Source organism: Prinia subflava, chromosome 5 (genome assembly GCF_021018805.1).
Source record: "Prinia subflava isolate CZ2003 ecotype Zambia chromosome 5, Cam_Psub_1.2, whole genome shotgun sequence".
NCBI classification, from domain to species: Eukaryota; Metazoa; Chordata; class Aves; order Passeriformes; family Cisticolidae; genus Prinia; species Prinia subflava.
In genome coordinates, this window is record NC_086251.1 from 692,464 (window position 1) to 833,509 (window position 141,046).

Consider the following 141,046-nt stretch of genomic DNA (forward strand, 5'->3'; position numbering starts at 1 on the left):
CTCCCGATTTGAATTTTCCTACCCTGCACCTTCCCTGCTCTTTATTACAGTCACTCCTGGTTAATTTTACATGATCAGATTTCCAAGCCAAGGTCACTGCCTGGTTATTCCTGTGGAGTCCTGACCTTATTGCATCTTCGCCACAGCGAAGAACAAACCCAATAATAGCAGTATAATAACAACACAAATTTTCTGGACCTCAGCTTCTTTCTTCCTACCAGTTCCCCAAGATGCCTTCTCCCCTCAAAGCCTCAGTTTTGCCCACATACTATTGTCCATTTAGAGCACTGAAAGGATGATCTTTTGAAGAGCAGACCATTCCCCAAAACCTTAGCACATTAGCTGAATTTCCAGAGACACTCAGCACCCCGTGGTTAAGGTCCCCAGTGTGTCATTTCATTAGATTTTCAAGAAGTAAAAATAAATGAAGGATGCCAAAAGCCTCATCATCTCTCACAGATCAAACACGGGAAGCACGGAGCAACCTGAGCAGTTTTCAGCCCAATGAGTACCTCTGATCTATTTGGCCATTTGGGCTCCACGGCCGGTCATAATGGAAGAAAAATTAGGCTCCATTATTAAAGTGGAAAAAAACCCCCTTATGTCTAGGCCTAGCTAGGAAAATTCCATGATAACTTACTGCTGTCACAGTTTCTGCAGCTGTCTGTTATTTCATGGAGGATGCAAAGGCTGCTGTGGGTAAAACACTGAAATACTGTAATTTTAAATGGGTTTATGTTTCCTTTTGGTTCTGTGGGTTTTGTTTGGTTGGTTGCTTTTTGTTTATTTTTTTTTTTTCAGTCTCAGCAACAGAGATTTTTGTCTTACTATGGTTTTGTTTGTTTGTTTAAATAATTGTTAGGACATCCATTAGGAAAGTAAAATGCCAGCCATTTCTGCACTTGAGGAGCCTCTAGCCTGACCAGGGGTGATAATCAATTTTTACAACTAATTGCTTTAGCTCCTCTATCTCCATCTTCACCATTGTTTAAGCCTTTGAGTAACAGCTTGGATCTATGCAAGTGCTAGAAGCAAAAGTATGCAGGCTTTTGGCAAAACCTGAAAGACATAAAGAATTATAGACCTTCTCTTGGCTCTGCATTATTAGATTTTCATGGCCCACAAACCCAAGGACAAACACAAGTACTATCATTTTATTAGCATTTTAAATATACTTTTGCTATTGTGTTTTCTTCTCTACCAGGAACTTTACAATTATAGAAATTATAAAGGACAAAAAACTCCCCAAACAGCTAGCAGTAGTGCAGTGATAAAACCACCCCCTTGTTCCTTTCCAGTTCTTATTTGAGCAGTGTTGCTAGGGCAATGAATTGTTTCATTAAAATCCTACTGATATCCAAAAAGAGAAGAGAGAAAATATATTCCAGTGTAAAATCATGCTGAAGAAATATTTCCTTCTTTCATGTAAGAATATTTAACTCACTAAAGGTGAAGGGCATGAAAAGAAAAGAGTCTATTTTTTGTGCAGCTGTCAAACATTGAGTGTTTTTTCCTATGTGATCTTGAAGATGCAACACTATTTTTTTGTTTTGTTTTGATGATATTCAACTCAGTAAGTTTATTTTCCCAGTCTCAGTTTTGCCCAATTATTAGTGTCCATTTAGATCACTAGGAAGCTGATCTTGTGAAAAGCAGACCATTCCCTGAGCAAAACCCCTTGGCTCATAAATTGAATTTCAAGAGACCACGGGTTCTGAGTTCTCAGGGCTGATTCTGAGGGGTGAGTTCTCAGTTCTAAGGACTGAGTTCTGACAGTCGAGTTTTGAGTTCTGAGGACTGAGGGCTGAGTTCTGGTTTGGAGTTCTGAGGGCTGATTTCGGAGTTTTGAGGGCTGAATTCTGATTTATGTGTTCTGAAGGCTGAACTCAGAGTTCCGAGGGCTGAATTCTGAGGGCTGATTTTGGGAGTCCTGAGGGCTGATTTCAGAGTTTTGAGGGCTAAATTCTGAGGGCTGATTTGGGAGCTCTGAGGGCTGATTTCAGAGTTTTGAGGGCTGAGTTCTGAGGACTGATTTCAGAGTTTTGAGGGCTGAATTCTGAGGGCTGATGTTGGGAGCACTGAGGGCTTATTTCGGAGTTCCAAGGGCTGAATTCTAAAGGCTGATTTTGGGAGCTCTGAGGGCTGATTTCAGAGTTCCGAGGGCTGAATTCTGAGGGCTGAATTCTGAGGGCTGCTTTGGGAGTCCTGAGGGCTGATTTCAGAGTTTTGAGGGCTGAGTTCTGAGGGCTGATTTGGGAGCTCTGAGGGCTGAATTCTGAGGGCTGATGTTGGGAGCTCTGAGGGCTTATTTCGGAGTTCCAAGGGCTGAATTCTAAAGGCTGATTTTGTGAGCTCTGAGGGCTGATTTCAGAGTTCCGAGGGCTGAATTCTGAGGGCTGATTTGGGAGTCCTGAGGGGTGATATCGGAGTTTTGAGGGCTGAATTCTGAGGGCTGAATTCTGATGGCTGAATTTTGAGGGCTTATTTGTCAGAGTTTTGAGGGCTGAATTCTGAGGGCTGATTTTGGGAGTTCTGAGGGCTGATTTCGTAGTTCCGAGGGGTGATTGCAGAGTTTTGAGGGCTGAATTCTGAGGACTGCTTTGGGAGTCCTGAGGGCTGTGATCAGAGTTTTGAGGGCTGAATTCTGAAAGCTGATTTGGGAGCTCTGAGGGCTGATTTCGTAATTCCGAGGGCTGATTGCAGAGTTTTGAGGGCTGAATTCTGAGGGCTGATTTTGGGAGCTCTGAGGGCTGATTCGGGAGCTCCGAGGGCAGATTTGGGAGCTGTGAGGGCTGATTCGGCAGCCTCGAGGGCAGATTCGGGAGCTCCGAGGGCAGATGGACGAGTTCCCAGGGCAGATCTGGGTGCTCTGAGGGCAGATCTGGGTGCTCTGAGGGCAGATCTGGGTGTTCTGAGGGCAGATCTGGGTGCTCCGAGGGCAGATCTGGGTGTTCTGAGGGCAGATCTGGGTGCTCTGAGGGCAGATCTGGGTGCTCTGAGGGCAGATCTGGGTGTTCTGAGGGCAGATCTGGGTGCTCTGAGGGCAGATCTGGGTGCTCTGAGGGCACATTGAGCAGTTCCGAGGGCAGCCTGAGGAGTTCGGCGGCCGCGCAGCCCCCGCCCCGGGAGGCGCGGCTCCGGCGGCGCGGAGGGAGGCGCGATGGGCGGCGCGTCCCGCGGACGTCTGGCAAAATGGCGGCGCCCCCGGACATGGAGCCTTCCTCAGCGCTGAGCCTGGAGCTGCTGCCCACCGACCCGCTGCTGCTCATCCTCAGCTTCCTCGACTACCGGGATCTGGTGAGGTACGGGCGGCCCGGGGGACGGCACGGGCGGCCCGCGGGGATGGCACGGGAGCGGCGGGCGGAGCGCTGCCCGGGCTGTGCGGGGAAAGGGTTTGCCTGCCCCCGGAGGAGGCGCGGAGGGGAGGACACGGCCTGAGCACCCTTCCCTTCCAGCAGCAGCGGGCTTTCTCCCCTTTTACCTTCATACTTCTAACAAAACGAAATGTTCTCTTTTACTGAGAAGGTGGTGAGGCCCTGGCACAGGTTGCCCAGAGAAGCTGTGGCTGCCCCATGCCTGGAAGTGTCCAAGGCCAGGTTGGACGGGGTTTGGAGCAATCCGCTCTAGTGGAAGGTTTCACTGCTCATGGCAGGAAAACTGGCTGATCTTTAAGGTCCCTTCCAACCCAAACCATTCAATGAATCTGTTTTTCTCTCCCCCATTATGTGTTTGTACCTAAATGAAGCAGTAAGTAAATTTGTGAAATGGGTATTTCCCCGAAGCTTGTGTTTCTACGGGCGAACAAAGGGTCGTCTTGTTGCTAGTAAATGTATTCCTAAACCAAAGAACACGAAATTGGGGTGACTTTTTAAGGAGAAAAACTTGAATGAAAGTGGCAGGTGCCTCTTGGGCTCGGTGGCTGAAGGGTTGTGAGTCATACAGTGAAGATGAGAATGTGGTTTTGGGTAAAACCTCAGCAGTCAAGTGCGAGGTTTGGCAGTGATTGAAACCACAGTGTTTGATCAAAGAGGCAGGAATAAGCGTCAGAAGAAAACAGAATATTACCAGAAATGTGGGGATTTTCGTGTTGTTTTTTTTTATTACCCCTAATAAATATCAGTCAGGAATGATAAGGATATCAGGGAGAATTCTGTTAGGATATCAGCAAAAAAGATGCTAAGCATAAGCAAAAAACTAAATCAGTTTTTGTTTTGGCCCTTAGATATTTGATCATGTGCCAACTTTTCCATTGTTTGTGTAATTGGTGAGAACGGCTTTAATTGCGCTTTTATCACTTTTGAAGCCACGTGTTCCTGTGATGCTGTGGTGACTTACTCCTTTCTAGAAATTACAGGCTTGATTGATAAACACCAATACAAGAAATTTCTGCAGGGACTTTTTGACTTTGGGATATTTCGGTTCCCCACCCCCACAAACTACAAAAAATCCCCATGTCAGGAAGTTTTTGCACAGCCAGGTGTGAAGTGAATGTGTTTGTGGAGATGTGGATGGAAAGGGTAATGTCAGGGGATAAAGGAGAATCACTTTGTTGAGGTTGGATTTTAGATACTAATACAATTCTAGTTTAAACAGTTGATAAAACCCCAAAAAGCAGTAACTGGAACCTTGTTTGGTACCCTCATTTGGGGTATTTAGATGTTAATCACAGCCTTGAGAACATACACGTGGCACTGTAGAACAAGCTACCAGAGGAAGTGATGTTGCCACATCTACACTAATGGTGTCTTTTGGAGACTTTCTTCAAAGTTTGTTATTTAAACCATTTAAAGTGGAAAGTAAGGTTGTAATACTCAAACTGTATGCTTTTTGTAGCTTCCTGTGGAAAAGATAAGGCAGAGCCTGACCTTGCAGATAAAAAGGGATTTAAATCAAAGCTAGCCTGTGCTACTGGAAATGCTTTCCACTGTGGAGTGGAGTCATGCTGGAATCTCTCAGGCACTGTTTACTCTGGTGTAGGTCTGCAGGGTGACCTGCTTTACCAAAGTACTTAATTGCTGCCAGTTCTTTAAGTGTGTGGAAAAGTAGTTCATGACTTACACAACTGATGAAGAGCTTTAACCATTGTAAGCACGGCTCTAAAAGGACAGCTAAATCATTTTCCAACTCTGCCTTTATTTCACGAGAGTGTGATGTGTGGTACAGCGTTTCTCTGTTTGTTTTGCTGCAATCACATTTAATGATTTTATATTTATAGCTGCTGCTATTTGAATCGAAGATTAAATCAGCTATCAAGCCATGACCCACTGTGGAAAAGACACTGCAAAAAATACTGGCTCATTTCAGAGTAAGCTTTTTTTTTTGTTTTCCTATGAGTATGAATTTCTAAGAGATGTTGTTCAGCTGATTTTCAGTCCATCTTAGATCCAGATTGTACTCTCAGCTTTCTGCACAGCTGAGAAAAGCTGAGTAATGAAGGGTGTGAATTAGCTTTTCACTACCAGACAGAGCTCTGTTCAGAAGGCACTCTGTGTAAAGGAGTATTGTTTCTAAATTTCCCCCTAAGTACCCCAAATGTTTCCTAGTTCTGTTCCAAGTTGCTGTTGAATAGATGCTGGGATTAATTGAGTTTGTGTAGCTTCACATGGCACAGAGAGTTCCTGGGTTAATGTTATGCATCCCTTTCCTGCCAAATAACAAACACCAGCTCCTGGAGTTTAGAAGGCTCCTGGAAGCTGCCAGTTGAACACATTTCCTCCGTGTCCCCTCAGCGAGGAGAAAACCCGACGGAATCAGGGCTGGAGAGCCATCTTCATCAGCACCTACTCGGATCTGGGGAGATACATCCACTACTATGCCACGCTGAAGAAAGCCTGGGACGACCTGGAGCAGTACCTGGGCCAGTGGTGCCCGCGCATGATCGGCTCTTTGAAAGGTACCCGGCACACCTGGGGGAGGGTGGGCTCGCCCAGCCCTGCCTTCATTAGTCCTGAAAATTAGCTAAATGTGCTCTCCCTTCCTTGCAAACACAGGCAGAGTCCTTGCCCGGTTCCTCCCGATCCACAGATTCTCCAAAATCAGGGTGATTATTTCTAGTGACCACGCTGTCTCTGTCACACTTTTAGGTTGACCTCTTGTTTATTATTTTTCAGTGTAGTAACTCCATTACTTCAAGGACCTGCTGGTGGGATTTTATTTGTGAAGTTTTTATAATACCTCATTAACACACTGTCACATGTAAGCAGACATTTTAATCTGAAGCCAAACAAAAAGGATCTTAATGAGTCTTATTTTTTTCTCTAGGTCTTACAGTGGTCCAGTGCTGGAACAATAGTTTTTCCTTTTTTTTTTTTTGCTTCCCTCCAAGATTCCATTTTCAGTTTGTATTTTAATACTTAAAGTACTTCTAATGTTCTAGGTCATAAATCACAGCTACAGTGAGTTGGGACTTTTCTGGTATAGGGACAAAAAAGCTTTTACATTTTCAGCTGCATTTCAGTTTTCTGTATGAAGCTGACTTTTAGACCATGATGTCTAATTTAACCTAGTCTGCAAAATTAAGAGACAAATGATCTCTTAAGAGACAATATTCAGAGACAGATTATCTCTCTCCTGTTTAAATCTTGGATTTTCTTGATTGGCTTGGATAGTGCTGGATTCTTACGTTTTGCCAAGTATTTTTCAAGCTTGAATGTGAAGCTTTTATTGATGTACAGAAAGACAAAAATAAATTTCAAATTACCAATTTCCTCTCTCACATAATGATGGCAGGTTTTAGATAAAATTTAGGCCTTTTCATACCATGTGTAAGGGATATTGTTTCAATGAATTGTTAATTTATGTTAATGAAACAGATAATAAGTATGAAGAGGGTATTAAAAATGGATTGGAACAGACCACAGAGGCCACCCAGTTGATTTTTGCTGGGAGTGAGGGTGTTGGAACCTCCCTGAATTGCATGTGGAAATGCAAGAGTAGTTCTTCTCCACCCCTTTGTGTGGTTGATTTGAAAATCCCCCTTTTACAACCCATTTATTGCTTCAGTTTCCAGGTGAATGGGGGCTGCAGCCAGCATTTCTGTGTCACTGATTGAGCTGGAAACTGAAAGAGGCAGCCCTTAGGGTGGTGAAAGAGTAAAATCAATACTGCTGAGAGCTGTAACTGGGGCTCAGTGTTGTGGAGAAAAGGTTCATTCCACTTACAAACATTTGCTGCTTTCAGGCCTGTTGAGGCTGCACTGGGCTGAGATTGGTGCTGTGTTAAATAATCAATTACAGTCACCATTTTCCTTTCAAATGCATGTGACACTAACCCAGCAGACAGCAAAACCTCCAGATACTGATTTGTGTCCACATTGGTTGGATGAGGGCATTTCCAGATGTTTGAAATACCTGAACCATCCTTTCTTTTCCAGAGAGTGTGAGGGAGGAAGATCTGGACGCTGTGGAAGCTCAAATCCACTGCAAACTGCCCGATGACTATCGGTGCTCATTCCGTATCCACAATGGGCAGAAGCTGGTTGTTCCAGGGTAAGGACTGGAAGCTGCTTGCCAAGTATGAATTCCTTTTGTATTTCTTAGACACTTATTAAAAACTGAAATGTCCCCTGAAAAGGATAAATGAAGCATTTTAATGTATTGTGACTGAGTCACTGCTTAAGTGACACTTCCAGAATTGGCTGTCTTCTAATCTTGGAAGTAATTGGAAGCCCAGCGTGGTTTTCTAATTGCTCTAATTACTTTTACACTTCCCCTTTTCCTAGTGAGAACCCTTGTCAGTTTTTTGCAACAACTCTAAACTGCCAGCTGTTAGACTTTTAATCATAGCACTGCAAGCTGATCCCCTGAAGTTTGGCTTTGTAGTACAGAAGTAAAATAGCCCCTTGAATTCTTCAGGCTGCATTCTTTAATAATTCTTTGATTCTTTAAAATGGTTAGGGAACGACTTAAAACCAGTTAGTCATACTAAGGTAGAATCAAATTTTCAGTTCTTCAAATTAAGTTTGCTCAGTAGAAGATTTTGCTATTTTATGCAGTTTCTGCAGTGAAAAACTCCCTTTCACATTAAGGTTAGAAGGCTGATGACCAAAGTTTCTGGTATTTCCGCTGTAGAAAAATGAGGTGTTTGAAGCACCTGATGAAGTGCTGCAAACATAAGCAAAAGATGGGAAACTGCAGCAAATCTTTGCAATGTCCGTGGGGAGGAATGCACTCATATAAAGAAGGTGCAGCTTTCTCCAGCTCGAGTGTTTTATGTGCAGAAGGGATATAGGAAAGTGTTTTATGAAACCATAAGGATGATTTCTAGTTCTGTTTTCCAGGAGAGACATTTAAATTTTTTAGACAGGAGATAGGTGCCCTCTTTCTGCAGATTTCAAGTGGTGCCCTGCAGGTTGTGTGCTTCCTCTGTTGCTGCTGTTTCCCTCCCAGGAAGCCTCTGCTGTGATGCTGTGGCTGTGGAGGGGCTGCAGGAGCAGGCACAAGGCTCTGGGGAAGTTTTCCAGCTTGGAGAAAGGCTGCCAGGGGAAGCTGTGGTCCCACTGGTGGGCAATGAGCACTGGGAAGATCAGGGGTAGGCAGTGGGAGTTGGTACAGCAGGGTGTTGGATCAGAAACAGAAACCATGTGGGATTTGTCCTTGTTAGATGCTTCAGGTTTCTGTGTTGGGATGCTGGCACTGCTTCTGTAGAATGTCTGGCCTAGTTCCAGGCCAGGCTTCCTAAGGAGAAAGAGGACTGGAACCTGTTGCCCAGGATGGGATCAGCTTTTAGCGTGCTGACATGTGGCAGCTTGCACCTGAGTCACTGCTTTCACAACACCAGGGGAAGCTCAGCATCTGCAGGAATTTCCATCTCATTTGCCTTTTCCAGCTGGGAGTGTGGGTGTGGCGTGTACACAAAGCTTGGATGATGTGAGCCAATTCCCTGGTTCAGCATACTTGGATTTCACCTCAGTCTAACGTGCATCCAGAGCCTTAAAAGAAGCAGCTCCCACAAGTTCACCAAAGCCAGCTTTGCCCTGTTAGTGATGTTTGCTGTTCCCTGTCCCTGTTTTTGCCAGGCTGATGGGAAGCATGGCCCTGTCCAACCACTACCGCTCCGAGGACCTGCTGGACATCGACACGGCGGCCGGGGGCTTCCAGCAGAGGCTGGGCCTCAAGCAGTGCCTGCCCCTGACCTTCTGCATCCACACGGGCCTCAGCCAGTACATGGCCCTGGAGAGCGTGGAGGGACGGAACAAATACGAGATCTTCTACCAGTGTCCAGTAAGGGAGGGCTGGTGGTGTTTCCCAGCGCATTTCGGTGCTGATTGCCAGTGCAGGAGCCTTAGTGGGAAGTTCAGGCTGTGAGTTCAGTGGTCATGGGAGCACTCGTGGGGACAGGCATGGGAATTTTACCTGTCTGAGGATCTCACTGGCACTATGATGATGTGTCAAGACTTGAGGTTTAGTGGATACAGAGAAAGTTCCCTGTGCTATTTAAATTTTAACCTTGAAAGTCCAATGCTCTCTAACACATCTTTAAACTTCTTTCCCTTTCAGGACCAAATGGCTCGCAATCCATCTGCTATTGTTATGTTCATTACAGGTAACAGGTTAGATTAAATATTCAAAATAAAACTGTGTGGGATCATCCAACATATTTAGAAGTATTCCACTTGGCTTAATCTTGACTTACCATGGGGTGGAGGGGAAGTTCCCTGCACACCATTTCTCTTGGCATTTTGAAGGTGCCAGGTAAATAGATCAACTCCTCCATTCAGAGCTACTTTATACAAGGTTTGCATTTTGTGGATTAGTGGTAGCAAGGAGGATAATCAACTTGGAGTCCCTTAGAATTCCAAAAGATCAAAGGACAGCACACACAGCCCATGCTCCAAGGAAGAAATGGTAAGTACACTTAATCTACCAGGAGTGGGAGTACTTGATAACACATCAGGGAAGGCAAGGATAATCGTTTCTTGGTAGCTCAGCTTCAATCCAGTTTTGAGTCACTAACACTGACAAACAGTTTAACTTTCCACTTTTCTGTTGAACTCTAAATTGCAATGCTTGGAAGATTTATGGCTGAGAAATTCTTGTGCAGAGAGCTGGTATGTGAAACTCTCTTCTTGGAGAATTGAATGTGACAGCCTGAGTGTCTGCTTAGCAATCAGGCTGCTCCAAAATAATGGCTGTGGGTGTATGAAAAGCTGTTCTCAGACAATGGCTGCAAGTGTATAAAACCCCAGAATGACACACAGCCTCAGTCCTCTGAGGTTGTAGAAGAGTGCAGAGCTTGTCTCTGATTTATCCTTCCATTAAAGGAGAGGAAATGTTGCAGTGTTCCTTAAAAGCTTTCCATATGGAATCCAAATGATGAGACACCGCTGAAGACCCTGAATATAATGTTAAATACTTAGCTAAGAGATTCTTTGTTGGCTGTGTCATTTCTGGAGGATGCACCTTGAACTCTTAAGTTCTTAATTGGTTTCTCCAAATTGTCCTTGCTGGTAGAATGATCTGGAATATTGACTGACTCATCTCAGTAAACCCAGGAGTTTTTTACAATAATAATCAAAGCTTTAAACTTTTCCCTTGAGGTGTTCACTGTAATGTGCTTAGTGGTAAATGTGCCCATCCTTAGGAATGCTTTTCTTCCTTGCCATCTAGGTACATCTTACTTGGAATGGTTTACATCCTATGTAAACAAAGTTGTCACTGGAGGTTACCCTATCATCAGAGACCAGATTTTCAGGTATTGTGACTGGCATTTATAACCTCAGTGCCAGGTTTTGGTGCTGCTTCTGTGCATGCTCACCTCTCCCCAAGTAGTTTTGGGTATCTGATACAAAAGCTGGTGGTGGGGAGAGGAGAAAGCCCATGAAACTACTGAAAATAAACATCTAAACCAGAGTGCTTAAAGCAACTTTATTTTTTAACCAGAATCTTCAGAGCTTGTAACTTTGCATTAAGGGGACCAGAATTTTGCATTATACGTGATCTGAAGTTTAGCAAACCACATGATATTGATGATATTTATTCTGCGTGCCGTGAGTGGGTTTTTGCTGCAGGACTGTTCAGAGTTATTAAAACCCAAATGTTTCACTAATTGGTCTCTGCAATGTGTAAATAAACAGGATTGTTCTGGTGTTTGAATCTTTATGCATGTGCGATTTCTTTTAAATACAATCAAGAACATTAATTCTGTCAAACTGGGATGCTGTAGAACCCCTTGGATCTGTAAATAAATTGCCTGCTGGAGTTTCTAGGGTTTTTTTTAATGGCACATCCCTATTTCAACAAGTGTTTTTATTAATATTAATTATTAAGAACAATTAACCACTTTAGTTTTCTGTACTGACTGCAGAATTAATGCTCTCCTCTCTGTAGGTACGTGCATGATAAGGACTGTGTTGCTACCACAGAAGATATCACTGTGTCTGTGTCCACCTCTTTTCTACCTGAACTCAGTTCTGTACATCCACCACATTATTTCTTCACTTACAGGATCAGGTAAAAATAACTGAATCAATTCTCACAACGCAGGATAGACCTGGGGAATGCTCAAAGCAAATTTATGCACAGCGTTCAGAAATGTTCTGAAATGAACAGGAGGTGTACAGCATGCTGTGCTTTTTATTGAAATAATCCTAATCATTACTTGCTCAGGTACACAGAGTACCAGTCAAATTGGTAATTGCTAAAATGCAGTGATGAGTGGGGGAAAGAAGCTACAAGCAGCTACAAGCAGCTCTTGGGATTTAGGAAAGGGTAAAGGAAGCAGGGAGATGGGTCCTGCCAACTGATTTGGGTTACCTTAGTGGGTATTTTCTTACCCAGTCTGCTTGGTGATCCCAAGGGTATTAAAGCATTTCTCAAAATGAATATATTAAGTATGTTCTTTGGCTTCTAGAATTGAAATGTCCAAAGATGCCCTTCCTGAGAATGCCTGTCAGCTGGAGAGTCGATACTGGAGAATAACAAACGCCAAAGGCGATGTGGAAGAAGTCCAAGGTCCTGGAGTAGTTGGTAAGTGAAAAATGACTGCAGAGAGTATTTAATGTTCTTTGATTAAAATTGGGTTAAAGTCAGGTTGTGGGGTTGGTATCAAACTCAGAGAAAGAGATGTGTCCGTCTGTTTTGGCTTTCAAGTTGTTTAGTGAGGGGTATCTGAACATCCTGTGCTTAAGCCCTCTCCAGTTTTTAATAATATCAATAACTGCTGAGCATCCGTGTATGCATCCACTGGAATACAGATTGATCTGCCTGAGTCTGCTGTGGAGTGAAGTCCTTCAGCAACTGCTCAATGGTCGTTCTCCATCAGTTGTTACTACTGTGATGAAATATTTTACCCACAGGAGAGTTCCCAGTTATCAGCCCGGGGAAGGTCTACGAGTACACCAGCTGCACCACGTTCTCCACAACCTCTGGCTACATGGAGGGCTACTACACCTTCCACTGCCTCTACAACAAGGACAGATTCTTCAATGTCACAATCCCTAGGTTTCACATGGTGTGTCCAACCTTCAAGGTGTCTACAGCATGAACGGTAAGCAGAGAGGCACTTGGCTGAAACAAACCCCAAAATTGTAAAAATGACAAAAATTGCAGTGCTGAGTAGTGTTCATATTGCTGATTGCATACAGAACATGCCCTGTGATTGAGAGCTCCTCACTGGTGCCTGCAGACATGGCATGGCATGAGCTGCTTGGGTTTCAGAGCTCCCTCCACTCATTCATTTTAGCCATAATAATGTATCTGCTCTATTCAGACATGCTCCAATTAATGACAGTTTAAAAACTGTAGAGTCAGTGCTGTGCATTTGTTCCTGCTGAAAGTGCATTTCGTAAAGTCACTTAATGACTTCTCCAATCATCAAGATGCTTCACTTGCTGTTAATTATAATGTAGTTTTAGTTTGGAGATGGTGGGTTAATTATATCATTTCTCCCTTTTCTTTGGCACATTTAGAGAAGAGCTCTTGATTTGTTTTATCCCCAGTTTTTGTGCAAGCACTGAGGAGCTGTGAGCTTTCCTCAGGAGCAGGCAGCTGCTTGCACACTGACAGGTTTATCCCAGGATTTCAGACACTCATTCCCAGTGGCTCTAACGGTGGGTGCCAGCAGATGTCATGCTTCTAACAGAAAATGACATCTCTCTTGCTCACATTTTTAGGAGTTGTAACTGCCTTCATGTCCAACTTCCTTCCCTTCAGCTGATCGGAAAAATAATTTGCTTTTCTCTGTTGCTCCACCCCTCTTTTAGAAGTAATAATGACCTTTTGTTTCTAAGTTATTTCAGTAAGAGACAGCCTGAACCACCAAGAAAATGGGTACACTGAGCTACTGAACTGTGGCTTTACATAATTGTAGGTATGGAATATTGCAGCCCCGTGGATCCTTAGGGAGTGAAAGGTCAGGTGGTTGAGCAAAATGACCTCTGTTGCAAATTAAGCTTGGTTTTAGGACATAGGTCACAATGTCTGCTTCAGCTAATGGATGTGATAATGCAGCCCGGATTTTTCTAGGCAGTTGTTAGTGCTTTCTTACAATTAACTGGAAGATTTTAATTAAGCCTGGGTGTGTTTTGTGTTAGGCAACAAATCCTAATGAATCTGCAGTGGATGAAGACCAAGAGTCCACAGGCACTGATGACTCCTGAGATCCGCGTTGAGTGTTGGACATTCCTGCACCCTCTGGATGCTGCCCACGTCACTGTAATGGGATTTTTTTCCCAAACAAACTCTTTGCATAAGCTGAACTCTCTGGGGCTAGTGCATAGGAATATTTCTGACTGTTGTAAATGAACTCTGTTGCACATCAGGGCAAACTAGCATGAATGTTGGTGCCAGTTCTCATATTCATTAGAGTATAACTTCTATTTCCCTGGTTTGGAAGTGGGGGAGGAGGGAGGAACACAGGGGGAGGGAGAGCAAGAGGAAGCTGTTTGGGCTTTGTTCACTTTTTTCTGAAGTGTGAAACAGCTTGATAGTCCAAGGTACTCATATCTTGCATTTTTGAAGTATTGCCTATTTATTTATGATCATACTGCAGATATGGTGTGGGGGGTGGTTGATTTTATACAAAGCATTAAAAGGGTGTATCCTGTTGTCCTTTCTTGTGAGTTTCTGCTCTGGATAACTGCTGCTAAGAATGAAACTTGCAGTCTGGTCTGAATTTCCCATTTGGGTGAAATTAGGTGCTGTTATGCTAATTTTTTTTTTTAATTAACATGTAAACAGCAAAAAATTCTGGTCATGAAAATGTATGAATTAGGAGTGAAACTGGCCTTATTTTTAGACAATCTGTCTGTCAGCTGGATTTTGTGCTAAGTGACTCTGACTGGAGAATGCCTCTGGGAATGTAGTGTCCATGCATAATCTGCCACTCATTAACTAAGGAATTTCTCAATGACTACAGAGTATGGATTTGTAAATACATTCTGATTTTTTTTTCTGTTAGATGATGTTTGCTGTTGTCATAAGTGACAAATTTATGTTATGTATCATGTTTTCCTGAGCCCTGGATGGATTTTTGTAAGCGAATAAAAAAGGAAAAAAAAAAAAACGAAAAAGGCTGGCAGAACAGCAGATGATTAGAAAATTTATATTTAAAGAAGTATCTGTTTGCTTTATCATTTTAATTTTGTTTCTGTTGTCATTAATAAACAACTTTACTGCCTCTTTTGTTTTCAAGTGCTACATGGGACTGTTTTTGCCAAGACTTGAGCAATAATTTTGTGAGCAGCAACTGGTGTAGTCCTTTCTTTTGGCAGCCAGGATTTGTAGATTTTATGAGGCAGACTGGTATATTGTGGTTCCAGCTCAAATTTTCCATTATTGACTAATTCCCAGATTTTTCTTTTGGTTTGTTTGCAAGCCCAGGTATTGGATTCTTCATGTGCTCAGCTTTCCCTGGTGCATTTTCCACAGTGACACAAGGCAGAAAAGTACTGAGTGTGATCCCTCCAAGAGTCGTTAGGTGAAACCTCTCCAGAAACAAAACCAGCTTGTGCTGTCCCTCACAGGAGTCAGAGCAGCCCTGAGTTAATCCAAAACACGAGGAGTTTGGAGGATTACCACGCTGTTACCTGTGAGGGGTAAGAGATTTCCACAGAAAGTTTTGTCGAGGATGAGTCCAAGAAGCTTTGAGTGGAACTGGGACTTGCTGCAGGGCTGTCAGTGCACTGTGTGTTCCCCAGGACAGAGAACCCTCATGGTTTGGAGGCTGTGCTTGGGACGTTTCCTTCCAGGATCTCTGTGTTCCAGTGGAATCAGCTCAGGGGCATGTCACTCCACACAACAAACACTGCCAGCCCTTGGCAGTGTCACTCATTCTTAGGGAGTGGCTCTCCCTGGGATGGTTGCAGACGAGCTGGAGTTGTTGCTTTCTGTGGGAGAAGCAGAGATCCAGGAGAGTGCTGTGCTTTCACCCCTGGGTGATTTGAGCCCTCAGCTCTGGGCACAGAGGGGTCTGGGGTGAGCAGGGAGCCAGGCAGGGAACTGAGGCATTGCTGTTCCCTCCCTGAGCACGAATGTGTTTGCAGCAGGCCAGGAGGGTGTTTCTTTGCTTCAGGCAGCTGTTTTAGCACAGCGTGTGTTACCTGGTTTGCATTTAAAGTGGGGCTGAAGCCAGGAGCTCTCCTCACCCCTCCCAAGAGGTGTGAATCACGGAATGAAATGAAAAACAAAGCGGTTGGTGATGTTTGGCAGCACTGCTGGACGGGGGAATATTCACTGAGCAGCAGGAGGGAAATGAGTGGTCAGTCTGCTGCTCTGGGTGGGCACAGGTGTGGGGCAGGTGTCACTCCAGTGCATCCAGCTGCCCAGCACTTCCTGGAATCACAGGAATGTCCTTCCCTTCAGCCACCATCCTGCAGGCTCAGCCTCAAGCTCTGCCACCCTCTCCTGACTCACATCTGACTGATGCTGGGTTGGGACTTCCCCTGGCCAGGTAAAACCTGTGGGCTCAGCTTGTGGTGAAACCCTGGCACATCCAACACAAACAGGTACCTGGTCTGCTCCTTCTTCTGTCCTTCTGCTGACAGTCTCCTTATAATTGCTCTGTAGGGTTTCTTCAACATTTCTGTGGGATTTTGCTGGCCGAGTGGTTTCATGGAGGGAACCTCGGCCCACAATTTCTTTGGCTGTGACTGCACAGAGAGAAAAACAAGTGGTGCGCCAGCCAGTGAAATAAAAAAACCCAACTGAAAGTTGCTTTGCAAGTTATTCCAGTGTTCTGGTACTGGTTTTATTTTTTCCTGACATTGTTTAATTTCTCAAAAGGTATGCAAAGAATTAAGATAGAAAATTCAGGTCAAGTTTGAAATACCATTTATCTCTGATGATACAGATAAATGTGTGCTCTGTTGGAGGGACTGTTGCCAGATGTAGAGAAAGGAAAACAGGTAAATATCCAGCTGTGGCTGAAGTTCCTTGTTCTCAGTTCCTCATCTAAGTGAATTAATATGGGATTTTTTTTCTATCATACTAATTGAGGGCATTCTCATTTAATAAGCTGCATCCAGTAATCCACAAGCATCTTACTCTTCCATCCCTTTGCTTTTTTTTAATGGCTTAAACAAAGGCAAAATCTTTCAGACAGAAGGTCGTACGCTGAGCTGACTGATAATCAACACACCAGGAGAGTCTGATGTAAGTTCTGAGTGATTTAGGGTTTGCTTTAGGTTTAGTAAGTCAATTGGCAGCTTAGCTGGGGTAACAAATCTAAGAATCCTTTTAAAATATAACTGGGAGTTTTACAGGTTGTCCTCAAGACAGCACTGAACTTTTTCTCTAGACAGCACGCATCTAAGTACTAGTAAAATACTTTTGGGGTCGTCATTTCTATTGCTGTTCAGTGTTTTCCTGGGTTGTGAATGTTTATATTCAGGTACTTCTGGAGGAATGTGCCACTTTCCACTCTTGGTTTTTCCTTCATGTTTCTAAAACTCTTCACTGTTTCCATTAATCTATTAATTCACACCATGAGGTATTTGGGGAGGCCTTGGAGCCCCTTCCAGTACATAAAACACCCCCAAGAAAGCTGGAGAAGGACCTTGGACAAGGGCCTGGAGTGACAGGGCAAAGGGGAATGGGTTTTAAGTGGTAAAGGGTGGGTTTAAACGGGATATTGGGAAGAAATTATTTAGTCAAAGCAGGGTGAAGCCTCGACACAGGTTTTGCAGGGAAGCTGTGGCTGCCCCTTCCCTGAAGTGTCCAAGGCCAGGCTGGATGGTTGGAGCAGCCTGGGCTAGGGGCAGGAACGAGATGGTCTCGAAGCTGCTCTCCAGCGCCAGCCATGCCGGGATGTAACCCAAGTGCCGATGGCCACAGGACCCGTGCGGGGTCTGCCATCGCCGCTCCTGGGAGCCTTCCCGGCGCAGGGGCCGCCCCCGCCCGCCCTGCGGCTCCCTCGGCGGCTCCCGGCCCCGCCCCGGAGGCGGCACCGCCGGCACAGGCAGCACCTCCAAGGGCAGCATCGGCAAAGGCAGCGCCGCATCCCCGCTGCCCGCACACGCCAGGATTTGCCCGGGGAAGGTGAGCGGGACAAGCCCGGAGCAACGGCGGGAGCCCGGCGAGGCCGAGCGGCGGCCGCGGGGGGAGCGCGCCGGTCCCCGCTGCGACGGGCAGAGGGGGCAGAAAGCGGGGAGAAAGGCGGCTGTACCCGGGAGCTGCCAGGAGCGGGGGGCAGGAATGGTGCGCTGGCCCCGGGCAGGGATGCTGTGGCCGTGGCCTGAGTCACGGCGGCCGCACCGCACCGCAGTGCGGGGCCGGGGCACGGAGCGGGCGCGCAGGGCGCTGGAGCGCGGCCAGGGGACAGCGGGACACGGCGGGCGCCCGTACCGCGGGGATGCCGCTCTTGGTCCCCTTCCCCCGGCCTCCCTCCTTTGCCCCGCTCCCGCGGGGATGCCGCTCTTGGTCCCCTTCCCCCGGCCTCCCTCCTGTGCCCCGCTCCCGCGGGGATGCCGCTCTTGGTCCCCTTCCCCCGGCCTCCCTCCTTTGCCCCGTGCTGCCGTTCGCGGTGACAGCGACGGCGGGTCTTGTCCGCCTGCCTTCTCCCAGGTGGGACTGCAGAGAAATCCTGTTTGACAGCCGGGCACCGAGCCTGCCGTGCTGGAGCAGTTGCTGTTTCTTGTCATTGAGGCGAGTCGGATGCTTGACTTATAAGACTAATTTAGAAAATTCAGTTTAGGACATGTTTTCTCCTTTAGTTTCTCTTAAGCCACGTTGTGAATTGCTGGTTATATATATAGTTGTTGTTTTCCAAAGGTCTGAATTTCCTAATGTCTCACACAGAAGAAATTATTCGTTTTCCCAATAACAGATACATTGAATTACTACAGTTTTGCTGGCTCTGATGATTTTTATTCATCTGCCTTACGTTTATGCTGGTCATGACTTGGTGTTGCTAAAAGGCAGAGCCGTTTCCATCTGCTGTCACATGGGTGACTGAGGACTCCTGGAAGATGGAGACATTCCCAGAGCGGTTCTGTTTGCTACCCAGAAGGGCTCTTGCTGTAACCACCAGCATTCCTGTAGATCCACATCACTGTGGGACAAGCTTCTGGCCTGGAAAGGCTTCTTGCAAAGTTGTTTACCCCAGAAAATAAGCTCATCTTGCACGTGATTTTTTTTTCTTTTATAGTTTCCCAGGTGTTCAACAGTAAGCCATACAGAGAGGAGAAAAAAGGGAGTGGCTTGGTTTTTTTAGTCGTTGGGTGGGGTTTCTTAAGGTTCTTTTGGATAAGTTTGGGGTTGTTGTTTGATGAGGTTCAGGGGGTTTTATCAGTAGAAAAATTAACTAGACTTAAGGCTGAGAAGCATTTTAATACTTTTTGGCTGTGAGCTCATCTTGTCAAGTCCACAGTCGCTGTTCTGGGAGGAAAAAGCTCCATGCTAACATGGTCTGAAAGGTCTGCAATGCTAAAACCTTATAGCTGCAGGCAGAATTAAGAGCAGTGACTGTTTCACTGCAGTTTTATGGGGTGTAAAACTTGTCATCTGAATACCTTTAATATTTTGGAACTTTGGATGCCACTTGGGCTTTAAGGACAAACATAATTCATGTCCTCCTGGCCCAGGTATGGTCCCTGTGTCCCTGCTATGTCTGCTGGATGCCTCCTTGGAATATCCCACTCTGCAATAGCAGAGGTTTTTTAGTAGGAGCTGTGATTGTAGTTCAGAGTCTGGGTGCAGAAATCTGTCTGAGAACTCCTGCTTTGGAGCTGCCCATGTTTGAAAAATTCCTGACCTTCCCATCTCACTGCTGCCTACGGATTGCAGCAGCCATGGAGACCTGAGCCACTGCCGCAGGCACTTGGTGAGTTACTGCCTGTGAGAGGGACAAATTTTGGGAGAGGCAAAAGCTCCTGTGGAGCAGCCAAACCTCCTGGAACCCCGTGAGAGAGGAGAAAGGAGAGCAGTCTGGCTCCAGGGTTACCGGGGAATCGCTGAAAGAGAAAAAGCATTTGAGACATTTCTTTTTGTGAGGTGCATTTGTAGCTGTGAGAAATTGGGAGGCCTGTTGAATGGTGTAATCAGAGAGGAGAGAGGAGACCCATCAGAGCCTGTCAGGGCTCGAATGTCAGTTCTGAGAATAAAAATCTCAGAACAAAAGTCCTCCCTTGGAAAGTGCAGTTATTTTTCTCTCTGGTAGTTTCCCTGTTTTTCCTGGCCAGTGCTTTCAGTTTAATACTGTAACAAGTCTTGAAACCTCGGTTCATCACCGGGCACTTTGCTTCGGAATGGAATAAATTTGTAATATCTCTTTATGCCCTCAAATCAGGGAAAAAGCATGACCAAGATGAGCTGCATCCTGCTGACTGCCTGCGTTGTTCTGATTGCTTTTTGTGGCTCTGGTGAGTAGAACTGAGGGACTTTGTGGTTTCATGTTATGACAGAGGCTGAGAAAATCATGGGAAAAAATGCCAGAGGGAGGACAAACAGCTAGAAAAGCCTGGATTATTTAATTCCAGTGTGGGGAATGTCAGTAACCATCAAAGCAGGGCTCAGTTTTTGTTTTGATTGTCTTGGGTCAGGAGGGAGAATTGGGGGCAGGATGTGGTGCTGCTTAACACAACAGAGAACTGGTGTTTTGCTGCTGGAAAATGGGATTCCTCTTGTGTGAACTGGAAAGCAGGGTGTAGTATGAGAGGGAAAGGAGATGGAATTTAAGAAATGGATAGAATAAAACTCAGCTGCAAGTATCTGTCACTGCCTGGAAAAGGCAGTCTTCAAGAGCAGATAAAAGGAGCAAACATTTAATACCTCATTCTGCAGGCAGATAACGGGAAGTGTTTTTAAAAGTGACAGAAATACATGCTTCAAGATGTGCCTGTCAAAACTGCCAGCCTCAATTGGTGCACTGACATAAGCTTGTCAATTTTAACTGAAGTCTGGGGTTTAACAATTTTAGCTGAAGTCTCGAGCTTAATAACCAGGGATATGTTTTGTGATAATCAGATGCAGATAAGTGATTCTTCTTTTTTTTTTTTTTTTTTTTTTTTTTCCTTCTTTTTAATGCTGCTGCTGCTGTCTCAGTAGTTTATTAGTCAGTGAAGATAAACCCTTGTTGTCTTAGGTTACACCTTAAGATGTTACCACTGTGACAACAGCCCTACCCTGTGCAGGACCAACAGCACCTGCCTAACGACTGAGGACACTTGCCTGCAGTTGAAATTCGGTATGTACAGTGCCCCACAGACCTAAAATAAACCCACTTGGCTCAGCTTTCATTGCTTGGACACCTCTAATCTGGCCCTAGCATGCATTTCTCAGCCTCACTCGAAAGGAGCTTGCAAATAGTCGTGAAGGTCATGCTTATATCCCAGTAATATTTAGATAAGTGAGTTGTAGCTGTACAAGCATGTACATAGATAGCTGTATGTTCAGATTTAAAAAATGAGCAAACAAACAAAAATCTACACAAGGGAGCAGGGCAAAAATAAAGACAGCGTTGAATTTAAAGTACAGTTTGTTACTCTTTGAAAACAGATAAAGGATGTGTAGCCCACAAAATAGAGCTGCAGATGAAAGGCTCAGTAATTCATGAATTGAAACTATTAAAATAAACTGTCTTTTCTTGAGGGTGGAGTGATTTATTTCTCAGGAAGGATGTCTTTAACTAGATGAGATTGCTCAGAGTCTGGCCTTGAGTGTTTCCAGTGATGGGACATCCAGCACCCCTCTGCACAGTCTGTGCCAGTGTTTTACCACCCTTATCTGCTCTTCTGGCTCTGTCTCCTGCACATCCTTCACTGAGAGCTTGGTCAAGTGCTGGCCCAGGCTGCTCAGGGCAGTGCTGGAGCCCCCATCCCTGGAGGGAATTAAAAGCCACGTGGATGTGGCACCTGGGGACATGGGTCAGTGGGAGGGCTCGCCACTGCTGGGTTCAAGATTGGGCTTGGTGATCTCAGGGGTCTTGTTCAGCCTAAACTATTCTGTGAATGCAGGCTGGGCTGGCTGGTGATGCCAGGTATCACTCAGGCTCCACCCTGTACTTCCCAGTGGGTGAATTGGATACAAGCTGTGAAATTCCTAGTGAAAGCAAATGTGGAAACTTCTAAACACTTGAAATTAAAAAAGCAAGGACATGGCTGGGGCAAAAACAAACCTATAGGGCTGATACTGGGGGCACAAATGCCCCATGAACTACAGGACACAAGACTTTACAAAAAGTGTCCCTTCTTGGGAGGTAGAGAGGCCGAGCCCAGTGGTCTGTCCCTGACAATTTCATGTTGAATTCTCATTCCCAGTTTGCTGTGAAACTGGGGGTACATTTTTATACCTTGTTAGCCACTGCTGTGGGTGGGGCTGTGGTCAGACCTCCCCCTCTGTACAGAATATTTCTTGGTAAGAGGTTTGTGCTGGGGTTGTGCAACGCATTTGTGGGTGTGGGGTCGAAGATCCACACCATGCAGCTTCTGTCTCCCTGATGCCATGGCAACACAGACCACAAGGCCTCCATCCAATTTCTGTGATTACACCATGGGCACTGTCACAGATTGAGCTTTGCCTTCTCCTCATTGTTTTATTCTCTAACAGTGGCAGTCTAAGCACTGCTTCTCTCTCTCCCTACCAAAAATGGTGCCACTGTCAACACTCTCTTAATCTTATTTTTTTTTTTGTTTCATAGGTAAATTGAGAACTTTCTCCTGCTGGAAGTCATCCCAGTGCAATGTGAATGAAATTGCTGATTCCTTCCTGTTGGATAATTTTGACTACTTCTGCTGCCAACACGACCTGTGCAATGAGAGTGCAATTACTGGGGTTAACAAAGCAGCCTTCAGTATTGCTTCTGTAATGGCCATGTTGTGGATGCTCCTGTAATACCCTGATTTGTAAGCTGTCCTTTCAAGATGAAATTACACAAAACCATTAACTCTTTTCTATATTGCATATTTTCAGCTCCTGTCCATAGGCAGAAACATTCCCCTGTAGCTTTGTTCCTCAGGGTTGTGTCTGTTAAATCACTGTCTGCATTCATGGCAGGGAGATGTGTGTTGTCACCAGTTATTGGAGGTTTTGATCTGTCCCCCTGTTAAAGGGGAAGATCAGCTCTTTTGGAGTCATGGTATCTCGTGGAGAACCTGGGCTAACTCCACTGGGTGATGTGAAGGAGAAGGAACACTACAGCTTTTCTTCTGCAAGCTGTCATTTTTTTTCCTGTCCCATAAACTGTCATTATTTTTGATTGGCATTTCTGTGGGCTTTGGTTTGTTTTGCTTTGGATCCTCCTTGTCACAAACCAAGCAGTGGATTTGCCCTCAACACAAGAGGGGTTGGATCACAAGTGCACCTTGCTGCAGTCTTGGTGATGAATATGGAAACGTTCACTTTCAAGTCATGTAAACACTTTGTTCCCATCACTGCACCTTTTCCTTTTCTACAAGCCAATGATATAACCTTGTCAAGTGCTGTTATTTTGGGAGAGAGCATCTACATTTCTTAAACCAAAACCAAAATACTGCTCTAAGTGAGAAACACTTATTTTTAATATATATATTTCTGTGAGCATGTAGACAACACGTGATAGCTTCTTTTTTGATTTTCCTCATACATTATCCATGCTTAGGATTTTAAGTGAGCATGTGCTTTGCACTGAGTATTTACTGGTATACTGAAAATCAATTATAAAATGCTAAGGAGTTGAAATAGTACATGGAGGTTATTTCCCCACCTAGTTAGCTTTCGGGTTTTGTTGAAAACAGTGACGTGTAAACTTAACCCTTCAAGCTTGCACCTAAGAGTATTAAAATCTTGCAGAACTTCCTTTCCTTAAATGCCAATGCACAGTCTAGGTGTGTATTTATATAGCATGAACAAAACCTGCTCCATCTGTAGGTGTGAGAGGTCAAACACTGAAATATTTACATCGCTCTGCTCCATGGTGGAGACAGACCTTGGGACATCTCCAGCACCTGGGGCCCCTCTCAGGCAGGTGGGATGCCAGATCCTTCTTTTTCTTCTTCAGGGGGTGCTGGCATATCCCTGTGTCCATTGCCAATGGGATGTCCTCTTCCTGAGGAGCCTTGCTTGTGCTAGTGACACCAGTGACACCAGTGGCACCAGCTCACCAGTCCCAACAAGGGTGTTGTTCCCAATCCCTGATGTGTATTCCACAATGCACCTTTTGGTTGAGCTTACTATAGCTATGAAAGCATCCTGGGATCTCTCCCGTCACTCGAAATAACGGAAGTCATCCTGTCTTTGATTAATAAAAATGTCCAAAAAGAAGGACTTGGAGCGTGTGGTGATTTATTGGTGTTTACAGCTGGATGGAGCTCCAGTTCTTTCTGTGGGAGGTGCGTCCATGCTTCCCATCCTGAAACTCAGCAAGTTAAAGGTAGACTTCTCTCCTTCCTTATTTTTATTTCCCACCTGATTAAAAACAGACACGGGAAGAGAGCAATTTTCTGCACAATGACTTTCTTCATTGCTGCAGCACCATTTGTTAAACTCAGGCTCATTTCAGGTGAACAAGTATTAAAGCAGTGACTCAGGATAAATTGGGGGAAGGTTTGTAGCAGAGAGGTATCTTTTGTTGGGCAAGGTGATAGATTCCTTATGCTTAAATCATCTTGATGGCAGCATTTTTTCTCTTATATTGTCAATATCTCTTTTTTGATAGTGATACTTTTAAGCTTGTTTCACTGCTGTATGGCCTGCATATACAAAATATTCTCCTTTTTTGATAAGTGCAAAGAGAAGCTCTGTATTTCGTGTGTCTCATCTTCAAGCAATCATTTTTACTATTTCTTTTTTGATAGCCTTGAACACTTTGTCTCAATTATCGTACTTTTTTGTTTCTCCTCTAAAAGCAGCCCAAGCAATGAGGCCTTGTGTTTTAAATGTGTTACATTCTTTTTGTGTAAAGATCAACCAGAACATGATTTAATTCCTGTGATGTTTGCATTTTCTCAGTCTGCCTGTGCTGACTGCTGAACCCTCTCCTGCAGTTTGTTGAACAGTGACTGCTCCTCGAACTTTGCCATTTCTCCCCCTGCTGCTGCTGTGTTATGCCCGGATTTGCTGGCCAGTCCACAAAGAGGACCATTAAAACCAAGAGAGGTATTAAAACTTTAGTTCAAATATTAAAATATTAAAATTTGTTCAACTCTGAGCCCGCCAGTACTCCCAATTCCTCTGCAAAGGAATTTCACAACCTCATCCTCATGCTTTGAGTGTGCTTTTTATGCGACTACACATCATTTAGGTACTAATGGTCATCTGATGATCTAAGAATATTTCCCACATCTGATTCTCAGTTGCTGTCATAACCAGCAGTCTCTTTTTTTGGCGGTGGGGGACACACAAGTTATATAGGAACAAGAAGGAGAAAGTAACAAATGGAAGCTTCAGCAACAGCAGGAATTCATTCTTGTGACCTGTTTTTACCATTAATTCCTATTTCAAGTCCTCATGTTGGTGACCAGGTGTCCTTTGACTTTACCTTGGGCATGGGGAGAGCTTGGAAGCCTCCTGGGACTAGTGGGAATGTGGGGCTGATACACCTGGTTGAGAAGAATTTGGCTTTTATCCTGTTTGAAATCTTTCTCTAGTTCTCCCATCCCTCATAAAGATGAGGTGGGATGTCTCCACGTTATTTCAGGATGCAGGAAATTGTGAAAAGAAGCAGATGCACGAGGAAAAGCAGACAGGCAGAGCAAGCAATTTCCTCCCACTGCTTTTTGGTGTGAGAGGAATGGGGAGGCTGACCGGCGAGCAGCTTTATTTTGTGAAAAGGATTGCTAAGATGACAGGATTGTCCCGGCAGAGAGCTGCACGTGAAGTAACTTGTTGTTGTACTAACTGGGATATCTGCATGCCACTATTATATAAATATTAAATGCATTTAACTACAGCGGTGTTCCTCCAGCTGGAAGAGAGTTTGATGTGTCTGAATCTCTGTGAGTCCATTCCTCTCCCTGAAAGTGAGATCAATACAGCTATTGTTATGAAAATTCCCTTTCCTAACAATACAGCAGCCAGTTTTTCTAGTATTGAAAGTGTTTTATTTCTAAATATCTCTCAATTATATTATACACTGCAATGTACTGAGGTGGTGGAATTTTACTGGCGACTTTGGCATTGCTCATGTATAAAGCAAGCTAGAGGAGAGTAACCTGGAATGAAGGCCTTTAATGGCTTTAAATTGAGGGAAGGTGAATTTGGAGTAGATATTGGGAAGAAATTCTCTCCTGTGAGGGCGGCGGTGAGGCGCTGGCAGCGGTGAGCAGTTAATAAACACGTGGTGATTTGTAGGGAGATGTACATCTGGCTTGCGGGTCCCTGAAAAATGGGAAAATGGGAACAAACTTTGGGAATACGGGAGCTCTCCGGGCTCCGTGTGAGGGCGGGCGGTCCTCCGCGCCGCCAGGGGGCGCTGCGGCGGGGGGCGGAGCCGCTCGCGGCGGGCGCGGCCGAGGCTGCGGGGCCGCAGAGGCGGCGGCGACGGGGCCGCGTCGGGGCTGAGGGGGCTCGGCGGGCTCGGGGCCGCGGCCGCCCCTCCGCTGCCCCGCAGGTGAGTGCGGGCATCGCGGCCGCGGCACAACCCCTGCCCTCCGCCGGCAGGCCCGCCCGGGCCTCGGGCGGTGCGAGCCCGCCCCGCGGAGCCCCTGAGGGGGAGAGGTGGGGGGGTCGGGCGCCCCCATTGCCGGGCGCCCCCATTGCCGGGCGCCGATGGAGCCGGGCAGGAGGGGCTGGAAATGTGGGAGAGGGTGGAAATGACCCACTGGAGTTCTCTACGCCCCTCATGCACCTGCACTGCTCTGATGGGCTGTCTCTGCGTTGGGTCACTGTCACAAAATAATGCTTTCCTTGTATTATATATATACTGATACATAATATATTTATTATGGAAAGTCACAATTCATATTAATATTGAAATGTGGTCAGTGTGACTGAGAGATGGTGTTTATAACAGGTGCAAGTAGTAGCCATTTGAATGTCTCAGTGTATTTTTACAGGATGTGTGTGGTTTAGTTAACACTGCTCCAGTGTGTGTTGTATGTCCACGCAGATTTTGGCCAAGGTTTTGTCCAGGAGCTTTTACTTCATATATGCCACAGATCTTTCAAAAACAAATTTAGTTTGTTCAGCAGAAGAACCAGCATCGTGGTGGGCAAAAGCAAAAGTGTGCAGCTACTAGGAGAAAGTAATTTTAAAAATGGTTTTCTTTCCGTGGGTGTGTTTCCAACACCAAATCCTTTCGGGGAATGGCTTTAAAACAATATTAGGCTTGGCTGGGTTGCCACAGTTTGTTTTTCTGCTGTAGGCCTGTGGCAGACAGGAGGGAGGGGGCTGCCATCACCTTCCTCAGCAGGGAGAGCTGGAGGGAGCTGCTGCCCAAATCTGTCCCGTGCCCCTTTGGCCGGGCCCTGTGCTCTGACTCAGGGGCTGAGGAGGCTGGAAAATGCCCAGATGAATAATACATGATTAGGGTTTTCTTTTAGCTGGATTTGGCTGCAGCTGGTAGGGAATGAGTTAGGAAGGCAAAGCTGCCACTGGGGCTTTTCTTTTTTGGTGACATCCTGTTGTGATCAGAGCTGAAACCTCAGGTGTACTGTGAGCATTAGGAGAAAGTTGTTTAATGAAATTAAGTGGCGTCTGTTGTGTCTCATGGAAGTTGTGGAAGATCAAGAGCTGAGGGATCGCAGCTTTAACCCTCTGTATGTACCCCCCAAAAAAAGCAAAGCCCATCCTTGGTTGATTTCATGCCGGGTAGGAAAAGCCTGATCAGTTTTGTTTCCCAGCTTGATTTGTAAAACTTGTCAGTGATGTAAATAAGAAAACACCAGGAGGGAGCAGCTGAGGTATTCAGGTAGGAACACTGGCAGGTGAGACCAGCAAAATGATTGTGTCAGTCAGAGCTGGGAATGAGCTGAAATATTTACAAATGCCCCACCAAATGTTCCATCCAGTGAGTCATTCTGGCCTCTTTGGACCTGGGTAACCCTTTGGTGTGTCTGGAGTGAGCTTTCCACTGGGAACAGGAGGGTTTATTTACAGGCTCAGCAGTTCCCATCCCCACACCCATGGCTTGTTTGCTGATTTTAGTGCCAGTAAAGAGCCTCAGGAGGATCCAGTCTGGTTTTGTAGGTGATGTGGGCCATAGGTTGCAGTCTGTGATTGCTGGGTTGAGCTTTGAAGAGATGAACTGCTGTAAAAGCAGCCTCTGCTCTCAGGCTGCATTCTTTCCAAGATAAGCTGTGTGCTGGCTATAAACTGCTTTCCAAATTCAGGCCTGGGCTGGGGATGTGCAGTTCAGAAGGCTGTAATACAGAATGGGAAGGACACGTGGTTTTCCTTCTGGGTGTTGCTGGTTGAGGGTGACAATTACTGAGCAGGTGCAGGGCTGGTTGTACTTTTCAGATAAGCAGCAGTCCCAGCAATTCCAGCAGTTTGGTGTTATTGAATGGTTTTAGCCTTGATGTGTGATCTTTTTAGAAATCTGCGTTGATGTGATCCCTGTTTTCCTGCAGTGTTTAGGGTCAGGTTAAATATTAGCAAACTGTACGTGGTTTGTGTCTTCTATTTATATGTTGGAGAGGCAGCTGTGCTGAATAATACTCCGTGGTATTTACTCTTTACAGACCTCTCTGGATTATTTTTGGAAGTATTGGTATTTTGGAAGTACTGGCAGTTTTAGAAGAGGCATGCTTTGCGTATTTTGTACATAATGAGAAGTGTTATTCCTCAACAACTGGTGGTGTAGTGGAGATGAGAGATGCTGTCTGGACTGAACAAATCACTGTCAAGATACAGAGAAGTATGCATTAATTACAGTTATTTGAGTCCCTGGCACTTACTGTGGAATTATTTCATTTATGTTTCCTTAGCCATCGTGGAATTATGTGGAAATGGGGTAGTGGAGATGATTCTCCTTCCCAAACAACAGTAAGTACTGAATTACTATTAATATCTTTCTAAGACTCTCTTGACACAGAGAATCTTCCATTTTTCATACACCAACCATATATATTTTCTCTTTTATAAAGCAGTTGTTTGATTAGTTTCACCATGACAGTTTTAGGGCTCTAAAAATCATGTTGTGTCCTTGTTTCTTCTCTCCCTGATATTTAATCTCTCATGCCTGCCCCAGCTGCTGTGCTCGTCCTCACTCCGCTGATCCTGCCTTAAGGAAACATCTGTAGGAGTTACATAAGCTCCATCCCCGGGGTACCTTTGGGCACAGTAGCTTCAATATCAATGTTTAATGGGTATTTATTTTATTCAGCAGCACTGCTGGCTGTCACAGCACAGATCCAGGGAGTGAGGAAGTTGCTGTGTTCGTACCCAGAACACCTGGATGCTTTTGCTGTATTCCAAACCAACATTGCTAAAGCAGTTCCTAAGGTTTAGAATTCCACCTGGCATTTGCTGGCTGTTGTAATGAGCTGAGACCCCAAGGGCAGGCATTTGAGGAGCAGTGCTGTGTGCCCCTTTTGGCTTGCTGGAAGCCCCCTGGATCTCCCTCCCCAGCTGAATATTCCTTGGATCTCCGCAGGCTGCGGGCTCCGGGATCGTGGGAGGCGCGGCGGTGACGGATCTGACGGAGCAGCTGACGAGCACCGAGCAGCTGCTGGCACAGCTCAAGGAGCTTGTCAGGGAGAAGGATGCTGAGCTCCGCAGCAAAGATCTGCAGTTAAAGGTACTGTGTGTGTGTTTGTGTCAAAACCGTTGTTTAACATCTCCCTTCAGTCCTTTTTGTGGTGTTTTACAAGCTTCTGGTCTGTTACAGCAGCTCTAGGATGGTCACAAGTTGCTGTTCTGGGGTCTGGACACTGCTGCTTGTTCCCAGCATGTGTTCTGTTCCAGGATTGAACTGGGAGGAATTTGTATCTAATACCTTGAAGGCTTTTTTTGGGCTTGTTACTCTTCTTCAAAAAAATCGTAAGGTTGATCTCTTCCTATGAGACGTTTTTCTACCCTTTTTATCTGTGGATGTGAACAGCCAAATGTTAAAATACTGCACGTTTCAAAACTCACTGTATATCAAGTCCTCTTAAACAAAATGAAAGAAGCTTTTATCATGAAGGTGTCTGTCTTTTTGTATTTTTAATGAAAAAAAAGAATTCATTCTACTAGTTGGAAAATCAAGCCTGGAATTTGTATTGCTATGAAAAAAACAGGGAAATTTATATCATAAGGTTTTGAATTCTATACAGTAGTAATCGTCACGTGCAGAAAGCTTAAATAAGGAAAATTTAAATAATGAAAAGGAGAAATTGTCAAGTCTCTTCAGGGAAGATATTTTTTGTTAATCACTTCAGATTTCTCTCTCTCTCCCTAATTTTTTTTAACGTAAGAATTGAAGCAGGCAGTTGTTCGTGTAGCTAATTTAGTCCATCATGACTTTGATGTTTGTAGGAGGAGAAGGAATCTGCTGATGCCAAACTTTCCAAGCTGAAGCTGCAGAACAAAGCCAAGGTTGCATCATTAACCTCACAGCTGGAAGAACTGAAGAAGCAGTTACCAGTGGCAGGAGGCTTAGAGACCAAAGCAGAACCAAAAAAGGTAAGGTGTTCTCACATTTGAAAGCAGATGCAATTTCTGGGGTGCTTTAGGCTGTTTTCCAACATGGACTCAATGGGGAAATTCAAATTTTGAGCTGAGTCAGGGTGGACTGAATGGGTGCTGTCAGTTTATCTGTGTTTCTGTTTAGTTCTTTTATTTTTTAATAGACTTTCAAAAAATTGCACTTTCCTTTCAAATTGTTTTAGTAACTATTTCTCACTCCATCCTGTTAGCAGCTCGAAGGTTTGACACAGGTGAATCAGGCAGATAACGTTTGGAGAAGAAATGAAAACAAAACCTGTCTTGTTCCTTAGGAAATATAAATCTGTCCTTTTTAGCAAAGTGTAAATTAGGTGTTGGGAAGTGACAGGTGTTTTATTGTTAACAAAAAAAATCTCAGATCTGTTTGTAGTAACACAGTTGTGCAAGTAGACTTGTATTTCTTCAGAGTAGGACTTCATACAGCTTCTAAAATAACTTCAGGGAGGATTTAGCTTTTCAGGGGGATTTGTATTTTAAAGCTGTGCCAGAAGGGAATGGTAACAATCAGTTTGTTGCAGTGCCCAGTATTCCTCAAAAATGTGCAGTAACTATTTATTCTTATCTTTTTATCTTAACAAAACATGTTTAGCAATTGCACTTGATTTCTTGTAGTGGCAGATAATTTCTGTAAAACAGCAATTACAACTGTGGAAATTGTGATTAAAAACATGATTAGGAGTGGTTGAATTTACCTTTTTTCTCCCAATAGTCCTGTTTTCCCTCTGATGTGTATGGGCTACACTTGCCAGATTATTTGAGTTTTGATTGCCAGAGGAAGTGAATCTCCTTGCTGCACATTCCAGTCCACTTTTTAGCTGTAATTATCATGAATAGTTAAAATACAAAGACTTTTATAAGCTTGGTGCAAATTCTGTGCCAACTTCTACATGGAACATGAAATATAAAAGAGAACTGAAACCCAGTCTATGAGTGAAGTCTGCTTTTTTCACCAATATTGTCAGACTGAGGAGAGGTACAGAATCCAGGAGTTACCTGTTCATGGAATGCAAACCTTCCTGTTTTTGTAGGCATCCAAGGATGGAGACCAGGAAAATGCTGCAGCAAACCGAGGGAAAATATTAATGCTGAGAAGGAGAATTGAGGAGCTGGAATCCCAGATCACACAGAAAAATGAAGAGTTACAGAAGAAGGTGGTGTTTTCTGTGATGTGATTTTCACCTTTGTGGTGTAGGATTATGTTTGAATATGTTTATTTAAATACATATTGAATTCTGTGCTGCTGAACAGCCCTTCTGGGAGTTTTGTTGAGGAATTGTAAGGTTACAGCCTCAGCAAGGGCAGTGGGAATTCTGTCACTGTGCCCTCAGTGAGCAGGGAGTCCTGCAGGAATGGAGTAGGATACACAAGAATGAACTGTGTGGGTCAATGCTGTTTTAAATCTTGCATTTTGAACAAAATACTGGTTTGCTTCAGTTTTCCTCATTGAAAGGATAGGTCATAACAGGAATAAAGGTAGACAAGAGCTGATTCCATGGTGTGGTGTTTTGTGGCCATGGCTTCCCTGGGGATGGTGGCAGGAATGGGAATGCTACAGAGTTTGAGACAGAAAGGTCCAGTAAATAAAGATTGCACTTCAGACAGAGCCAGTTCCACATCTGATGGTCATTTTTGGAGTCCTCTAACATAGGTATGATGCAAACCATCCTTGTGTGCTGGAGAAGGAGGCACAGGCCAGAAAATTGTGCCTTTTCACCCTCAGGACGCGGAGCTGGAGGCGCAGCGCGGCCGCGGGGCTGACATGGATGCCATGCTGGCAGAGAAGGAGAAGAGGCTGGCTGAGAGGGATGCTTACATCAGGGATTTGCAGGTGGCCTGTGGGTCCAGTGATGCTGCCAAGGAAATGTTCCTGCCCAGTGAGGAACTGAAGGTATGGCAGCAGCTCAGTTATAAAATCTCTCAGGAATTTTTAAAGAACCGATGAATCCTGATGTGTTACGTAGTCAGTCCCTCTCTGAAACATGATTAATTCATGTGAATAAAAATTCTTTACTATCTTCATTTGTATGTATTTACTTATTTTGTCCTTACCAGGGAAAGGTTTAATGATTGCTGTGTCATTTTTCTGCTAATTTTCTTTTGGTTTGCATTGTAAAGAACCAGCTGGCAGCTAAGGAGTCCTCACTGCAGAGCATGGAGATCCTGGTGCAGAACCTCACCAAGAAGGTGGGAGACAGTGAAGAAAAATGCAGCTTGTTCCAGGAGCAGATTGAGAGTCTGAAAAACAGTCAAAACAAGGAAAGAGAACACTTCCAAGGAAAAGAAGCTACGTACGTGGAAAATGTAAGTAAATGCAGCATTCCAAAGGTTATATCCAGCTCTTAGGAAAATGGTAAGGGAGCTACAAACCACACTGGAAGGAGAATACAGGTGTTTGAGGAGGAGACTGCCATGTGGGCTTAGTTGATAGAAATTTGTTAGGAATGAACACAAGTGACTAATCAGTGTATTTAATGTTACTAAAAGCCAAATTCAGACTTAATTTGAAATCCATTATCTTGCTGTACTTTTAGTTAGACAGTTCAGCGTGGTTTTACTATAGTTTGTGGACTGGTTTCATATTTATTTTCTTTGTGTTTTTAGATACGTTTGTTTCAAAATATTATCCAGGAAAAGGAGAGGGAGCTGGAAGCACAGAGGGAAAAGCATGAGCAGGAGCTTTTTAGATTAGCTGCTAAATCTGATGCAAGTGCTGACCTAGAACAGGTACGTTGCTCTGGAAACTCAACAGCCTGAGTTGAGAATCATGTAATTACTGAATTCTGTGACACAGTTCAAGTGTCTGGTTGGGAGAATAAAAATAAGTCTTTTATAGGTTGCTTGATGATTTAACTTTTTATTTTTGGCAGCTACTGAAGGCTCTGAAACAGAAGCTCCATGAAAAGGAAGAAGTCATGCTGGGAAGGACACAGGTGATTGATGTCTTGCAAAAAGAGCTGGATGCCAAGGACCAGCAATTGAAAGTAAGAAATGCCACAAGTAGGAGTTAAAGTATGATGTTTGACAGTGGTAAGAAAAATACTTTGCATTAAATTTTAAATTGTAATATTTTTTGTGATTTTTTGAACAGGAGATTAATGAAAACCTGAAACGTCTTCTGTCTGAAAAAGAAAACCTCCAGTCTAAACTGGATGCTGAGAAACATGTAATGAGAGCTCAATTAAAAGACATGATGGAGAAACACGAGCTTGAAATGACAAAAGTGAAGGCGAAACACAATGCTGAACTGCATGAAATTCAGGAGAAACATGAAACTGAGCTGCAAGAGAAGGACCAGGCCCTGCTTCAGCTGCAGAAACAGGTGGCAGAGTTGAGTGCTGGTGGCCAGAGTGAATCCAAAGAAATCAAAGATCTGGAATCTGTAACCAAAGAGAAGATGGAGGATTTGGAAGGTATCCTATTTAAGCAGTTGTCACTGACAATATTAAGGGTTTCTTTGCCCCAGCCTTGTATGTGTTTTGAGGCAGTCCAATACCTACTGCAATTAGAACTGCATGAAATTTGATGGATTATTATTGCCACAGTAATTAAAGTCATCAAGTACTATAATAATGAGGGTTAGAGGATTACCAAGATAATCACATGAACCATAAATTTCTCACTGTTTGTAATTCTTGTTTTTCTGTAAATGCTGTTGTCTTGTGTAACTTCCAGTTGCTAAAGGAATTACACCCAAGTTTTGTATTAATAATAACCTCTCTACAGTTTTAAATAATTCCTGCTTCTTGTTTCTTAGTCCAAGTGAAATTGAAAACAGAAGAGGCCAGCAAATCTGAAGCCAAGTTTTTGAAAATGAAGGCTTGGTCTAAATCAAGAATCAAACAGCTGGAGGATGAACTGAAAAATGTATGTGTAGCTTTGTGTTCATGGCTCTGTGTCTTTCTCCAACTACTGTGCTTGGAGATTTGATTGGGAGAAAGTAAACTGTGGGGTAAATGCAACATTAAAATAGTTTACTTTATGAATTAAGTATGAAGATGGAATGGACATCAAGTGTTGATACAAGATGTAATTTAAACAGGACATAGTACAAATTGTGTTAGCAGCATTCAGGAGTGAATTTGTTAGAGATGAGTTGCTGTATTGCACTTGAAATATTAGAAAAACAGCTATTCTAGATACTACTAAAGAATAAGAAAAAGGACCTTGCTGTGATTTTGCTGTTTGAAACCCTTGTAATTGTGTTTTCTTTCAGTTTTCCTCAAAGAACAATGATGTATCTGCCTTAAGCAATCGTGTGTCAGAATTACAAGTTGAAAATGAAGAACTACAGTCAAAACTGCAGTCATTGCATGAAATCAAAACTCAGAATGGTAACGAAAATCTTTTGCAGATGATCCAAAGTAAAGAGACAAAAGTGAATTATTTGTGTCTTCATGAGCCAAATTTCTTCTGTTTTTGTAGAGGAGCTGCTGAAAAAGCTGGAGCTGTATGAAGAGCAGCAGAGGAAGCTGCAGGCTGATCTTGACCAAGTTACAAAGAGAGCAGCTTCACAGGTTGACTTGAAAATTGATTTGCATGAGTTATTGATTAATGGTGCTAATTAGACTTTGAAAAGTGTGTCAGCTGGATTGTGGAGCTGAGAATTAATTTACTGCTAGATGGAATTGTCAGTGCCTGTTCAGTTGGAGAACAAGATGACAGGTTTTATATTACTCAAAAAGACTGGCTGCTATCTACTTCACACACACTTTAAATTACATTTTTCCAAGCAGTTTGCAGTTTATTTAGTTACGTTTAACATGAGTCATCAAAGTGTGGCTGTTACTTTGTAGACAAAATAGTTTTAATATTTTATGAAGTTGTGGGATTTGTTTTTCCCATAATCTACGATATCTGCAGTCTACACTTACCAATTTCACAGGTTTTTGTTTATGTAAAATGGTGAATTATGATGGTTTGCCAACTCAGAATGTATTTACATTTGCAAGGGGTGTGGTAAATGTATTTTAACACAGACTTTCTCCTGTTAGGCCAGCGAATCAGGTAGCGTGGATGAATTGCAGAGTCAGCTCTTGGAATGGCAGGAAAACGTCCCGGAGTCAGAGGAGTCCCGGGATCAGGTCCGAGAAGAGAAATCTGCCATGGCCCTGAGAATGGCTCAGATTGAGGAGGAGAGAGAAGGTGAATTATTTCATTTCCAGTACAGCAATCCTGTTTTGATGGATCTGTGTCTGTTGTGCTTCAGACTGAACTGATAGCACACCACCATGACTTGTTTCTGTAGTCCTGAAGTATGTATAGTCAGTGAAATTGCTGGAATTTGCAATTTCTGCTTTTTCCTATTCCCTCGAGTTTGTTTTTCATGCATTCATCTTGTTTTATATAATTTGTAGTAGATGTGCTGTTCTGTTTGGCATTTGAGCTGCTGCTCTGTAAGACTGCTTGAAAGGCTTGTTGCCTGCATATGATAAATGATAGAAATTATTTAAAAATCATATTTTATCAATGATAAGTAGTTCCCCATGGAAATATTAAAGCTGCCTGCCTAGAAAACTGGTGAAAGTGTGGGGAACTGTAGTGTTGGTTTGAATTAGAGGAATCAAGGTGGTGCTTAAGCAAAATGTCCACCTGACATGGAGTTTCTCTGTAGGAAATTTCTCATTAATTCTGTTTAGGATATTTAGTGATCTGTTAGTAAGTGCCACTTGTATAGCCCAGCTGAATAATGCTCACTGGCAGTGGCTTGGAGGTGGTTAAAAATATCAAATTGCCTACAGAAAAGAGCATTTCAAGTAATATTTGGTTTTAGAGCCTGCTGAATTATTAATTAATCAGCTGATGAGAAACTGAAGTGGCTTCTATTAAAACTTATAAAAGTCGGGTTGAATTTTAGATAGCTTTTACTGCTCTTTCCATGCCATCTGAACTAAATTATGATTTTTGTCCTCTCAGTTAACTGTGTGGGGAATTATGGTAAATTTCAATGCACAGGACCTACCATCATAATTAATCCAGTTAGTTAATTTGAGTCTTCTCTTTTCAATCTGTGACTAAATTATTTCTCACTTCCATGATCCATTTGAAAGCTCCGTGTGTAAGCACAGAAATGTTTTAGGGATCATTTCTCTTTTTGTTTGAAGGATTTATGCTTTATTGAGAGGGCATAACACCCCTCCATTAAATCTACCTGTTAGCTCATCTGTGCTGGCCACAGAGCCACATGCAGTATTAATAATACTTGTAAAATTTCCTCTGCCTCGGTCCAGGTTTAATTTTGCATTTTTTTTTTCCCCTTGGGAGTAGCATGACCTTTCTGTTTCTTTTTTTTTCCTGCCGTTCCACCTGGTGAGCCCTGAGCGTCCCTTCCCCCTCCACTCCTCCCCTCCACTGCGATTTGGGCAGCCAGGGAGAACAGTTTCCCATCAGTTTTGTGCATGCAGGTTCCTGCAGCAGTGGCCCCTTGGAATGTGCTGCTGCTGATTTCTCCTGCTCTTGCTTCTCGAGGAGAAAATTGCCAACAGCACCTTGCAAGGTCGGCCATTGATGGTTTGTGGTTTTTAGCAATGCTGGGTTTTAACTTGAGTTTCTCCTGCCTTGCAATACCTGTTTCTTCTTTTATATTAATGCAATCATCTTCATTCCTTCACTGCAGTAACAGCTGACTCCATATTTACGTTGTATCTGGAGACAAATTTATTGGCTTGCCACGAGTGGTTGTGATTGAGAATCAAATTAATTCTTAGTACTACTGAAATTCAGTAATATTTAAAAAAAAATAATATTCCTTAAATTGCTGAACTTTACATGCATATTATTAGCTACCAGTATTTTAAGCCATATCTAAATAATATATAACATCAGTAGTGACTCAAGGAACTGCAAATACATCATAGTTTGTTTATATGCAGTGCATATCAGAAAAAAGGTGCTCTGGGAAGTGTCTCAGGTTTTTATGTTAGGTAATTGCAAATGAAAAGCTTCCTAAGCTGCTGTGAAACATTAGAAAATATATTTACTTACTAATTATTGTTAAAGCAGTGCTCAGTTTAACTGGAAGTATTTTAACACTTGTCTGAGTGTGCTAAATCATTCTAAAGTTCCAGTTGTTATACTTCTGTTATTCTTGTGACAATGGTAGTTTCATTGTTTTTTTCATTATCAGGTACTTAGGAGCCTAAATATATTGGATTCCTACATTACAGTGTCAGGAGGGGTTAAATTTTTACCTGGAATAGATATCATTCTTTGAACCCCTTAACCCCTTAAACCTCCTGTAAACAGAGGTTTAAGGCCTGTAATCAAAATTTGGTATTTAATTTTACAGCCTTAAAAAATTACATATAATGATAAAAAATGTGTGCAAAATCTAGAGAATACACAAAGGTGTTTAAAACACTTCGGAACTGTCAGTGCAAGAAGCCAAAGTGCAATTGAAATCAGAAGTATAACTGAATTTATCAATCCTACTTGAAAAGCATCATTGTTTTTTTTCTTTACCTTTTTTCCCCCGCTATTTTTTTTTCCCTGGACACAAGACATTTTGAAATATTACAGGAAGAATTTAAATCTAGCAGGTGCTACAGGATGGTGAGTTAAGGAAATCTGTGGTGTAGGTAATCCTTGGCCAACTCACATGAAGCCAGGGTATTCCCTGTAGGGCTGAGTCTCCAAATAGTTCCTGCTGTTGACCTCACATAGGCACTGACATCAATTTGAGTTTTGTGTGCTGTGAGGACAACTGTGGGTTATTATTCCGATTAATTATCCAATCAATGTAACTTTCAATTAAAGTATGGAGCCACCTTTGCTTTCCCTCCCTTTCCCTGGCTGTGCTGTTGTGTCTGCTTTGCATGGAATGTTTCCTGATCTTCGTGTTCTGTCGTATCACAAAACAGATGGGAATGCACTTCAGATGACAAATCATTTCTAACAATGAGCAGGATGCATACCTAAGCTTTCATATTCTCAGTTTATTCAGTGTGTTTATTTACTAGTGATTCTGTATTTGTCCTCAAGATACTGATGTTACTAATTTATGACAAGGTGGTTTGATGCAGGTTTGCAGTGTAACACGTGCTTGTGACTTCCTCAAATGATCTGGCTTTAGAGCTCATACTGAAATTGAAGTTTTTGTAAAAATGAATGTGATTGTTGAGATGAAAAGAAGCATCAGCTGAAAAAGCTGTGGTTTTCATCATACAAATCAGGTATATTTGAACCTGGAAAGTGAACTGAGGTGTAATTTGGCATTTTAATTGATTGGCTTTCCTTCTTAGTATGGTATAACCTCACCCTTTCCACCCTCCTGTATAAGGTCTTCCTTTAGAGCTGATGAAGAAGTGAAGTCAGACTTCAGTTTGCTTCTTCTTAGTGAGATACTCAGACTTCATGTTCTACATTGCAATTTTGGAGGGAAATCAGAAGGTGAACGCAGTGGATTTTAATCTTTAATCCTGTTCCTGTCAGTCATTTGTAGGGACTTCACCCTGTCCCTGGTCTCTTTTCATGTAGTAGTGTCTGATATAAATGTAAATGCTTTTCCTGTGGCACAAAACTGATTGAGGATGACTGGTTCTTTCCTGGCTGCTCCGATCCAGACATAGTCTCAGGGCAGCAGGAGCTGGAGGAGGAACTGGCCACAGTTCAAGGAATGGGCAGGCTGCAGCAGGCAAGAAGAAAAGGCAGTCAGACCAGCAGGAAGCTGCAGGTGGGTTCAAAGAGATGTGAGTTTATTTCTACCTGTCTGTTAATAAAACTCTGTGAAGTACTGTTGCTTATGTCATACTTTAGTCTTTAAAACATTAGGAGCTTGAGAGCATAGATTGGAACTGAAAACATAGATAAATTTAATGATCCTGTACATAGCCAGAAGGTGAGAAATTCCAGTGGCATCACACCTCTTACTCCTTTCCAGTGAAAAACCACAAGGTTCTCTCTGGAGTAATTCCCATGCCTGAAGCCATGTGCGTGCTTCATGTGTTAAGGCCATTTTTGGCTTCAGTAAAATCTTTACATGTCTCTTTGCTGGTGGAGCTTTACTGAATAATTTGTGCCACTTAATTCAGGGGACTTGCAGGTAGATGGTGCTGTACCTTGCATGAAAATTCTGCAAGAATTAGGATGTCATAGTCACATTAACAGACCATTGGAAGAGCATAATTAGTTAATTGATACTTCAGAGAGCTCTTGACTTTAGAAATCAGGGTGCTAATTAAGATATCCAAACATTGTTGTCCATGAGCTTCTCAGATAGCTGAGGGTGTTTTTAAAGGCTTGCAGGTGTCTTAAAAAACCTGTGGGAGACTTGGATTTCTGGAAGTAATCGCTGGAAGCTGGGCAGACCACTGTAGGCCACAGCCATCCCACATATTTGCATTTAAGTGCCTGAACCAGTGCTGAGTTTTGGGATTTCTGGTGTAAACTGTGGTTTTAGGAGAAGAATTACCTTACCCCTGCTTGCTTCCTCCTCTAAGTTCAACTTCCTTGTCATGTTTTGTGTGTAGGAAGAATTCCCCTTCGCTGGCAAACAAGGCTTCCAAGAGCTGAATGTCACCTTGGATAGCACTGACTCAGCTGAAGGAGAGAACATGGGAGGTTGGTGGCCAGAGTACCCTTCACCCAATGCAGGTGTGACAGCGACTAGACAGTTGATGGAAGCATGCACACAGCATCTGCATTTCGTGTATTTTTGTTTCCAAATTCAGCTAACAGCCCATTTGTGGTGCACTCTAATCTCTGTTGGATTTTTTTTGGCTTGTGTTTTCTTCCTTTTCGTTTCCGAGCATGTGCGTGCTGGATGAACTGCCTAGTTGTGGCTCACAAGTGGAGCATCAGTATGGCTGAGCACTGGAGCTGGATGAGCTTTGGAGCCCATCAATATCCCATGTGGCAAGATCACATGTTTGTTTTAAGAGTTTGTTGTTTTATGAGTCTTGTTCCTGTGAGCGTGTTTCCAGTCTATATCACAGTTGTGTTGCAAACCAGAACTCCATTCCGTTGCTGCTTGATTTAAAAACACAATTCTCAATTTTTAATGCCGAAGTTTTTATATCAGTGGTAAAGATTACAAATACATTTTATTGTTGAGATGGAACGGGCTCACTTGCAGATTGTCAGTCCAGACCAGTTTATTGATAATTACTTAAGAGATGATCCTGCAAGCACCTGATCAACTTGTGGCTCATGTGAGATGAGCCACGCTATTTGATGAGCCACAATAGTGGCGGCTCAATATTAGAATATTTCTGCCAGCTCCTCTGAGTTCATGAGCTCTGCAATGTTATTGTGGTTTTCCAACACTGAAGGGATACTTGTGCCAATTAAATTTGGAGGATGTAGTGCCTCAGGCATTTCCACTGGGAATGGTTGAGATTTGCTTTTGCCCAACACTGATGAGAACTTTGAATAAAGAGCTGCAGCTATTTCTGGACTTCAGGAATTTTGGTAGACTGCTCTTAAAAGAATTTTCCTTCTTTGACCTGAGTAGGTTTACGGAGTGTGGTTGAAGAGTTGGAATTGGAAAGAAACCAACTGCAGGAGCAAATACTTTTTCTGGAAGAGCGTTGTCAGGATTTGGAAGACAGATTTCAGCTTCAAGGTAGAATGGAGGCTCTCCAGGTGAGCTTTGGAGTTGTGTAAACCTGATGATGCAAGAGAATCATTCTCAGTTTGTTCTTTATATCACAGCCTACAGTAAGCCAAACCCATCAATTTGCAGCTGACAAAAATGGCTGAAACCTAATTTACACTCATTAACTATGTTGTCAGAGAGAGTGCACATCCTATATTATGCTTGAAGCCTGTTGTTTTTGTTCAGCATGTGGAGAATTATGATTAGGATTAAACCTTATTTGTTTTAGAAACATAGTAAAAAGACAATATGATTTTCATGATTGTTTGTGGCGGTCTCTGCCAGAAAGTCCAGAATTAGATTTGGTTATGACTCGTTTGAATTTCCCACTCCTTATAGCCCTCAAGTTTCTTTTCTGTAAGTGTGTGTGTGTATTTCATTTTTCATATATATATGTACATATTTTTAGAGAAGAAACTGCTTACAGAAAAATGATTCATAATTTCATATAAATATTTACATGTGCAATCTAAACTCCAGATATTACCTAGACACATAGTTATATTTTAAAACCTCACAAAGAGCAGTCAAGTTTTTTTGAAAGGAAAAGTTATTTTTAGTATTGCCTGACTGACAAATTACTGTGGTACTCAGTGAACCATCGTTTCACTGACACAGCTGATCTTGTTCTCAAAATGTTGGTGCATTACTCATAGTTCTTCACCTGTTAAGTTGCATGTGTATAAAAAAGAATGCCTGGTTTTAAGATGAGAGACAAGCTCCCATTAATTACTGAGACTCTTGTAACAAAGCCTTTCAATACAGGTAACGTTTGGTGTAGAGGAAGAAGGGCAGCTATTGAGGGCGGTGCAGGTGTGTTCTGCCTCCTCCAAAATGCCACCTTCTGTTCATGAATGGTGACAAGTTTGCCACGTTTGTCCTACTTGCTGTTGATTCTGGATGTGTTTTGCTTTTGGTTGTTGGTTGCTGTTGTACAACTTTTTTTTTTTCTTTTTTTTTTGTGGTTTTATTTTTGGATTGGTGCAGTGGATCTGACTAGAGTAGGAGGTTTGTACTGTGTTTGAAACCCCCAAAAAGCTTGTGTGAACAAAGCTTGCTTCCTTTTTTCTCCAGTTCTGTCGTGCTTCTCTGGGTGTGATAATGCTCTTCATCATTGCTCTGTTGCAGAACGAAAACGAGCGTTTGCAGACTCAGCTCACCCAGCTGCGCAGCCAACAAATGCGAGATGTGGAAAAGCATCAAATTCTGATCTCTGGCTTGAATGAGCAGCTTAAAGGGTAAAACCAAGGTTCTTTACAACTCCACACACCATTGGCTTTCTCTGCTTTAAACTTGAACTTCTAATGAGGAATATAATCTCTCAAAACACTGGAAGAAACCTGACTTGTGTTTCTGTTTGCAGCTGTGTTATTTTTATACTTGGAAGTTTAAGTGGAAAGTGTAAAAATAATGATGCTCTTAATTTGGGGTTAGTGAGTTGAGAAAAACTTCGTGTCAGCTTTGTTTTCAGGATGTCTAAATGTGTGTTTTCTTTTCAGATTAAGTGACAGAAATAGTTTCCTTGAAAATTCACTTGGAGAAAGAGAACAAAAACTGGTCAGCACGACAGAAAAGCTGGAACAAATTGAAACTTTGAGGAAACTGCTTCAAGAAAAGGATATTCTGAACAAAGAGCTTGGTGAAAAGTTTGTGCATGCTGAGCAAAAAGTAAGTTGAACTTATAGTTAGTATTTCACTTATTAGAACTGATGAACTTTAACTATAACTTTTGATTTGTGTCACAAGAGAATTATTGCTGTTTTCCCAATCTGAAAGTTTTTACTCTGTTTTTACAGTTTTGTTCATTTAACTGCTTTAAGTTTGGTGTAAGGATTTCTTAGGCCCAACACAGCTTTGCATGAAAGTATTTACATTTTACTGGGGTGATAAATTATTGTTTATTGATTTCAAAGTATAAACTTCATTGTTGTGTAAACTCAGTATTATAACTACTAACATGACGATTTTAATGGAATTCTGTCTTTTTCTATCATGTGAACTTCTACTTTCAATACCAAGCTGAATGAAGCCTTAAAGAAATGCAGTGTGTATGAAGTGGAGAACGTCGAGCAGAAAACAGCCATCAGTGATCTCACAGAAAGAGTCGCTACACTGAAGGAAAAGGTAATTGATAGAAATAATGTAAGAGAAGAAATTCTGTGTTCGTTTTTCATGGTCCATTTAAACATCAGCAGAAGTGACAGCATGAGCTGCTTTAAATTTCATACCCTGAGGTTTCTGTTTGCTAAAATAATCTGAAGAAAAACATCTTGTGACTTCACACTGGGTACAGGCTGATTGCCTTAAATGCTTGTTCTGTGTGTGGGGTGTAACTTCTCCCTCTAACAGGTATTTGGAGTGTTCTTGTGACATTATTTTCTTGCTGTTCAGACCTTGAAACAAGACAGCGTGGTGGAGTCCATGCAGCTGGACCTGGACCAGACGAATGAAGAGCTGGACAAGTTGAATTCAAGCCATTTGGAAGAGAGGTCTCAACTCATTCAGGATCTGCAGAAACGTGAAAGAGAAATCGATAATCTGAAAGAAGCACTGGCAGAAAAAGACAGGGAGATGTCTGTCCTGTCTCTGAACATGACAGAATACTCTGAGCAGGTTATGATCCTGAAGCATCAAGTGCAATGCAAAGAGGAGGAGATGCGAGGTTTGGAGGAGGCTTTATCAAAGGCAGAAAGGGAAATGCACTTGCTGAAGGAGGTACAGACAGCTGATGTGAGAGATGCCAGCCTGAAGATCTCTGCCCTTTCTGAGCAGGGTGACGCCATGAGAACGGAGCTGGAGAGGGTTAGAGCTGAGAATGCAGCTAAAACCAAAGAAAACGAGGAATTAATAAGGCAGAGCACTGAGAGCAGTGTGACCATTAAGGATCTGCGTTCCGAAATCAAGGCCAGCAGTGTCGCGTACCGTAACAAGCTCGCGGAGTGCGAGTCGCAAATTACTCTGCTGAAAGAGCAGATTACCAAATCATCCGAAAAGCTGCAAGAAACACAGGATAAACAAAGAAAGGAAACGGAATGTTTGAAATCTCAGCTTGAGGAAAACAGTGCCCTGAAGGAGAAATGGAACAGTTTGCTTAAAGAGAAAGAGAGCAAAGCACAGACATTGGAAAATGAGTTAAAGTCAATTAAAGATTCGTACAACAAACTGGTTTTGGAGAACGCTAAAAAAGAGGAAGAATTGGCCGAGTTATCCAGAAAACTCACAGAACATACTGATCATGAGGAAACAGCTAAAAAAGAGCTGCAAGAGAAACAAGAGCTCATTATTTCATTAGAGCAGAAACTTGGCGCTTTGGAGAAGCAGAATGAAGAGACTAAACTTAAATTAATTGGGGATCTGAATGCCAAAGAGACGTGTTGCAAAGAACTTAATGACCAATTAAATGAAATGCATAAACAAATTCAAAAATGGGAGATGGAGACACAAGAGAAAGCTTCAGCTAATAGCGAATTGCAGGCAGATCTTGAAGGGAAACAAGAAAAATTGGCAGAGCAAATACAAGCAAATGAAGATCTGAAAAAAAGTATAAGTACAATGGAAAAAGAGAAGGAACAGCTAATCAGAGAAAATGAGAATTTGTCCAAACTCCTGGATGTAAAAGAGTGTGAGTTGTCAAAGAAAAGCCAGGCTGTGGCAGAATTGGAGAATAAGTTATCTGTTAGCACTGCTGAGTACGAAAAAACTCTTTCAGTACTAAATTGCGATAAAAACACTCTGGCAAAAGAGATGGAACAACTGTCAGTAGTTGCCAAGCAAAAGGAAAGTTCAGTTGCAGAACAGCTGGGGAAGAAAACAAAGGAATGTAATGTGCTGGCTGAGCAGTTGTCTGAAAGCAAGGAACAGACCCAACAGTTGCATGAACAAGTGCAATCACTGCTCATTCAGCTGAACGAGATTAGAGATGAGGAAATAAAGAAAGAAGAGATGTTAAATAATAAATTATCTGAATGCAGTGGTCTAATCCAAGAGCTCAGCCATAGCAAGGAAAAGAATTTACTCCTGCAGGAACAAATTCAAAGCCTGACTTTGGATTTTGAAACTGCAAACAGGTCTCTAGAACAGAAAAATCTTCAAAATGATTCATTACGTAAGGAAATGGAAGAGAGTAAGGTTTGTGTTGTGGAGTTACAGGATGAAATAAAATATCTCAAAGATGAAAGAACTAAATTAACTCAGTTGGTAGAGGAAAGAGACCTGGCTGTGAAAAGTCAGGGTTCAGAACTTGAGATGTTTCAGAGGCAAATTTTTGACAAAACACAAGAAAATACAGTGTTAAATAATCAGCTACAGCTATTAAGCAAAGAAGTGGAGGTGCTTAGGCATGAAAAAGAGGACTTTTCAAGGTTATTGAGCGAGAAGTCACGTGAATGTGAATGTCTCCAGTCTGAAATTAGTTCAGCAAGGCACCAAGTAGAAACAGCAGCTCTAGAAAATGAAAAATTGAAAGCACACATAGAGACAGTTAATGCTGGAGTAATCAAAAAGTCAGAGGAGATAGCTGCTTTAACTTCACACCTGTCCCAACAAAGTCATAATATTTTAGATTTGAAGGACCAAATGGACAGCCTGTTGATGGAGAAAGAAAAGTTAAAAACTGCCTTTGAGGAAAAAGAAATTCTCCTTTCTGAAAAGGAGGCTTTGATTCAGGAAGTGAAAGATAAAGCGGCAGGAGAAGCGCGATACGTGGAGTTCATCGCAGATCTGCGGTACCAAATTCAAGCCCTGAACTTTGAAACCGATGACCTCAGACGTGCAATGCAGGAAAAAGAAAGTGAATTTAAGTTATTAAAAGATAAATCTGAGGAGTCTGATGTACTTAGGGTTCAACTGTCTGAGAATATGGAGGTTATTTCTAACCTTCAGAGTCAGCTTAAAAACATGACAGAACAATTGTGCCAGTTGGATGATTCGGTTTTACAGAAAGATGCATCTTTAAAAGAAAAGATACATGAATGCAATAGTTTAAAAGCACAGCTTTCTGAGGTGCAGGATTCTTGTGCTGTGCAGGAGAAACAGTTGCAGCTTTTAGCCTCTGAAGCAGAACAGTTAAAAGTACTTGTTTCAGAAAAAGAATCAGCCATCAATAATATTTCAATATTCAGTGAGAATTTGAAGATGCAACTTCAAGAGAAAGAGACTGAGTGTGGTGTCTTAAAGAAACAGGTGGCGGAGCTGCAGGAAGAGAAAGAGAATTTCCAAAAAGAAATAGAGCATCAGAAGAATGTGATAGTTGAGATGGACCAGTCCTTATCAGAAAAGGAATCATCTCTTACAGAAAACAAAAGTCTCCTGGAAACTCTGAAGGAGAAAGCAGGGAAAGATGAAGAGAAGGCACATTTAATTTCTCAGCTCCAAAGTCAGGTCCATGAACTAACACAAGAACTACAAAACTCCAAAGAGCTAGTCCATGAGAAAGAAAATGCCTTTTTATCTCTTCAGGAGAAAATTGAAACACAGTACGAGCTGAAAACTGAGTTGAACGTGGCTCTTGGGCACAAAGACGAAGTTATTGCTGGACTGCTGAATTCCTTAAAGGAGAAGGATGCCAGCATACAGTTGGCAGAGGGCAGTGTTAATGCTCTTTCTAGTGAGGTTGATGTTCTCAGATCCAAATTGGAGGAAAGTGGAACAGCCATGAAAAAACTGACTGAGGAATTTCAGGAAAAGAGCGAGAAGCTTGATAATCATCAGAAAAAAATTGATTCGTTGACTGTTGAGCTTAACTCCCTTAAAAATGAGCACCAGAAAGCACTAGACCAAATAAATACCCAGGAACAAGAACTCCAGCAGAAAGACTTGGCTGTGGAGTCTCTGCGTGTGACGTGCTCTGAACAGGCTGAGAAATTGGAATGCTTGAAGTTGGAGTTGAACAATGTAAATTCCAAATCATCTCAGGACTGCCACGACAACGTGCTTTTAATAAATAGTTTGCAATGTCAGGTGGAGTCTTTAGAGAAAGAAAAAAACCTGTTGCAAGATGATGTTGGTAAACTGACGGCTGAAAACACGCAACTTACTGCATCTCAGGCTGACTTGCAAAAGAAATTGGAAGAGCTCCGGGAAATCCATGAAAAATTAGAAACCAGTGAGAATTATTCGAGGATGCAGATAGATGCTGTCAAACTGCAGATGAAGACTGAAAAAGAGAAGTTACAGATGCAGGTTAGTGTGAAGGGTGAAGAACTTTCTAAATTAGAACTTAAATGTCAAACTCTTGAACAAAGTCTGCTTGAGTCAGAAAACAAGTGGGTGACAGAACTTGATAGGGCAAATTTACAAAACAATGATCTTACTGAGCAATTGAGCAGTTTAGAGAGTGAAATGAAATCAAAACATAGCGAAATCCAGTCTTTGCAGCAAGAGCTGGATCTTATAAAAGAGAAATTAACTCGGAGCTTATCTCCATTACTTAGTAGTGGGATTTTATGTAAAGAAAAGAAGGCACAAATTTCAGATTCTGAACTGCAGCCAAGCGATAGTAAAACTCTGTTGGAAAAATTCTCCACTCTGGTAACAGCTATTCTGAGCAAAGAAACAGAAGGAGAACGTTTGCAACTGTCCCTTTTAGAAAAACAGAAAGAAATAGACACCTTGAAAGATGAATTAAAAAGTGTGGAGTTGCTTGAGAAGCAGAAGGAGGTGCTGCAGAGTGACATGGAAAAGATGAAGGGCAAATACACGTCTGAAATGGAATGTCTGTCAAAAGAAATGGTCTCACTCAGGGAAACATTAGGTAAACAAGAGTGTCTCGTGAAAGAAAGGGAGGAGTCTTTGGCAGGAATGAAGAAGCAGGTGGAATTTCTTCAAGACAAGGTGAATGAATCAGAGGAAACGGTAAGAACTGGCCAAGAAAAGCTGCAGGCTGAAGGTAAAAAAGTAGCAAGTCTCCTTGAAGAACTGGGGGAAAAAGATGACCTCATCAAAACCTTAACATCCCAAGTCAATCAGCAGAAGGATTTAATTTCTGGTCTAAGCCAGCAAATGAAAGAAAGAGACTCCTCTGTTACCCAGGTCATGGAGTCGTTGTCTAATGAAATGCTGAGTTTTTCTGAAGAGAGGAATTCATTGATTGCCAAACTGCAAGACCTTGAAGCTGTTCATAACAGCTCAGTGGCAGAGCTGAACGGAGTGTTGCAGGAACTTGGGGATTGTAAGAAAGAGCTGGAGCATAACCAGGTTGTGTTAAGCACTAGAGAGGCTGAGTTTCAAGATTTAATGAATGAAAAAGAGGAGATGAAGTGTAATCTTGAGAAAATGGGAAAGGAGAAAGAGAATCTGAAAAAGAAGCTTCAAGCAGCGCTGATAGTAAGAAGGGATCTAATGCAAAAAGTTGGGAAATTAGAAAAGAGTGGACAGGAAGAAATAGAAAAAGAGCAGAAAAAAGCAGAGGAGCTGTTGAAGCAAGTTAATGAGTTAACAGACAAACTCAAGCTAACTGAAGGACAAAATAATGATCTCGAGGCTCATCTTGGAACTTTGAAACAACAACTTGTAGAAAAAGATGCCAAGATAATTGATCTGACCAAAACCTTATCTTCAAAAGCATCCCATGTAGAGAAACTTCAGCACAGTATCACAGAACTGAACGATGTCATAGCTGAAAAACAAAATGTTTGTGAGCAGAACCTAAAGTCTTTAGAGGAGAAGGACCGTATGCTTGCTCATCTGCAATCTGTGCTTAATGAAAGAGAAAGGGCATATCAAGAGGAACGTTCTCAGTTGCTCTTGACTCTTGAAGAGGTGAAATCTGAACTTAAAAAGAAGGAAGAATTGTTAAAAAAATCCAGTTTAGAAGAGCCTGGCTCAAGTCCTGGAGAAAGGAATGAGTGTCTGAATCCCAACAATGATGTTAATGCCATGAATCAATTACAAAAAGAAAAAGAAGCTTTACAGAGGCAGCTTTTGGTCATGAAAGAAGATGGGAAAAAATTCGAGCAAGAAAGGGAAGAGCACATGAAACTGGCAGCAGATTTTGAGGAGCAAAAAACCCACCTTGAGCAGCTCAGGCAAGAACATAAAGCACTCTGGGAAGTTCTCCAAGCAAAATGTAAAGAGCTGGGCTTTAACTGGTTAGAAGGGAAGGAGCTGGTTCCACCCAAGGCACTGCTGGGAGAAGAACAGGCTGACCCAGGGAATTTGGGATCAGACAAACCGAGAAACAAGGTTCAGGTTGCATCCTTGGAGGAGTCAGAAAACATGATCACTGCTGTGCCAAGTGAGGACACCGAGCTAAAAGAACTAAGAAGTGATTATGCAAAACTTCAGGAGGAAACAGAGATGTTAAGGAGAGAGTTGAGAAAAATACTGGTTGAATTTGATGATGGTAAAGAAGAAACCATCAGTTTGAAATCGTTGAGACAGCAGGAGCAATGTCAGGGCAGCTTGCTGGAGGCCATCAAGCACCTACAGATAAAGCTGAAAGCACGTGAGACTGAGACTGTAGAGCTCAAGGCAGTGCTTGAACTTGTGAATAATGAGAAAAAAGCACTTGTACAAAAAAGTGAAGAGGATCACAGGATGAGCCAGGAGGAGCTGCAGAGGTCAAGAATTCAAGCTAAGCAGGAGGTTGCAGAAAAGAATGAGGAAATAGAAGCACTAAAACGTTCGCTTACAGATTTAAAAGAGAAACTTGATCTGGAAAAGGAACTATTAAACAAAGCCATAAAGGAGGGCCAGGAAGAAGCCCACCATTACAAAACAGCATTTGAAGACGTGAAGAATGAAAAAGAGGAACTTCTCACCTCTGTGGAAAAGTCCAATTTGGAACTAATGAAGATGAAAAAGGAGGTAGAACATTTCAGGGAAGAAAACAAAAGTCTTGCGGCAGAGCTGTGTAGGCTGCGTGAGAAGGCTGAGATGAGTAAACCTGTGGTGTCAGGTAAAGAGCCTAAGGAAGAAAATGGGACTGAAAAAGAATTGGGAGAGGTTGGTGCAGAAAATAATTCCCTTCAAGGGAATTTGGAAGGAAAAGTCACCGCTTCTCCACTGTCAGAGACTGATTACTCTGGGAAAACTAAACTGAGGGCAGCAACAGAATGCGAAATCCAGAAACAAATGCAAACAGTGGAAGAGCCACGGGCAAAACCTGCAAATTTAAATGATTCCAAAGCCCTAGAGCCAAGAGCTGTAACAGAAGAGCCATCCAGAGAGCGCCTCCAAAGGAAATTACAAGCGGCTTTAATATCGCGTAAAGAAGCGCTGAGAGAAAACAGATGTCTAAAGGAGAAGATTGATCAGCTGGTGTTGGAAAGAGAAGAACTGGTGAACAAGGCAGGAATGCTGGAGCACTTGGTGGAGCTTGGCAGAGAAAAGCAGAGTTCAAGTGCTGTGGCTTCGTTGCCCGGGGAGGAGAGCCTTGCTTCGGAAAACGCGAGGCTGCTGACTGAAAACGAAAACCTCACTGCGGCATGCGAGAGTCTGAAATCCACCATGGAGTCCATAGTTCAGGAAAAAGAGGCCTTTTCTTTCCAGTTAAATACCTTAAAAGATTCTCAGACAGTTGAATTGACAGGATGGAAGGCTAAACATAGCGAATTGAAGCAGGAGTATGAGTCGCTTCTTCAGGCGTATGAGAATATCAGTAGTAAAGTGGCAGATATGAGGCAAGCCATTGATCTCAGTAGGAAGGAGAAGCAGGAGGCTGTGCAAAGACTCAGGGAAGGACAGTCTGAAAAGGAGGCTCTGCAGAAGCAGCTACAAAATCTCCTTGATGAAAATGAGGCTGTTAAGAATCAGCTGAAACAACTCGGTGAATCCAAGAAAAGGGAGGTTGAGGAGTTGCAGAGCAAAGCAGAAAGGCAGATCTGTGAGCAGGAGGCCAGGATGCAGGAACATCAGGATCGTCTGTGTGAGCTCACTGAGCAGAACCATCAGCTGATGGAGGAGAACGAGCAGCTGAAACAAACCTCTGAAAACCTAAAGCAGGCTTTGGAGAAAATTCAGAACGAGAATGATGTCCTTCATAATGACATCACCGTAACTAAAGCAACCTTGGGGGAACTGCAGGTTCAAATGGAAGTGTACCAAAATGATACACAATCCAAAATCAGCAATGCATTATGTGACAATGAATCCCTGTTAAAGGACATTAATGTGTTAAAGGATAAACTCTCTGAAAAAGAACAAGCTGTCCTTGTCCTAGAACAAGAAAGAGAGCTAATTTCAGAAAAAGCGCAAGAAACTGAGAAATCTTTGCTCCACAAAACTCATTGTCTAACAAAGGTGGACACGGAATGTAAAAGTCTAACACAAGAAATTGTTAGTCTAAACGAAAAAGTTAAGATCTTAGAGGATGACAAATGTCTGTTACAGGAAGAGTTAGAAAATGTACAAGAAAGTTCTTACAAAGTCAAGAGTGAGAAGGAATTCCTTGAGACAGAACTGCTCAATCATGTTAAAAAAGTTGATCATCTTACTGATAGGATGAAATCAGTACAGGTGCAGAATAACTTGCTGTTACAGCAGCTGGAAGAGTTAAAGGCAGAAAAATCAAATGTGGTTAGAGAAAAGGAGGAGCAGCAGCTCCATCTTGTGAAGGTCTTTGAGGAGAAGGTGAAAAGTGCTCAGAGGGATAACAGTGGGACTAAAAACAAAACAAAAGAATTGCAAGAACTCTTAAAGGAGAAACAGCAGGAGATCAACCAATTGCAAAAGGATTCTATAAAGTTCCAGGAACTGATCCTGGATTTGGAAAGATCTGTGAAATTGTCACAGTCCAAAAATGAAAAGTTTGAGAAGGACTTAAGTAATGCATCAGAAAAGCTGGCAGAATCAAATGATGAAATAGTTCACCTCAAGAGAGAGCTTTCTGCACAGATCAGCCTGTTGGATCAGTCCAAGAGGGAAGTGGAGAGGCTTAAAAACGAGAATCTAACCTGGAGGAAAGAACTTCAGAAGAAGGGAGATGAGCTGCAGCTTCAAAAGAGAGGCTACGAGAGAGAACTGGAGTTTCATCTCCAGCAGCTGAAATCTCTTCACAAAAGCGAAATTTCGAACCTGGAGGAGAGGCATGGTGCTGTTGAGAGAGAAAAAGATCGGGCGGTGAGCGAGGCTGAGGGCTTGCGGGAGGCAGCCAGCACCAAGGACTGTCAGAACAAGCGGCTGCAGGCGGATCTGAACGCAGCTCTGGCACGGCTGGCTGCCTTCACCAAGTGCATGTCCTCCCTCCAGGACGACAGGGACAGGGTCATCACCGAGATGAAAACGTGGGAGGCGCAGTTCAAAGAGGCCATCCAAAACAAGGAGAGACAGCTGGAAGACAGTAACAGGAGAATAGCGGCCTTGCAAGATGAGCTGAAAGAGAAAATGACTCAGATTCAAGAACTGAATATCAAATATTCCGTGGTAGAGGAAACGAAGGATGAGCTGTACTTGAGGCAAAAATCTGTTGATATGCAGCGCTATGAAGAGCTGTGCAGGATAAAGGAAGAAAATACCTTCTTTTTTAACAGACAGCAAGAGCTGGAGAGCGTTCTTCAGTCCAAAGAAGAAGCTTTGCAAGCACTCCTGAAAGAGAATAATTCTCTTAATCATCTCATAGAGAATAGTAAGAGTGCAGGAAGGGAGATAAAAGCTCTGGAAAATAATTTTACCAGACAGGAGCAAGAATTGCAAGAGCTTCTAGCAGAGAAGGAGAAAATGAGTGCTGAATTGCAAAAGCAGGTAACCATTTCTGAGCAAATGAAGATCATGCTAAATAATAAAGACAAAGAAATTTCCTTACTCATTGCTTCAAAAGGGGATGAGATTTCAGATTATCTGATTCAGGTGCAGACCCAACATAGGAATCAGATCAAAGAGTATGAACTTCAGGTCAGGTCCCTGCAGATGGAGAAACAACAAGCTGAGGAATCCCATCAGAGGCTGGCAAACGAGCTGAGAAATCTCCAGGTGAAAGCAGAAAAAGCAGATCAGGATAAGGCTGCGATGGCCAGTGAAGTGGATGCCTTTAAAAAATCCATGTCATCTCTCCAGAACGACCGGGATGATCTTTTTACCAGGTACAAGGAGCTGCAACATCTTCACCAGGATGTCCTAAACCACAGGGACAGTCTTCTAGTTGGCAGTGCAAGTGAGACTAATGCTTTGAAACAGGAGTTAAAGGTCCTCCTCAACAGGATAGATGATCTGCATTCTGAAAATGCAATGTTGAGTGCCCAGCTGATAAAATACAGGGAAGATCTTAACCAGGTTTTATCTCTGAAAGACCATCAGCTGAAGGACTTGCTTAAGCAGAAATTGGAGTGTATTAAAAGCCTTGAACATGAAAAATACGATCTTCAAAAACAAATAAAAGAGATGCAGCTTTCCAGTGAACTGCAGAGGGGGGCTGCTGTGGCTTTGGAGCATGAGAATAAAAAATTGGCATCTAAAGTAAGTGATTTAGAGTCTCTAATTGCATCACTAAACAAAGAGAAACTTGTTTCTGAATCTGGAGAGAAGCTGCTAAGTAGTGAGAGTATCCAGAAAAAAGAATCCAGTCGGTACAGTGGGACTCTTTTGAAACTTGAAGATGGAGATAAACCTGATGCTTGTGCAGAGATGTTGCTGGAAGTTCAGTCTCAAAACAGTGAGCTGAGATCCCAAAACGAGGCCTTTGGGAAAGCAATGACCGCTCTGCAGAACGACAGAGATCGGATCATAGAGGACTTCAAAGCTCTTCAGAGCAAATACTCCTCTGAGCTCAAGGCCGAAAGGAAAAAAGGAGAGGACCTTGCTGCTGAGCTGGAGGGGTTTAAATCCCGTCTCATGAGTATCCTGAAGGAAAACTCCCTTCTGCATGGGGCTGGCCTTGGTGCTGCAGGTCAGGTCACCCTCGCTGAGGTGGCTGATGCCATCGGAGGCGTCTGTGGGACTTTGGCCAGCCGGGAGCTGGAGGTGAGCAGGCTCTCAGCCGAGTGTGGGAGTCGTGTCCAGCAGATTGAGGCCTTTGCCAAGGCCATGGCCAGCCTCCAGGATGACCGAGACAAGTGGCTGCAGGAGCTCAGCCAGCAGAAGGTAACTCGTGAAGCCCAGCAGGGCACAGCCTCGTTTCCCATTGATGGCAGCAGCATCAATGAGAGAAACTCTTTCAAAAGTAGTTTGGATGTGCCTCAGAACCATGGGGAAACTTTGGTAAGTTGGCATTAGCCACATGGCTCTGTGATTTTGTTCTTCGTGCAGAGGATGCTGAGAGACCTGATGGATTCTGGAGTTGAGTTTTGTAGATTGTGTGTGAGTGCTAAGATAGCACTGTGTGTCCAGAGGAGGTGTGTGTACAGTTTTGGGAGTTAAGGTAATTACCCTTTTGTTAAACAAAGCAAATGGGGAAAACCTTTGTCTGTAATTAGAATTTTAGCACTAATCAAACTTCACCCATCTAGTTTTCATTGCAGCTCACTAATGATGTTTATTAAACCTAGGCTAAAGAAGGAGCCAGCCTTGCAGCTGTTGAAATATCCAAGCTGAAGACCAAGGTGGATGATTTGGAGAAGGCTTTGCATCAGACAAAAGCCTTCCAGGCAGAAACAGAGAGAGAGATCACATCATACCAGAACGAGCTGGCTGCATTAAGGTATAACAGTACAGCATCTTCCTCTTCCTTGAGTTGTGTAAAATACAGAATTACTCAACATCTGATGTTTGATGTTCAGAATGGAAAAAAACCTCCTCCTCTCCGAGTCCCAGGCACTGAGGAATCAGTGCCAGCTCACGGTGGCTGAGAAAGACCGGCAGATTGCAGAGCTCCAGAGGCTGCAGCAAGACACGATGGGGATGAAGAAGTCACTCCCTGCAGGCAGCAGTTATCCAGTCCAGGTAAAAAAAATGAAATGGAGCTGAATGTGAAGTGGAAGGTAGCAGTAGATTGGCTGAAATTTGCAGCCTGCTTTGGAAAAGAGCAGCCTCTAGTGATCCTGTAAGTTACTGTCTTAAATGAGTTAAATCCAGAATAGGAAAGGAAGAAGTTAAAAAATACTAAATGGGTTTATTTCTTTCAGATTTGTTATGGCTGTAACTCAGTTTCAGGGACAGGCTTGTTAAGAGGATCAAAAAAGAGCTTGGTGGTTTACATGGACAGCAGGTTTCACAGTTTGTACAGTTCATGCAGATAGGTTTTAAACACCTAATGAAGTTCATAAAGTTCATTCTTCAGAGCCTAAATCCATGTCTAGGTACTGCAGATTGGACTGGGACCTAACTGGGGGAGGAAGGGGAATGGAAGTGTTCTTGTCCTTCCCCTGAAGCAGCTGGAGCTGGTTTCTGCCACAAGCAAAGTCCTGGGTTTAGAAAGGCAGCAGCTGGCACCCAGGCTGGCAAATGCTGTTTGTACACTTTCAGGAAAGATTGCACATCCCAGCAAAGTGCCATTTTAAAATAATGTACTTACCTTTTCTGTGCCAAAGGAAGAAAGCAGTATTCAGTTTAATTTCATTAAAACCAGCATTTTTGTTGCCGAGGTTTGTATGCTGTTCATTTTCTGTGCTTATAATCACAAATAAGAGCTATTGACCAGTAATGTCTGTGGGTAATGGGGAATTTCATGTGGTAAAAACCTTTTATTTCATGATTATATGGGTGAATAGATTTTATAAGGCATTAGAGATGGCACATATCACTCCTGTATTGGAGATAAATATCAAAATGTTGAGCTGCCAGAGATTAAACAAGGCCAAAGCTGTAAATTTGTAATAATTTTTTTCTTTTCAAAATGAATTCATATTTACAAAACAGCTGTTTTACAAGTCATGAATACAAGACTTCATTAGCTTGAAAATAACTTCTGAAAGGTCTCCTATATTAATCTTCTGTGATTTTCCCCTTTTTTTGTGCTTCATGTTATATGCAAATTAAAAACTAGGTTGGGTTGCCTTTTTGTGGTAATTTTACGTTATTTTTAATGCAAATATTAACACTATATATAAAATCCTGTCTTTAAAGTTTCATTCAGATGTGGCATTAAGTTGTGAGAATAATCTTGTGAAAAGGGAATATTCTGTGGGGTGTGTTCAGTGTTAGGGTTGTGGATTATTTAGAGAACTCCGTACCATTTACCCTGAATATCCTGATATTTTTAAGGCTTTGGAAACTGCCTCCCTTGCTGGGAGTGCAGATGGAGCAGAGGAGATGCAGCGTGTCCTGGCTGAGAAGAAGCAGCTGCAGGCCGAGCTGCAGCGCTGCCTGCAGGAGATGCAGCAGAAGGACCTGCACTTGCAGCAGGTGAATTCCAAGGTAGCCTGGAACAACAGCTCTGATCCTGAAAAGCTCACGTGGCCTTTGGTTGGAATATTGCTCAAGTGGTGGTGTCTTGCATGACTGAATGGTATTTAACTTTGACACGTAGATATTTTAGAAGAACTCAGCCTGGACATTAAAATTAAATGTCAGGTTTTTTTCTGCCAGGCTTTCCTGACTTGGTGTCTGTCTCAGAGGTTTGTTTCACTCTGCAATCTGAAGACATTGCTGAACCTCTGAACTTCTACTCACAGTCAAATATTTTTCATTATAGACAGAAAGAGGTGTCTGTTTTAGCTGGAACAAGATTTCAGCTTCTGGCTTGGGTGTATTGATGGCAGGGGAAATCACTGCTCAGCTTTCATTATTTCCTCTGCTCATAAAACATTTTAAATCCCAGCCTTGCCAAAAAGTGGATGCAATTTTGAAGCAGCAGGTCTCAAATCTGCAGGGATTTCCTGGGAGAGCTGATTTTAGTGACTCCAGTGTGAATTTCTCTCAGGTTGTGCAGTCAGCAGAGGAGAATGCTGTCCTGTCTGCCCAGCTGAAGACTCTTTCCCAGACTCTGAGGGACAACCAGCTCCACTACACGGATCTGCAGAATCGGTACTTGAGGCTGGAGAGGGAATACCAGGCAATGCAGGTGGCATCTTTCCAAGGCTCAGTCCAGGTAACCAGACACAGCGAAGGATTTTTAGGTTTCTTCCTGCTGTGCTTACACTTTGCTGGTGTTCCTGCTAAAAATGAAATCAAGTGGGTTTTTTTTGTTGTAGTGACCCAGTGCTTTTGCTGGCCCATGACTAAAGATAGCTGTCTCTGTTTTTGTTAAGCTGGTCTAATTTGACTTTCATTTCGAATTTGACTTCCTTTTTTTTTGTTTTGTTTTGAAACATCTTTTTTGAGTTGGTCTGCAGCTGGCAGAGATAACTGGATGATCCCTGCTCAGTGGATCAGGAAATATAGTGATAATTTTACATCAGTTTTGCAATACTTGAGTAATATTTTCAGAAGTGAGATCTCCATCACCAGTTCAGCATTTCAGTACCCTTAGCCAACCCCTCATACACATTTGTAGGATTATTATTTGGGGTTGGAACTTGATGATTTTTAAGGTCCCTTCTAACCCAGTGCTGTAGGATTCATCATTATTCCTTTATTTTTAAAAAGCTTTCCTGCACTGCCTTGACTATTCATTAACAATCATTAATAGAACACCCTGAAATAGCACATGGCTACCTATAGAAAACAACCCTTGCTCTTCCATAGATGGAAATAAATCCAAACAAGAACTGTAAATGAAAAATAAATGAATAGCTGCCTTGCTTCTGGAGTTGTGGATGTGTAGATGCATTTCTTTCCCCTCATACGTTGTTGAGAAATGGGAATGAAAACATAAAAGTGGCACCAAGAATTATCTGTTCCACTGTTTTGTGGTGCTTATGGCTTCTGTAATTGAAATAATTTTGGCAAATAGAAAAATGGTCACTTGATTGGTTTTTTTTCCCCCCTTAATATTTTCTAGGATGAAACCAGAGCAGAGGTTCCCCCTGGAGCGCCGCGGGAGAGATCTGGGATTATTGTGGAGACAGACAATATGGAGCTAAACGAGCTCAGGAAAAGGTCAGCACTCAGAGCATGTATTAGCAATATTGTTTTGCTGGCAGCTGTGCCATGAGTGTGAAAGTAAAGCTTTGCTATCCCTCTGAGGCATTTGGAGAAGGGCAAGGAGTGGATTTACAGTGGATTACATCAATCATAAGCCTTACTCTTGAATTGTTATCATCTGGTGATATTTGTACTGATTATTGGTGGCTTGATCTCAGTATTTAAGCTAAAGCGTCTCATTATAATTAAGTCTGGCACAAAAAGGAAGATTTCCTAATTAAAAAAAACCAAATAAGTAATTCTTTGAGTCCATAAAATACTGATTTCAGCTTTTATTTTGTCCCAGGCTTGCAGAGACTGAGCAGCAGTATGAGTCACTGCAGCAGGGTCTCTCCCAGCTCACAGAAACACTGGCGGAGGAGAAGAGGAGGAGAGAAGCTGCAGAAGAGGCTCTTGGACTCTCTGAGGAAAGAAGTAACAGGTAAAATAACAGATTATTTGTTTGCCTTTAATTTTTAGTGAGATTAGTAAGAGGTTTTCCCGTGGGTCTTGGATTTTTTTGAGATACTACTACTGCTTATAATAATAATAAACAAATCTGGGTGTGAATCCACAGTGCCCAAAGCAGTGAAATTCCATGTGTTAAAAAGCTAAGTGAAACACTTGATCAAGAAAGTGTTACAGGCTTTGGGATTTTTTTTTCTTGATTTAATTTAATCTGTTAGACTCAGTAATCAGTGCTATTTCTTTTTTTCCAGGTGAGGAAAAAATTTCCCATATAACAGCTTCAGCAGAGCTAAAGTTTGGTTGTAATCTGACTTTGGTTAGATTGAAAATATCATTATGCACCTGCCTAAATAAGGTGTCCCTCACTACCATGACCTGAAAATCACTGTTCAGTCAGCTGGTGATGATGGGGATTAATTCTGAATAAATGAAACACCTTGAGAGTAGATTGTAAATAGACTGAAAAAGACCTGGAAACATAAAGTGACTCAGCTTTTCGTGGGGACCTTCCCTCAGTGGTTCTGATTATGCAAAAGAATGTTTTTTGTGTCAATTCAGTTCTTAAAAGAGGAGATGATCCAGCAGTGCATGTCTCTGTGCTTGAATTTCTCTCTAGGTTTGAAGTGGGCAGTTACGGGTCTGTCCCCAGTGACTTCACTGTCCAGATGGAAGCTGAGGAGGAGAGGGAAGCCTTAATCATCAATCCCAGTGAGCACGTTGTTGTGAGAAAGGTAAGGGAATGAAAGCCTTGAAAAATTATCAGCTCCTTAAAAGTGATGCAAAAACATCCTTCATTTTTCTGTTGGGGCTGTGAGTCCAAGACCAGCAGCCTGAAAACACACTGTGTATGTCCAGGTTAAAAAATGTACATAATCATGTTTATGCCACACGTGTGGCCATTAAGTAAACTGCGCCTGCATTGAATTACGCATGCCCAAAATGCAGGATGCATGTTGATGTGTGTGGAGTTGCATCAAGCACAGCTTGGGTTCATTCCTTTCCCCTCTCATTAGTGCTGGGTTTGGAGCCTTTAAATCATTTAGGCTTTGTGTTTGGGCTGGGCTGTGTTTTGTGGCAGAGGTGAACTGTTTGTGTGCCTCAGCAGTCCGGGCTGCAGTGGGAACAGTGGAGCTGGTTCTGTTTCTTGCTCTGCTGATGATTTCTGTCTCTTCCTCAGATGAAGGGAGGAGCCCTCTCCTTGCGCCGCTGGCTGCGCGGGCGAAGCCTTTACTGCTCCAAGCTGCTGACGGCCCGAGCCAAATCCCGCTATTTATTCCTCACCTACCTGCTCACCCTGCACCTCCTGGTCCTCCTGTGCCTCACTGGCGTGCTCTGAATCCACTGCACTCCCTGGGGACTCCTTTCCCCGTGGGCAGCTCCAGCCTGGAGCCTCCTCACACCTACAAACCCCTGGGACACCACCACGGGATCTCGAGCTCCTCGTGCATATCACACTTGCTCCAAAGTTGACTTGAACTGCTCTTTAACAGTGGGGTATTGTTATATTTGCTAAGGAGAAAAGATTCCCCTCTGCCCTCTAAGGAAACTGCTGCATACCAGTTATTTAATATTGTTGGTGGGTACATAACTGGGTGATCACTACTGAATGGGTTGTAAATGATATCTTTTCTATACAGATTTTATTTTAAAGAGTTAAACTATAAATTCTAAAGGAATATCAAGCTATTACTGTATATTGGCTTCTTGATTATAGCAAGAAGTTCTATGGAGTGCAATAAAGGAAAAACTACTGGATTTTTGATTTTCCTTAGTTGGTTGGGTGTTTTTTTTGGTTTTTTTGGTTGAAAATAAAGAAATTAAGAGGATTCTTCCTTCCTATTCAGTTTGTAAAGAAATCAAGATGCACAGATCTGTGGTGGCAATGAGGTAAGCTGATGATTAAAGATTCAGTCAAGAGTCATATTTGAGATGACAAATCTCCAACTTATTTTTGTAATTTTTTTCTTTCTGTTGCTTGTGGAGGTTTGGGAGTTTTTTTTAATTTCCTTGCACTTTTTCTCGGTGAGGCTTAGTTACTGCCTGTCTTGGAGGCAAAATGTTCCTCAGCTGCAGAACACATCAAATCCAAGCTTCTAAAGACACCACCACATATTTTACATGTTTCAGCTTCAAGGTAGAAATCAATAAAGTCAGCTGAGAATCTTGTGGGAAAAGGAAAACCCAGTGAGTATGGAGAAGGAAGGATTCCTTTGGTTTTACTGATGAGCAGAAACAAGGTTGGAGATACTTTAGTGAAGTGATTTATCTGCTGAAGAGGTAGTTACTGCTGCAGGTAATTACTGTAAACCACCTTCTTTTGGTGGTCTTTAATATTTCTTAGTCTGGTAAAGGTCTGGGTTTTTATATAAATCCAATATATTCTGCTTTAATTGATTTTTTTTAAATAGTGGTGGTTTATCTCCTTTGAGTGGCTGGTTCAGTCCCTATGTTCAGCCCTGGTGTCACCCAAATACTGCAAGAACTCATAAACACCAGATTCAGTGGGATTATGAGTACTGATGATGCTGACTTTTCCCTTCCCAGCCTGAAAAGGGTTTTAGCAGAATAATGAGCTTTTCTTAGCTAGTTATGTTATAATGGAGCAGAATGTTTTTCAAAGGCAGCAGTGGCCCTTCAGTCCTTCCAGTCTTACCCAGTGAGGGGTTTTTCATCTGGGAGGAGAGAAAACAACCCTCTGTCCTGAGGCTTAGTGAGTGGGAAAGGATCCAGAGGTGTTTGAAATTCTGTCCTGCTTTCTCCAGGCCTTCGTGCTGTCACTGCAATAAGAACAAACTGGGGAAAAAAAAAAAGTCAAATGGCTTCACATCTAGATACCTGTGAACTCCATTCCAGAAGCTGAGGAAAATGTTTTGGGAGGTGAGCTCCTGTCATTTAGGAAGCAGCTTTTCCTGGGTGAATATTGCCCTGAGAGTGTGCTCATTTTACAGTTTGTGATTTAAATGCTTGGCTTCACTTGGTCTGAGCTCCAGCAAACTGAGGGAATTTGTTTAAAATTCTCTACCCTCAAATTCCAGTGTCTCAGCTGATGTAATTCCTGACGTATTTAAGAACTAAATTTCCCTCTGGTTTGTGGTGTTAGAGGCAGAGTCTGGCTGTGATGTTGCATACTGCTGGTAATTATTTTATTGCAGTCCAAAGCCTTTTCCTGCGGGTTCTGGGAGAAAATAATTCATGGCAATGATTGTTCAAACCCACCAGCTACTAGAACTTAGGGATAAACATTCCCACAAGAAAGCTCTTTCCAAATTTATGTGGTAAGATCCATTCTTGCCTTGTTAGGGACACGAACTTTGCTGCACAAGTGCTGGTTTTCATTCCTTTCCCATTTCTCAAGTACCTTTCCTCACTGAGAGAACTTAGCAAAGAAGGAAAATTCTTTCCCTGGTATCCACTGCCTGAAGAGGCAGTTTTCCAGTCCTAGAAATAACCCAGGGAGGTTTTGCCATGAATTTCAGGGAGAACAGGACTTTGAGGGGTTGGCCAGCTCCTGGAGCTGGGGTATTCTGGGCAGCTGTGCCAGCTGCCTCTTGTTTTTCCCACAACAGCCACTTCCATGAAGTGTTTGCCACTTAAAAATATGGAATAGATCCTGGAGTGAGCTCTCCACACCACAGAGTGGCTGCCACTTTAAACACCCAGCAAAAGCTTGCCTGAAACTTTCTAAAATTGTTTTTTTAGCTGCGTGTTTGAGATTGATGATCACCCTCTAAAAGAAAAAGCAAATTTCAACTTGCCATGAGGGAAAAACTGCAGTCTTTGATAGAATGGATGTTTTTGGTGGTTTATTTGCCATTAACTACTCATGTTCCAGCTGGTATGTGCAGACAATCAATTAATTATGAGCAAAGGAAGTTTTTAGAGGATAATTTCTCCTTGAAAGAGGTGAGATTTATGCTTAAATCCCAGCAGAGCCAAGTGTGTGTCTTGCAGCTGAGTTTGCCCGTGGTCACAAGGTCGTTTAACAGAGGATCACAGGAATCCTGGAGGCTGCAGCAGGAGATTTCCCCTCTGGAAGAAACAAAAAGCTGTGAATGTCCTGATCAATTTGCTTTGTGAAATCCTACTCAAGTGGGAATTTATGTGGATGCTTCACATGCTTGGTAAGATCCACTGACTCTGCTGGTTAGGTTTATTTTTCCCCAAAAATATTGGGGTTTAATGATATGAAGGTGCCTTATGGAGAAAAGCCTCACTTGTTGGAATTTATTCGTATCATGAGTCAGCTTTGGATTTTTCTGGGCTGTCAAAACTCTGCCCTGAAGTTCTGTGTGATGAATAATGTTTTACCTCTTATGTTGTGATATTATTTGGGGCAATCATGACAGGCTTCTTAAGGCAAATGTGGTAAACCTAGTAAAATCAGGATATAGGAAGTGATTCTTCTTTTAGAACTGCCTCTGCTTTATATTGTTTAATGAGTTTTTCAGAACCATTTGACTTCCAGCAGGGGGAGAACCTCACTTTTTAAAGGCAGAATAGTGGAACTGCTTAGACAGAGCAACCAAATCAGTGAATCTGGAGAAATTATGTTTTCTCCACCTCTAATTCCTTCCCTTTATTCCTTTGTGCCAGGACAGAGAACCCATTCCTTGAGGAGAACCATGAGTTTGCTGAAGCTCACCGTGGCTGGGCTCCTGTGTGAGCAGAAGCAGCACTTCATTTTTGAAGCTGCCTTGGTCTTTCTGGGGGGTTTATGGAAGGAATTATCAAGTGGTTACCCACAAATTCACATTTTAGTTCCTTGCATGTTTTGGGGGTAGATTCTGTGAGGGCAGGAACAGCATTTCACAGGAGTTTTGACTTAAAAATGATGTTTTGTCCCTGATGCTCCTGACAAACTGCTCTAATACTGGAATAATGTCCTTTGCAGGGTGTTGTGGTTGGAATGGAAATTCCAGCAATGCAGGGGGTGAAGCACAGAGTAAAACAGGGATCCTGACACTGGAACATCCCACTGAGCGTGGAATTGCCACCAGCTGGGATGACTTGGGAAAGGTGGGTGTTTTATTTCATTTTATCTTCACACACAGTAATCTGTCATGAAATTCTTACTGAGAAAAAACATTTGACAATGATGGAAAGGAGCTTAAGTCAAAAAAAAAACAAACCCAAACCACACAACAGGTTGTAATTCATCTGAGGTGAATTGGAGAAACATTTAATACTGAAATTGGCAACAAAACCTGTGAGGTGCAGGAGGGGGGAGGTTTTCTCTCCTCAGCCTACACCAGCGAGAGGATGGGTGGTGCCCACATCTCCCATTCCATGTGACTTTCTCACTTCCACAGGAAAGGACAGGCTGGGGCTTCCTATCCCTATACTCATCCTTTGAGTTTTAAATTATTAAATTTAATTATTTTTTTCCTGAAGCATGTTTTTCTGTCACCAGAAGTTAGCTTTTCATGTCTGGGTGGTCAGGAGGTGTCTTTGCTCCCCATCCAGCACCACTTCCTTGGCACTGTGCCCTGAGCTCTGTGGGAAATGCCAGTTCCAAGCTGCTAAATTTCTTAAATATCCCGAATGTCCTGGTCTTTTTGGGAACTACCTGGGTCTGTATTTGGGAAATACTGTCCTGTGTGAGGGGGAATGCTCCTGCTGCTGTTTTTCTGTAGGAAATGCTGCTGAAAGGGAGACACAGGGCTGGGCTTGTTCTGTACTCTCTGCTTACTAGGATGAGGTGCAGTTATAATCCATTTATCTGAACTCCCAAGCTGTTCCAAATGAGCAGACCAAAGCTGATCCAGGAGCAGAGGGAGTTCCTCCGTTCATATTTGGGAATAAAGTACCCACCTACTCCTCTAGATGGAAGCACAGGACTTGGATTTCACTCTCTCCCTACTTGCTGCAAGCACACTTTTCTAACTACATCCCGTTTCTTTTCTTCTTCACAATTTTCTTGCTGTCTGCATTCAGCAAGAAATAACATTTTCCTGTAGGAAAAGAAATGAAATTGTAGGCCCATATTTTATTTTTATTTTATTTTTTAGTTTCCTTATCCACATCAGGCAACTGCCCTGTGCACAGCACATAGAGGTGCACATTCCTTCTCTGGGTAATGCTGGATGCAAGAACAGAAACTGAGCCAGAAGAAGGAATTAAGGCAGGTTAAAAGGGTGGGATGTGCTTTTGTGTGGTGTGATTATTTTTAGGGTGTGCTGGAGGCCTCAGGCAGTGCTGTAACTCAGATGTGGTCAGGTACTCCATGGGCTCCTCCAGCTTAAGCTTTCCTCCTTTGGATACAGGAATTCCTTGTGGAAGTGGCTCCCTAGCCAAAACTGGTAGGGAAGAGACAAGAAACAGAGTTGATAACTGTTGTGATTACTGCAAAGAAGAAAAAAAAAAGGTGATTTTGATCCTTGTGTGATTTTGATCCAAGCCACAAATCTTTTTTCCCAGCGCTTGGAAATCCTACTCCTGAAAGCACCAGGATGTGGAGGGAACAAGAGAATTCCTGGGTAACGTGCCAAAAATGGGACAAAAGCACAGCAGTGCAGTGCCCAGCCATGCACAGGGTACAAAAGGGGGTTCCCAAAGGCTGAGGCTGGGTTTGGAAGGGGGGAGCAGGAGTGGGAATGAAGGGGGATGCACGGGGGGCCATGGAATGGAACACTGCTGCTCTCCCATGCCTCAATTCACAATATTCCAGCTGGAAAACAGCACAGGCCATTGTCCATCCCTGGGCATTTGTTCCCAGGAGCTGATCTGACAGTGGATGGGAGGGAAGGCATTGGGAGCCAGCATTTTCTGGCTCTGGTGACAACATAAATGTTTAATAGAAACCCTGGGATCATTTGGGATAGTTCCTCCTCACTAAATTCTCTTTGCTAGTGTGCTTGCTGCTCACATTTTAATTCTTATGACCTATAAAATCAAATTGTTTGGGTTCTTGTGGAGCATCTCTATCCATTAACATCGTGGTTATCTTCAGGTGAAATTCAATGGGCTGTGCAGGCTCCTGCTTTTTGAGTCCAGGTTTGTTCCTCCCTGCTGAAACCACCAGTGCTTTGGGAGTTTTGGAAGCACAGATATTTCCTTCTCTTCCCTTATTTCTTAGTTTGAAGTAGCAATAATTTTCTTCTTTCATCTGATTTATATATATGTATATAAATTTTAACTTCTACATAATTGCTTTCTAGTTTATTCAGCTTCTCCCTGCATTTGTATTCCAGACCTTCAAATGAAGAATGGCCTGGCATTCCAAAACCCACTTCTGGAAACATCTGATTATTTCTTTTTCTTAGAAGATGGGTACAGAATGGAATTGTTTTAAACAGCTGGTGATTTTAATGAGGAACTCCAGCTCTGCACAGATGTTGACATTGTAGGTGCTTCAAATTTAGAGAGGATCTCTTTTCCATTTCAGTTCATTTTGGAGCATAATAATACTTGTTTCTAGGATGTAATACTCATTTTTAGGACATTGCTCAAATAAACTTACCCATAAAACTATCCTGATGTTTTGTGTTAGGTCAGGAAAAATGAGCTAAAAAGAGACTAAACACCCAACCCAGTGAATTTGATTCAATTTGGTGAGTAGATGTGAGTTTGGCAGACTTGCTCTTGCATGCTTTCTGTCTATTTTAATATGGCTATAAAAATACGAATAAAAATTTTTAAAAGCAATTATTTTTATGATATGAAATATATTCCATATATTTAAAAGATATTATGATTTAAGGTAATTTAATATATGACTTACTGAAAGTAATATAATTTAAAAAAATACTCAGGCTGTATTTGAAAAACTTCTGGCTTTTGGCCAAAAGTCCATCAAGTCCACATGGTAAATTTAGCCAGGGGTAGAAGAAAGTGTGATTTAAAGAGAGAATATAGGTGTAGAATCCCTGGGGAAAAGGAGCTGTGACTCTGCACTTCCCTCGGTGCCCACTTTTGGTAGCTATTTAATGGGAAGATTATGCGTCCATTGAGAAACAGAGTAAATAAATTAATTAAGTTGTGAGCTTGACAGCAGGAATGACTGGGAGAGAATACAGCTGGGATTAAATAAAATAAAAACCAGCACCAGACCATCAAAGCAGCCCAGTCTGTAACATCCTGGAGGCAGAGCTCCTGCCAGAGACGTGTCTAGGGCTGCCTCTCTGTCATTACACTGCAATGAGGAATTTGGGTTTCAAGATGGTTTAAAGGCTTGTTGTTTATTACTGATGGCATTAAATTCATTACAGCGATTAGGAGTTATTGGTAATTGGTGTGTTGTTTAATTGGAAGCATACTTTTCATTAAAAGTCGACTTTATTGGTGAAGGCATTAACTTTTGAAATTCAAAACTGGAGTTTCTGTTTGTGTATGTGTATAAACCTTAAGATTGCTGCATTGTTGCAGCCCTGCCATCAGTGTAAAAAAATTTATGCCAAGGTGTCATCTCCAGTTAATATTATCAGTAAAAACCTGACCTGGGTTAATGGAAAGCTATCCACTGGCTTGGGTGATTTTTCTTTTAAATGAGATCCCAAAGAAAGCATGACACAGAAGAACAGAAGAACCACGGTTCAGGAGGGGACCCAGGAGTAGGAACTGTCAGTATTCATTTAAAAAAAAATCAAAATTGACTGTCCCTTCAGTTCATGTGAAGTGTAGACCCTGAAGTTTTTCCAGCTCTTCCTTCCAGATCCTTTTGGAGATGTTCCACGTGCCAGCCACACCTAAAATCCAACTGCTTGTGTGCAGGCTTGGTATCAGAAATGCCTCATTCATTTTGAGTGGAAAACGTGGGCTTGATGTTCTGTGGCATTGGATTTGGACAATGAAACAGCAGCTGCTGCCTCCTCCTCCTCCCTTGAAAAGGGCCTGGAGGTTCCTGATGGAGAGGGGAAGGAATTCAGCCCTGGGAATGAACTGTGCTGATGCCCAGGAGTGTTTTACTTTTATAATTGTATTTTGTTTGCTGAGGTTACAGAGGAGGTGAGTGCAAGGTGCTGTCCTTGCTCTCCTAGCCTCTCACAGCTGGTTTTTCCCTGCAGTTTTCTTAGGGAGACAGCTTGGACTAGTGAGCCTTCCTCTCATTTTAACAGGAGGAAAAAGAAGGGGATAAAGAGAGAAATAATGCATTGAAGCTTCTTTCCACTCAGAGCTGGAATCCACAGGTATCCACAAAACCACTTAAAACAGGGTTGTGGAAGGTGATTTTGACTTCCATAAGGATCTCTATGGGGGAAAAATCTTCTCTCTGGAGGAACCACTGTGTATCCTGGGATTTGGGATCATAGGCAGAAGGAGAGGACAGCTTTGCCTCCAAGTATGATGAAAACTAAGGTGATTTTTAACAACTTTACTCCTGCTGGTTCCATCCTCAGGTGATTTTTCCTTATTCAAATGGTCTCTTAATGGTAAAAGCTGCAAAATCTGTCAAAAAAGGGTTTTTCCAAGTTCTGCTCTAGCCACCTAGAACTGAGAGGGGTTGATCTTACCTTCATTCCCACTTTTGAACAGCAGTCAGCTCAAATTCCCAGTATCCATGTCTTAAGCAAATGGAAATAACAAATTCCTCTGCCTCAGAGTGAATTTGACTTTTATTATTCTGCTTTCAGTTCGTATGACTGCTCAGGTTGATAATAAATCACCTCACATGTAGGAATAGCACCACTGACTGGCCTTTGTCACCTGCCTGAGCAACAGAAGTTACATTTCAGTCTCGACCTCTTGTAGGTGTGATGGTCAGGAGCACCAACCTGGCTCCTCAGATCTCTGCTACCAAGTTACATTTGCAGTCCCCACAGGATCAAGGCAAAATTCCATTCAGTTTGCTAAGAAGGATGTTCTTTAGGTTTTCAATTTTTAATTTTGCAATAATTTATTTTTTTTTACTTCCACAGTTGCTTCGTTTTAATTTGGTAATAAGCTTCCATTAATTCTTGGAATTGCTTTAACAAGGAAAAATTGTCATAATCATTTAGATGTTATTCTTTTTAAATGGAAGAAAAATCTATCCAATACAAAAAGAAGCAGGCATTCCCCCTCACACTTTGTTTTTTTCCAAGGGGAAATACCTTCTTTTCTTAGGAGTAAAGTGTTGAGGGAAACATTCATCCACATGAAGGTTACCTTACATATAAACCAGCCCAGGTGCAATGGCTTCTGTGGGTGCAATTTATAAAATTGATTTTAAATGGGAGTTTGGGAAATGATTGCTGAGCCTTCAGCCTCCTCTAACTCTGCAATTCAATTCTGCTTTTCCCATCAGGGATGTTTTCCTGGTAAGTGATACAGGATCTGAGGAGACACTTGTCATCAGTTAGGTCACAGGTCTTGATGCTCACTCACAAAATACCCAGAGCAATTTGAAAGTTTCTTTTGGGTAAGTTTCCTTCTGTTTTTCCCTCCAAGTTAGATGTTCCATCTGTGGTGAAATTTTTTTTTTCTTGGAGTTAGTGACCTCTGTATTAGGGTTTTGCTGGCACTTTAAGAATTTCTAAATAAAAGAGAGGATGTTTGTACAAAAGCGGCAGTGTTTTCGAGACACAGAATGGAAATGGAAAAGCCTGAAACTGATCATTAGCCATTCATTTCAAATAGTTGTTGGTCATGTTAATTAGAGGTTATGGACTTCAAAGAAGAAATGACATCTGCTTTACCTTTTGTGTGCAGAACAGGGAGGAAAGAGAGAAAAATCTATAATGGTGAAAGCAAATCCCCTTGGTGGAAAACTGCTTGAGGTCACTGAGGACACCGTGCTTGGGATAAACTGACCCCTTTTTCTATCCAGCAAACTTTTAATGAAAGGGGAAGAGGACCTGGTGATCTTTTGCTGCAGAGGTTAATCATGGATGATCCTGATGAGCATTTCATGTAAAAAGCAGAGCCTGCAGCTCTCATTACCTGGGCCTCCCAGTTGTGCATTCCCATCCAAGAAGAGGAGAGGGGAATACTTGACACAATTAGGAGGTTACAGTGGGCAGCATTCACATTTCTGATTGCACTCCCAGTGCACTTCCCTTGTTAACAGGGATGGAAGAGGTCACCCAGGCTGTCTTCCCTCACGTGGCTGCAGTGAATGACAAGTGAGAGCAAAGATTTGGGTCCCTGGTAATTGATGAGCATTTGCTGTAACTCTGAATTGCTAAAATTCTGTTTTGCCTGCTTTGATTTTGGTAAAACTCCTGATTTCTCTGCGAATCTACAGCCAGAAGCTCTGGGCAGAGGTGCTGAACTTTGTCTGGAGTGTCACAGTGTGGGTGAGTTATCCTGACCAGCATGCAAAACCCACCCAAATTCCACATCCCCTCTTTCCTGGACATCCCAGAAAACAACAATCCTGACACAAAGAAGACCAGAGTTGTAACGTGGTGACAACAAGCAAGGAAAGGTGCAAGCTTTGAGGTGAAGGAAATTTGGAAGGTGGAAGCCAAGGTGCGAGAAGCTGCTGTGGAGGAGAATGAGATTATCAGGGTGAAATAGCTCCTGTTTAAGGTTGGCCTCGGGCAAGAGTTTGTCAGTGTGATATGTTGTTGAATTTTAATATGGAAATGTCTCCTGGCATGTGTTTCAAATGGTGATATTGATCTAACCTTCAATTAATGGGAGAGGTCCTCTGTGAAAATGGCATCTGGGTTTGAATGGCAAATAGCTTTAATATTCTGAGGGCAGTGGATCATTTGCACAGCTCGGTAAGAGACTGTAAATCACCAGGATTAGGGCTTTTTTTATTATTATCATTTTAATGCAGGCTTGCTTTCCCTGGAGCAAGGGGCCAGGAGTGTGGTAAATCATTAAAAAATCATGGAGATGGTGTCAGTGGGTGTGGACAACAAATAATCTCCTTGTGCTAAAAGGGAATTACTTGAAATCTGTTTGTTCCTGCTCTCTGTTGCTATGTTTTTTAGATATCTGCTCTTTTTGGGGATAGAATGAACACTCTTCCTTCAGCTTTTACACAATCCATGGGTGTCTTTCCACTGTTGGTCCTCACAGATCATGCATCCTTAAGGCCATTTTTTAGAGCAGTGTTTGAGACAGAACCAAAGCTGATTATTCCTTCAGATGGGAGTAGTCAGATTATTCCTCATGGCTTCTTCCAGCTGTGTCTTCTGTACATTTTGTGTACATGTATAAACTTGAGATTGCTTCATTGTTGCAGCCCTGCAGCCAAAAAAAGAAGAAAAAGGTGCTGTTGGCAAATAACCCTTGTTAGCCAAGAAGTGACACGTGCTTTCACTGAAGTTGATGCTGATAGCAGTTTTCTAGAGAGCTGTTCATGATCAGGCTGTGAATTTAGCAGGTTTGCTCTTAATTGATTTCCCATCTGGCCCAGAGAAAACAAGGTTCTTAAAGGGCTTGGAAGCCTCTAATTAAACAGGGGAAGAATTTTAACCAGTCCTGGCTTCCTCTGCTGTGTGAAATGGCCAAGATGAGAGATCACCTCGAATATGTGCAATTCCCTCTCCAGCCAACCTCTGCTGGGGATGGTCAGGATTTCCTTCTGGAAGCTCCTTCCCTCTGGCTGTCCTGTAAAGAGCATTTTGCTCTGCAGGTTGCTCCCTAAATCAGCTGCTTGGCTCTCCCCCAGAGCTGCTGAGTTAATGTGATGTGACCCAGGGGTGCAAAGGGGTTTCTTTCATTATTGGGGCTGGGATGCTCGGGAGAACACCGAGATGGGTTTGCTGGACAACAGCTGATGTCACTGGCAACTGGGAGAAAGTGCAGGGGCTGACAGGGGAGTTTGTGAAGAGCAGGGGTCAGTTTAGGGGAAAAGGACTCTGAATAGCAAAGTTACAGATTTTTACATAATATAAAGCTCAGCAGAGAGAGCTGTTTCAGAATTCTGGGAAACAGCTCTGGGGGTATGAGAAATAAAAATCTCTCACAAAGAAATGCAGTTTAAAACACAACTACCTCACCTCCCGAGGTCTCTACAATGCTGCAGCCTCAAAGTCACAATCCTCATTGAACTTTTATCCCAAAATAATACAAACCAGAATGAGAATCCTGCTCAAGGCACCATGGACATGATTTCATTTGGATGAAGTTTTACTTCCAATTCCATGCAGGATAAATGAACCATCTCTCCTCTGGATGTGCTCATGGTAGGAAGGCTGCTGCAGACTTGTGGTTAATATTTAAGTGGCATTCCTGACAGCAGAGTTCTGTGCATCAGCTTGACAAACCAGCTTTGTCTAGCCCTGTGCTTCATGTCTGAAAAACAGGTTAGAAACTTGGATGCATCGTTCATTTGCAGCAGCAGCTGGAGAGGGATGAAATTTCCCTCATCTGACCATTTTTAAATGATTTAAAAGATGATTTTTCTGTGCTTAAAACAGCAGGCCTTTGGGCTAACAACTGCTTTAGAGAACAAGTTCAGGATCTTAAAGGTTCTTTAGGAAGATCATGGAGCAGTTCCTCATGAAAACTCTTCACTGGCACATGAGGAACCTGAACTCCAAAACTCTCTTCCAGTCCAATTTTATTTTCCTCATTTGTCATTGCTTTGCCTCTTTTACGAACATGAAGTGACTTTGACCAGTGCTGCTTTCAGATGTGTCCATCAGAAAAAAGAGAAATAGCAGCAAACACCTCTGACTTCATGGCTTGCTTTGAATTGCATCATTTTCTCTCTCAAAACTGTTTCTCAGGCAAATATATGGGTAAAGTTTGTTAGAATAAGAAGTTAGATCAATTCAGAGCTCTGGGACGCTGCAGTTTATTGAGCTGCTGGCTGGATCAATTTTCCTCTCCACTACCTGCCAGAGGATGTCACACTTACACAAAAATGGTGCAATAAATGAGCCAAATTTCCACTTCTTGCACTAAAAAAGTGTTCTTGCGTGAAATCTTTACAGTCTCCTCGCAGAAAGCTTTGACTTGAGCAGGAGGATAGCCTGAGGAAGGGACAAAATTCAGCCTAGACTCCTGTGTGTTCAGTGAGGATTTATTTTGAGCTTTATGAACCTGGACTGAAGGCTTCCTAACAGATGTGAGAGATTTTACTGGGAGGAATTGTCAAATCTCCGTGAGAAAAGCTCTCTCCCTGGTTTTATTAGTGAGCTGTGTCCATGCTGGGGAATTCAGGTGTAAATAGAGCTAAAAATGGGTGTCACAGTAACAGTTCCATCATGATTTTATTATCAGGGGAATGCACTCTTGGCATTTGCTTCTAATTCTTTTCATTGTGATTTTCTGTGCTCTGTACCAGCAAAACACGAAGGCAGTGAGGTGCTGCTGCTCCTGGGCTTCTGTGCCCTGGCAAAAACCACTGTCAAGGTTATTGTGGGAATTATATTGAAACTGGGAAACATTTCAAAATGAGCACTGCTCCGAATGGTACTCCCTGCAAAAAGGGAAGTGTCCAAAAGCAGCTCCCAAAGACAATTCTGAGTGCTGGAGAGATTCTTGCCATTCCCCAGGGCACTTAAGAGGCTTAACCAAAAACTGCAGGAGTTCCTTGTGAGACCCCTGGGCTGCTGCCAGGAAAACGGAGCCATTTTTCATGCTTAATTTTTTTTTTTTAATTTCATTGCTGAAATCTCATGGATTAAAACAAAAAAAAAAACCAAAGCAAAACAAAAAAACCCAAAAAACCAAACAAAAACCCAAAAAACCAACCAACCAAACAAACAAAAACCCCAAACCCCCCCACAAAACCCCACAAAAACAACAACAAAAAAACCCACAAAAACAAAAAAAACAAACAACAAACAAACAAAAACCCCACAAAAAAAACAACTAACCAACCAACCAAAACCCCCAAAAAACCAACCAAACAAATAAAACCCAAAAACAACAGAAACAAAACCAAACAAAAACAACAACACAAAAACCACCACCACCAACAAACAAAACCCCACAAAAACAACCAAAAAACCACCCAACCCCCCCAAAAAACCCTACCAAAAATAAACAAAAAATCCCAAGCACAAAAGAATTAGTGGCTAAATGATTTCTCTTGACTTTCCTGTCCAAGTTCCTCGCTTGGAAACTGATTCTCAGAAGCTGAAATTAGCTTGGCATCATATTTAAAGCCCTGGGATTTGTCTTGGTCAGTAGGATTGAAATAAAAACAGCTGGTAGCAACTTTTCTTTCCTGCAGAAATATCCTGTTAAAGTCTACTCAATTATATGTCATTTATAAACCATACTGGTGTCATGGTTATATTAATTAATTGCTAGGTTTAGTCAGACTAAACTTTGTATCTCTCCAAACAAAGAGCTCTTTTATTATAACAAAAATCAATCCCGCTTGTTAAACTTCAGCGTTCAAACATAGAAAGTTCTCTGCTGTTTTTGTTTTTCCTCCTGCCACAGCTCAGCATGAACACAGAGCTTTTGGTCGTCATTAACTAATACAGATGTTAATTAATTAATCATGCTTGCATAGTTCTCTATTAAATTGCCGGTCTACTAAAATTCATCCATTCTGTTCCCTGAGGGTATTTGGTATTTCAGCAAGGTCTTCTGTTAATTTTCCCTTTTCCACAGCACGTTTAACCTTCTTTTGCTGTCATTTAGTGGCATTATTATCTCAGTTATCCTCTCTTGAACCTCCTTTGTTGTCCATTTTTTCCCCCCTTGTTCCAACCAGAGCTGTGTAGTTGCCCCAGATTCTCTTCAGATTAAGTGTAAAAAATCAGGAAAAAAACCTGAATCGGGGTTAACTCTACTAGAAGTCAGATTGTAGAATTCAGACCTGACTTCTGGTTGATACTAAGATGCAATTGCTTTGATTTTTATTTATTTTTAATAATATTTATCACTGTATGGGATTAGGCATTGGCTAGTAAATTGTGTCTATCTTACGTGGAGAGAAAAAAATTAGAAACTTGGAAAGATTAGGGAAAAAAAAAATTCCAGAAATTATTTGGAATCTTAAAATCATAATGAGTAATGAGGAACTAAAGAAGTCCAGCCTACTCCAAGATGAGGGAACTTGGAGAGAAGCTGTAGAACCTTCAGGGAGAGGATTGCAGAGAGCTCTGAAATCAAAATGCAACAAACCCCAGAGTTTGGGAGCTGGAGGCAGAATAGTTCAGGGTACATTTCAGACTGGCTGAGTAATTAACCATCAGAACAATTAACCTATGGACAGAGTCAATTTGTTGAAGTATTCAAATTGAGACCAAGTGTTTTTCTTGGATATGTGCTTGTTCAGCCAGGAATTACTGGGTGAGATTCCTTGGCACTGCCTCCTGTATGAAGCCAGGATATTCATCACAAACTCTTTCAGCCTTGAAATTTAAGGCTCCAAATGTCATCTGCTCAAAAGCTGATTTTATTTTATTCTTTCTAAGTATTTGAAAGGAAACACAAAGCATCTCCTCTCTTGGGAATCTTGCCCCCACACATTTCCAGCTGTTTTCCTGGGAATAGTGCAGAATATGCCTTGTGATTCAAGACTCCTGCCCTCCTCTCTTTTAATTTATTCCTGTTCTTTGCTCTTGCACTGCCTGGAGTTTGATTGTGGTGGATGCTCTCCTCTTGGTGTTTCATTTCCAGCTGGTTTTATGTACATACAGCTATAAATATGTATGTAAATAACAACGTTTCCTGCAGGCCATGTAATTCCACCTGCAGATTTTCTCTCTGCCAAACCTTTCCTGTTATTGTTATTGTTATCACTTCCTCAGTGAGGCAGTGGGAGATTTGTTAGGCCAGCTCTCTGTGGGTAAATCCGTGCTGCAATTCAGGTATCATTTCCTAAGTGTTCCATGCCAACCGTCTCCTGCTATTTTTATTATTCAAATCATGCTTGTAGAGCTGTCTGGTTTCTTTTTTTTTCCCTGTTCTTCTTGATCTCTGTAATAAATGTAACACAGTTTCATCCTGCTGTTGTGTCAATCCCGAGGAATCTTTTCCTGCTCTTCCAGCTGCACAGCTTGGGCTGATTTCTGCCAAGTCAGAACTTCAATTGTCATTTCTTTGCCTCTCCTCCTCTTTGGTTCTGTGTGCAGCCCCTCCTCGCTCTCTTTGTGGAAACCAAGATAATGAAGTTTTATGCCTCGAAGGACAACTTTCTTCCATTTCTACCTCGTTTTTGTCTGGTTTATTTATCCACAACCTTGCTTTTCTCATCTTCCTGCTGCTCCTTGCCTGGAAGCACATCCTGTGTGGCGTTTGGCCTTCACCTTGACTGCCCAAATCCCCTTTCCTGCACTATAAAACAGGTTTAGAGCTGTCTGTGCAGAGGAACAGTGCCCACCCACGGGTGCAGTGCCCTGGCCCTGAGCAGCTCCTTGCTGCTCCCTGCCCCTCAGTCTGTGCTGAAATTTAACATCTCTTCAAGGAAAGGATGTTGGAGCCTCTTGCTGAGGCGCTGATGACCCATTTTTTGTTTTCCCTGGTGCTGTTCAAAGACAAAAGAAGGTGAGACCATCCCAGGGAGTTCTCATGATTAATTGGGCTCTGCTGCCTGTCCCAGAATGCAGATTGGAACTGGAACAGCCGGCTCCCCCGGGCTGGATTCACAGAAAGCAGCTGGGGGCTTTTCTAATGCCACTAAATGTGTGAATGGCCTTTGAGATGCTGCCTTGTCTCAGCCCAACCAAAGCAGCTCTGCCTTTGGATGCAGTTCTTGAAGCCCTTTTGCATCCCTCCCTCACTGTGTGTGCCAGCCAGGGAGAGGCACTTTGTGAAGGATTCTCTCCTGTGGGATACATCCGTGTTTAGAGCCATGGGAGGTGCCTGATTCCCTCTCTTCTCCCTGCATCCTCCCTGATGAGCTGATCCTTTGGCACACAAAGAATGAGGAATCACATTGTGCCATGGTTGTGGTGCTTCAGCAACCCCTGCCACGTGGGGATTTGTTTTCCAGCGCTTGGGAAGTGAGAAAAGCGACTCCCCCTTCCCATCAGTGGGGAACAGCAGCGCAGAGAGGGGGAAATGCATCTGTGTCCCTGGAATAAGGAATATTGGAATCAGCAGGCCTTCTCCCAAGTTAGCATTCAGATGAGTGTTGGAAGAAATCAAAGTAGAACAAGCTGCACTTCCAGCCCAGGAACATAAAAAAGATTTGGACAGAGGGGAAAGGGTTGTCCCTGTGGCCAAATGGAGGGATGCCTCACTGGAAAGGAGACTGGATGGGAGAAGGGGCAATGGGAGATAGGGAATGATTAACTGGGCCCTTTGAAGTCTTTAAAAGCATGGTTGGTAATTGGGTTGAAAAATGCTTTGCAGTGCCTTCATCTGCTCTGCAATGAGCCTGTTTATTGATCCTTGTTTATGGGTTTGTTTCTGGGAGGGGTGGGACACGTAGGGGTCCTGATGGCACTTTTAAGGCACTTCTACTTCAATTTTTGTTCCCTTTAGAAGCCTCCAAGCACATCACTGTGGTCATGCTCCACAAGTGTCACCGGGTTAGCAGATGTTGGCATTTGCAGCACATTGACTCGGGGCATTGCTGGAAATAACTGTGTTATGCTTTCCCTCCAAGCCTGAGCCTTCGTCCTGCCTGTGTTGCTTTTATGCCTGGGGGAAACTCAGCGTAAAGTCAGAAGTGCTGGGTCACCAGCTTCAAGTCCTTAATGTGCATGGAGGAGTCGTGCCTACAGGAGCAGGCTTTTGTTTTGGGGCAGATTGCCCAAATCGCTCAATCCTTACCCCACGATGGGTGCCTGAGTCAGAATTCCATCCTTGCCACTGTTCCAAGCAGGAGGAAACAACTGATACCCACATTCCAGCCCTCTCTCTGAGGATGGGAAAGTGGAAAACCCTGAATTATTGAAGGGTGTGAAGCGTTCTGGGGATCCAGCCTGGCAGTACAAAGCCTTTCCTGTTGGTTTTCCAATGGGTGCAATAAATAGGAAAGTGTAATACAATATAATTAGATATATTAGTAGATATAATATTAGATATATAATTAGATTACATTAGGTATATAATTATATTAGATATATCATGATATTTGATTTATCATTATATTAGATATATAGTTATATTAGATATAATAGTAGATAGATGTCTTCACAGAATCATTGGAAAAAACCCTTTAAAATCAGCAAGTCCAGGCTTTTCCAGAGCCCAAGCCCACCCCTAACCCATGTCCCCAGGTGCCACATCCACATGGATTTTAAATCCCTGGGCAGCCTGTTCCAATGCCTGGCTATCCAGATATTTAAATGTGTGTGTATATATATAATATACACATGGCATTTCTGTCACTGCAGGTGTTGGTGGCCGAGTTGTGCCACAGTGCAGAGGACACTTGAAGCAGTCAACACCTGGTTTAAAGCCCAGCATCAGGCCAGACCTGCAGTGGAGGCCGTGGGGAGCACAAATAACACCTCACGATGATGCTGGACACGGCTGGGGCTGTGTCACAGCCTGAGGAAACCCAAGCTGGTGCAGAGGCTGCTGTGCCACTGCTCATTAATTCACGTTATCTTCAGTGCTGCTGGCGATCCTCAGCACTCCTGGGGCACTGTGAGGAGCAAAGGGGCAGCAAATATTTCCCCCATTTCCTCCACAGCTCCTCCAGCCCATCCCCTGTCACTGGAGTCCAGCCCAGCTGCTGCCAGGAGCGTGGGGGTGGCAGGCAGGGGGAGTGTTCAGCTTTTTATTTCTGGGTTATCATGAAATGAGCTGCTCTGCCCTGCACTCCACAGACAGACAATCTGGGACAACAAGGCACCTAACATCGGTTTGGTATTTTGAGAAACGGGGACAAAAGAATCAGAACAGTCTCGTTGGCTGCCTTCAAAATTGCTTTGTGACAGCCAGTAAGAATTTTTTCAGTGGGGAAAAAATTCTAAGCTTTTTTAACTGTGATTTTTTCTTTTTAAGCAAAAAGGCAATTTATTGACATTTTTAGCAGCTATTAAAAAGAAAACAACCAACAAATTGAAAAAAAGGTACTCTGAGCCTTCTAGCAATCAAACCATCTGATTGCATTTCCCTCGTCACTATAATTTACTGCAAGGACAATGTTGATGAAAATTAGACAAGATTTGAAGTTTTCTGTCATGCTGACAGGAATTCAGTGTCAGTTTTAATGGTGTCACACCTCCCAGTTTTATAACACAGATTTAACTGTAGAACTTGAAATCTCTGTTGGATCTAACATATGTAAAATTAATAAACAGATACAGTTCAGTTTGACTTAATAAGTGACTTGATGTCCTGTACAATAATTCTGACTTAGAGAAACAAACACCACTCTTGGATAATTTTTTTCTGCTGCTTTTGCTTTTAATCCACTTTGCTTTTATTAACTTCGACCAAATACAAAATGTTATAAGCAGCATGCAAACAATTCATCCCATGCAGGCCCCAGCTGTCTTTACAGCACCATTTAAAAAATAAATGTTTACTTTAAAACAGAGAGAAAGCTACACTCTGCTGTGCTGGTGGTGAAAGAAAACTCTGAGAGGAGATCATAATTCAGGTGAGGCTTTAGAACTGGAGCTTGAGGAACTTTGGTGATGGAGGAGGATGGATGTGCCACCCTAAACCCCAGCTGGTATAAACCAAACTCTCCCAAGATGAATGCCATGGTAAATGGAACTGCTTTCAATTTATTCCTGTGAACAACTGTGCCAGTTTCATCCTGGGATTTTGTGTGAAGACCTGCAAGGAAAAACTTGGGATGAAGACAAAAATGCCCTGCTTTGCTGCTGCCTGTGTGTGAGACCCAGCATTGGCCATCCCATAAATTCTCTCCATTAAATGCTGTCTCTGCCACCATAAAACAGGTGTTTAAGATGAAACCAACATGATTTATCAAGGAATATGTGGGACTAAGGAGAATTTGCAGGACAGCTGGATTAAATTGACTAATGGAATATTTTTAGATGCCTGAACATCACCATATTTTACTTGGGCAAGTTCTTGGGCAGGTAAACATCTGGTGAGGCATGGAAATACTCCCAGTTGGGTTTCCAGGATGTTTTTCAGTTTGTTATCTATAGGCCAATTTGAATGTGAACTGCAAGTTGTCTTTAAAATCTGATTTTAGACCCTTAAAGATTGCAAGGGAGATGCTTCATCAGCTTTAACAGAATTAATTTCTGGTTGATTTTGCTTCTGTTGATGCTGAGATATTTGATTTGCTTGGTCACCAGATTTCCTTTCTTCATTGCCTCCCTTACAGATTTCAGCTGGAGATTTCAAGAGTCAGTCAGTTAAAACCTTTAAGATCAAAAGCAACATGGAATTGTTATAATTATTTTTTAATGGCTAACTTAGTTTTATCTTCTATATCTCTGGAATAAGTCAAAGCACATTTTCAAGCTGTTCACAGCAATCTGCAATGGGCAATGACACAATCCCCTGTGATTAGGAGTGAAAAAGCGAATTAAATAGAAAAAAGAATGTTTCTAGTCTAAAATTCAGTTTGTTCTGAAGGAAGCATAGTGGAAATGTGATTTGAAAACACAAACCCCGGTATTTTTAAATTATTGTTTATAGTTTTGTAATGGAAATGGAATCCCAATGAGTCTCTACTCAGTTTTGGGCAACTCCAAAGAGGGGAAAGCTTTAAAAGCTGGACATATACTCCTATATAACTCTATACTTTTATTTACTGACCTCTTACTGTCCTTTACTGGGAAGATACTTCAAGTTACTTTTAATTAAGGTAGTGATCCCTAGGGAAGGGACAGGGAAAGAGGGAAATTCCACTGCTTGGGAACTTGAAGAGAGGGAAAGAGCAGTTAGTTGTTAAAATGGATTGTAAATAACAATTCAGAGAAATTCTGCAGTGGAGAAAACTCTGACTCTGCAAGTCACACATCCTTTCTCCCTGCTGAATTTCCTTGCTCTTACTTTACAGAACTGCTCTGAAACGGATTCTGTAAGTTTTTTTCAACGTGATGATTATTCATTAGTCATGAATATTCAAAATTTGAGCTCTTATTTGAATGCAGTTTGGCCAGACACATTGTATGTACTGCCTGCTTCTTGATTGGAGAAAAACCAGAGCAATTCTTTGTTCAAATATTTGCATCCACACATTTTCCCTTTGTTTTTAAACAACACTTATACATTTGAATTTAAAGTGGTCATGACATAGCCTGATACCCAGGAAGGAATAAAATTCCCTGGAAGGATAACTTGAATTTGGAGAGCAGATTTATAAGTGGCATAAAAATATGGGTGATGAATTGCAGTGTCTGGTTTGTCTTTAAGCTCCTAATTCTTAGAATAATTTAGGTTGGAAAAAACCTCGAAGATTATCAAATCCTGCCACCAACCCAGCACTGCCAAGGCACCATTAAATCATTAAATTAAAATCCACAGGGATTTTAATTCCCTCCAGGAATGGCAACTCTACTGCTGCCCTGGACAGCTGGGCCAGGGCTGCACAATCCTCTTGACCAAGAAATTCCTGGCAGCATGAAAGGGGAAAACAGAAATCAGATCAGTGCCTGTGGGAGAAGATGGCAGAGAAGTTCTGCCCACACCAGGACTCCCAAGGCAAAATAAGAAATCCCCTAAAACATGAAGCTCCCTATTCTATGTATGTGTGCAGTGCTGGCCTTGCAGAGGTGGGGCCTACCCTTCTTTTATTTTTTCCTTCTCTAATATTGAGAATTCGGGACAGTTTTTTATTTCAGCAGCTGTTTTGGGGCTTCATTTTCTTCTTCCCTGGATATTTTGGCAATCCCTGTCTTGCTCCCAGGAAGGAACACCCACAGGAATTTCCCATCCTCTCTCCAGGCAAGATCCTGCTCCATCCCTTAAGTGTCCTTGCCTCCAGCAGCAGGGGAGACCTTGTGGTGTTCCTGCTGTCCCCCAAAATCTCTGTGGAGCTGTCCCACACCTCTCCTTGGTCCTGGAGGGCAGAGCAGGTGCACAGGCTGTGTTTGTCATCCCTGTGCTCCTCACACCGGGGAGATCCAGCTCTGGATCCAGGGAATCTGTGTCTGCAGCAATCCCTTGGCTGTCCTGCTCCCCAAAAACCCTGATGAGTGCTCAGCATCCCAGAATATTCACGGCTCCTGCAGTTTGTTACAAGGCAGGTTGCTCTCAGTGTGATGTGAAAGGATCCCATGCTCAAGTTTGAGTTTTCTTCCTCTGCTTTCCTTCTGTTCCTAGTGACCATTGCATTCCCAAAGGGAAAGGGAAATCAGTCTGCTCCACGCACTGTCAGTTCTGGTACAGCCAATGTGTGTGACAGGGTGGTTTTTCTTTCTGGGGGCAATAAAAACTGCATGAGATTGCAAAAGGTTTATGTATGTTTTATAGCAGCAGCAGCCATCAGAGCAAAACTACATTGTTTTCCTCTTTCATGCTCCCTGTCTGCTTTCAGACCACATCCCTGGGAAGTCAGGCAGGAGGTTCTTCAGCCTCACAACATGACTCAGGGAAAAAAATTAACAGTGAATGTTCTGTGTTTATGCAGTGGCATTGAGCAGGTTGTAAATGTGATAAATCAAATAAATAGGATTTTGGGTATGTTAGTGCAGAATGTTTCCCACTCAGATCCCCTAATCAAGCAGGAAACTCCAAGTGTAAAATACCTGGGGGAATTCCCTGAAATCAAAGGCTGCTCTTTGCCAGGTTTCCCTGGGTGGGTTCCACAGCTCACTCATTTCCAGGACAACAGGATTTTCAGCAAACACAGCACACTTCAGATTGGAAAAGACCTCTAAGATCACCAAGCCCAACTGCCAGCCCAGCACTGCCATGAAATGTAAAATTACCCTCTGAAAATGCTCGGTGACAAGCCCAGAGATGGAATAAAGTGATTCAGATGGAGATGAGTGGTGGAAAATCAAAGTTTAATCCCACTGCATGTGTTGGAGGTGTGCTTTGTTTGGCTTCTGCTGGAAACATTGCTAGGGAGAACTGAGAGATGCTTTTTTCAAGGAATAATCAAATGATCTGCAAAATGCTGGGGCTGCCCGTGCTTTGTGCATGGTTTTTTTCTGTAAGTAGATGTTGTGGCTCTCTCAGATTAGAAAATTCAAGGTGTTGCTGGTAAGTGCAGACAAGTTTTGATAGCAGGCAGTTTTCCAGTTCCCAATTGTTCTGGAAGACTGGTAGGCTTTTGGTGCTGTCAAATCTTCTGTCAAATGCTCCTTCTCTGCTTCCTGAAGCCTGGATTGATCCCTGTCCTCCCTAAAGGCAGGATCAATAGTATTGCCTTTGAAAGAACTAGGAAAAAAAACCCTAATTTTAAATTTGGGAAGAGGCAGGAGTGGAATATGTGATTATGCAAAACATATAAAAGTTAAGAATGAATCAACTGCTTCTCCCCACCCCCCAAAAAATATTAACAGGATTTTTGGTAAAAAAACCAAAACCCCACAAAGAATTGGCTGCACCATTGGCTCGAAGGATTGATGCCATGTAAATAAATCCCCGTGGGAAGTTGTAAATGTTGCTCTGCTCCACATCAGTTTGTCCTCAGATGGTCTCTGACAGAAGGAATGGTTTTCCTACCACTGAACTCACCTGGTATGGGAAATAAAAAGCCAAACTAAACTTGAGGCCTTTCCCTATCCCTGAAATAAACACTGTAATAGTTTACCTTGCCTTTAATATCCTAATAGTTGCAATTCAGTTTAAGAGCTAATTAGCATCAAAGTACTAATTAATATTGGCATTTTCCATCAGAGGCTAAAACATAATGGGTGCCTGCAAGTCAGTGCTGAATTCTGTGGAAAACTGAGACTCTGCAGTGGCTGATCATCTCCTGTGACAACACTAGGTAAGAAATAAATCCATAAAACATGAGCATGCCCATTTTTCTTGTCCCAGTTCCAAGGAATTCAATGACCCCCAAACCACTCTGCTACTCTGTTCTGTCCTGGGGTACTTTGAATATGGGCAGTATGGAATTGGTGTTCTGATGCTTTGATAGTTTCAGGTCCATCCTCTGCTGGCTCTGCTCTTAGGTGGTTTTTTAAACAGTAGTAAATCACTCTTTAGAACTGTAAAATAAACATTAAGAGGTCAGCACATTTACAGTTTGCCCTTTTGGGAATATTCTTACACGGGTCCATTACTTTGCTGTATTGTGGAATGAGATCCTTAGCAGTCCCCATCATAACCTTGGATTTAGCATTGTTTGTCCTTCCAGCCTCCTCTGGGACTTTATTTTTCCTGAAAAGGAGAAATATTCTCTATAGACAACTAAACAAAATCTTTGGGTCCATGGGTGCTTGCTGAACTTGATACAAATCCATGCTACAGCCAGTTGTGGCATCAAAATTTGCCTGCTATGACAAATATCTTAAATTTCTGATAAACTTGGAGAAAGTTTATCAGAAACTTGGAGGATTATTAACCCTAGAGCAGCCCTGGAGGGTGTGACGTCTGGGTTTCTGTTTCCTAGCTCTGAAACCCAGCTGACACTACCAGGATGCTGTGTGTGGACCTGAAAACTTGAACTTCAACTCTGCTTGTTCCAGGGGAAACTCGTTTGGAAATAATAAATAAAAGAATTCGTTTCACTTCCATGTTTCTACTGTTGAAACGACAAAAATCACTGACTGAGCTGGCCTTGCCTGTGTTTCAGGTTTCCCAATCCATTTGGGATAGTCCCAGGACCCTGAGTGTCTCAGAAGAGAAAGTTTTTAGCAGTTTCTTGTCCTGACTTCTTAATTTCCTGAATATTTTAGTTTCTCACTGCCTGCAGTTGGGGTTTTGTTTTGTCATTTCTGTTGTCTTGGGCATTTTTCTGGAAACACGAGCCAAGCTGAAACTGTGGGGCTGCTGCTCCTGGAATTTTTCAGTGCAGACCTCTGATTCTCTTTTGACACCCCCATATTTTCTGCCAGTGTAGGACTGTTCATGCTATGTCCAAACACTGGTATCAGCAGGAAATGCATGGAATGCAGAGAAATAACTTCTTTATTTTTGTTTTCAGTGCTTTCTCCCCCAGAGATTTATTTTGACACCGAGTGATTTTGCTTGTTCTTTACGTTACCTTGGAAAAAGAAGCCATTAAATGATCACTTCTCTTACCCTGCTGCTGGAGCCAGGGGCTGGCAGAGGTTGTCAAGGTGTCTCCAGGAGATGGTTGGTGACATTTTGAAGCTGGCACGTGTGGGAGTTGAGTCTCAGAGGGCACAGAGCTCTGTGAGCAGCTGCAACTTTGCTCTTTTAAGCTGCCTTTTTACTTGCTTGAATAAGTGTGGTTTTGATGAAACCAAGGAAAGCAGCGGCGAAGGGAATTAGATGTAATGGCTGTAAAAAGAACTGAAGGGGAAAGGGGACGTCCACGGCCTCGGTGTAACTTATCTTTGACAAGCTGATCTGTTATTTCTCACTGATGGAAAGGTTAAATCCATTAACTGGTGGTCTTCCACTGAGGACAGGGAGCTGACAAGGCATGAAGGGCTCGGGCCAGCCAGACCACAAAGTAGTTGATCTTTGAATGCAGGGCTTTTATAGTCGGCAGCAGAGACGACTTGACTTTCACATGTTCCCCCTACGTGCGAGGAAGCGAACGTAAATTAATAGCTACAGTAATTTCCTCTGGGTAAATCTATCTAAATGATCTGAAATTCCAGGATGCTGAAAGGCTGATGGCTTCCCTGTCTGACACGAGGAACATCTGCAGCTGTTTGTGGAGCCAAAGGCAGGGCTGGGTGCTCCCTGTCTTTCAAAATCAGGTCACAGCACCCACCGCGTCTTTCTACACAAAATCCCCGTGATTTCAGTAAAATTTACATGAGCTGGATGACAGCCTGATGTGCCAATGCTGTTTCTGACTTTCTAAATATTACAAGGCTTGGAAATGACTGCTGTGTTTGCCTTCTGAGGGGTGTGAGACTGCAGGTGGAGTGTTTTTATCCCCAGCTGTTGAATGTGTGGCTGTGTTGCGCTTTTATCTGTAGTCAGATAATCAAAGCGACAAATTAGCAAATCTGAGGAATTTGCTGCCCAGTAATGGTTACAAAAACAAATCAAATAGGTTATCTAGAAAGTTCTAATTGCATACTTAATCCATGGCTATTTAAATTAATGAGTTAAGCTGCCCCTTTGGTGAGGTGTGTGAGCATGTGTGAGTTCCTCCTCCACCGCAGTGAGAAGGAGAACAGGTTCCTGTGGTCTTCTAACCCTTGTAAGCCACAGCCAGGACTCTTGCTCAGTGATTTGCCACCACCCACTGTGGCCTGTGCTGTCAATTCAAATGAAGGACAAAAGAAAAATCAAGAGAAAATAAAAAGTCTGTCTGGTGTCCTTTCATTTTGCCCTGGGTCTCTGTGACGTGGCAGTACTCACATATATTTCATTTTTTGAAATTGATTTGCAGTTTGCAAGAGGCTGAGAAGCAATAAAGTCTAAGCCTGCCTAACACCTGGTAGCATTAACTACAGTTCAGACACTTCCAACTAATATAAGAGGGAACATAATTTGGATTTAGCAAGAAGCAGGATTTATGAATTCTTTATTCACTGTGACTAACTCATGCCCTTGGGAAGGCTTCCCCATCTCCATTTTACCAGATGCACGTGGAAAGTGAACTTAGCACTGAAGGTATTTACGAACTTTGGAAATTCTATGTAAAGTAGTCAATGATTGGTAAACACTTTTAACCTTAAAAAAAATCATTTATCTGCTCCTGTTTACCAAAGGTTGCTGGGATGTCCCTGAGGTGGTGAATGCTGACTAGAAGAGGGGAGTGCTTTGCTTTGTTTACAAAGTGGAGCTGATATTCCTGCATAATAAAAGCTGGCTTTAGCACAGAGCATCTCTCCCCCTTGTTGAGCAGCCTCCTCTTTTGGCACAGACAAGCTCCATAAAGATCAAGTGCATGTTCAGCTTGACAGCAGAGAGCCCTCACGGGTTTGATGAGCTCCATCTTTTAACAACAAACTTCAATAAACTCTCATTTTTAAAGACGTGGAGTCCACGTAATCCCCGCTTTGTATCATTCAGCTCTGTCAAAACCTCGTTGTGTAACTTTCAAGCAAACACCAGCCTCAGCAAATGGGTGTTTCTGGCTGTGAGTGGTTAAATGTGGCACATCCCTGATCCTGAGGAGTAAGTTTTGAGACAGAAAGCCTCAACATGAAAAGAAATAAGGTTAGTGGATATTCCTATTGGCAGGAAAAGGAGAACATCTGCTCGAGTCACTTGTGGTTTGTTGCCTGAGTTAGCAGCAGGGCAGCCTACAGCTAATTAGCTATGGCTTGATAGGAGAGCAGGAGTGCAGTGGATAGAAATGTTTGTCATCTGAAGTTGCTTGAAATCCCTCTGGAAACATTAAAAACATGACACTTGACTTTCCTTTTGAATTCTTTGCTTGGTAGCTTTGGAAATTGCTGCAATGACCGCTTAGTTATGAGTGCAGACCTCCGCTGAAATCTCTGTGCATGAAATGTCCTGATTTGATCTGGTTTTTATTGAGTGAATTTCAATGAGCACTTCAGTGAGTCCATTCCTACCCAGAAATTTGCACATGAGCACATGCAAAGCACTGAGCACCTCTCCCAAACTCCAGTCTGAACACAGATTTTCCCACATACGCTGAGGCAACACCGAGATCAGCCAGAATATGGGATTTGCATTCTTTGAAGCTTTTATTGTGGGTCTGGTCTTGAGAGCAGCAGAGCCAGGCTGAATTTGGGACCACAGGCTCCAAACACCTCTCCTGCTTTTTTCCTGAACTCAAATTCAAATGGGATCTGTCCATTCCAGCACCTTTTAATCTCAGATATCTGCAGCTGGTTTTGGTGTAAGGGTGAGGTAATTGTGGGTGTCAACATAATTAACCTTGCATGTCAGTTATGGTAATTCCTAAGACAGGCCTGCTAATGTGTGGAAACAGGAATAATCTCCAGTATGTTTCACTCTTTTCCTCAGATCCCTGCAGTCTGTCTGTAATTTGTATTTTATGTAAGATGCTTCATTTTGGCATGGCTCCTGTGAGAGTTAAATGCTAAATTCCCTTGAGAGGAATATTTAAAAAAAATGATAGCTATTTTTATAGGCAGAAAAAACTCCCTGCATTTGAACAAGGTGAGTAACACTTGTTTTCCACAGTATTTGTGACTGACACACAGCTCTGATGAATCTTCTTTGGTCATCTGCACTCACTCAGCTTCGTCCTCAGCCAAAAGTGTGGTGAATGAGCTGCTTCTCTGATTATTTCTGAGTGCAAGGATGACTGCTGTCTTCCAGTGTTATTGCTGCCCTGATACAGTAAAGAACAGTAGTAAGGTGGGGAACATCCAGCAAAAGCCTGAGCTACCGTATTTAAATTCCAGTTTTCCTTGGCTGTGTTCTATTTTATTGTTCTCATTGATTTCAATTAGTTCAGACAGGAAATCTCATTGATTAGAGGCTAACAGAGGGCGTGGGCTCCGGGTGAAGCAGAGGCACAGGAGCACAACATCTGCTGCACACAACAATAAAAGTGAGGAGATCATTTAAAACTGCTTTTATAGCTGGAAAAGGCAGTGCTCATGTGGAGGGATGGTTGGGATGGATGGGCTGCAGCTGCTGTGGCCCAGGCTCGGGAGAGAGTTCTAGGGAAGGAGAAGGAGAGGGAGAGGGAGAGGGAGAGGGAGAAGGAGAAGGAGAAGGAGAAGGAGAAGGAGAAGGAGAAGGAGAAGGAGAAGGAGAAGGAGAAGGAGAAGGAGAAGGAGAAGGAGAAGGAGAAGGAGAAGGAGAAGGAGAAGGAGAAGGAGAAGGAGAAGGAGAAGGAGAAGGAGAAGGAGAAGGAGAAGGAGAAGGAGAAGGAGAAGGAGAAGGAGAAGGAGAAGGGGAAGGAGAAGGAGAAGGAGAAGGAGAAGGAGAAGGAGGAGGAGGAGGAGGAGGAGGAGGAGGAGAAGAAGGAGAAGAAGGAGAAGAAGGAGAAGAAGGAGAAGAAGGAGGAGAGGAGAAGAGGAGAAGGAGGAGGAGGAGAAGGAGAAGAAGGAGAAGAAGGAGAAGAAGGAGAAGAGGAGAAGGAGGAGAGGAGAAGAGGAGAAGGAGGAGGAGGAGAAGGAGAAGAAGGAGGAGAAGGAGGAGAAAGAGAAGAGGAGAAGGAGGAGGAGGAGAAGGAGAAGAAGGAGGAGAAGGAGGAGAAAGAGAAGAGGAGAAGGAGGAGGAGGAGAAGGAGAAGAAGGAGAAGAAGGAGAAGAAGGAGAAGAGGAGAAGGAGGAGGAGGAGAAGGAGAAGAAGGAGAAGGAGAAGAAGAGGAGGAGGAGGCAGAGGAGGAGGAAGGAGGCCCAGCTCTGGATGAAACCACACTCCTCCTCCAGGCCTTCAGATGAAGCAAGATGCCTTTGACAGTGACGTGTGAAACTCTCAGGTTGCTTTACACACGTTGCAAACCCGATCCTATTTCTGTGGTTTGTTATCCCTGCAAAAGGAGCGGCACTGGAGCAACCGCAGCCCGGTGGGCACTGGAGAGGCACCCATGGCCTGGGGGTCGCAGTGATGTCCAGCAGGACAGGCTGAGCTCTTAAAATAAACCATGGTGCCACGGTGTCATCGTGCTTGTAACCTGAGGAGGAAATGAATTAACCACAGAAATCAGGAGAGCCAAATCATAAAACCATCAGAAGAGAAAAGAAAAGCACCCAAACTTTCGGTCAAAGAAACGGAGATGATTTATTGTTTCATTTTTGCTGCATAGTAACAATTTTTTGTTTTATACTAATTTGTAGAAGAATTATTTTCCTCAACATGAGGCAAGGAGGGGAAGTTAGGGAGCCTTTCATTTTCTTTTTCAAATAGCAAGAAACTTGCACCAAATGACTCGATGGTATTTTATCTGTAATGGAATAGGAACAGATTTCTTTCCTTGTCAGTCATTAATTTTAAAAAGCATTTTATCTTGGACAGCAAAGAACCTAGTACAAATTGACACAAAGTTTTTTATATTTAAATGCCAAATTATCTTAAAGGTCACAATAATCTTACATCAGGAGACATCCATGTATTTAACACCTCTTCCAGATCTGTGTCTAACCGGTGCTTTTAATGACTTCTATTATTCCTGAAGAACATAAAGAACTGCTGGAACAATCTATTCACAGACACAGGAGAGAAAAAAAAGTCTGCATTAATTTAACTTTATAGTAGTTTAAGCTTAATAAACTGGCTTACTAAGGCCAACTGATAACCCATGTCTGAATAGAAAGGGGGAAAATTACTGAAGAAGTATGGAAGCAAAGTAGAATAATGGGATAAAGATGTCAAAACATCTCTCCTAAAAAGAGCTTAGGAAGTCAGAGAATATTGAACAGAGCATAGAAAAGGATTGGGAATTCAGTGGTGAAGGTCATATGGGCCTTGAGAGTGAGAGGGGTGAGACCTTGTTGTGTAAGCAAAAGCATTCTTTGAAATTATCTGAAAGATTGAATTTGGCCACGAGAGTACTTCCCGTGAGGTTCAGAAAAGGTGCAAAAAATGCTAAATAAAATTCCCAGTTAATTTATACAATTATGTCTTTTATAAGATTTCATAAGTCTGGAAACTTACAAAAGGCCAGGGGATATGTAGGTGGTATTTTTTTTAACAAAATATTTAACTTTTTACCTCTTGTACAAGAAATCTGAATTTGGAGTCAGGCACATTATTGCTTTGGTCCTACCTCAATGTCTTGTCATTCAGCTGATGCAGGGTCTGTCTGACACTTTTAAAAGTCTTCTAATAAGATTAATGCTGGCCTTGCATTCGAAATTACCAGAATGCACCGAAACCAGGTCATTAATCTGAAACAATGAGAGGTTAAAAAGTCCTTGAAACTCCCTTTGCTATGAATAAGAACCATGGGTTTCATCCCACCTGCCCCTCTCAGCCTACAAACTGTTCATTCTCCGGGCTGCTATAATTAATAATCAACTTCCAGCCATGGAAGGAAGTTCCCTGGAGCTGCACAGTTGTGTAATTCCTATGAAATATGGAGATTTGCTCTTGCTCCACCTCCTTTTTCTGAAGGATGAAATGTCACAGATGAAATTTCCTAATACCACGTCCAAACTTCCAAAGTTTTTTGGGCAACTGGTTGTGGTTGGGGGCTGCTTTGCCCTGATTTTCTCAGCTCAAGAAGCTCCTGAGGGTCACCAGAATGTTTTTTAAAAGGCCTAAACCTCTGGAAACTGAATTTTTTTAAAATTATAGACAAAGCTTTGGCAGGACTTAACATGGAAGTCACAATTTAGGGAATGTAGATTTGTGCTTCCAGCAGTATTTAGAATATCCTTGAAGGATGCTGCGTTTCTCTTGCATCTCAGGCATGGCAAAGATATGTGCTGTTTATTTGGTCATACTTTGAGGCTATTCGTGTGGAATTTGATAAATTAGATGTCAATAACAATATTTTTGTTTCCACTTTTGGACACTGGTCATTGGCTACAATATTGAATTTTGAACTAAAGCATAAAAATTACTGAAAAACTGTTGTTTTGTATGGTTTTTTCCCCCTCTTTTGTTGCTGTTCGCTGTTTTCAAGTTTTAATTGTAAAAGATTCTGTAGATGAAATTTTTCTCCTTAGCACTGCTGTCCTATTTTCCCCGTGATATCCCCGGGGGATCTAACATGAGTTTAAGTAAGTCCATTTTTTCTCGACTGACAGAGCAAATGTTCAGCTGCTTTAAAATTTAAACAGCAAAAATTAGGCATGGGTAAATCAGCTCTGAAGAGGTAGGAAATTCCCATTCAGGCCAAACAGTCTTTTGGTTTTTCTGCTTGCCTAATTCTCGGTTTTGTTCGCTTTTAATTTCCCATAAGGATGTTACATTTTGAGAGTTTGGCATTCCCAATATCCTTCACTATATCTGAAATCTCCGTGTTTCACCAGGGACTTGCAACCAGAAGGGAGAAGGATGAACTTTGCCAGTGAACGCACCTAAGTGCACAGGTCCTCTTGCATGAAAATTATTTTCGTGGCTGAATGTTCATCAATATTCATGAGGTAACGTTGTTGCTCTGTATATATTAAAGAATATTCCCCTTTTCAAGGGCATTTCTTATTTGAAAAAGAGCTAAAATAGTAAAAAAAAAGTTTGGTAGCTGTTCAGAGCAGTTCAGGAAGTCCAAAAGTGAGTTACTGAAGATATTTATGTGTATTTTCTGTTTTATGCAGTTTGAAATGGCTTATGTGGGAAAAAAATGTAGAGACGATCATTGTGCCTATGGGTTGACACCTTCAAGTAGTCTGAAATCCATATTCTTGTGTGGAGTAACTTCAGATTTGCTCTAAATGGCGTTATTGATTCAAAGTTCGAGTCCTTTGAGGATAAAGAGAGCCCAGGATGTTTCGAGGGTGACATTCTGCCGTGGTCCTCACTTCTCGGCGTCCACCAAGGGCTCGCCCCGCGGTTCTCACGTTCCCCAGTCCTTGCAGTGCCGGGGCAGAGCTGGGGATGGGTGTGCGGGTCCAGCCGTGCCGTGACAGCCCGCGGTGCTCTTGGGCTGCCCTGCGCTCCCCCGGCAGCGGGTGCGGGTGCCTGGGGAGGCGCGGGCAGCGGCAGCAGCGCGGTGGGAGAGTGCGGGACCAGCGCATCCCTGCCCGCATCTCGGGGTTGCCCCGCTCCACACCCGCGCTCCGCACGCTGCTGTTGGTCCTGGCGCCTTCCATTCCGTGGGAGACCGGCGCGCCGGGAGAAGTTTCTGCCGGAGCCGTTCCTGCCCTGCAGCCGCAGCAGCAGCGGAGCCTCTGGACAGCGGCCCCGCGCCGGGATGCGCGGGATGCTCCCGCCCGGCTGAGCCTGCTCGGGCCCGTCCCGGGGCAGCAGGAGTGAAATAACCCAACAAACCCAAGAAATGGAGAGTGCGGGGAGCGGCGCTGGCTGAGGGCCGGGCTGGGACCGCGCAGGGACCCCCGGCCCGCGGCGCCGAGCGGGCACGGCCGGGGCGGGGCGCGGCCCTGGGCGGGAGCGGCCGCGGAGCGCGGCGGGCGCAGGGGGCGGCCCGGGCGGCGAGGCGGGCGCTGCCAGGGCGAGCCGGGGGGCGGCTCCCCGGACCGGCCCCCCGGGAAACGCGGCCCCGGCGAGCCCGGGCGAGCCGGAGGAGGCGGCGGCGGCGGCAGCCGGTGCCGGGGGCATCGCGGCGCTGCCCCGTCCGACGGACCGGCGCTGTGCTCCCCTTGCAGGTGAAGCGGGGCGTGAGGGGAGGGCCGGCGGCCGCGGGACCCCTGAGGGGCTCCGCAGAGCTCGGCGGAGGAGTTTGGCCCGCGGCTGAGGCGGGAGGTCCGGCTGCTCCTTCCAGGCAAAGCGGCACCTCCTGTCCCGGCTGCCGAGTGGGGAGGGGGCGGTGAGGGGATGGGGAGGGGGCGGTGAGGGGATGGGCAGGTGGAGATGAGGGGATGGGAAGGGGCCGTGTGGGGATGGGAAGGGGCGGTGAGGGGATAGGAAGGGGCGGTGAGGGGATGGGAAGGGGCGGTGAGGGGATGGGAAGGGGCCGTGAGGGGATGGGAAGGGGCCGTGTGGGGATGGGAAGGGGCCGTGAGGGGATGGGAAGGGGCCGTGAGGGGATGGGAAGGGGCCGTGAGGGGATAGGAAGGGGCGGTGAGGGGATGGGAAGGGGCGGTGAGGGGATGGGAAGGGGCCGTGAGGGGATGGGAAGGGGCCGTGTGGGGATGGGAAGGGGCCGTGAGGGGATGGGAAGGGGCCGTGAGGGGATGGGAAGGGGCCGTGAGGGGATGGGAAGGGGCGGTGAGGGGATGGGAAGGGGCGGTGAGGAGATGGGAAGGGGCCGTGAGGGGATGGGAAGGGGCCGTGAGGGGATGGGAAGGGGCGGTGAGGGGATGGGAAGGGGCCGTGAGGGGATGGGAAGGGGCGGTGAGGGGATGGGAAGGGGCCGTGAGGGGATGGGAAGGGGCCGTGAGGGGATAGGAAGGGGCCGTGAGGGGATGGGCAGGTGGAGATGAGGGGATGGGAAGGGGCCGTGAGGGGATGGGAAGGGGCCGTGAGGGGAGGAGGGCGCGGTGAGGGCCGGACCGGCCGGTGCAGGTGGACCCGGCGCTGTCGGTGGGGCGGGCGTGAGGCGTGACCGGGGGCACAAGGGCGTCCCGGCTCCTTGGCACGGAGGGGAGAGGGCAGGAAATAAACGAGGATGTGAGGAAGGATAAATCCTCGCTCAAACGCAGAGCGAGCTCCCCTCACGCTGTTCGTAGGACCGCGAGTGGCAGGGTGAGGTAGGAGAGGGGAATATGAGTGTGGATCTCGGGAAAGTGCTTCCTAAAGGCTTCCCACAGTAGTAAAAGCAGTGGGAAATTGAATCAGGCCTTGCTCTTTAACACAGGACAAGTCACACAACCTCCGTGCAAATGACTGAATGCACTGGGGAATGGATCCTTCTGAAAGTTTTTACATCCTTGCCTTTTTTCTGTCTTCCCTTCCTCCTGTGGCCTTGGCTCTGTTTAAGTCCTCTCAGAACAACCTGCCTTGTTGAAGGGACTCTCTGTCAGGGGAGGCAAAAAAAAAAGTCTTTGAAAACAAACGCTATCTTTGTTTAAAGCTATTTGTGGATCAAGGTTGTGACTTAACTGTGAAAGAGAAGGGCTCTCCCTTGCTTACATTAAAAACACAATAGCACATTAAAACTATCCGAGTCTGAGGAGGTACCTGGGCTGGAATGCAATTCAGCAGAATGAGACCTTTTACAGTACCTCAATTCTCTGGTGAACAAATAGGTACTTAGTGGTGGGACTTTTCTTTTCGTGTGTTATTTGAAGAAATTCTTCAGGGTAGAGGTGGTAATTGGTAATAGTTTTAATTTCTCCCACTTTCTTCCTGAGGCCTGTAGCTGTGATCTTTAAAGTCCTTTTCGACCCAGACCATTCTATAATTCTGTGATGCACAGGTTTAGATGGTAAGACAGCCAGAAAATGGTGAAATGTGGATTCACACTTCCCGAGTTCCTGTGCAGCTACAGTCAGTGAGCTGTAAATGTTTGGGTTTGTTGCTGGATGCCAACAACAAGGCTTGTTCCCAGTCTCAAATCTGATGGCCCACATGATCTTACATCTGTCAAGTGTAAGAACTTAGATATATCAGGTATTTGCAATAATTTTGTGCAGGCAGGTAAAGAAACTTCAAACCACAGAGCAGCTTTGGCGTTTCTTCCCTAGCCACAGTGGGTTGGCCTAGAGGGATTGAAGTTGCAGAAAGTCATGCCTGAGTAGGTAGGAAGGCTTGAACAGTGGCTAATAGAAGTGTTACTGCTGCACACCTTTGCTGTAAAGAAGCATTAAGATGAAAATACACCTGAGGGAGGGGTCCTGCAGCTTTAGGAAGCGTCTGTCGCTGGGAATTGTGCTCCTTCCCCAGCTAGGAGTGCTCCAAAGAAAGTGAATTATGCAGGAGACTCCAGTGGCTCGATCGAGTTTCTGTCTTCAGTTTCGCTGGCAGGCTTGAGTTTCACGGCTCCTGAGGCCGGCCTGTTCTGCTGGGGCTGCAGGAGTGTGAGAGGACTGTGAGTTTCCAGAGAAGCCCCTCAGAGCCCCAGCGTGACGTAGGTCTTCCCATCAAACTAGTTTTCCATTAATTAAAAAAGTAGGCACCCTAGATAGCGTGAACTCCTTGGTGAGGACAGCGGAGAGAAGTTATCTTCAGCCTTGGGATCCTTTCCTTTTTGTGACCTTTGCTTATTTTGTCTGTGTTAGTTACTCACGTCTCTGGCAGACCTGAGACAGCTCTGCTGAGACCTGCAGGAGGATCACTGCTCTATTTTCTAACTTCTCAATCTTGTCCTAATCAAAAATGTAAATACATGCATGATGATTTGCATGTCATTAACTTCCAAAAAACACCCTCATGCTCAAATCAATGTTTTTTGCAACCAAATTTTCCTGCCTGCCTGAGAAGTTACACCTGGAATTCACAAACCACAAATTCTGAGTACACAAACTGCTTTCAGAACTGCTGTTTACTTTCTGCTTTATTTTTTGTTTTCCATTCCATCCGGGGAAGAACAGTAAATTAAAAAGTATGCTGATGGTGATTTTTCTAATCAGTTTCTTTCTTCAGTGTTCATACTTCAACAGAAAGTTTCCAAATTAAAAATGGACAAAGTCAGCTTGGTGTATACTCAGTGTTCACTCATTTTGCCACCACTGAACTCATCGTGATCACTTATGAGATTACAGCTCCTGCCACATTCCAGAAATTCCAGGGAAGTGTGGATGGGAGCTTGCAGATTTCCAGGAATACAGGGAAAGCAGGAGAAAATCTGGAGACACACCAGGAGAGTGTCCTTTTGAGCTAGGCTGGCAGTGTAGCTGCCCCTGGATTTTGGTTTCCCTGGCACTGCTCTGTATCTGCCCCTGGATTTTGGTTTCCCTGGCACAGAGCTCTGTAGCTGCCCCTGGATTTTGGTTTCCCTGGCACAGAGCTCTGTAGCTGCCCCTGGATTTTGGTTTCCCTGGCACTGCTCTGTATCTGCCCCTGGATTTTGGTTTCCCTGGCACAGAGCTCTGTAGCTGCCCCTGGATTTTGGTTTCCCTGGCACAGAGCTCTGTATCTGCCCCTGGATTTTGGTTTCCCTGGCACAGAGCTCTGTAGCTCCCCTGGATTTTGGTTTCCCTGGCGCAGAGCTCTGTATCTGCCCCTGGATTTTGGTTTCCCTGGCACAGAGCTCTGTAGCTCCCCTGGATTTCAGTTTCCCTGGCACAGAGCTCTGTATCTGCCCGTGGATTTCGGTTTCCCTGGCACAGCTCTGTGGATTTCGGTTTCCCTGGCGCAGAGCTCTGTGTGTGAGCCGAAGGAGCCGGCTGAGAGTGTCTGTGAGGAGCAATCGGCAGCCCGGGATACGGCGCGGGCGCTGTGCCAGCAGTTTACAGGAGCGTGGCTTTGCCTGATGTCAGAGACGCTGGGAATGAGAATTCCCGGGCTCTGTCCCTGCCGTCTCCGGGAGGCTGAGTGCCCGTGTTTGACAGAGGAGTCGCTGCACGTTTAGGGATGAGCAGATGAGGCTGAATTCCCGTTCAAAACCCAGGCCTGGAATGTGCCTTTGCTATGCATGGCTGGCCCAGGACTCGGGGCTTGCTTTAATAGGCTGCCTTCAAGTCAGTGAGTCCGGGAGCCAGCTCAGGGTTACCCTGGATCAGCTGCCAGAGCGTGTAAGGGCTCTCCCTCTCTGGAAAGGCTTTGGATTAACAGCGGTGCTGCAAACCCCGTGTGCTGCTGGCTGTGTTACACCGAGGTTACAAACACAAAATCCCTCGGGAGCAAACAGAAAGTGCCACTGCTGTTCAGTGCAGCAGCTTTAACATGGCCCTTCTTTCAGGAGCGAGGGGAAAACAGTGTGCAGCACTTCTGTTGGCACAAATAGAAGATCTAAACAGCAAGATAAAACGTATGGCAAAGTTTGGACCAGCTTGAGGTTCAGGTGATATTTGAAAAAGCATTTTGGTTTCTGTGCTAGGACACAAGCAGCTCTCTGATGCCTGGGCTATATTTCACACTCAACACTGCTTCTAATGAAATTTTGTGCTAAAACTCAAAGGTGTATGATCTCCCACGTAGAAACCAGGTTTTTTTAGAAACCAGTTAGGACACTGTGATGAGATGAAGCAGGACAGGGCAGTGCATGGACTGAGAGAGAGAGTCCTGAGCATGGACTCTCCTGCTGTAGCATGTGAGGAATGAGCACTGCTCAGGACACTGGGAGCACCCATGGGTGCTCACGGGAGGGTCATGGTGGCTGTGCATGGTCTAGCAATGAGATATTTAATGAGGGGGTACTGAGCTGTGCAGTCAGCGCTGTGCCAGCACCACCTCACAGGCACCAGAGACTGAGACTGCCTCCACAGTTCAGCAAAATAGGCCAGTGCCTCTGCTCCCTCCCCAGGGCCAAAAGGCACAGCTCCCTCCCACGTGCTGAGCTCGCTCCTCTCCAAAACACAGTGGCACTGACCAGGCTGCCTGTGTCCCCAAAAAGAGTGGCACTGACCAGGCTGCCTGTGTCCCCAAAAAGAGTGGCACTGACCAGGCTGCCTGTGTCCCCAAAAAGAGTGGCACTGACCAGGCTGCCTGTGTCCACAAAAAAAGAGTGGCACTGACCAGGCTGGCTTTGTCCACAAAAAGAGTGGCACTGACCAGGCTGCCTGTGTCCCCAAAAAGAGTGGCACTGACCAGGCTGCCTGTGTCCACAAAAAAAGAGTGGCACTGACCAGGCTGGCTTTGTCCACAAAAAGAGTGGCACTGACCAGGCTGCCTGTGTCCACAAAATGAGTGGCACTGACCAGGCTGCCTGTGTCCCCAAAAAGAGTGGCACTGACCAGGCTGCCTGTGTCCACAAAAAAAGAGTGGCACTGACCAGGCTGGCTCCTTCCAAAACAGAGTGGGAGTGACCAGACTCGCTGTTAGAAATGGAGCCTTTAAGTTCCTGTATTTGGATTTAAATATTGCTGATCTGGGTTTTGGTAGCACCATTGCACTTCACCTTGTGCACCAGCTCATCACTGCAATTTCAGAAGCACAGTGCACGAGTGCTTTTGTTTAATTAAACTTTACTGACAAAATATCAGCAGTGACAACGTGAGAGAATTGTAGTGAAGATGTAGTTGGAAATACATTTCTGGGACTAATCCTGTCAATTACAGTGCATGTTTACTCTGAGTAAATTTTGAAAGTTAGAAAAGCAGTTAGTTAAACTCTGAAGCTGTGAAACCAGCATCTTAAGCTTTAAATTTAAAGTTCAATCACCAGAGTGTAACAGAGAACACATTCAATACTCCTTAATCTGATGTCTTATCAAGATATTACTCCTTTAATTTGCGTTAACGCTTCAGTATAAATATTTCAAATCATCCAACCACTCCATTGTAATGGATTTTACCTGGGAATGTGAGAAGAGACTGTGCACCTTGAATGGTTTGAATTCTGCAGGTAATTCTTTCACATTGCTGTGTCTCATAGGCAGATCTGTTCCTGGCTCGTTACTCATAGCTGGTGCTAGCAGCTGGAAAGGAGCCCAAATGAGGGCTCCTGAGGGAAAAATGTTGGGGAGGAAAAGGAAGAAAGGGGTCAGATACTAAAGAAAAAGAGAGGTGGAGATGGAGAGAAATGACCAAGACTTATTCATAAACAGGGGAAAAGTGTTTGCAGTGGAAAAGGCAACAAGTGTTAGGAAAACTCCTTGAAATGCCACATATTAATCCTACTGGTAAAAGAATCTCCATTTCTAGTGGAAAAGTGAAGTCTCTGTTTCTCAACCATGCAACAAACATAAAATGCTTTCTCAAATTTAGCTTTACTCCAAATACAACCTTTTGGCTTCCTGCATTTCTGATTGATCTGGTACTCTTTTTCTTGATATAGGTGTAAAAGTCACAGTTAGTCAATTTTGCCCCTGAAAATCTCTGATGGTGCCTTAGGTGTGAAAGATTCTTCCCTTCTTGGGGAGTATTTTAAAAGTCTTGTTTTGAATTTTTGACTTAAGAAAGCTGGATCTATGTCTCGATACCTTGAGGCATCACTGATGCTGTGTTTGTACACCAGCTCCAACCTCAGCTGTTGTAGAAGGGAATGCAGGTGAGCTTGCCTCTGATAAGGACCAGCTGTGTTAATTACCCGATTCAGCCTTGCCCTTAATGAGTCACAGCTGTATCCAATAAAGAGAAATGTGATAAAAGGGAGGGGTGAGCTCGTGAGGGGAGATTCATCATGGTGGAGCAGCCTGGAGGTGCGTGAAGAGGAAGGATCCTGAGGAGAGAATCACTGCTGTGAGGTCCGTGTGAGTCTGTAGTTAGAGCTTTTTGTTCGAACCTGCAGCCACAGTCTGGCTGGGTAAAAGCTGCAGCCAGAGGCTGCAGGGGAAGCCCACAGCAGGAGCCTGCTGCAGCCAGAGTCAGGGAATGGTTGGGGTCAGCATGGCTGAGCTGTGAAGAGAAATAAAGCAGGACCCTTTTCATGCTGTGGTAAACAAGTCTGTGTCTTGGCTCATTTCTACCCTCTAATGAGAGGGCTGCTGCAACTATTTTTAACCAAAATCTTTAATTAAATAAGGCATTCAATAAAAGAATTTGAAATAAGGTTTTTCTGGGTACAAGAAGAAGCTTTAGTAATGAGAAAAGCCTGAGCACAGGTCCCATAAAACCAATATTAAATGAGAGCTGATGGCAGGAACTGTGGTGTGCGGTGGCCTGGTATTGAATTATGTTGATGTTCCTCATGTATTTTGAAACCAGCTTTTCTGGGGAAAGAGAGTGATGTGGATAGGCTGTGTCACTGGGAACCATGCTGAGTTTGGGTTAAGTCACGTTTTGGTTAAAATTGACGTGTACTAGTGCTTTTCCATCTCCCTGCTATCTTCAAATGTTTTCCTGTTGCACATGGAGGTGTTTTTCAGTTGCTCAATATCCAGTGCACTGAGTTCCTCCACCACAGCACATTCCCACCTGAGTCTTTCCCACTGTCACACTGCAGAGAGGAAGGAATGGGACACCTGCCCCTACTGGTCACCTCCTCTCCAGCTCTGATAAAAAATGAAGTGTGATAAATAAAGCCTTTGGATTACTCCCAGGGCAACTCCTTGCAGCTTAGATATTTCCAGATAGAGTAAATCTTAGCCTGGCAGGTGAGTGGCCTGTGGCAATCTTCCAGCAGGTCTTCCAGAGCAGCTGCTTTCCTCTTGGAGCCCCCCAGAGCATGGCACTGCTGGAGCAGCCTCAGCAATTTGGCCACTTGATTTAGCCTGGTGTGTGTTGATGTCTGTGGCCATTGCTCCGGACAGATTCTGCAGGACCCTGTATGAAAGCATCCTTGTTTCTGAGATGATCTCTATCCAATTAGACAGCGTTCTCCTAGCACAGGACTGGGTGTAGCACATTGCTATGGGTTTTTTGTTTCTGTGCATTACTTTAATGATGCTGCCAGCAGGGCAGTGGACTGGACAATTTCTGTCTTGACTTAGAAATACTGAGATACTTCTGAAGGACACTACAGCCTGAGAAAAATAAGCCAGGTCATCCCCACCCCTGCTGCTGCTGACCTCCCCTGTGTTCCCTCCTTTGGGTCAGACCTGGCAAACATGAGGAGTTTCAAGTGGAATGGCAGTTTCTTGGTAGGCTGGTGTCTCTGTCTGCTGCAGGTTGTAAGGATGTAATTCCAATTAGGACAAGCAGGGTGTGCCAGCTGGGGGTTCCTGAGGGAAGGGATGGAGCTGTTCTTCTTGCCATCATCCTTATGAAACAGGCCTGAAAGCTGCTTGGGCAGTCAGCAATTCAGAAATGCAATGCTTTCCCTGCTTCCTGCTCCCAGCCCTGTCCCATCCCCTTGGATCCATTCACTGCATACCCCTCCTGGCCCTTCACCCCACAGGACTGGTCTCACACCTCTGCATGCTGGTTTTTCCCTGTTTTCTGCAAAACTGAACTGAGCTCACCATTTTTCATGTGTTACAAAGGGCAAACGTGCACCACTTTGCCATCAGTGTAGCGTTTACCTGATAGTAAAGATCACCTTAAATTAATGTTTGAGAATGTTATCAGGAGCAGCTTAACTTGTGGCAAATTCTGCTTTTTTCCCCCTGGCCTTTGCACTTGTACAGTCAGGTCTGAAAAGTGTGTCACTGTGAATGCCACTTTGCCTGTCAGTCAGGGAAACCAAACTTGCAGGATAAAACCAAGGGAAATCTTTACACTTCAGAACCCAGGCACAACATTTGAGGAACCAAAGTGTTTATTTTCCCTGCTTGGAGGTCCTCAGCTGGTGTCAGCAGCTCTGCTGAAGTTGGTTATTTATGTCAATATTCAGACTGCCAAACTGCAAATGTTAATGCAGAGAGATGCTTTTAAATGCCCCATGGAAGAAAATATGTCAAGGTCCCTAAAAGATGGACACCACAAAAAAGCAGTCCAAGGCAACATTTTGCTTTTTTTTTCTTTTTTCTGTTCCCTCCCTATGATATCCCACTGTATTCCCATTTTTCTCCTCAGGAGAGAGTATTTCCCACACAGCTGTGTGGTGTCAGTGCAGTCTCTGGTATCCCATGGAGCTGGATCATGAGGCTCCGTTTCTTTGTTTTCCAGGGGATTAGACTTTTAATCCCAAATATCTGTGTATCACAGTGTTGGTGACTGGTGTGGCTTTTGCACTTCCACTTCTATAGAGGATGTGATCTTCATTTTTAATGAGTTCCCAAAATAATTCCTTCTTATGTTTCTAAGCACAGAAGAGAAAAAGGAGCCTTTCTCAAAGTTCAGCTGAAAACTTAAACATTTCCTTGAAATTTTCTCTCCTGTGGTATCCCACTTGTTTGGTATGATCTTCTCTTTTATCAACAAAGTTGGGCTAAAACTTTGAGGATTACTCTGAAACTTTCCTCCCATGAGACTTCAGATTGACAGGGAAAGTATGAAACTCAATGAATTTAAACTCATCAAATTATGTGTTGCTCCCTTTTTTGCAAAGCTCCCTAACTTACTGAACCAGATGGGACAAAATACAGTGCAAATGATGCTGAATGCAGCAGTTGGGCTCTCAGTAATGCCTTTTGAGGAGAAAATGCATATTGAATAGTTTTGGTACAGTTTGCTCATGCTTCTGGCTTTTATTCAGAGTGGCAGAATATTGTGTGGTACAAAAATGACAGTGCAGTAGTATATTCATGTAATTGGTATTTATTGACACCTGGAGTCTATAATTAACCTAAGCTGAAAATAATATCCTGCTGAGATCTTCAGATATCAACATTTCCTTACTGGTCAGCTGAAAGTGTGAAATGGTTCTGTGAAGTGTAATCTAAAGAAAAACTTTTCATAATTTATGCTCCCTATCAGTGTAATCATTAACCCAAGCCCTGCTCCACAATGTTGTTGCAATTGCTGTTTTATTTGTTTCCATCCTGGCCCTCTTAGCACTTGGCTACAGCTGAATTGTTTATGAAATTGTTGTTCAGTATTTCAGCTTCTCTCCAGTCTGTTAACTTCTGCTTTGAAAATTACTTTGTCTCTTTTTCAAATTAAAAACCTGCTTGACCTACATGGCAGTTTTAGCTTTTCAGTTTGAAATGTAGATTTTAAAATTTTTTCTTTTATTTTTTTGTTTGTTTTGTAAACAGTTTATTCTCTTGTAACCTCTCAGTAAGTAACTGTGATCATTTTTATTATGGCAAAAATATATTTAAGTTAGGCTTTAGCTTGTTGTACCCACAGCACTGACATGCACTTTGTCCCAAGGAAAAAACCCCAACCCACTCTAACTGCTTTTTATAAAGCAGTTTATAAAGTGCAATCAATATGAGTGAAGATTGTTCTTTTTTATTTTTTGAGGTTTGTATTGGATAAATCCCTGATGCTTAAGCAAAGATTTTCCCAATAGGACAAGATGTGCTGCAGAATCATGAGGGTGGTGGATTAAGCTGGGAACCATTGTGCATTGGTCTCTGCATCATGAGAGATGTAAACTGGAATGGTAGTTGAAATTTGGGGTTAAAATTTGGTGTAGAACAGATAAAGGACACTTCTGCATGGTGAATGCTGTACTGTGTGGGCATTGCAGAACGTGGCTACACAAACAGAGCTTTTAAAAAGGGTGAGAGTCTTGGAACAATGCAGATTTCCACTGCTGCTCTCTGAGCAGGACCGGGGCAAGCCCAGACCGCTGCCCCCAAGTGCAACTTCTGCTCTCAAAATTACTTTGTCTCTTTTTAAAATTAAAAACCTGCTTGACCTGCATGCTGCTGAGCTGGGCAGTGTGTCCTCCTCAGCCTTGCTCTGCTCACTGTGGGGACAAAACCTCAGCAAAGCACTGCCAGCACAGCGAGTGTTGGAAGGCTCTTAGCAATTGGGCTTTATTTGGGGAAAGGAGAAATGGGTTTTTAAAATTTTCTCTCTATGAAATGATGTCTTGATGGATGCCAGGTTTTCAGAGCTTCTAAGAACTCCAAAAATTAACCTCAGTGCATTATGGGGAAACTTGTTAAGCTCTTAATTGAAAATATTACATCTCAGGTGGGACTTCTACTGATAAGGTTTTGTTCTAATCTGTTCAAAATATTGTTTGCAAATTGGAAGATGGCTAATGAGAGGGAATATCCAATTTGCTAATTGTGCTGCTAATGGGTTATTAACAGCTGATCCTGTTTGCACTATGTGATGATACTTGTTTCAGGCTGCTTCCTATTGTGTTTAGCAGAATTAATGAGGCACACAAGGTGCTCCTGTGATTTGTCCTCTGAAGGATCTCCTGGTTTGTCTGGGGCTGGTGATGCCATCAGGTTCATGATGCCAATAGGAGAAATACAAGGACGTGGCTGGCAGGAGCTGAGGTGCTCTGGAGATGCAGCCACTCACACCCCACTGCTGTCCAGACAGGGAAAAAGAGTAGGGCTGGGGCCTGAGTTTCACATATTTATTACCATGATTTAATACCTTGGTCTTTGCTCTTTATTTCTTCCCCAATATCCCAGTTATACCGTGAATGCAGCACGGAGGAGTGACATCTGCACAACACTGTCTTTGTGGATTGGGCATGATCAGCTCCATTTCCAGTGCTGTGTGTTTGGAATTGGTTTTGCCCAATTCTCTGCATGTGTCTCTTCACCTTAATCAACTTCCTATTCCAATTGCCTTTCCCTTGCCCAGTCATCTCTCTCCTGGTGCTCCCTGTGGCCAGCTTCTCTCCTCCCTTCAGCTTTCTTGCAAACCTTGCTGGAAGTTAAGCTGGGAATGCTCAGAGAGTGATTTAAGTTGTGCTCTTTGCTGCAGCTGCACAGACACCTCCTGGTTCTCTCCCCATAGGAAACAGGGCCCAGAGCTGCTCTTTGGAGGAAGAGCACTGGTGGGGATCCCCCAGGACAGCTCAGGATGGTCGGGCTGCTCAGATCTCACTCTGGATTATTGCCAGTAATGGCTTTTGCCGATGTTCTGTGCTCCCTGCTGTTCATTCTTTCTTTCATATAACCAGGAAAGCATTCCCTGTCACCTGGAGATTAAAGAATTGCATAATGGAAGCCTTACACATCTTGGAGCAAACGAGTGTTTTTGTATTTCACACACACAGATGTGCTCTTTGAAGTTGCAGGGACTTTTTCTCTCTTTTATTTTGTTTTTCTGTGGTGCACTCTGTGATTGTGTCTCAGGTCAGGGTGACACGGTGCACATTAATTTTGCTTTGTTCCTGACACATGCACACCTTGTCTTTTCAGGGCAAGGAAGGGAAGGGCTGTTTGTCTCTGAGGTGGCATTAGAATAAAAACACGCTGTTTCTCAAGGTGATGATTGCTCAGAGGCTGCAGCTACCCCGAATATATTGAATATTTGAATTCACTTAGCAGGCTGCATGGCCCTGTATTGCTTAGGGGGATATTAACATTTATTTTTTCAGTGTGGAAGGTCAGTTCTCCATACAGCAATCTCCATATTGGTGTAGCTGCTCTGTAGTAGCTGAGTGTCTTTTATGACTTCTTCAATACCTGGCTTTTGGGGCATACATTTTCTTAGTATTATGTTATTTCCCAGTTTTTATGGGGTTAAACAAACAACTTTGTGGATAACAAAACTAAGTCACAAGGGCAAGACTGACTAACCTGTACCAGGGAAGAGAACAAACTGAATAGAAGAAACACATGACTAAAGACAGAGTGACCCGTGTTGGAAAGTGAGAGAAAAATGTATGTACTTTATTTTGTTTGCACTTTGTGTTCTCTAGACGGTGCCAAGTTTGTGCAAATGAAGGACTTTAAGTTACTTTGATACAATAGGTGGGGATGCAGTGCTAAATAAACCCCTTGAGGAAAGAATAGGTGGTGTTCTGTGCAACAGATCCTTACTGGAAAATCCAAAGAAACAAATTGATGCCTGGCAGAACTCTTTTGCAGTATGTGATGTGAGCAAGGAGTTTGTATCAGTCTGTCAGTATTCGTGAATGAGCTTTGACTCTGATGACTGCAATTCTCCTGTAATGAGCATTTCAGTGTGTTTTCAGCAGAAGTAAATAAGCGTTGCATAATTTGGTTGATTGGAGTGGGTTTTATTGGTCCAGCTTGAGCTCTCCATTGAGATTTGTGTACATCTGTCAGTTTTATTCTCTTTTCTCCCATCGCTTTACCAGGGGTGTATCTGCCTGGGAGCAGTGGCTTCCCTGGGGCTGGTGGGTTGTTAAGGAGACTCAAAATTTATACCTGGTTGCTTTAAACCAAGATCATTATCTTAATGCATTGCTTGCATATAGCTGTCCAAAATTCATATGAATTTCTAGGCTGTGAAAGCCTTTATATTCTTCCAGTTGTTGTGGTTCCAGTTTCCTTGAACCTTGGTTGTTGTTATCTCTGCTCCTGAGGGAAAGAGGAGAATCCTATCCCACCTTGGACTGGATTAGGGGCTCCATGTCCAGATCTTGGTGATTTGGGAGGACCTGAACAACATGTATTCTGATGAGCAACCTACAAATTCTTTGGTGTGGTTTTCCCTCTTTTTTTACTTGTTTTGCTTGTAATTTTCTCCATGGAGAGCCTGTGAACCATCATAATTAGCCCTGATGAATTTCTTGAGATCACACGGCTGCAGCTCTTAACCTTTGTGGCTTGTTATGTGCATGGTGGTTTCCTTGCTAGACCTTGACAGGTTTTTAGATTAGCACAGATGTTTTCTTTATTATTGAGATGACTGTCATGGTAGTTATAATAACAGTTTAATCTTCCAGGAGAGATTGATACGCTTATTTGAAAGTTATTTAAAAGATTGCACTGTGTGATATATTGCACTTTAGCTTGCATTTCTCTTTCACTTAAATACTGCTAGTGATATAAACTGGTTTTTGACCCAATACCCCCAAACCAGCAGTCCTGTCCACTTTGACCAACCTGAATGTGTTGCCAAGGAACTGAAGAGGACGGGGCTGGGTTGACCTGTGTGTTCCAGTGGAGCTGCAGGCAGGACCTGGCAGCTGAATAATTCATTTGTGAGCAGGTCACCAGGGCTGTCCTTGCCAGCTCAGTCACGACGCTGGGCCCTCTCCTTTTCATTACTCTGTCTTTCATCTCTCTCCACTTAGCATAGCTCAGGCAGCAGAGTTAATAGATTCCCATCTTGCACTGGAATTCCTGTTCTGGAGGGGATGATAAAGAAGCAGAGGCTGTGGCTGCCCTTGGTGATTTGTGATTTATAACTGAGGGGAGAGGTCTCCCTCCTGTTGGCACAGCAGTGACAAGTGTTGCCACAATGCAGCAGTGATTGTTGAGATGGGACATGGAAATAAAACAGAGCCATCTGGACTGCTAAAAACACAGCAAGCAGAATTCTGCTGCTGGGAGTGAACTCAGGCTGTCTCTCCCTTTTAGGTAATCTCAATCTGGGGGTTTCATTCACTTCTTGGAAGTGTTTTATTCTTTTTGGTCAGCAGCTGGTCACGTTTACAACCCTTGGAAAACACTGAAGTCTAAAAAACCACCAGCCTGCCTTTTTTTGGTGCACACAATCAACAGGTTTTCCTTTGAGCTAAGGCTCAACATCCAGTTTCAGGATATATGGGAAATGGGTACAAGTTTTCCTGTGAATCTGAGTTTCCAAGTTCTCCACCTTCTCATACAACAAAAGACCAGAAAACGTTCAGTGCAAAATTTAGGATGGAATTCATTGAGTTGGGCAGAGCTGAGGAGTTACATGAAAAATTGTGTCTGAGGTGAGCATCTTCTGCCTCTTGGGAGAGCTTTTGTTATTTAGCAGTTATCAGGGATTTTTGCAGTATTTGGGAAATGAAATGATTATGGGCCATGAACAGAGGACACATTTTTCTCTCATCACTGATTGCTAATAATTTGCAGTAGTTAATACTACTTTAAATGTATTGTCATTTTATGTTTAGATAAGCATAGGAAGGAGGGATTTTTTTCTTTTCATATATGATTTTTTTTAACCTACTATGATCAGGCAGCCAAAATGCAGGATCTGATGCTAGACCTGTCCAAAATTATGTTGTTCTTTATCTGCTGTGGCCTTAAGTGCCTTCAAAGAAGCCAAGGGAGGTTCTTTGATATTTATGAAATTAGCAGAGCATATTTATATTGTTGGGATTTGGGCAGGAATCACATTTTGCTATTTACTTTTTCACTGCTAGCATTAATGTGCTGCCATAAGCAGTGAATAATCTGGAGGCTCAAAGCATCTGGCGTTTCTGAAGAGCATTCTTTGCTGCCACACAATATACAAGCATTTAGGCTGCTAAGGAAAAAGAGATTAGAGTAGTGGAGCATAGAAAAAACACCAAAGAGAGACACAAATATGTGAATTCATTCTAGCAAGTGTTTGAGCAGCTGTGGACTTCATATTTAGTTCTGAGAAGGTCCATGTGGAATTCTGTTTGGATTTTTAAATATGTGCCCAAATGTGGTGTCTCCTGATAAAGAAATTAACTATTTTTCCACATCCTTGAACAGTTTTCCTGATTCTGTTTGCATTTCCACCTCATGACCAGGCTCTGTTTGCTGTGACTTTACATAATGGCGGGATTAGCTGAGAGTAGCCTCCCAAAATCTCAGGTAGCTCTTGCCTTGTTACTCTCATTTTTCAGCTCCTTGCCTCCTTCTGTGCTGAGCTGGAATCAAATCAGGTTTGGTTCTTGCACTTCTCCCGGGCAGGATTTGAATCCATCATGTGCTGGAGACACAAGCCTTGGTCTTGGTGCTTCCCTCAGTGTTTGAGCTCTCAGTTGAACTTGGGGACAAGTAGAGAATTCAGTGTGTGTTTGTTTGGGGTCTGTTAGTGCTAAAGACATTGGGAGTCTCTGGGAATTGTTAAACTGATGGACTGCCTGCAGCCTGGCAGTGGAAAGTGCCTTCAGCTCCCTATAAATTCCGTGAGGTTTTTTGTTAAAGCAGCAGTCAGGACTTCCATGCAGCATAACTGGCCAGCTTTAGCAGCTTTTTAACTAAAATGGGTCGTGTCAAATGAATTCTGCTGGGGTTCACATTGTAGACATCAGGTGTAAATTACCTTTAATTTCAGAGGCTGCTAGGAAAAACATGAGTATATGCCACCCAAAGGGTCTTCAAGGCAGATGACACTTTTTGTGTACTGACAACAGAAGCAAGAGGATGCTGTGCCAGTGCTTGTGTTCAGAAAAGTCAGGGTTAAATGAATGAAATATGTCATTTAAAGTTGTATTAATTTAGGCTGCTTATGCTGTCACTGAATGCTCCCAAGTGCTTCATTTTTGAGTGTTTCATTGTATCCCTTTTCTGTGTCATCCTCATAAATTAGCAGGGATGGATGTTGCTCTGTGGCTGTGCAGGCATCTGTGCAGAGAAGCTGGCTGGTCAGCTGGGAGCCAGCTCAGAGCAGAACCTGGGAATTCTCTGGCATTGCAAGAGAATTAACGAAGTTAGGCAAAAATATTCCACTTGAGATGGCTGATAGGGTTGTGTGGTTCTTGTTGATTTGTATGAGTGGAAAAAAATGCATGCTTGTAGTTGAATTTATTTTTGGTTAGTAACTCTGACTTGCCTAAATGTTCACCTGGGCCTAGAGAAACACCCCCAAAGAAGATTTCCTTTCTGTGTGGAAAATTCCTCAGACTGTGAAAAAGGGAATGGGAAAATCTTGGCTTTTTCCTTCCTCTTGCTAAAACTCACCCAATTCTTGGCATGTCTTTCTCATTTTGCCAGATGTGGGGGAAGGTTTGCCCTGTGTCAGATCTTCTGGGCATGTTCCCTCTGCAGCACAGTGGCACAGCGAGGGCTCTCCCCCAGCAGTGGCAGCAGCTGGGCTTGGGAGGCAGCATCCCGGCGGATTCGCCGCGGGGAGAAGGAGCTGGGGAGGGAGACCTATAAATACTGCATGGCTGTAACTCTGCTGCTCCCTGGACCCAGTTACTGCTGCTACAGTGCACTCGGCAAAAATGTCACATCCCCTCACTGCTCTGCACTGAGCCGGGTGGAAATCACCGACTGCGCCGCTGGTTTGGGTTGGCTCGAGTCATCCCGGCGTTCTAGAGATGGATTGGACCAGGAAAAAGGCTTGTGTGGCTGTGCTGTCAGCCTGTCCTCCCTTCCTTATCCATCTCCTTTCGCTTTCCAGTGGCTCTGCAGTTTTCTGCTCAACTTCAGCCCAAGTTTTTAAAGGCTCAGAAATCCCTGAAGGTGTTACATTCCTACAAACGTGGTAGGAATGGGTGGGTAGGTGCAGGGGAGACCTCTAAGGGAGAAGCACCTTGCCTGTCCTGCTGGATGTTTCTCCAGAGGGATGAGCCTGTGCATGGCCCTGCTCTCTTGCCAGGCCACACATGGAAGTGATGTCTGGAAGGGAAACCTCCTGCAGGAGGAAGGGCTGGGGATGTGCAGTAACCCAGGCTTTCAGAGCACAGAGAGTTATTTAGGGGTGCATCGGGGGCACTGAGACCTAGAGGAGCTTCTGCTCCAGTGATCCCGTACTGGAGGAGAGGGAAAAGCAGGATCCTGGAGGGGGCTTGGGTTTTGTCTGCCAGTGGGTGTTAAGGGAATCCTTTTGCAGAAACAGCAGAGAGGGCAGTTGTTCACTCTTCCAGTGCCTTTCTCCACTGTGTAACATATCCAGTCTCATTAGGAAGTCAGGATTGGCCCTGTTTATTTTTGTTTTCCTATGAATTTGCAGTATATAAATCCTCTCATTTAAAGAGCTTTCCCCATCTCTTGGCAAGCCACGGGTTTATGAGTTGATTTGCTTGTCCTTAGGGTTAGTTCTGGACAGCGCAGTGAAAAATCAGTCAACATGCAAAATGCCAAGTGGAACCCTGCTGCTGGGTGATTTTTGTAAATAGAGGAATGGCTTCCACACAGAATCAGCTTTTGGCATTCCCCTCTCTTCCACAATCATGTGCAAGCTGCTGTTGTGGTCTTACCTTTATTCAGTCTGACTAGGTTGCAAATCTTTCCTGAAGGCAACAAAGCCTGGGCTTGGAGTATGTTGGGCTGATGTGTTGGCGTTTGAGAGCAGCTTTGGAAAGATTTCTCTTTGTTATATCCAGTCCCAGGTTATTTTTCCCCTCTCTCTGGATCCATTTAGAAACTGAGACCTCGTGTGTGTAAAAGAGAGAGTTCAAATGTAGAAGCAGTTTGTCCCATCTCAGAGTTTAGGAAAACTATTAGGTCAGTTTATTTTGATTTACTTTCAACCTGCTGACTTCTTTGCTTGCATGGATTCTGAATTTTTGCCTTGTGAGAAACAACTGCTGAACTTTTTATCTACCTTTTCTGTAGCCCCAGTGATCATGGAGGTCACATTTTGATCTCCCACCCTAAAAATGCAAAACCTCCCAAGCTTAATCTCAAATGCAGCTAACACTGGTACAGAATACAGTAGTTCAGTGGAGGAAATATCCTTTTATAATTTATATAATAATAATAATACTTTAATATAATATACTGTAATAATATACTATAATAATATAATAATACTTTAATATGATAATAATTTCTTTTGTTGCTGCTGAAAGAGCAGAATCACACAGGTGCTGGAGACAGATATGCAAGTATTTTCTTCCTACTCAGAACCTTTTGGATAAGAATGGGTTTTTTAGTAAAATACGTCGACGTCTATCTTTAAAATAAAGAATGGGTTTAAATACACTGAAAATATAGTAATTCAGCAGTATTTTCTGGTGGAGAACCATACAGCAGAGTATAACAAAAATAGAATTAGTCAAACTTGCTGTTATAATGGAAATACCTGGATTTTCCCTTCCATTTATATCTTAAAAAGAGGAAAATACATAACAGGAGAGAACTTTGTTCTGCATGAGCTTCTCACCATCAGTGAAGGCAGTGAAATCTGGATCCAGTCATGCACACTGGGGAGCACAGCTGGATAGGGATACCTGGATGCCTCCTATGCCCACAGCAGGGCTCGGATGCTCAGCACGTGTTTGCTGGTTTGGGGAATCCCTGCAGGCAGCAGATCCTGATTTCAGCATCTCAGGTGGGCTTGGGGAGGCAAAACCAAGGGTTTTACTGCTGATCCTTGGGCTGTTCAGCAGATGCACATTGCTGGGATGCCCAGAGCTTTGGCAAGACTTAAATCAAGGAAGATATTTGTGGGGAAACAGCAGAGCAGCACCTTTCACCTTCTGTCAGATCCAGCCTGCAATGATGTCTTTGTTGATAAACAGAAGAGCCTATTTTTGTCTCAGTGCTGACTTCATGCTGCCAGAAGCACTCTGCAGTGAGTGAAGCCATGGCAGGCTCTGCCCTTGCAAAGCTATGCATAACATTTATGTTACAGTGTGAGGAATACTTTGGAAATCAGCAGTGTAGTAAAATTCCTCTCTCTTTCCCCCATGTAAATCTCCTTTGTGGAAAAAAAAATCTCCTTGAGCATTTCTGCTTTATAGCATTTAAGCAGGGTGGCCATTGGGTCACTCGGTTTCTTTGTTCAGCTGAAATTCTTTGTATCTTTCTGTGTTTTGTTCAGGCACCTGAGAAGAAGGAGAACTAAATTCTGATGATCATCTTGACACTGTTGCTGTCACCTGTGTTGACAGGTAAGTGTGTCAAGTCGGTTTTGGAGAGAAAACGTTTGAATTATTTGTGTCAGGTGGGCAAAGCTGCAGTTACAGCCCAGGACCTCAACCGTGGGTCGTGCTGGATTCTGAAAAGGTGAATTTTTCAACAAACAGGTGGTCAGAAATGCTTCCAGAAGCTTCTTGATCTCCAGAAAAGGGAACTGTTTATCCCTCTGCTTTATGGTGGTGGGCAGGTAACAAAAATGATCTCAGAGCAGAGGAATTGGCACTTGAACTGCAGCCTGATGTTAGGATGAAGAGTTTCTCGAATTTTGTACAGTTGGGTGAGAATTGGTGAACTTGTGCCTCTTGTGATACAGCACGGTCGTATTTCTTTCATCTCTTTCACCTTACCTAAATGCTGCATTTTCAGTGTTTCCTATTAATAAAGACTTCTAGTCCTTACTTTCATTTTAAATGTCTTTCTCTGATGCTTTCAATATACAGTCCAGAAAGTTCTGGCAGCACTCCGGAGATGACTTAGAACTTCTTAAGCAGAACAATTTCTTGAAGTAACATCATCACTTTCTTGTCTTCCAGTTCAATCATTACCAAAATAAATTGAAACATGAAACTCAGAAATCAGAGAGCTAAAACAAAAAGGGCACTGATTGGAACTTAGGTTTCCTTTGGTGAAGTGTGATGCTTCTGTATGATGTGAAAACTAAAAAACTCATTTTCTGTGTGATAAGGGGAACTGAAGGTGCCTTTTCTTGTACTGGCCACTGCAGGTTATCTGTGTCCATGTGCATTTATGAACACAGATGAAGGATTAGACAGTGAGTCCTAACAGTGCCTTTGGATGAGCAATGGAAGGAGAATGAAAATTATGTAAAACGTGTCAGATGGATTGCTGCAAAGTATGTGGTTACATGAAGCAGTGTAATTCGGATCAGTAGTCTGTAAAAATGGGAAAAGGAGAAAAAGGTCTAAAACATGTGAGTGCCTCAAAACTCAGCCCAACAAATTTCTAGCTTATCAGGGCATTTAATAATTGACATTTGCTTCTGTGGTAGGGCCACTACCAAAGATAAGCACAGCAGTCCAAAGAGAGGTGCCAGAAACAGGTGTGCAAATTTGGATTTTAATGTTGTTTGACAGCGTGTTGAGTTGATGGAGATAACTCTGTCCTATTGGCTGAAATGTTGAAGTTTGCAGGGACACCTTCCACTATCCCAGGGTGCTCCAAGCCCTGTCCAGCCTGGCCTTGGACACTTCAGGGATCCAGGGGCAGCCACAGCTTCTGTGGGTAATCTGTGGTAGGGCCTCACCAGCTCCTGAGTAAACAATTTCTTCCTGATTTAGCTCTCCTTTCTTTCAGTTTAAAACCATTCCCCCTTGTCCTGTCATTATCTGCCTGTGGAAAAAGTCACTCTCCTTCTTTTATATAACCCCTTTAAGGAAAAGGTAAGAAAATTCAGCTGATATCAGAAGTGGCAACTCTCTATGTGTGACTGAAAAACCAAGTGGAGAAGTTTTGATTTATTAAGAACTGTAGAAAACTTTTGAGGTGAGGCAGCAAGTGGAGGTGTGAAAGGAAATCCCAAACCAGCTGTGAGGGAGGCTGCATAAAAGCTGTGGGAGAACATTAAGCAGACACAAAACCTAACAACAAATCTCTTTGTAATGCTTCTTTCCTTTCAAAATGTGAAGAAAAAGTATTTCTAGTTTCATGTTAGTGCTGAAAAGGGCTTTTCTCGTGCTGGCTCTGCCTCCTTCATTCCTTCAAAGGGTAAAGCATGGAGAGGGCTGTGTCAATCTCATTAATGGCTGTGTCCTGAAGGGTTTGGTTCACATGATGGGCTGCATTTTTGCAGCTTTTCTGGGAAAGCAGAGATGCCTGGATGCTTCTCCTCTCCTCTTACCAGGTGCAGGCACAGGCAGCTCTGGCAGCAGCAGCAGGAAATGAGCTTTGCATCCCAATTCCTCCCACCTGGAGGCTGTGGAGCAGCCAAGTGAGGGGTGCCTCTTACAGGGTCCCCCCAGTTTTATTAGAAAATAAATGTGCCCTTGCCCTTGCAAGCACAGTGCTCCTGGCCATGGCTGCTTGTCACTCCTGGTCATGGTCACACGTGGGTGTCCTTCACAAAGGTTCTGTCACATCCTCCACCAGCAGCTGCTTGTTGGAAATGTTTGATAAAATCTTCTCCTAAATACTTGCTCTGTGGCAGAAACTGATAGTAGTGTGCCTGGAGTGCCAGTGATGCTGGATTTCTTATTGGGATTATTTTCTATCCTGATTCAGTCAAGTTGAGGTGGTTTTCTTTTTTTTTTTTTTGTGAGCACTTTTATATTCTGTTTGCATATCTTGATTAGACTGTAATAATTTCCATGGCTGGAATCTCCAAAGTGTGCTGTCAAGAAATTATAAATGGTAATGAATTCACTTAATCAGGACTTCCAGGAGTACAATCAACATGAAATCTAGCCAATTAGAAATAAATCTGTTGAAAGTATTTCTGGTTCTCCAAGAGCCTCAGTTGAGGCCTTATGTTACCTGGGACTGAATTGGAGACCTACACAGACAGGTAGAAAATACACTTTGGGAAAAACCACTGTGAAGGGGTAGAAGTAAATGCAGAAGTTTAGGTGATGCTGAAATTTCCCTGAATCTCCATTATAAACAAAGTTACACAGGCACCAGCTGGAGAGAGGTTCTGGTAGCAGCTGTGACTTGGCACTCTGCAGACCACATCTTGCACCTTGTGTCCAGTTTTGGACAGCACAGGAAAGACAGGGACAAACTGGAGCAGGGGTTCTGTGGAGGGCCACCAAGGAAAAGGGGGCTGGAGTATTGTCCTGCAGGGAGAGGGTGAGGTGAGCCTGGAAAAGAGCTGGCCTCAGTGGGATTTTCCAGGCAGGCCTGGATAAAAGCACGGGCAACCCGAGCAGGTCTCATTGCCAGACCTGCTCTGAGCAAGAGGTTGAAATCAAGTCCTCCAGAGACCCCTGTGACCCAAATGACTTGGTGATTCTGAGTCTAAGGCACAGCAAAAATGCAGGTGGTTGTATTCAGGGAGGCTGATTTTATTTTAATTCTGCTTTGAGAGAGGGGTACTTCAGAAAAACAGCTTTCCTGATACCCTAAACTGTCTCTAAATTCAAGGTGTTGTGAGCAGTTAACCCAGTGTGTTTTAGCATGGTGTTTATTTTTAATATTAAATTCTAAACTAAACCTGGAATTGAAATAGTAAAAGCTGGAAGAGTTTAGGAATCTGTTTTTTGTTTTCTTTCTTTTGCCTAATGGTTACAGATGTGGATCTCACTCTGTTTTCTTCTTGCTTAAGAAGTGATATTTTATTTCTCAAGCTGTTTACTGAAGGTAATAATTAAACCTTGCTAATCAGTGAGAAACTGGCTCTTTTAATCTGTTTAATTGGGTTGATTGCCTAATTTTTGGTTGGCTATAATTTGGGAAAATTGGGATTCTTCTCTGTAAAATGGATTGAATCAAAAATCTCAAAAGGTCAAGAAAATAATTTATTTCTCAGGTCTTCTGCAGAGTCCCTGTGCTGCCTGGGTCAGTTTGGCAGATCACTTAACCTTTCTAAGCCTGCAGATATTTTCTCCAGTCTGCCTTCACCAACCTTCACTTACAAAACCCTAAAGAATGTCCTTGGGTGTGCCACGGGCACAGGCTGGTGCATAAATGAAAGCCCACGATATGCTTACCTTGGGCTGGAAAATAGCTGGGGAATATGCAAGTAAAAGGTCAGCAGAGTTCCTTTTTCAAAAGTGTCTCTAAAAAAAAAAAGATCAGGGAAGTTTTTCTGCAATTTAGAGAAGCCTGGAGACCATCTGTCCTTGGGAAAGAGGAATATTCGCTGCAGACAGACACAGATGGGCAGAGGGATGGGGAGGACAGGGCACGTGGCTGTGCTTGCACTGGAGTTCAGCTAAACCAAGGGCTGCTCACCTGGCTGGGTTTTCTTCCATCCTTTCTGGGTCACCTTTTGTTTGTTGCTTCCCCCTGGATTCAGGAAAGAAATGAAGTCGGTGTGGAGGCCAGGGAAGATCTCCCCCTGCAGGCTCCTTGGCAGGGGACTGGCCTGGAACTGCAGACCTGGAGAGTCTGAGCTCTGCGCCCCCAAATCCCGCCTGCAGACACTTGGTGTCCTCTGCAAACCTCCAGGGGTGTTTCCTGCTGGAATAGAAATGAATTTGTTGAAGCTAAATGAGAAAAGAAACCCCTAACATAGCCAAGGAGAAAGGGTAATTGATTTTATTTGTTGTACCAGCTCTCAACCACATCCTTTTATAAGAAAAACAGAGCATCTGTTTGAGAGGACAGAGTCTTAAGAGGCACCAAGGGAAATATAGGTTGGATATTAGGAAGAAGGGTTTTTTTACAGAAAGAGTGATAAATTACTGGAATGGTCTGCCCAGGGAGGGAGTGGATTCACCACCCCTCGATGTGTTTAAAACAAGACTGGATGTGGCACTCAGTGCTGTGGTTTAGTTGAGGTATCAGGGCTGGGTTGGACTCAGTCTTGAAAGTCTCTTCCAGCCTAGTGAGTTTGTGATATTTGGAGCTTTGCACCTTTTTAACTGGCATGTTATTCCATTGATTTAAACTAAAGCAAACACTGTTTCTGTCAACACAGCAAGTAAAATGACATTGTAGCCCTCACCGGGATCACATCTGAGGAAAATTCAGGTTAAACTTGATAGCAAACTCTAAATGCTAACCTGGGTACAAGGAGGAGAGGCAATCTGCTTTATCTGCTCTCAGGGCTTGATCTAATCTACATAACAAGACACCAGCAGTGCTGCTCTGTTAACATTTAATTCTGTTTGTATTTGAATTATCAGAAAAAACTGTTTTATGCGTAAAGAGGAAACAGGTTGATAAGCATCAAATGCAAATTACCAAGCAACAAAGCTGCTTTGTCCATCAGGGATGTGAAAGTGAGGTAAATATGTTCAACAAGCTTTGTTTTTTTTCAGACTCTTGTGGTAAATCTTTTTAAATTCTCCCATGTCCTTTCCCTTTCCACATGTCATAATCTTTTTGATATTTACGTAGCTAAGTGCAAGCAGAGGCTGGGAGCAGAAAGGCTGGAAGATAAAATGCCTTGCCTTACATGTGTCTGTTTGGTAAGGCAATTTGGTGGGCACCCCAAAATGACCATTTTATCCATCTCTTTAGAAACAGACAGTGACTATTAAAAATTGAAGTGGTGTAATACTTCAGCATTACTTCAAGGACATGTCATAACTACTCACATTGTTGCCTTCTTGGTTTGGATAACAGAAGGGCAATTTTTTCTTTCGGTCAGTGCATCTGCAGTTGATTTTGTTATAGAGAACTTCCAGGATGGGGCACCCACAGCTGCTCTGGGCAGCCAGTGCCTCTCCACCTTCACAGTAAAGAATTTCTTTGTAATATTTTATATAAAAGCTGTCATGCTATGGGGAATGCCTTTCTGGATTCAGAACTGGATTAAACTGGATAAACTTTTCTGTGTTTCATGTTGGCTTTTCGTACCTTGGCTGTTGTTTTGATCATGAATACAATGTTGAGTCCAAGAAGACATCTCAGTTTTTGGATGCAAGTCAAGTTGTGTATGGGAAAATGTGCTTGGTGCATTTTCTAAAATGTTTTGTTGTTTTCCACCCTATTTGAATGAGTTCTTTAGCTGCTAGTTTAGTTTTTTTTGTTGTTGTTGTTCTTCTGTTAAAAGTGATTTAAAATTCTGGATCAATACCTACTAAACAGGTGAATTTTCAAACTGAATGTTGCTTTTACAACTAAATGCTTGCAGTTCCTGTAAGGATCTTATTTTATGCTTCAAAGTGATTATTATTTTGCCACAAGTAAGCTATAGTTTCAACTGCAAGCAGTATTTAAACATTGCCTTAGGAGCCCTGTTGTCCATCTGTTGGAAAGCAGAAATTCTAATAAATGTGAAATCTGAGGGCCATGCTGAAAGCAACTGCAGAAATGAGCAGAGCCTGGAAGGTACCTCAGTGAGGCTCACGGGGCTGGGCCTAATTCCTTGTCTAGAAGGACCTTTAAATAAAGGTCAGCCAGAATTGCTCTGGAAACCTTGCAGGGGCTTAAAAGGAGCCACTTAAGAACTTATATTGCCACTGGGAGTTGGCCTTTACTGCAAACTTCCCTGTGCTGGTTAATATTTATAAATGCTTGCTATGTTTCCCCTATTAATGTGTTTGAATATTTTTTTTAAACATTTCTACCCATTTGAACCAATTTTATTGCTCCACCTTGTGCTAAATCTTTACACCTGGTTCTTCTTCCTGCCAGCAGGTTCTGTTTTCTCATATTGAAATCCTACTTCAGATGTTTTTCATGTTGAAATTCCACTTCAGACCTTCAAAAGCTTTTTCTGCATCTGCCTCTCTGCCTGTCTTCCAGCCCTCCTCGTTCAGCAGGAGTTGCCTGTCTCGTGGATTTGTTGTTCCTATCCTTCCCCAAAATGTCTCTGTGTGTCTGCCTGGCTGAACTTCAGCCTTTCCATGGAGATACCGTGACCAGCTGAGTAGTGTACAGGGAAAATAAATGCTAAGTGGAAGAGACAGAGGACAGAGGAGAAAGTTAGCATCCAGAGCTGCTTGGTAACGAGAGAAACTCAAAAAACTCCACAGTGTTTGCAGAAATAGGCTGCTGGTGTGGATTCTGTGTGTGTGCAGCAGTGATAATGGTGAAGTACCTAAGTTTAAAAATACTAATAAAAAAAATTGCCTGCTTATAGACCCACTTTAATCATATCATGTTGGCCTTTAAGGCTCTAAATACCAAAAGTTAATGGGGCTTAGCCTCTTCTTGGCAAGTCTGTGCAAATATACACGAACAAGGCAACTTAAAAATAAGTGGCAGGTTCAGCAATTTCTTCAATTGTTTTTCTTCTTTGTTTCCTTAAAAAAAACAAAAGGTGGGATCAAGTCTTTCTCTTGAGCCCTTTTGCAAAACAATGACACTTATGTTGATGACCCAGCAAAGAAATCAAGGGCTGCATGAATCTGCTCTTTAACAGAGCAGTAAAAACAATTTCCTGGTGGTGCTGATGAGAACCGATGGATACGACCATTGACTCTGAATATTGATTTCCAATCAATAATTCACTTTGGAAGCATGAGATGTCACACTGAGAAACAACAGCTTCAGAGCAAGGTACAGGAGGAATTTTTGTTCTGCATTCTGGTACTGTAGTATTTGTGTCAGCACTCATCTTCTAAAATATTTATCTGAGTGTTTCAGATAAATATTTCAACAGAGTAGTTATTGAACAGAAAGATCCAAAATGCATCACCAGGAGGTGAATTGAAGTGAGGGACTGCTGAATGGGGACTGAAGCTGTGGTCAGGGGGGTTGTCCCTGTCTGGTGGAACTGGAGAACAGGGGAGCTCCGAGTGCTTCGCCTCCCCTGAGGTTTTGCTGTGGATTGTTTGGCACTCCTCGTCACATGCTGGCTTTCTCCTTGTAGATATTTTCTTTTAGGTTTTGCGTTTGCCTGGCTGAGTTCTGTGTCTGTGGCTTTCAGCCGTGCTCTGGTTGGAGCTGTGGATTTGAGTGCTGGTAACATTTCCACGGGGGTTAATCAGATGGCTCTGTTCATGGAGAGCTCTTTGCTCTCACTCGGGCAGTGGTGTCTCAGACCCACTCCGTGCTGGCAAACATCAGTGCTGCCTCTGGGTGAAGTGGTTCTGCCCTTTGCAGCCCTGGCAGTTCACTTCTGGCCCCGTGCCATCTTTCTCCTGCTGCTTCTGCAAACATTTGCATAGCGATCCAGTTCAGAGGCACGCTGGATGTTGAAACTAACCTCCTGAGCAAAAAAAAAGCTGGCATTTGACCTGGCTCAGTGTTTTGTTTTGCTTCAGTGTTCGTGTTAAAGCAGTCTGGGGACGAGTGTGGAGTGCTCTTGGGTGAGAAGGAGGATGGGCCTGCTTTTTGGGAGGCAATGCTGGTTACTGCCAGCTTTCAAATTGGAATGCAGAGGGAGCTTGAACCCATCAAATTGCAAATTGCCCTTCGAAGTTGGTCTTCAAATTTTCCTCTGCGTGGCCTTTTCTGCCCAACCATGGGGAAGTGTGAAATGTGTGGCGTGCTGGGACTCAACCCCCCGCCTTCAGCTCTGTCTGAAGTACATTTTTGTTTTAATATTATTATAATTAGAAAAGAAAATGCTTGATCTTCTCCAGCATTTTAATTTAGGTACCTCATCAAGCTGGTTCTTGAGCTGATACGTGTAATCCTGAGTAAAGCCACAGAATCCAAGTGTTGGAAGCTCTAGCAGATTTCACACAGAAATCCCTTTCCTGAATAGTTTTCCTTCAGAGTTAATTACTAAATATCCCTTTCTGGCACTGACTGCTCCTCTCCCAGCAAACTTTTCTCACAGTCTGGTTATGGCATTCCTCAGCCCGTGACAATGCCCCCTCTGTATCCCAGATATTCCCACAGGTAGGTTTGTAGCTGGCCTGACAGCAGCAGTCTGCTTTTGTGCAAATCAGTGTTTATATAAAAATAGATTGATCTTATCTGGACTAGGAGCCAGTGACCCCTGAATTTGAAACCTTTCCCTGAGACCTGGCCTTGGACAAGACATTTGGTGCTTGTGCCTCAGCTGTGTTTTAGGGACAAACAAGACCAGGAGGGTTTGGTATTTTTCAGGGTCAACAAAAATCACTCAGAGCCATAATTAAGCTGAAGATTTTTCAAATGTGGTTTTTATAGTGGGGTTATCTGATCATACGTGGATGTTCAGTGAAGATCCCCTGTGTGGTGTGTCTCCCCTATTGATGACATTTAACACCTTTCACATCAAGCTTACAGTATCTAAGGTATAAATAACTGTAAACATATATATTAAATTCCTTTTGTGTGATGTGTAACAACCTTGAGGCTCCAAAGAATGGGTTAATCTGTTGCTGCTCTTGGTTTTTCCCCTGCTGTGTCTGTTTGCACTCACTGGAGGACACCTCTGACCCTGACAGTGACTCTGGTAGTTGGATTTTTCCCTGTTTGATAACCTGTGCACTGTTTAATTCCAGCCTTTTAGAATGTCCTTTCAGGTTTTTTTAAATTAATTTTTAGAGAAAAAGGAAGTTTGATGGTCATGTTTTGGACCATTTCCAATTCTCCTTAACGGTGCGGTGGCAGCAAATGGCAGAATGAGAAATTCCGGCGGATTTTGTGAAAGCTGTGGGCTGGACAGAGAAAAAACAAATCTAAAAATAGCATCTGTAAAGGGAAGGCAGCAGTCTGAGCTCTGCTTTCATCTGTCCCGGTGATCTGAGGAGCATCACCCGGAGGCTGGGTGCACATCCTGCTGTTCCCGCTGAGTTAAAGGACAGGGTGCTGGGGGACAAGTCCAATAATGAGGGGAGCACAAAGCCATCCTTGCACTCTCTCATGTTCCTGCTTCCTTGTGGCCTTCCTGTGTCCAAAGGGGTGTTCAACTCAAGCTTGCTTTGCTTTGGGATGTGCAGGGGCAGGGCAGTGCCTGGAGCTGGGACACACTCGGTGTCCAGGAGCTGAGAAATGTGGGCAGAGGACATGAGGTGGCACAAACCCTGTCGGTGTGACACTTTTGGTTGTCTGTTTATTGCCAAGATGATAATGATACTTGTTTTTATTCATTTACAGAGAATCTTGTCAGCAGCTAGCACTTGTCTACACCAAGAGCAGTCACAGACAAAACAGGATCCGTTTAACTGTAGGAATCCTGTGATCTGTTGGGTTTTTATTGTTTTATTTTTTAAGAAAAGGAAAAAAAGCATCCCGGACAACCCTGATAAACCTAATCTGTGTTTCAGCTGTATTGAACCAATGAATTGCCAGCCAGGAATTAGGAACCTGGGATGCAGTATTTTCATGGGTTATCCAAGTGTTAATTAGTAAGCCAGGCAACCTGCCTTATTTTCCTGATGTGCTAAGATTGGTTGTGGAAAAATATTTTGGAATATCCTTGGGACAAAAGTTCCTAAAAGAGAACACTTGCCCTGTGGGAGCTGTGATAGCCAGTGGCTCTGGTTAACAAATGGTGGGATCATCCATCTCCACACAACTTGAGCCAAACCAATTGCCAGTTTCTCCAGTATTCAAATGGTTTTGTTTCAAAATTGATGTTTAAATGATCTGTTTCTCCACTGTGCTGGTGGGGCCCATATCCTGTTTGGTTTGCCACTGTGGATACAGACTTCCATTATCCCTTCCTTGCTTACTTGTGCATTGTTTTGCAGAAGCTTTGGTGTCTTGTGCCTTGTTGACCAATCTCCAAGGAGTTCTTTGTCCCACTATTTATTAAACTTAAAGGCTTCATTCCTGGGAGATGGCTCTTCAGCTGGAGATTTCCCTTTCTTATTCTACAAGGAGATATCCCTGGGTAGTTTTTGCATGGAAATCCGCTTGCCAAAACCTGGGGAAGTTTTTTCCTCCTAAATCAGCTCTTTATTTGGCTGCTCTATAACTGCAGTTCACTGCTCTCTGATGAATCCACTGCTCTGGAGTGTGTGGCACTCTCAGATGGCTTTAGGGACAGACAAACCACGTGATGGTCTTCATGTCTTTCTTCTTACCCTCCCTGGCCTCTACCTCTCATGCCCTTAAATTCTGTGTATTGCCCTGCTGTATTTTGAGTTCACATGTTTTGGCAGTGGCAGATAAATAGAGAAGCCACAGAAATGTTGATGCTTTTTATTGACTTTAGGTGCTTTGGAGAGCAGCATTAATCTACAGTTCAGTGAAGCAGCAAAAAAAAGAAATACTCCCTGCAGAGTTTTCCTTTGTAAATAGAGCCTTGCATGAAGCTGCTGTGAACTGACTTGCTTTCAGATTTCTGAATGCACTGGTTTTGTGTTTATTAGTAATTATAGCTGAGGGTAACAACACTGGAGTTACCCTTCATCAGAAACCACAACAAGGGTTGATGATGTGGGGATGTGCTGTGGGAGTGCTTGTCCTTGACCTCCAGCCCCAGGCCTCACTCACCACTGCCCGGCCAACCTGCGGGCACCTGAAAATAGGAAATGACAGTGGCAGCCTTTGGTCCCTGCTCTGGGGCCACTGCTGGGACAGTGACCAGGCTGTGAAGAGGAATAACTTCAACCAAATTGGCTTAAACCACAGTGTTAGACAGAGGGGTTAAAACGTGTTCTATTATCCCTTGCTGTTGTTGATTTTATTTACTTGGGCTGATCAAGAGAGATCAGTATAGAAAAGCTGTGTTTGGGTACTTCAGTGCAGTCACCTGGTTTGAGCAGTGACCTTGGTCAAGTCACTGCACCATTCTGTGCTTCCCTTTTGCTTTACTGTCTCTTTTTAAATGTGAGCTGACAGTAGAATTTCTTGCTTGGTTCTTCATTTATTTCTTTACTTATTTTATTTTACTTTTAACTGAATTTTTAATTTGGCATTAAAAGCAGAGGAATTGTCTTGGAAGATTACTCACAGGAAAAACAAAGAAAAATAATAATAGATTTTTCTGGCCTCCTAAATCTGAAAAATTATATGATGTCCAAGCACTGCAGAGTTTATTGTTGGTCTTTTCAGGTTTTTCCACTGTAAATGTTTTCCTCCATTTTTCCATAGAATAAGAATTTTTATATTGTGGGACAAAAAAAATCTTTTGGTCTTGTAGGTGGCAAAACCCAGAAGGAAAATGCTCTGCTGTTCTTAGCATGAGACCCCTGATTACAAATGTCTTTATTCTGGAATAAACATGACTTTCATTTTAGCCTAAGCTATATCACAGATTAGACCTGCTTCCAGACTCTGAGTGTGTGTAATGGACAGATTTGGGTGGTGTTGGTTTACAGTGATGTTGTGTGAGCCACAAAGCACAGAGCAGCAGCTGTGTGTGTCTGGATCCCTGTAGGATTTCACTTTTTGGTGGGTTCCCCTATTTGGGAACACAGACTTTTGTGCAAGCCTCACCTGTGCAGATTCTTGATGGACAGGATGATGTTAGTTTAGCATTAATTCCCTGAAATGTCTTTTCACTGGGAGGAGGAGGCTTCAAACCCAGAGCTAGGTCTGGCTTTGAAGCCTCCTCCTCCCAGTGAAAAGACATTTCAGGGAATGACTGTAAATGTAGTACAGTTTACAGCAGTGCTGGTTAGCCCAGGACTGGGTAATTATGCTGGTTTTTCCTGGGTCCTTTGGGAGGTTGGGTGTGCCTGGAAGGACAGTCATCTCTTTTATTACTCTTTTTTCCTTCTCCTGCCTTTCCTCTTCTCTAGTAAATTGGTGGCTAGATTTATTTCCTTTACACTCTGCCTGCCCACATAATTGACAGAAAGAAATAAAAGGAGGATAAACCATAAAACTTCCTTGTTAAAAGCTTGCTATTTCCAAGAAGAAAAAAAATTCTAGCTGATTCATTTTGAAGACTTGAACTGCAACTTACCCTTTTGTTTCTTCTTCTCCTTTGTATTGGCAGGATAAAAACCTTTACCATGCCTCGTAGCCCTACATCAAGTGAAGATGAGATGGCACAAAGCTTCTCTGACTACTCTGTTGAGTCTGAATCAGACAGCTCCAAGGAAGAAACTATTTATGACACAATCAGAGCAACTGCAGAAAAGCCCAGCAGCAGAATGGAAGACAGTCAGAGCAACACTTTAGTGATCCGAATTATCATTCCTGACCTGCAGCAAACGGTAAGGCAGAGTGCACTGCAATTAAACAAAGCGAAATTAAGGATTGGCTTTGCTGCCTTCAATCTGCAGCACATCTGTTCCCTTTCCTTATTTCTTTTTTGACATATTACAGATGAAATTCATGTTTTGTTTTGATGTCTGTGCTTTGTACCTCAGTGGTTTATCTCACTGGTTGCCTCAACTAAAGGCACCATCCCTTCCAAGAGAGTGGATTTAGTGTGTTAACCTGATGAAAGCCATGTTCATAAACCAAAATACCTCTCTGATCTGCATTCAGAGATTTTGGGTAAAAGAAGGAGACTTAAGAATCCATAACCTCAGCAGAAGATGAAGACGGAATCCAAAAATCACATGTTAACCCTATGAAAGCCTCATGTATATTATGTTTATGTATGGCTTCTCTAGTTCCTCTTCTCATGAGATAGTTTGTGATTGACACTAGACTGGGGTCCTACAAGATGTCATCAAATTCTCTCTTTCCTCTATTTATTGTCTTTCTCTGCCACCCTGCCACACAAAAGACACCATTTCAGAGAGCCTGTGGCTTTCAGAGTGTAAAGATGGGGAAGGAGAAGCACAAATAAACCTTTCCTGCCTCCTTTGCTGCCGTGCCTTTACTACAGGGTGTTGTTTCTGGATGTTCCAGCCAGAGAAACCAGCACAGGTGCTGTGATAGGAGTAACAGTGTCATGCTGGAAAAGGTCTTGGGAGAGGCTGGTTCCATCTAGAACCACAATTTGTCCGAGTTTGTTATTAATTATCTCAATTACCCCGGGGCTCCTTGAATGCTGCTCTGGGGATTTTCATGGGAGGCCCCAGCCCTTTGAAACTTCCAAGATGATTATAAAAACACATCCATTTTATGGATGTGAGCCACATCCATCATTCTGTGCTGATGTGTAGGAGCTACATCATGCCCTGCTGCCATGGAAGATCTATCTCAGATGAAATTCTTTCTTTTTTCCTAATTAAGTTCATTTTTAGAATGATGGGGATGGGCTGTCTGCAGCCTGACAGGGCAGAGCTGTTTGGACAGTGTGCCCTCAGGTGTGGCTCTGGAGCTCTTTTCTGGTGATCTTACCAGCTTGCTCTATCTGTGAGCCTGTCAATGAACAGATCCATGGAAATGCAATGGAAATACCAGCTTTTCTTGCTGTGTTTACTCTGCTGTTCAAACCACAGGGACAGCAGCTTCCTGAAGCCGTCTTATTTAATTACTCTGGTTTTTAGATCAATAAGTTATTTAGTGACACTATGGAGACAATTTTTAAAATTAATTTTATCATTTGTTCATTTTCATTGCTTCATTTTTGTATTACCTTTTTCAATAAACTCTCCATGAAAAGTGAATTGTTTTAAGCGGTTCTAAGGCAGCTGAGGTATTTCTTAGTTAATTTATCATAACTCTTTGTGCAGCAAAGTGAAAGCTGGGTTCAGGTTAGCAAACGGGAATATTGGTGGATTAAATGTAGTGGAATCACTGTGGAGAAGATCAGAGTTTGAGCTGCTGTACAACCACAAACCAGAGCAAACATAGGTCCCATTTCCTGTGTAATTATAATTCATCTAACATACAAGGTGTTTAAAATTAGTCTGTTTAATCAAAGAAGCATGAAAAACATAATTTAGTTTTCTGCCTTTTTTTTTTTTGGCTTTTTTGGGAGTATGATCAAGGCTATATTTGTTCTAAGGAAGAAAAATTTAGGGGTTCAGATAAAATTCAGCCCACTGGGAAGCTTTAAATCTGTAGTCAAACTCCCAAAGAATAAAGTTTATTCATCTGCAGTGGCTGTGGTACAAACTCCCTTTATTTCACTGCAGGTATGAGATAAGCACCGAGCACCACGAGCAGGATGTGCTGCCATGGGAATCTTTTAAAGTTACCACTTATTGCAGGAAGTCTGTCTTGTTGCTCTTTCATTCTCATTTGAAACTTAGTAGACAATGTGAACCTTGAGAAGTTCATACAGAGCCCTTAAGAACAATTGCTCTTCAGTTCTTGTGTCAATTATTTTTATGTCTCCTCAGTTCAGGTGATAAGCCAATTTACTGAAACACTGCTTGGTACAGATGGCCATTTTTATTGCCTCTGAGCATGACCTGTATTCAGTAAGTGTCATCCTTCTCACAGGAGGGTGGAGAATATTTAAATGAGTGACTGAAAGATTTCCTGAGCTCAGTAAAATTCCTGAGGGGATGGAGAGCATGGAAAGCCCTCCACAGTCACAAGGAGAGTGGATGAAAAAGCTGTGTTATCTGGCACATATTATTTGGTCTGAATCCAGGCCCAGTCATCTTGTATCCATTTCCTTTTCCAGCCCATGTAGGAACAAATCCCAAGTGATGCTGCCTGTAAGTGAAATCAGTTTGGCTCCTCAGGAGCTGTTGTCAAGAAAATCTCCTTTAGCTTGATATTCTGACAGCGATGGTGTTTTGTGCTTAGGTTTGCTCTTTGCCACAGACACTGAGAACACTTTTGTGAGCCAGTTGTTTTAAGGAATGTTTTCATCATTTTATTATCAGCACATGGTGCTTGTTCCACTTTTGTTTTACCCTGTACTTATGTGCTCCCTCTGGGTTATGTTTAAAGTCTAAATGCTCCGATCCATACATTTTATTGACTTCTGAGGCTGAGATGGGTTTGGGTCTGCTGAAGACTTCTCTGAGCCTTTTTCTACCCATCTGTTTTGCTGCTCCACTGCAATAATGAGCATTTACTGATTGCTTCCTCCCCTGGTTTTTGGAGTTTTTAAAATTATGTTGGACTTTAAATGCAAATTTGTGTTTGGTGAGTGGCAGTTGGGTATAGCAACAGCTTAAGTAGTAGCCACTTTTTGGTGCTCTGTTTCTGCATTGCTTTTTTTGACTTTTGTATCCTTTCTTTACTTTTTTATTATTTGTTGGGTATTAGGAATAAGAGTATTTTCCTTTAGTGCCTTTGCTTCTCAGATAAAACACTTTGTCTACTTTGTGCAATTTTTACTTTAACAAGTAGGAACCCAGTTGGTACAACTGCAGTTCGAGTCCCATTTTTCCTTGGGATGCCTCCATTTTCACTTGTTTCCATCTGTGCTGCCTCACAGATACTCTTGGGTTTCTTTTGCAACTTTTCCCAACTACTCTTCTGTATCCCACTTCGTGCCTGATTGTTGCTTGCTGCTTTCTGTTTGCTCTTCCTTGTTTTATCTTCAGTTTGATAAAAGAACTATTGTGCTGCTCGTATCTGTTCACATGCCCTTGATCTGGGCAGGTGCTCTGCTGCCAGCCTGGCCAGACTGGTTTTCCTGACCTGTCCCCTCAGGAATTCTGTGTTCCCTGAGTGCAACCTGATGCAGGAGAGCAGTGTTGCAGCAGAGAATCGAGCTGAACACATCACAGACCAAAATGAGGGACTTGATGCCTTTTCTTTCTGTGGTGCCAAGCTCTCATTTGTGTTTCCCACTTTTTGGCTGTCACATCTTTAATATCAACACCTCCCATTGAAAGGAACAGCTCATATTTTGCTGTCCTGGCAATCATATTTTTGGAGGCAGCTCTACAAACCTTTTTGTGGTGTTCCTCAGTCACAGCACAGTTGGAGTGATTGACAGCTGAGCAGAAGGATGTGTTTGCTGATTGATTTTAAGCAGGTAAATATTATCCCTCAGACATTCTGTACCATGAGGATTATTCCTACTGAATTCATGTCTTCCCTTCAGCTGGGGGAGTTGTATTTTCCCTGGCTTCCCATCCTGCCCTTCCCTCTCACCAGCGTGCAGGAATGTCAGATGATCATTGACCCTGTCTCCTGTGATCCAAGGAGCTTTCACATCCCAGTCACAGGCCTTGCATCCCAGCAGCCAGTGCTGACGTGCTGTCTTGCTGCTGCACTTGCATTTGGAGGGGCCTGGTGTGGTTTTGACAGTGACTCTGAGCCACTCAGGGCTTTTTTTTTTGGGCTGTTCTTTGTGGTTTTTTACAGTGAATGTATCTGTCAGTGCAAAACATCTTTGTTTCATGTGTTTCTCTAGTTCCTTGTCACTCAGCTATGCCTGTTCTTTGATTTTTTTCTTGTCATTGGAGATTAGAGAAACTGTCCATTTTTTGGTCTCTGCTGCTGCCTCCCTTCCTTGTGGTCACCATGCCGTGTGTGCCTCATGACTTATTTCTTATTTCCTAACTAGAGCAGCCTGTGTGCAGCTCCTGTGGTTCAGCTGATGTCCCCCAGGGTACAGTGTGGCACTAAGTAATGACTTCTCTGCAGGACAGAGGGGGTGGCTGTGGTGCTCCCTGCCTGGAGGGCTGCCAGGAGCACACAGAAAAGCAGCACAGAGTTGTTCCAGGGACAGGATGATGGAAAATGCACCTTGTGCAGCATCTGAGTGCTCCTTTTTATCCTCTTGGCCAGCACCTGCCTCTGAGAGAGTGGTAACAGCTCCACTTCTATCCTGCCTGACTTGATGGAAAGCAAAAATAATCACTTTGCTCACTAGTTTCACTTTTCTCAGTCTGAAACATTCTACTAGCAAAAATTTTTCCACTTATCAGTTTACTTTTTGTGTAACTGATCTTATTTCATTCTAAATTCCTAATGGGATCAGCTTTTTTTACAATAAGCCGACTTTTGTTCCTTATGAATCACTAGAAGAGCTGGGGCTCTCACTGAATTAGTTTGTGAAATATTTGCTTGCCATCAAGAACAGAGAAAACAAAAGAAGAGAATTGGACATGTTGGATTCTCCAGATGCATTAAAACCCAGCAGACTTAATTACACTGTGATCAGAAGTAACTGCTTTGTATTTTTAAAATGAAAACAGTGTCATACAAGTCCAAAATTTGTTTCACATAACAAAGATACTCCTGAGAGAAAAAAAAATACATGTAATTTCAAAATTATCTTCCATTTGGATAACACTCATTGTAGTCTTTCAGGATGTGTGGATCAAGTTAGGAGTTAAGCTCATTACACACATTGTCACTGACAGATTTGCTGAGAAGTGCTGATGTTTGAGTCTGAATCTTGTATTAAAATTTGAATTCATGTAGGAGTCGTGGGGCAAGTGAGGTTCAGAAGGAACACAGATTTCAAACAGATTGGCCTTGCTGAGTCAACACTGTAACTACTGCAGTGTTTGGGAAGGAAAATACTTGTTATAATCTACATTGTGTCCCTCTCTCCTTCCCTTCAAACACATAACCCCACCAAACTTTGCACAGAACATCTTGAAATATAAAATAAATCAGGGAACTGAAAGCTGTTTCCTAGCCAGCCTTACCTGTGACAGAGTCTAACATCTCATTTTATATTGAGGACTGTAAAGGATCAAAGCAAGAACAGCGTGGTGTGCTCAGGATGCACATCAAGGCACCAAATTGCTTTCTAGGCATTGCCATCTGCTGGTGCCTTGGAACCGGTGACTGCAGTGTGGGCAAATCCCTAAACTCCTGAGTCCCTGAATTCCAGCTTGCTAAGAAGCAGAGAACTGGAAAAATGTGTCAAAGTTTTCAACTCCTTTGCTTCATGTTGTATCATTCCTCGTATAAACTTGCCTTCAGATAAATGTAGCTAAAAGGGAATTAGAATTCTTGCCTAAATACTTTTTTTTTGTGAAATGCTTATGGATCTAACTGATATTAGCACAGCCAAGGATCAAGTGTCCCTTTTGAGCAGGTTTTCCATGAAGGTGCTCTCTCTCAGAGGAAGGATGTGTGTGTTCCCTGATGTTTGTGGAAGGATTCAGATGTCCTGTGTTTTCACAGTGCTTGTGCATTAGGTATTATCAATGCACATCTGAAATGGAGATCTTGTTGAGCAGTGTTCTGTCATGGAATCTGTATATTTATGGTGGATATTCCTAATTATTCATGACATTTGTAAATTTTTAGAATGTAAGATGCTGTTTAAGTGGGTTTTTTTCACTCATGGGGTTCCTTAAAATAATTTCACTTTGCAGAAGTGCATTCGATTTAACCCCGAAGCTTCAGTGTGGGTTGCCAAGCAGCGGATTTTGTGCACTCTGAACCAGAGTTTGAAAGATGTCCTGAATTATGGACTGTTCCAGCCTGCCAGCAATGGGAGAGATGGGAAGTTCTTGGATGAGGAGCGACTTCTGAGGGAGTACCCACAGCCAGTCAACAAAGGAGTTCCTTCACTCGAGGTATTTTTAGATCTGACAGCTGAAGCCTTTCTGTTCTGATACAAACTGTGCAGAAAGCAGTGTTGGAGGTGTCTGCATGCACCTGAATTGCATCTGGAAATGCTCATCAGCAAGTCTGAGCTTGAAGCCTTGATCACAGAAGTGCTGGCCATCCCTGCTCGTGGAGCTGATCCATCCCCAAAAGGTTGCAAAGAGTCAGCCCATTTGGGACAGCAGATTTTGGAGGTTTCCTTTGCTGGGGACACAGGACATGGAGCTTATTCAGTGATTTAGTAAAGAAATGTAAGGTTCTAGCTGAACCTGTTGGATCTGTGATTAGGCTTGCAATAGCAGTGTAGCAGTTGCTGGATAACAAGGCTTAGCTTGCTCCCAAGGAGAACTTTTTGTCTTGGTGAAGCCTTTTTTAATCCCCATCTAGCTCCCTCTGTGCCCTCCTTCAGAGTGCCCAGGTTGGCTCTGAAAGCAGTAAGGGAGGAGAGGGTGTGTGCTGGGATTTCCCCCTCTCTGTTGCTCCTGCAGAGCCTCTGCAGCTGAGGATAAGCTGGGCACAACTTTTATGGCACTGAACAAACTTGGAACAGAGCCAGATCACGCAATATAGCAGCAAACTGGGGCATGAAACTGGCATTTAATTGGTTTTGATATTGCCTGTATGGTGGCAGATCAACCATTAATAATGTGCAGTTAATAGACTTCACTATAACACAAATCCACGAGAAGAGAACAGGGTCCTGAGAAGGCTTCAAGTCTTGCCTTTTCTAGGAGTTTATTTCAGAGTTTTGGTCACTGATGACCACATTGCAGCTGTAAGCAAATTAAAAACAGCCACTTTATTTTCTTTGTCATTTTTCATGGGTGTTGACTGCAGCAATTGAGGTGTTCAAAGTGATCTTGTGGGAAGCTGGTGTTAGAGGCTCATTCAGTGCGGCCCCTTGTCCAACAGACAGGCTGCATTCCTGGAATTCTGCATGGGACAACGAGAGAATGGTAAATCATAGCCGTGGAAACCCCCATGATTTTGGCTACTGCTCAGGATCAAATGTGACTGAGTTTCAGCCAAAATGAGGGGCAATCCTCAGAACCTCATTCACAAAACCAGTCCTGTTCAACATGAGGAGAATTATTCCCATGTGCACCTTCTTCTTACTTTGACTAAGGGATTTTCAGCTATCCTTTTTTGTTGTTTTCAGAATTTCAGAAATGCTAAGCTGCAATTTTGAAATCGATATTATTTTTTATTTAACATGCCTTCCCAGCTCTTCCTGCCTGAGACTAGAAATGAAAGTGCACAGAAATCCTTGGGGAAAGATCTTTTCAGTGTTGTTCTTTCTTATTTCTGTAGATTCTAGAGTCTGATCTCATTTCCCACACACCTCCACTGATCTCGGTGTATTCATACAAAATGGAAATTTTGCTTAAATGATGTAAAACTATATGAAATACTGAGTCAATTTCTAAAATTTTTAAAATTTTGCCTAAATCTACCATCACCGTGGATGATACTACCTGGTAAGGTCAGAAAATGCTATTATGAGTTGTAAGTTCTTAAGTTTTAAAATGTCTTCTTCTTTTCCCCCCTCAGTTTCGCTACAAGAAAAGAGTGTACAAACAGTTCAACCTCGATGAAAAGCAGCTGGCCAAGCTTCACACCAAGGTATCCCAATTCCCTGCAGGAGTTAGCAATTACCTGCACTGGGTTTTGACATCACTTGACAGAATGCCTCATTTTTAGACAAAATTTTATTTTTGAAATCAGAGGATGATTTGTTTTTCACTCTTTGTTTCAGGCCAATTTGAAAAAGTTCATGGATCATGTCCACCATCTCTCTGTGGAAAAAATGACCAAGATGTTGGACCGAGGACTGGACCCAAACTATCATGACCTAGAAAGTGGAGGTCAGAACAACAAAACTAAGCAGCATAAAGGGGTACCTTGAGTTAGTTCAACTTAAATTGATTAACAGGGTGAATCGCACACGTTACTCACGCCTCTGAGCCAGTGCAATCTGTAGGGCTTTGCTGCCTAAAGGAGATAATTGATAATTTTATGCTTTTCTTTGAACAGCGTTTTAAACATTATTTTATAAAGTAACTTTATTTTGTCTTTTTGCTCACCTTTTTCAAGTACATCCTATTCTATTCCTCAGAAACACCCCTAACCTTGGCAGCTCAGCTTGACAATACAGTAGAAGTGATAAAAGCCCTGAGAAATGGAGGAGCACATTTGGACTTCAGAGCCAAAGATGGAATGACAGCTCTGCACAAAGCAGCTAGAGCCAAGAACCAAGTAGCTCTCAAGGTAAACGCTTTCAGGAGCAAATTATGTGTTATCTAATTAGAAAAAAAATGCATAAAGGAGATTGTTAGCAATTAATTACTGTGTTGTCTTTCATAGATCCTTTAAGATGTGCTTGTTCCAATGTTTTCTTGTGGTTTTCAAATCTTAGCATTTGCTTTCAAGAAAGCAGGAATTTTTTAAATTTCTGGTTTATCTTCTCCTGGTAGGAAGAAAAGTGGTGAGATTTAACCTTATTTGTTGATACACTGAGATTTGCCTGAGGAAACAGGAATTATTGTCACCTCTTTGAAAGCAGCTTCCAGTGGCGTGGATTGCACATTATACCTTAACACAGTGTCTTCTGGTTTTTTATATTTTAACAGGTGTTCTTACACCACACTGATGGTCTAGGTTAAGTCTTAGGTTTATGGTATTTGCTGATTCCTTTTGACAGACACTCAAATTGCATGACATTTTTGATAAAGCACCTCGGAACTGAAGAGGTGAATGCGTTGCAAAGGTGGTGCAGCATTTCAGAGCTGACATTTCTGAACCTAGGGAGAGGATGGGAACTGGACATTGCCACTCCTTTCTGTGCTATATCCATGGATTCCTTTAGCTCCTAATTCTTCCAAGGTCATTTCCTTGCTTGGCTTAGTCTGTGCTGTGGCCCACTCTTACCAGCTGGTAAATAGGTGAGAAAAAAAGTTAAGTCCCACCCTTATGCATTCTTTTCAGGTCAAGACCCTTTCCTAGGCAGAAATCCCTCCCAAATCTCTTTCTCACAGTCTGTGATGGCTTTCAGACCCTTTTAGAGCTGGGAGCATCTCCCAACTACAAGGACAGCTGTGGCCTGACCCCGCTGTACCACACGGCCGTGGTGGGAGGGGACCCTTTCTGCTGCGAGCTCTTACTCCATGAACATGCCACAGTCAGCTGCAAGGACGAAAATGGGTGGCAAGAAATCCATCAGGTAGGAAAAGCTGGCTTTTTGTTGGACTTGCATGAGGAAATGTGCCGTGGTTGTTCTCAGGTTAGGCACTGTTTTGAACTCCCTGCACATTCAAGTATGAAATTTCTTCCATTTTTTTCTCTGCTTTTTCTACCTCTTTTTATTTATTCAACCTTGCATCCTGCTGTGGTGACTTAGAAGTAGAAAATTGTTCCAGTGGTATTGGATAACTTGGAAATCCTCTGGTTACTGTGGATTTTGCTGCAGAAACTGCACTGGTCATATTTATCTTGTGGACTCTTGGAAGTTTAGGTTCCTGTTTGTGGCACTTCAGTATGAAAATGTAGCTCATTGCTTTGGTCAGAGGGCAGTGTCAGTGTCCTTGTCATGCTCCTTGTGTGTTTGTCAGGGTGCTTTCCCCCAGTCTCTGCTGAACTTCACAGGAAGATTTAGCTTCAGGATCCTGCTGCTGGGCTCCATCAGACTCTCACTGTCCTCTCCAGAAATGCCTGAGTGTTATCCAGCAGTTGTGTAAAAATGCTTTATTGGTTTCCCTTTGCACAGTCATAAATTCAGTAATATATGAAGTTTAAAGATTCTAACAGTCCCAGTGTCATTGCAGCTACCTGGTCATTTCTCTGTATAGATGAGTTTGGATAATTGCAAAAATTGGAAGTGCTGCTTTATTTATCTCATACTGTAGTATGAGATAAATAAAGATACAAGTAATCAACCTTACAGGTCTGCCTGGGTCATCTTGACTCACTTTATTTTCTGTGCACTAAATTCTTTAGTGCCCAGATTTTTTTCTTCTTTTCTTGGAAAGAAATGGGAGGTACCTTTGGCACCCACATTCAGGCAGGAATCTGAGCTTTTTCACCAAGTGGATCCAGGTCAAGGCTGTTTGAATTCATCTCTAGGGGAAAAGAAAGGAATGATTTTATTACCATATTTGCTGAGGATGTGGAGGAAATGGATTGTCTAGATCAAAGTATGACCCCATCTGGACTCCCTGAAAATACAGAGGAAATGTCCCTCTTTTTAAATCCCAGCCTCATACACATGAGGTTATTATTTCTCATAATGAAATGGAGCTTTCCAAACCCCCCTCTGTTGGTTGTAATCCTTAATAAATCCATCTTTACACCTGGATTAGGAACAATCTGTTTTGGCTAGTCAATAATTCAAGCATTCTCCATGAATTAAGAAGGATGGGGATTTCATTTGTGCACTGAGCAGTCCACTTAACTTTTCCAGACTGTAGATCCAAGCCAGATGTGTCAGTCTGTACCTCCCACTGAATTCAGGAGTGATGAGACCTCAGAAAGACTGAATGGATTTCTGTATCTCTATCTCTTACCTTAAATTCTGATTTATGCAGAAATGATGCTGATCTGAGAGACCACAAAGTTCCAAACATTAGAAATCGGGAGGTGCTTGGTCAGTGGGCCACAGAGGAGAAGGAAGTCAAGTAAAAGAGGCCAAGGACTACTAGAATGACTGTGGTTTTTCTAAAGCTTATTTGCTAATCAGGAAAGTTTCTAATTTCTATATATCTTCTTCATGAAGGCTTATTTCCAAAAATCTAGAGTCTGACCTTTTATTTGTGTGACAGATGAAGTAACTCTTGGAGATTTCAGCCTGTGCTGGAGCAGTGCCCTGTGTATGCTGTGTGTCTGCTTGACATGACAGAACCAAGAAGATTTACTTGGGTTTTGGCCAGATTTTCCTTCTGAGGCGTGTCAGCAGTTTGGGGAAAAGCTCTGGCAGTCTGATCATCTTCAGTGCCACCTGGTGGGCAGCGTTCCGCAGTGTAGCAGGACAAAAAAGTTGTCACATTTGAGTCATGAGCATTAGTGGATAAAAAGTTCCGAAGGCAGAGTGTTCTTGATCCCTTGGGCTGCCATTCCCAAAATAATCAGATGGTTAAACTCAAGCACAGGCCTGCTGTACCTGAAGTTTCCCCATTGGAGTTGGTACAGGTGTCTGTGCTCCCATCAGAGAACCAGGCGTGGATATAAAAATTAGACCCTCAGTCAAAGCAGCGCCTTCTCTGCTGCAAATGCATGCCTGGAACTCGTGCCTAGGCTGTGTAATAACCAAACTCTTGCTGCATCCCTGCCCAGGCCTGCAGGTACGGCCACGTGCAGCACCTGGAGCACCTCCTGTTCTACGGGGCCGACATGTGCGCGCAGAACGCCTCGGGGAACACGGCCCTGCACATCTGTGCCCTCTACAACCAGGTGAGAGCCCGAGCCCTGCTGGCCCTGCACGCACAGAAACCTTCAGCAGCAGCTGGGGGCTGGCAGAACCACGGGCTGGGTTGGCTTGGAGGGGAGCTTGGAGATCCTCCAGCTCTATCTCCTTCCACTGCACCTCATTGCTCCAATCCCCGTCCAGCCCAGCCTTGAGCATTCCAGGGATGGGCATGCACAGCTTCCCCAGGGCCTCACCACCCTCTCAGGGAGGAATTCTTTCCCCATTGCTGATCTAAACCTGCTCTCTTGCAATTTGAAGCCTTGCCCCTTCGCCCTATCACTACATTATTTTATATGCAGTGAAGTGCTTCAGGTTTTAAGAAGTGGTCTTAGAAACTGCAAAGATCATGACTAAAATTATTTTACTAGTGTTCCATTCACCAATTACAAATAAGTAGGTAGGTAGCAAGAGTATGGATATTAGAAAATAAACCATTATGCTTTACCACCTTTTTTGGGTTTGACTCATATCTGTTTCCTATACAGAATTTATTGCTGTTGTTCTATAGTTTAATTTAGAATTAAATAAGAAAGAGTTGTAAAATACTGTGGAAATGTCTCTGTACAGAATATACTGGATTCCTTGTTGTGTACAACTTGTGTAGTCATTCACAAGTAGTAGAACCTTTTGACTTGATAGCATTTTATACTCTCTTTGCAGGGATGGGATGGAGAGGGAATGAGTTTTACAACTGTGATAAAATTCAGCACATAAAATATTACATTGAGTTCAGAAAGCATGAGATGTGACTGTAAACAGTGAAACATCTGTTAAAGCATCTGCTTCTTAATTAATTACTATCCTAGGTTTTTTCCTGAAATCTTGTCAAGACAGAGTCCTCAATTAGGTCTAAAATACCCTGAGGTTAAAAAGAAAAAAAGGCAATTTTGGGAATAATCTGGCATTTTCAAGACCATACACTTTGAGCAAAGGTTATGCAGTATGAGGGAATTAGAGTAATCCTGTACAGTGACAGTGTTTTTCATGCAGAGATCGGTTTTCCTGACCTCAGCAGAAGTTGTTACTCTGCAGGAGACTTAGAGACTCTAATTGAAACTGCATCCACAAATTTTCAAATATTAACAAAGTCACTAAGCTTGGCTTGGTGAATGGAACTTCAGCATCTTCTGCCTGCACTGTTGTCCCTCTGTTTTCCTTCATCCAGAGTGTGGAAATTCAAAGTTTCCCTCGAGCTGCTGTGAACCTTAACCCGTGCAGATTTTGGCAGTGATTTTTTTACTGGAAAGTTGTTATTGGTTCATGTGGAAGGAGCGGTGCTGCCTTTTCCAGCTGGAGAGGATGGGAAGCACAGCAGTGTCCTGTTACCTCTGGATTCCTGTAGATGGTGGTGTTACCCGTTTGATCTTCCCTTCCAGACTTCCCTGGGGAATTTTCTTGGGTTACTTTCCGAAGTTGGTAAATTTGTTTTCCTGGAAGTCAGTGAAGTCCTGATCTGAATCAACTCTTGGTTTTGGAAGCTATTCCATGGCCATGCAGTAAGGCTGTTTATTGCTGGGATGAAATGTTCCCTTTTTCACTGGGAGGACTGGATCTGAGATGAAAGCTGTTGTAATATTAAAATGGAATATAATCTGACAGATGGGGAGGAAACAAAAAGGAGCAAATGTGAAGCTAAGAATGCTTCTGTTTGTTTCAAAAAACTAAAAAATAAACAAACAAACAAATGCACTACTTAATCCAAATAATTTTTCTTAGATTTTTTTTTAATGTTGAACAGCTCTTTGACAGCTTTTGGCAAAACTTTTTTAATCACAACTCTTCAGTTAATAAATCCCTTTGCATGTTTTTGTTGCACTGCAGACAGCTCAGCTGAATTTGTAGACAGTTTTTAGATGTATGATTCTTTTGGTGTTGTAATGTTGGATGATTTATTCTGATAAACAAATGAATAATCACCCAATAAATACAGTATGGTTTTCAATATAATTATTTATATCCTCAAGTTCTTGATTAAAATTGGGCATTGATGAATTGTTTAGAAATAGAGAGAATGCAACTGAAGTGCAGATTGCAGTGCAAGCAAATGAGACCATCTCAGTTAATTGTAAATCATTAAAAATTGTAATCTAAGAGATAATTGTTAATTTACCATCTTGATCCATTCTGTTGTTTTTCCTTTGAGGAAAAGGTAGGATAACATTCTTTCCAGATACACTTAGGGCAGCCCTGTGATGGGGAGACTTGATGGGACCAAGAAACTGCTGTGGGAAATAAGAAAACGCAATAACAAAAAAGATTTTTAATCATGATTTCTGGAGAATAACCTGTGACTCAGAGTTTAGTGATTAACCTTCCTTTCTGTCACTAAAATACCTAAATTATGCACTTTGTCTTCTGTGACTGCAAATTTACTGTTCCAAGTGAAAGTCAGCACATCTAAATACCTCATTAGGTAGAACTCCATAGCACAACATACCAGGACAACCCAGAAAGCACAACAAAATGAAGAACAATGCTTATGATGAGGGAATATAAAACCCTTCTGAAATGTGTGTTGATTTGCATAAGACCCTAAGATGAACATTAAAAGTTGACAAGTAAGAAACAGAGTCCATACAGGAATCATCAGAAGTTCTGAGAATCCACAGAGGCTCCAACAATTGTGGTCATTCACATTTAACAGCCATGGAGAGCAATGATTTGACCAATGCACTGTATTGGCCAAAATAAATTATTTTTAAGGGATTTCCTTGCAGATTTTCTCAGTTTGGAGGGTCTGAAACCAAGTTTTCCTCCTTGTGCTGTAACTGCTAGCATGTTTTAGGGGAAAAGAAGTAGGAGAAGGGAATACAGGTGACCTTGCCCCTGATAAGGACCGGCTGTGTTAATTACCCGATTCAGCCTTGCCCTTAATGAGTCACAGCTGTATCCAATAAAGATAAATATGATAAAAGGGAGGGGTGAGCTCGTGAGGGGAGCTTCATCATGGAGGAGGAACCTGGGAGAGCCTGAAGATGAAGGATCTTGAGGAGAGAATCACTGCTGTAAGGTCAGTGTGGGTGTGTAGTCAGAGCCTGGTGTTGGATCCTGGTGTTTCACCCAGTCTGGCTGGGTAAAAGCTGCAGTCACAGCCTGCACACCAATCCCTGCAGAATTTAACAGGGAATAAGCAGCAGCCAGAGGCTGCAAGTGAACCCCACAGCAGGAGCCTGCTGCAGCCAGAGTCAGGGAATGGCTGGAGTTAAGATATCTAAGCCATGAAAAGGAATAAACCAGGACCCTTTTCATGCTGTGATAAACAATAAGTCTGTGTCTTGGCTCAATTCTGCCCCCAAACAAGAGGGCTGCTGCAACAAAAAGAGAGACAATAATGCTGGTCAGTGCACTGTGTATAATTAGATCAAATAATCTCATGTGCACTAAAAGGCCTCATGTATTTAATATTGAGGGTGGGTTGAAAAAAGTCCCCAACAAAATAAATGGTAAAACTGCTTTTGTTGAATTTTTAGCAGGAGGGAAGGATAAAATTCATCCCAGTTCTGTGAGCAGTACTGTTTTTTCTGCAAAATAGGCAAAGAACCCTTATGGGAGTCAAGTTTGTGTACAATGTTATTTGCCTAATATGGAACTTTGTCAGTACAGTTGCCTAAAAATTTACTGAGGTATTTACTACTTGCATTCCTGTGTGTTTCTTTACACTTGCCTAGCGTTTCTAATACCCTGCAAAGCACCTGAAGCCCTGTCATTTTAAAAATGCTGTTTTAGTAATTTAAGTTCTCAGATGATTATTTTTTAATCATGAAAATATAGACCAAACACCTCATACCCTGTTAGCAGCCACGTCTCTTCAGTGCCACAGGATCCTTATGAACCAGTTTCCTTTTCATCTTTTTCAGGAGAGCTGTGCAAGGGTGCTGCTCTTCAGGGGAGCCAACAAGGAGATCAAGAACTACAACAGCCAGTCTCCATTTCAGGTAAAAAAGGAAATACCTCTTCCCCCTGAAATATTGGGAGGAAAATACCATGTGAATTTGGGTTTGGGAAGAAGTCACACTGTACAAGGCTCAACACAGGTGTGGTGTGAATGAAAAGGATGGCTTTTATCTAATTCATTATGTCCTGGAATAATTAGGAGTGAGAGGAAAACAGCCTCTGGTGACACTGGTAAAGAGTCTGAGAGTTCTGTGAGCTGTTGGTGACAAAAGATGAAATCCTTGGTGTTCTGCAGCCTTGCTCTGTGCTGATCTCCAGTCTCATGTAAGACAGATCCAAGATCCATGTAAGAGTGATCCAAGGATTGTCTGGGCACGTTGGTTTGCTTGGCCCTCTTGATTTAGCCAAAAAGAAGCTGTTCCTTCCTTGGACGTGAGGCCAAAGAGCTGGGCCAAAGTTCAGGGATGGGATTGACTTAATGCACCATCAGCGTTAGAGGCTGAAGCTGCCATCTGTTATCTCCAAAAGAAAATGGAAGTCTTGCTTTGGATTAGTCAAGATTTTGAGTCCCTGTTTTCTGATATGAAAGCACTTTCAGTAAGCTTAATTAAAAATCCAAATGGAGGAGAATTGGTTGTCCAAAGGGATGTCAGGTATGGCTGACAACCTCAAGCCCTTATTTCTGAAGCAGGCTTAATTAGCCTGGATGTCAGAGAAACATTCCTAATGCAAAGTGACGTGTGAGAAATAGGGATGGAAACTGTAATATTAAAAAAAAAAAAGAAACCCAAAACAAACCAGAAGAATTTCTTTCAAGTTAGAAAAATCAGTGCTTCTGGAAGAAGATGGCACAGTGCCATTAACAGGAACTGTGCTGTGGTGAAACAGGAGGGGGCCATTTCCCCAAACCAGGGAGTTCTTCAACTGAAAGAAATCCTGATTTATCTCTCCTTGGGGTGTCTTGCCCATTACCTTTTTGAGGCACTTTGGATAACACTGGCAGAGGATTCAAGGACCGATGCTTTGACAAGTGAAACAGTTGCATTTTTTGCTGCATCCATGTGTGTCTCTGAGGTAACTCCTCCAAGTTTATGTGTAGTTTACAGGACTTTAAAAAAACCCACTTCAGCCAAATATTTCTGTATCAGCTTAACTCCCTCCATGTTTTGAAGGTTTTTTGGGCCCAAGTTGTGCATTTCAAGAGCTTAAGAGTTCTGCTTGCAAATCCCAGCCAGACTGTTGTTTACTTTCGGGACCATTTTCCTCAAATTGGGGAAATGGTGCATTAATAATTGAATTTTAGGCACCATTTTCAGACTGCTAATAATTTTCCATCTAAAATACATGCTAAGCACAAATTCACCAAGTTCTGGCTAATACTTTTCTCTGCACCTCAGAATTAAGAAATGATCAAAAAACAGAGCAAGAGAAAACCCTCATTATGGAGGGATATATTCCAGGGTAATCTCCTGGATTAGATTATTTTGTTACTTGATGTTTTGGAGGTTAACTTTGCTTTTTGGTTTAGGATTTTGGGGGGAGGGTAAATGTCACACAGAAGAGTTCTCATTTGTCTTCCTTTGTGTGCTGACAGCTCCAACCTTCTTATTCTTGCTCTTAGAAGAGAAAAAGGTGTAGGGAATGTAGAAAAAGTTCTGTTTTATCCGAGGAGAGTGAGCAGAGGAAACCCTGACGCCAGCACT

The 141,046-nt window shown here is 43.1% G+C and overlaps 4 protein-coding genes and 1 long non-coding RNA gene across 14 annotated transcripts in view; all 5 read left to right on the forward strand.

Annotated features, from left to right (window-relative positions):
• Positions 1–3,142: 3,142 nt before the first annotated feature.
• FBXO3 (F-box protein 3) lies at positions 3,143–14,636 on the forward strand. Its single transcript, XM_063397503.1, has 11 exons — positions 3,143–3,302; positions 5,216–5,305; positions 5,730–5,893; positions 7,373–7,487; positions 9,017–9,221; positions 9,498–9,543; positions 10,608–10,692; positions 11,328–11,450; positions 11,851–11,966; positions 12,296–12,486; positions 13,532–14,636. Exons 1-10 carry the CDS (start codon positions 3,193–3,195, stop codon positions 12,481–12,483), a joined length of 1,242 nt encoding a protein of 413 aa, XP_063253573.1. The 5' UTR covers positions 3,143–3,192; the 3' UTR covers positions 12,484–12,486; positions 13,532–14,636.
• A 470-nt stretch (positions 14,637–15,106) lies between these two features.
• On the forward strand, positions 15,107–23,672 carry CD59 (CD59 molecule (CD59 blood group)). 4 transcript variants are annotated; one of them, XM_063397504.1, is made up of 4 exons: positions 17,323–17,474; positions 19,723–19,795; positions 20,518–20,619; positions 22,072–23,672. In XM_063397504.1, exons 2-4 carry the CDS (start codon positions 19,732–19,734, stop codon positions 22,263–22,265), a joined length of 360 nt encoding a protein of 119 aa, XP_063253574.1. In that variant the 5' UTR covers positions 17,323–17,474; positions 19,723–19,731; the 3' UTR covers positions 22,266–23,672. The 4 variants fall into 4 exon arrangements, with proteins under 4 accessions (XP_063253576.1, XP_063253577.1, XP_063253574.1 ...); XM_063397505.1 differs by lacking the exon at positions 17,323–17,474 and adding an exon at positions 18,036–18,080; XM_063397506.1 differs by lacking the exon at positions 22,072–23,672 and having other exon boundaries at positions 15,107–17,474; positions 20,478–20,615.
• A 2,171-nt stretch (positions 23,673–25,843) lies between these two features.
• LOC134550740 (golgin subfamily B member 1-like) lies at positions 25,844–59,694 on the forward strand. Of its 3 annotated transcripts, none has more exons than XM_063397509.1 (29): positions 25,844–25,959; positions 28,277–28,334; positions 28,945–29,088; positions 29,808–29,954; positions 31,025–31,147; positions 31,717–31,884; positions 32,112–32,297; positions 32,598–32,720; positions 32,864–32,977; positions 33,085–33,406; positions 33,751–33,860; positions 34,210–34,327; positions 34,419–34,510; positions 34,988–35,138; positions 38,555–38,664; positions 39,461–39,584; positions 40,444–40,574; positions 41,716–41,825; positions 42,087–42,255; positions 42,607–42,711; positions 42,979–53,718; positions 54,006–54,157; positions 54,237–54,399; positions 55,660–55,812; positions 56,318–56,485; positions 57,338–57,435; positions 57,767–57,901; positions 58,544–58,658; positions 59,105–59,694. In XM_063397509.1, the coding sequence occupies exons 2-29, from the start codon at positions 28,290–28,292 to the stop codon at positions 59,261–59,263; spliced, it is 14,475 nt and encodes a 4,824-aa protein (XP_063253579.1). In that variant the 5' UTR covers positions 25,844–25,959; positions 28,277–28,289; the 3' UTR covers positions 59,264–59,694. The 3 variants fall into 3 exon arrangements, with proteins under 3 accessions (XP_063253579.1, XP_063253581.1, XP_063253580.1); XM_063397511.1 differs by having other exon boundaries at positions 42,979–53,601; XM_063397510.1 differs by having other exon boundaries at positions 39,461–39,551.
• A 2,016-nt stretch (positions 59,695–61,710) lies between these two features.
• LOC134550742 (uncharacterized) lies at positions 61,711–64,488 on the forward strand. The gene is made up of 3 exons (XR_010080406.1): positions 61,711–62,048; positions 62,819–62,943; positions 64,345–64,488. It is a non-coding gene; the product is annotated as an uncharacterized LOC134550742 (long non-coding RNA).
• Positions 64,489–91,714: 27,226 nt separating this feature from the next.
• The window catches only part of SHANK2 (SH3 and multiple ankyrin repeat domains 2), a 278,987-nt gene continuing 229,655 nt past the window's right edge, over positions 91,715–141,046 (forward strand). For 4 of the 5 annotated variants that reach the window (XR_010080409.1, XR_010080407.1, XR_010080408.1 and 1 more), the window contains exons 1-10: positions 91,715–91,871; positions 111,108–111,177; positions 123,603–123,822; positions 129,757–129,960; positions 131,543–131,614; positions 131,748–131,856; positions 132,108–132,259; positions 133,044–133,211; positions 135,317–135,433; positions 139,307–139,384. Coding sequence is in view for 2 of the 5 variants with exons in the window: in XM_063397512.1 (XP_063253582.1) it covers positions 123,619–123,822; positions 129,757–129,960; positions 131,543–131,614; positions 131,748–131,856; positions 132,108–132,259; positions 133,044–133,211; positions 135,317–135,433; positions 139,307–139,384 (1,104 nt within the window). In the remaining 3 variants the exon portion in view is untranslated. Of the gene's footprint in view, positions 91,872–92,711; positions 92,916–111,107; positions 111,178–123,602; positions 123,823–129,756; positions 129,961–131,542; positions 131,615–131,747; positions 131,857–132,107; positions 132,260–133,043; positions 133,212–135,316; positions 135,434–139,306; positions 139,385–141,046 lie in introns of those variants that run through there. The other variant, XM_063397514.1, reaches the window with a different exon arrangement.

Bases quoted from the DNA above. Each gene is read 5' to 3' on its own strand.
- FBXO3 (XM_063397503.1), top strand. From the start codon at position 3,193: ATGGCGGCGCCCCCGGACATGGAGCCTTCCTCAGCGCTGAGCCTGGAG. The intron at 3,303-5,215 runs GTACGGGCGGCC...TTATATTTATAG, and splicing joins GACTACCGGGATCTGGTGAG to CTGCTGCTATTTGAATCGAA. The intron at 7,488-9,016 runs GTAAGGACTGGA...TGTTTTTGCCAG, and splicing joins CAGAAGCTGGTTGTTCCAGG to GCTGATGGGAAGCATGGCCC.
- CD59 (XM_063397504.1), top strand. From the start codon at position 19,732: ATGACCAAGATGAGCTGCATCCTGCTGACTGCCTGCGTTGTTCTGATT. The intron at 19,796-20,517 runs GTGAGTAGAACT...TTGTTGTCTTAG, and splicing joins GATTGCTTTTTGTGGCTCTG to GTTACACCTTAAGATGTTAC. The intron at 20,620-22,071 runs GTATGTACAGTG...TTTGTTTCATAG, and splicing joins TTGCCTGCAGTTGAAATTCG to GTAAATTGAGAACTTTCTCC.
- LOC134550740 (XM_063397509.1), top strand. From the start codon at position 28,290: ATGTGGAAATGGGGTAGTGGAGATGATTCTCCTTCCCAAACAACA. The intron at 42,256-42,606 runs GTAAGTTGAACT...TTCAATACCAAG, and splicing joins TTGTGCATGCTGAGCAAAAA to CTGAATGAAGCCTTAAAGAA. The intron at 57,902-58,543 runs GTAAAATAACAG...ATTTCTCTCTAG, and splicing joins TCTGAGGAAAGAAGTAACAG to GTTTGAAGTGGGCAGTTACG.